This window comes from Vanessa cardui, chromosome 28 (genome assembly GCF_905220365.1).
Source record: "Vanessa cardui chromosome 28, ilVanCard2.1, whole genome shotgun sequence".
In the NCBI taxonomy this organism is placed as follows: Eukaryota; Metazoa; Arthropoda; class Insecta; order Lepidoptera; family Nymphalidae; genus Vanessa; species Vanessa cardui.
In genome coordinates this window covers 6,050,017-6,194,195 of record NC_061150.1, presented here as the reverse complement: position 1 = coordinate 6,194,195, position 144,179 = coordinate 6,050,017, and the positions used below count along the sequence as shown (strand labels likewise).

Here is a 144,179-nt window from a genome sequence, read left to right as displayed (position 1 = left end):
ACGAAAAGGTCGTAGCAAAGGATTACATTTCGATAGTCTTGCGACGCAAAGAGGGAGTCAATCATGTCGTCAACAGATTCAGCATATGCAGACCAATTAACATGTTTTAATTTATATTTTAATAAAGGATTTGGGTTGGAGTATGGGATGGATCGGTTATTTAAAGAAAGGAGGATAGGGAAGTGGTCACTACCAAAAGAGGATGATAGGACATTCCAGGATAATTGAGAAGCAAGGGCAGGAGAGGTTAGGGATAGGTCAACAACGGATTTTGGGTTTTGGTTGGGGTATACTCTACGTGTTGGTGAGCCATTATTGAGGATGCAGAGGTTTGCATCATCAAATATGTCCATCAACAAGAGAGCAAACGAATCAGAAAAATGTGAACCCCAGGAGGTATGGTGGGCATTAAAATCACCCATGACAAGGATAGGATGAGGGAGACTAGAGAAGATGGCGGATAAATCGGGAATTAAAGCGGGATTAGGGTGAGGGATATACAGGGAGAGAAAAGAGATGTTGAGGGCTCTGACAGCAACAGCATTAATATGCTGGCTGGACAGGGATAGAGGGATTTGGGAAAAGGGAAGGGAGTGCCGGATAAAAATGGCACTCCCGGCATAACCATCACTCCTGTCATCTCTCAAACAGGAGAAGCCCGGTACCCGAAATCGGGATCCAGGGATCAACCAAGTTTCAGAGATGGCAATAATGACAGGTTTATGGAGATTAATTAGAGAGAGGAGTTCATGTTTTTTAGGCCGGACGCTCTTGCAGTTCCATTGAAGGAAGCTGATTGGGGCCATTTTTAAGGATTGAGAATAGTTGACCTAAGTCTTGAGCAACGTTGGACGGTAAGGGGATATCATTACAGGTTGAAATAATGCTTAGAAGAATCTTCGTTAACATTTCCAAGAAGTTGGGATTGTTATTTACGGGGAGAGAAGTATTTTGGTTGAGAGCACAACCATTGGGAGTAGTAGAGGGACAATTGCTAACAATGGATTGGTGAGCCTGTTTATCGTATCCTTTTCCAAGCGGTGATCTTGGGCGAGGAGTACTTAAAACAGTCTTACGATAGGATCTGATAGGTGAAGGGATAGATTTGTTTGGGATAGTTGGAGAATATATAGGAGGGGTGAACATCTCTTTTGCAATCTCTGCATAGGATCTACGAACAGGAGGGAACCGTGAGGATGCTTCTATATATGACACATTGTCTTGGGACATAACAATTTTTATGGATTGTTGGCGTGAAAATTCAGGACAGTCCTTATCCGTAGTAAAATGAACACCTGAGCAATGTAAGCAAGTGGCGTTATCCTTACTTACATCACAAGACTCACCTGTGTGGGATTTGGAGCACTTAAAACATCTAGGTTGTGATCGGCACTGAGTTTTTATGTGTCCATAACGGCAGCAGTTCAGGCATTGGATCGTAGGAAGTTTATACATTTCTACAGGTAGGGAAGTATGATAGGAAAACACTTTATTGGGAAGCATTTGCCCCCTAAATGTGATAACCACAGATTGGGTTGGGACCCATGTGATAACACCATCAGTAAAAGTTTTCCTGTTAAGGCGTCTGATTTTTAAAACTTCACCACATCCAGAGGGAAGTTCGAGTGATGATGCTAATTCATCCATTGTCCAGTCCACGGGAATACCCTTAATCAAACCCATTCTAGTAATATTGAAAGTCGGTACAATAGCTTTGTATTACACATTTCAATAACAGGGTTTGCTAGAAAGGAGTTTGCTGCCTTGCTTGTTGAAAACTCAACAGATATTTTATTGCGTCCTACATTTTTAAGACCATCGTTAATAATACCACTAATTTTGTGAGTATGTAGAAATTGCCCAAATTTGATAGCCCGTATAGTAGTTCCTGAAGCAGGATCAGAGACTTCCCGGGACACATGAACAATGAAAGGGCCTTTGTCACTGTCTAAATAACTTTTAGGGCCTTCAGAGTAGGAAGGATGGGTATAAATCGTTTGGATGGAGGGAGTTGCGGTTGTGGGATGAATTACCGTTTTCTTTGTGTTGGAGTCGGAATTAATCGAATCATTAGTACTTTGTCGTTTACGAGAAGGTATAGAAGGAGAAGAACAATTGTCGGGAACTAAATCTACTGAGCCACCTGGATCAGGGGGTTCGGGAGGAGTATCAACCTCCATTATAAAACTTAAAAACTACAGAATATTAAAATACAGCAAATACTCACAATATGTATAAATGTTAGTAACACCACTAACCCAAATATCAACTAATAGTACTATTAACAGTAAAATACACTACAAAACTAAACGTAAACACTCAAAATCTCTTAACACGTGTGTTAACCAACACTAACGCAAGCGAAAAAAAAACGAATTTTCAACATTCATTATAATTTCCATGTAAAATGTCTGAATAATCGTATTAATTATCGCGCATAGAAACGTAGAAACTGTTTGTCAAAATGTCAAAATTACCTTATAAATGTGGCAAAACAAAAGGGACGCGATGATTATTGGGAGTTGTGTTTCGTTAAGAAAACGACGGTTATACCACGCCGAAGAGTAAGCCGCGGGTTTTTGGGTTGGGAATTGCAAATTCATTTCTTATCCCTGTCACGTGTTTCTGATTCCGTACGGCGGGCTTAGTATAAATTGACTTGCGCATAGTCGATGTCCGCACACTGAACGGTAAACGTTCACGGGGGAACATCACGGAGACGGAGAAGCTCCGTACACAGATAACTCAACATGACGTCTCAAGAAGATCAAGACAGAGCACTTACTTTCCCGGTCGACACCTTCACGATCCGCGGGGTCCCTTTTGCCTTTAACGAATTTATACATTCCATGACTGCATATCAACAGTTTGGTAGGTCGATGAGAAACCGGGACACAAAATTTTCCCAATGAGGAAATATGGCTCGTCAACTACAACTTCTATGCAACGAGGCCGGAAGAAGATCGTTTGCTCATAAATTGGGACTGGCTCTGGCCTCTTTTTTGGAGGGAGCCGCCAGGTGAACGAGATTTTGTGAGGCTGCCTACGATACTGATTCGCCGAGGAAGAACTTCGTTTTTATAAGTACATGGCGTTGCCCATGACACCTGCTCCTATGACAACAATCCACATGAAGTGGTATCTCCTGAAAGCGAGTGCATGAATCGACCGCCATCACTACAGCACCGCGCACGTCACTGCGTGGTGAACAATTATTTGGTGCCGGCGATTCTTCTTAAAGAATCTAAAGAGATGTTCCATGCGATGATTGCAAAATGGCATCGAGACAATCCAGCCATCTTGGAATATTATTCCAAATTAAAAGATCAGAAAGAATCGATTCGACATTACATTATGAAACTTAAATGTATCGAATCGAATTATTGATCATCCTCTCAAGACGCAAATACCTATCTAGTGACTTGAGTATAAACAAGCTACACAAAATGTTTAGAGACGAAAATCCCCAATCTCCTGTAAAACAGACATACTTCCGCCATATTTTTAAGAGAGAATTTAATTTATGTTTAGGTACTCCTAACACAGACGTGTGCTCAACATGTAAAACAATCGATTCAAAAATGAGGTAGGTACATATAATACATAAATTATAATTCATAGAATATAATAACTCAGTAACTCCAAACGGTTATCCTGGTTTTAAGACGTTACATAAAAACTGAAAATTAATATTCCTATGTATAATTCAAACTTTCTATTTTGATTATGACATTTTACAAATTCTATCAATGTATTTAAACTCACAATCGATAATTTTGCTTAATTAAATTTCTTTTGAACATTTTGACCTAAAACCGATTAAGACTGTTTACCGATCGTCTCTTTATTTTTATTAATTTTATAATGTTTTATTTTATCAATTAGCTTTTTACAATGTTGACTTATATTTTAATTTCCAAGTAATCTTAAAACACCTGTAAAAAAGTAGGCAGTTACCCATTTACTTATTGTGACTTTTGATTTACTGTGTATTTTTGTTGCAGTGCTTCTGAAGTGTTTACTTGCTTAGGTATTGCCTTGCGCTGGTTTCAAACACAGGCCGATGCGACCAGTAAGAAATATCTGTTCTCAAAAAATTACGTGATCTAGCAGCTCGTAAGCGGGTAGGCTTGCTCCGGCAGACGAAGATTCAAGATTCTTTTAAGCGTTGATTGTAATTAGTAAAGACTAGATTTACTATCAATTGTCTGCACTTTTTTTTGTTTATCTCCTATGTGTCATTAAAGATATTCATAAATGTAACTAATATGGTTTTCATTTATCTGTACGTAACTTTGTATGGCTGGATCAATATATGAATAGTCCATTCCAATGACAAAAGTAATATATCTTCATTTGTAATACAACCATATTTCACTAAACTACACAAATCCTCTTTACTTTCACTTCTAAAGTAACGAAAACAGAAAAGAACAAAAGAATCAAGGTATTTTAATACCAGTAAACAATATTCGCAAGAGAGTCACCGCAATGACAGGTATGTTTAAGGGTTGCCGTGCCAATGATTTTTTTGTCGATTTATCGTATTGTTGATATATTCCTATTATTTTTGTTTTTAAGATAAATATATATTTAAAAAAATACTTGCAAGTGATATGGGTCAAAATCAGAGAGGTGAGAATCATGCTTCTGACAAAGATTTTCTTAATAAAATAACGTGGTATGGCTAAAATACTTGTTTCCAAATGAAGTTTCTGCGCATAATTACAAGGCACTTATCATATTTATTTTTTTACGATAATATTTTATTAGATTTTAAACAAAAAAGGCCTAAATAGTCATTCCGGGAACGCGTCCTTATACCACGTTTCATAGTTGAGACAAGTCAAAAATGTTTACAATTAAGACTTAAAATTGTATTTTTTTATATATTAGCTTCGAAAATTATTAAATTACGAATATACGTATAAATTAAATAGCTAAAATATATATTTTTCACATTTTGACTATTCAAATGCTGTCTGACGTTTATTAAATCATTCAGTGAACGCGATGGATATCGGTCGATATAATTCAAACAAAACGCGCTAGGTAGCGCTAGCGAGCAACAGTGTGAAGTTCACTAGTCAAAGGACAAGACGCGTGTCGTGTTTTTGGAAAAAAATAATTGATTTTATTGGTAAGTACGTTTTAATTTCGTATGTGGGTAGCGTACTTTAATTCCCTATCACTACGGGAACGCTGTTTGGTGATTAGTCTTCCGATAATTGATATGAGTGATATGAAAATATTCATCGGATAGTCATTCTGGGAACGGTCATTTCGGGAACGTTCTCGTATATGACGGGCGTTCTCGAAATGACGATTAACGGGCAAAATGACGCTTTCTTGCTTTTAAATACGTATAACAATGCATTTTTTTTGTTTTAGGTAACCACTTAGTAATAGTAACATGGAAAATAAAAATGAAGATAAAAAGAAGTCAAAAAAACGATTAAAACAGGACAGTATAGCTTACAAAAAACATCGCGAAAAGGCTAATGAAAGGAAACGCAAGTTTTTAGATAAAATGACACCTGAACAAAGGGAGATGAAGAGACTGAAAGATAGGGAATATTACCAAAGGAAGAAGGCTGAAAATAAAGTTAAGACTATTAGTGATATGACTGAAAGACAGAAGAGGAAACAAAGAAAGTCGTGGAGAAAAAATTCTCAAAAGTATAGACAGAAAAAAAAGATGTTGGAAAATATTTTAAGTAATAGCCCACCAGATTCTGAAAATGAGATAGAAAGCGATAATCGCTTGTCAAGAAAGAGATCAGGAAGAAAACTGGTTAAAAAAGATAAAGCACAGGCTTACAGGACTGTTAAAAAACAGAAAGATAAAATACAGAAAATGCAAAGAATTATAGATAAGTTGCGAAAAAAAGTACAGAGAAACAGAAGACGCGAAGAAAGAGTATCCCAAAAGAATGCTGATACGCCTACTCGCAAAGTTAATGAATTAACAAGAGAATGTTCTGTTACCTCTGAAATTCGTAAACGTCTATTATTTGGCGAAGTTTTGACAACTCAACTAAAAGACACCGTTAAAAAACTACCAAAAAATTCTAAACAGCGAGAGGCTTTTCAAAAAAGTGTCAGTGGCAACTGTATCAAAAAACATCGTTTAAATTATATGACCAAACAATTTCTGCGTAAAAATAAAAATAATGACAACATTTTAATATCTAATCGGAAGCATCCAACATTTTTAATCACTAATGAGATTCGTGGAGAAATTCATAAGTTTTTTGAGCGGGATGATATCAGCAGAATTTGCCCTGGTAAGAAAGACTGCCTCAAGGGATATAAACAAAAGCGGTTGCTTTTAGACTCTGTAAAAAAATTGCATCCTCAATTTTGTACTGAGACTGGAATTCGAGTATCTTATTCGACATTTTTGAGAGAGAAGCCTAAGTGGGTAGTACAACCTACAAAAAGGGATCGAGATACTTGTCTTTGTGTAAGGCACGAAAATTTTGAATACAAACTGGGCAAACTAAACCGACTAGGAGAGCTGCCGCACAAATCCACATCCGAATTTATAAAAGCGTACAGCTGTGACATTACTTCTTATGATTGTATGTTTGGTTTGTGCGACGAATGCAAGGAGATTAAAATTGAATCAGGAAGTAATGAAGATACCATTGAATATTTCCAGTGGCAAGTAACAAAAGAAGAGCGAATCATAAAAGGAGAGAAGAAACTCGTCAAACTTACTAAAAAAGTTACCGTTACAAGCAAAGTCAAAGATTTGAAAATATCTATAGCTGATGATATTTTTTCAATGAAAAAACATCTTTATGGAATCAGCGAAAACTTGAAGGCCAAAAGAGAACTAAAAGATAAATTAAAAGAAACAGAGTTAATGATTCAAATTGATTTCGCTGAAAATTATATGACAAAATATGCGAAAGAGATTCAATCGATTAGATTCGGAGCTTCAAAAGGTCAATTATCAATTCACACGGGGGTTTTTTATGCCAGAAATAATACCTCTCTAGAAACTATTTCGTTCGCCACTGTGAGTGATAATCTAGACCATCAAGCTCATGCTGTATGGGGTCACATGAAATCAGCGCTGCAGAAAATATTGAGTGTCAGGCCACACGTAACTACCCTTCACGTGTTTTCAGATGGACCCACGTCCCAGTATCGAAACCGGACTAACATTTACTTATGGATTAAAACCTTAATAGAACAATTTCCGCGAATAACTGCTTCAACGTGGACATTCAGTGAACCAGGTCATGGTAAAGGTCCAATGGATGGTGTGGGAGGAGTGCTAAAGAAAACTGCGGATGATCAAGTATTACGAGGAAACGATGTAAATACAGCTGCAGATTTTGTCCGTTTACTAAACAATACATCTGTTTCCCTCCATGAAGTCACTAACGATGATATAGTTGCAATCAAAACCATAATACCTGAAAAGATAGATGCAATCCCAGGAATCATGAATGTAACTAAGATTGTCTGGCAGAAAACTTCTGATGTCATCATACTACTGTATCAGTTCTCAAAATTGTTGCGAGAAATTAAACTACAGGCATTTTCAGTCGAAGATAGAGATAAAGAAAGTCCAGTGCCAGAAATGTTAGATTTAGACATAGAAAAGAATGATAAGTTTCTGAATTATCTTCACATGAGTAGGAAGAGTATTTACGACGCTGTATACGGATCAGACAGTTCAGATGATGAAAATCTTCAAAAGGTTTCAGATCGACTTCATGGAAAGAGTGACGATAATTGTGCTGGTACATCGTATGGAAATGATAAAGAGAACTTCCACCCCAACATGATACGTGCAAAGACATTTTTGCTAGTAAATGTACCCACTGAAAATAAAAAAAATGAATACAGATACGTCGCTGTTGCTGAGACCTCAGTTGATGAAGATGGCGAAATAAAGGTCGCCTTTCTTCGTTGTCAGCGGAACTCAGCAAAGATGTTTAAACTTGAACAAAATGATGTTGCATATGTCCCCTGTGAACAAGTTATTAAAATTTTACCCACCCCGAAATTGCAGAAAATAGGTAGTCGTGGCTTTTATTGTTTTGATGAGAATATGGATATTTTTGAAAAGAAAGTTATTGCTAGACTTTAAGTTCAAACTTTGATACTCAAATTATTTTGTGATTAATATGAATAAGCTTGAATAATGTTTCGAATTTATAAGACTGTTTGTTTTAAAACTACATTTGATTTATTTAATTTTAAGCATTGATGCAAGAAGTCTTAATGATACTTGTAGAGTGCAATTACTATTTGTTCCTAATATATAATATTTGTTAACTGAAACTAAAAGTTTATTATTAGATTAAGTTTAAATTTTGATACTCATGTTGTTCATTCTTTAAGTACAAATAAAGGTTTAATACTTAAAGGTATTTATTATTTTCATCTACAACATAATGCAAAAACCAAACGTTGCAGTCATTTAGGGAACGTCAACGTCATTTAGGGAACTTCATTGTCATTTTGGGAACACTCCCATCATTTTCGGGAACATCGCAAAAATGGCAGATTTTTCACTAATGAGTAGGGTTATAGTTAAATCTTGCAAACATATCCTAAAATGACCTTTCAACATTTGTATTTATATCATTAATTGATAACGTATTGCACAAATGTATACAATAAATTAAAATTTTGAAACGAAATTTACACTAATTGAAAATCTAGGGAGAGTAATATAAAAAATAAGTCTTTTTATTATAAAAATATACAAAATGACAGCATTTACTGGTAGAGGGACAGGTTAATTATAATTTCATGACGGTGATTATTAAAAACGTTGGTTATATTATTATTTAAAAAATATTTAAAAGTGTTCCCGAAATGATTTAAGGCCCTGTCATTTTTATTATTAACAGGTATAATTCCTAAAATATAGATTTGTGTGCGTGCCTCTTTACAGGAAAGGTTCATAACAAATGACACAACATATTCCACATGTTAATTTTCTTATAAAGAAAACTTAATTTCTCAGATATTTCAAAACCCAAAATGCCGACCTCTCTGATTTTGACCCTTATGCGTAATTTAAAAATACCGCTAAATTTGACATTTAAAATAAAAATGCACTTTTTATGCATTATGCGTTCCTGAGCTAATTGTGATTTATTATCTTTATATTAGCTTTGAGATGATCTTTGACATTTGTCTAAGACCTCACTTTCCTTCCGCCTTTTAAGTCGAAATGTGACGCTAAATTATTTTCAAAGTTTTTGTAACTTTTATTTGGTTTAAATAATTGAATATTGTTGAAAATTGAAGTTTTAAGGCACGATATGTCTTAATTTAAATAATTGGAAGTAAATCCATGTCGGATTACAAAAATTAATTTGGATATTTGTCGCCTCGTGGTAAGTCGAAAAACTTTCTTCGAAATTTGAATTTATTTCAATTGTTCGGTTTCGTAACAACGATTGTGGTTCTTTACAGGGAATTTTTAGAATATTTCCCATGATGCATTTTGTTATTTATGGAAAATAACCGGGATTGACCGGGTAAGTTGGTTGAATTATTAAAGTGAAACTATAGATTTTCGATATTGTGTTAGGTTCTAATTAGAATTGTTTTTCTTTTGCAGTTATTTTCAATGGTTATTTTCAACAATTATTTTCAACAGTTTATTTCCAATGGGTATTTTCGAAATTTATTTTCTACAGTTATTTTGTAAAACTGTATTATTGTGGATTATTCCTTGAATTATTTTCATTGGCTGTATCTTCAAGTGGAGTATTTTCAACGCTTTTCGAAGAACTTATGAACTCTATTTCTTTGGATATTTTGAAGTTTTGGACAGAAGCTTTCCTGGAGATTAAATTTTAGAAACCGTAAACGAAGTGAAAACTTTATAACATTTATTTAACTTCTGGATTTCGGTATGTAATTTTTACATATTTATTTTTACGGCGATTTTGGAACTTCGTGGGATTTAGTATACATTTTCATAACTTTATGAAAATTTGGCATTCAAACACTTTTTTTTTTAAGGATATTTATACATTATTGTAACGTTATTTAAACTTCATTTTTGACTTGTTTGTAACTTTTATTACATAACTTAGTCTAACTTTAAACTATTTTTTGCTAACTTTGAAACATTTACAATTGGTAAATATTTAATTAAGATTAGTGAATTTAAATGGATGTAAACATCCAGGCGCCCGATTTTGTTACTCTTTAAATTTAAGATTTTACAATTGTTAAAATTATTTTTTTTATATTCTATTCTTGTGAATAAATTAATTTATAACATAGATTTGCCTTTATTGTAAATCTACTTGTAATGTTGAAGGGTTATTTAACTGACTTCCGGAGCACTTTCTTTCGAGGATTTGTTTAATTTAAAAACCTTGTCCAGCTCTACCGCATTTTTAGTTTGCCTCGAAGAAAATTAACTTTTTTAAAATTTAAATTTATTTTTAGCCAATTATATATTACAATTGGCCCCCCTTCAATTTTATATTACAAACTTACATGTTTATACCATAATAATAATTTGATAAATAATAAGTAGTATATTATATAGTTAAATAAATAAATTTAATGATAATTAATGTTTTTTTAGTTTTAAGAAATAGTTATTATGCGCTGTAAGTTAATAACATTACTATGTTGTTATTATGCTTTTATTTTTTTAATTTATTTTTAGGGTCTTATAATTATTTATTTTGTTTGTAATGCCAGTATTGTATTTGTATGGCCTTAAGCCGTATTTGTCTGTATTTGTTCTAGCTTAATTTTTAAGCTATTGCATAGCTTCTATCGCAGGCCTTGAGCGCGGGGACTAAATCCAGAAATTCCGTAACGAAAAAACCTCACGCTCCCCACTCCGACGGGCACGGAGGTGTGGCTTGAAGGCCGTGCATCGTCTAACGTCGTGTCAGTTCGGCAGTCTTCGACACGGCGCTGTGTGTCGTGCGATTAGACGTATTGTACGACTTTACGGAACTCGCCCGAATCGAGACGAGCTGCTCCGAAATCGGACGAATACATAATCAGCTGTTTGTGAGAAAGTATATAGGTGTATAAGTATTTATCTACAACAGTGAACGGCTGTACTTGTAAAATTTGTGTATAAAGTGTTTTGAATATGAATGAACAAAGTGCATTTATTATTAATGAAGAAAGTCACGAAAAAATAGTGAAAGAAGACGAGTGAGTACTCTATATACATACATTTTATTATTATCACAAATGCAGTATTAATTCTAAATTGAAAATATAATACTGCTATAAAGATAACCTCAATTATTTATACCTAGATATTTTCGTTTTATAGAGAAGAAAAGCGTAAAGAGCTAAAAAGAAAAAAGACTAATGCACGTCAAAGGGCATATTATCAGCGTCAGAAAGATTTGAAAAAAAATGCAGGAATAATAAAAAAAACAGTACCAAAATCAAATGCTGAACGTCAAAGGAAATTTCGTCAACATAATGCAGAAAAATCTTACATGGATATGTAAGTTGATTTAATAATATTATTTCTTATTTATTTTTATCTATCTACAAACAAATTGTAATATATGCTTCAATATTATTTAATTTAAGGATTGTATCATTTTTTTTTACAGAAAAAGACGAAAATTGTGCAGTAATGAAGACAATATCGTGCGATGTAGCGCTGTTGAAAATATAGAAAATGTAACGCTACAAGAAAATCAATTTCACAGCCAACAACTTCATATTTATGAACAGCGTAATGAATGCATTACTCCTGAAGTTATTCTACACAGAAACACAGCAATTCCTGGCGATGGTAATTGTCTATTCCACTCGCTCATAAGTGTTTTGCAACTTAATATTGAGAGTTGTGACTTGAGAAATCAGTTGCGCGATTCACCCTATTTAAACTCCTGCCACAATCCGCAAGAAGCATATAACATTCTATCCAGCAGTAATGGTTACGGAGATTTGGATTGTTTGTACTTATTCTCTAAAATGTACAATCAAAATATTTGTGTACATTATTGTTTTTACAACATAACTACAACGAATGAAGACACTATCTTTTGTCATTTTAAAGCGAATGATACACAAAACTGGATTCATCTTCATCTTCGTGAACAACATTTCACACCTTTTTATGAAGTATCAGATTTATTGGAGACAGTACAAGACGCTACCCAAAATGAAGCCCATGTTGATGCCAATATTGAACTATTGCGTGATAATTACGATGAAGATCCTACAGAAGATAACCATAACAATCATGGAAATGAAATTGGGATTGATAGAGAAGATCGAATTGGTGAAAATAATACGGATTTCATTGATGATGATACTATTCCAGTTTATACAAATTATCGTAAACACAGTACAAGTCATATTGATTTTTATAACGAATTTACGAGTAATTCATTCGGTCATTCTTGTATTATTTGCGACAGACTATGGTGGAAAGGAGACTTGAAAAAGTCGACCAGTAAACATGAAAGTATTTTGAAAACAATACTACAGGTAATTTCATTTCTTAATTATTCACTTTATATTTTTTTCTTTCTATATCTTGATAATACGAACTTGATTTTTTTTAGAATTACATACCTGGTGAAATTGTTCAAGTCTGCTCTACGTGTTATACATCTCTGCAGAAAGAAAGAATTCCTCTCATGTCAACCTACAATGGTTTTGCATATCCGAAACTTCCATCACATTTACCAACGTTAAACCTTATCGAGCAACGGTTGATTTCCCCGAGAATACCGTTCATGCAGATTCGTAGACTGAGACACGTTAATGGTCAGTACGGTATTTATGGCCAGATAATTAATGTACCTGTTGAAGTTAATACAATGGTGAAACAATTGCCAAGAAACATTGAAGATGACCATTGCTTTTATGTGCATTTGAAAAAGAAGTTGATTCACAAAACTAGTTATGTCCACGGGCTTATAAATAAGAGCCATATTAAAGAGTGGTTGTCGTATTTAGTATCTACGCCTCTTTATATTTATCATGACATTAAAATCGATGAATCTTTTTTCACGGGCAATGAACGTACTTCGCAATTGAATATGGATGAAATAAGTGAACATGTGCCAATTGAAGACAATTTAGTTTCGCAGCAACAAACTCTTTTGTGGAATGATGATTATTTTTTGAGTATAGCACCCGGTGAATATAACAGGCCAATCAGTATTTTAATGGATGAACATGCGGAAGAACTATCTTTTCCGACAATCTACGGCGGTCAGTTTCGAACATACAGAGATGGTGTTATTGTTACTCCGTTCATGCAAGCTACCAGCGAACTTCGGCGTACTGATAGGCGTGCTACTGACCCACAACACCTTTTATACATCGCTGCTAAAATCATGAGGTTGAGAGTTAGTAAATGTGTCAATGTTGCGTTTAAGCATGTTGGACAAGGTACTTCAATTACAAAAGAGACCATTCAATCTGAAGAATATATAAATAATTGTTTAGAAACAAATCTCGCATTTCTTCGCTGCATACCAAATTCTGCTTGGTTTTGGTCAGATCGCAAAAAAGATGTTTTTGCAATGATCAGGCAATTAGGGCCACCAACTACTTTTATGACTCTCAGCGCCAATGAAACTGGCTGGGAAAATTTATTGAAATTATTGTACAAATTAAAAAACGAGGGAACGGAAATTTCAGGTGAGTTATTAGCAGAAATGAGTTATGTGCATAAAGCTCAACTTGTGAATGAAGATGCCGTAACTTGTGCAATCTATTTCAATAAAATGGTAAATTGTCTGTTAAAAATTTTGCAATCAAAGAAAAGAAATTCATTCGGAAAATATAGAGTAATACATTATTTCAAAAGAATAGAATTTCAACATCGTGGTAGCCCACATGCTCATATTCTTCTTTGGTTGGACAATGTTCCTGAAGATTTATCAAGTAATGATCCCGAAGTAATTAAATTAATCGACGAATTAGTTTCTGTGTCAGCGTCAGAGGCGTCTGGAAATATAAAACTAGTAACACACAAACACACATTCACGTGTTATAAAAAAATGGATCCTAATAAAAAACAAGAATGTCGATTTGGTGCACCATTTATGCCAACAAAAAAAACTATTAATTTGATACCTATGAAAAACACTGATCCCGATTACTCAGAAGCACTTTTCAAAGAATATAAGGAACGATTTAAGTTTATAAAAAATAATCTCGAAAATATTGACTACACAGATTTTGATGAATTTTACTCGCATAATGGTATTATTTCTGATGATCATTACTACGATATTATTCGTGCTGGTATCAGTAGACCAAAATTATTCTATAAAAGGACACCAGCCGAAAAATGGCACAACACTTTTAATCCATTCGTATTACATCATTTGAAATCCAACATGGATTTTCAGATTATACTAGATGAATATGCTTGTGCAACATATGTTGTTGAATATGTCAATAAGCATAATAGAGGGATAAGTAATTTGCAAAGACAAATAATTGACATAATGGACGAGCATCCAGAATTCGACATTGTCGATATCACGAAAAAAATGAGTATTGACATACTTCAGTCTGTTGAAATGCCGGCACAAGAAGCTGCTTGGTATTTATTAAGAGAACCTATGGCTAAGTCATCGGTGGTGACAGTCTACATTCCAACGGTATTTCCTACTGAACGCGCAAGAATTAGAAAATCTATGAAGGAGCTTGAAGCGTTAGATGATGATTGTACGAACGTTTGGAAAGAGAATTGGCTTGATAAATATGAGAAACGACCTGAAGAACTCCGCGATGTTACGTTAGCACAATTCGTTGCAAAATATTACCTAAATACAAAGGGGACTTACACTAAAAGAGACACTGCAAAAATAATAAGATACAGGAACTACGATATGGCTGACAATTACAACGATTACAGGCGTGAGATGGTTCTGTTGCATGTTCCTTTTCAAAGTGAAGAAAATGATATTATTGCTGAAAATAAGTTCATTCAAATATACGAGGACAACAAAGATACGATATTAGAACGTAGGAAAGAATTTGAATCAAATTTGGACATAGAGAAAACTTTAGAAATTTGTAGACAGTTGTGCCGAGAAAACGATGAAGAACAAGAAGACGAAGAATTATTAAGAGCGGTTGATATATTGCATGAAAGAGATCCTTATGACTTATTGCTACGCGATCCAAACTCAACTGCTAACGTTGATTTACAAAATGCATCTCTGCATAAACTTGGCGCTGTAGCTAAAAAAAGAGAAAATTTAATGGATTATCAACAATTCTATAATTTAATGCGGATGGCCAATGATCAACAAAGAGATATTCTTATGACTATAATCCATCATTTACAAACTTCAATTCAAGAACCGTTTCAAATTTTTTTTACGGGACCAGCAGGTACGGGAAAATCATTCGTTATCAAACTGATTATGGAAATTTACAATAGGTACACTGATAATGATAGTTACTGCAATGCCTATATTACATGTGCTTCAACCGGCAAAGCTGCCGTGGCCATTGACGGTACAACTGTTCATACAGCGCTGAAAATTTCTCTTTCAAAACTTTTGCCTCTATCATCAGAAACGTTGCAATTGTACAGATCTCTCTTCAGATATGTCAGAGTACTGATCATTGATGAAATTAGCATGGTTAGTGCTGAACTTCTACATAAAATCGATAATCGTCTAAAACAAATAACAGGCAAAAACACAGATTTCGGAAGTATAGATGTTATTTTGATCGGAGATTTACGGCAATTGCCACCAGTAAGATCGACACCAATTTACAAGACGATCAGAACCAGCATGATTGGGCCGCATTTATGGAGAAAATTAAAATTTTATCAACTCACCACAGTAATGAGACAAGCTAATGTTGCATTTTCACAAGTTTTGACAAAAATAGGTAATGGAGATGTACTAGATGAGCATGAGTTTCAACTTATTGAATCGAGATTTTTCAAAAAAGAGGATGTTGCTACATTATGTCCTGATGGAGTTCGTTTATTTTTTAAAAATGAAGATGTTGCCGCCTATAACAATTTGATTTTAAGCCAATGTGAAAACAAAGTTCTTTCAATGTCCGTAGACGTCATTATTGGCGCTAAAAGTGCTGAGCAAGAAGCTAATTTTAGACTTAAATTACATAAAAAATCTGTTATTGACACTGGAGGACTGCCTTATCACATTACTTTTGTCGTTGGAAAACATTATGTTATTACAACTAACATCGACGTTTCTGATGGTTTGTGCAATGGTGCTGTTGGGAAATTGGTACATCTAGAATTTGATGAAAGTAACACATTAATAAGAGTTTGGCTAGAGTTTTGTGGTTCAGATAAAGTGGGTAGAAAAAAAAGGCAAAAAGCAGCCGCTCTAGCAGTGCAAAACAGAGTTGGCAATCTCGCTGTTCCCATTGAATTACGAACAGCAAATATTTCATTAACATCGGATAGAAAATGTATAGCCAAACGCAAACATTTTCCATTAACTTCAGCTCTTGCTCTAACTATACATAAGTCGCAAGGTGGAACTTTTGACGAAATAGTATATGAGTATAGTAAAGCACATTCTCAGGAACTCGTTTATGTTGCGCTCTCTCGGGTGACTAATATTGAAAAATTGTATATCACGACAAAAAACGATAATTCTACATTCAGGTTTTATCATAATCGAAAGCAAGCTGCATCGACTGTATCTTTGTTGCAAGAATTCAAAAGACTGTCTTTAAATAGTGTTGAGACGATAGCTCAAAGTGTATTAGATTTTATTAGTAATAGAAATGGCATTTCAATAATGACTTTCAACTGCCAAAGTCTAAATAGTCATAAATACGATTTACAAGATTCAGTTACGAGACAAACAAATGTGTTACTTCTTACCGAAACTTGCATGACCCATGATAATCCGATTGAAATACCTAATTTTAATTGTATTGTTCACTTCAAACGAGATACTGTTTCAAAAGGTGGGGTAGCTATTTACCAAAATGAAAATGATATTACTAATATTATGACTCCGAATATTGAAATAAATATTGCACACGTTAGCGATGTTAATGTTAGGCGCTCAGTTGTTGGAGATATTTGTGCGTGCTTATGCAAACTTAGAAATGGCCTACAAATAGTTATGGTAGCAATTTACATTTCTCCGAATCCAAAATTGGACGAGGTAGAGCATTTTATTCATCGCACTTTACTGGAGTATACTGAAGAAGGGTCGAAAATACTTGGCACAAATGGTAATAAATTTCCACTTATCTTGGCTGGCGATTTCAACATTAACTTCGCTGATAAAAAATCAGAGCGGTTGACAACTTTTTTATCAAAAACATTGAATTTAAAAATGAATAATAATCCACAAGAGTCCACAACGAAATATGGGACCACCATTGACGCAGTATTTTCTAGGTATTTAGAGGATATTAAGTCACAAACTTATGTTTCTTATTTTAGTTATCATAAACCTATAGTTTCAATGATAAATATTCCTGAATAAGCAACAGCTACTGTAAGATAATAAAACCCACATGTATTGTAAAATAATAAAAAATATTTTAAACAATATTAACTTTTTATTTATTTAATAAAAGAAAAATTTGTTTCCCTATCCGTCACCACGCTCAAAAAGTGTAACTTGAATTAATATCAAAGAAAAAGAAATATTGTATGAATAAAATAAAAATAAAAAATAAATAATTATAATTGCATAAGTTGATACAGAATGCTATGCAATAGCTTTACCGCGGCAGTCCCCGAGTGCCACACGTTTAATATTATTTAATTCAACAGTGCTGTAAATGCCTGTATGTGGTGTATCTCACTGCACTGGTCCGTGTACTTTTATTGCATAAGTGTTTGTGTGAATATGCCGATGGTGTTTCAAATAAATACATAAATAAATTATCATACTATTCCGTGGAATATTATCAAACTCAAATTAAGTGCCATCAATGACCTTTAAAACAAAAGAGTAATTAACTCACTATTTGTACTTATGTAATCTATATAAATACTAAAAATAGTAGTTATAGTAACTGTTTTATCTGTTATGTTTTCATAGTGATAATACTGAAGCAAATTTAATAGTATTTGGTTCAAAGTATATTGTACCATAAGGACTAATTTTACTCCTAACATATGACCTCTACCTAAAACATAAGCAAAGCTATGATTGACAACTAGTAATCAACAAACAAATTTAAGCTGCGGAAAAAGCTGAAGCATAAAAGATATTTGTGTCTTATATCAAATTACTTTTTCGTTCCATTTGCTGTCGAAATGCTTGGCCTTTGGAGTAGTGATACAAAAAGCTTCATGAAAATTATAACACCTCGCCCCATTGCCTCCACTGGTGACAGGAGGGCTGGTGCATTTTATGCCTAGAGGATCAGAATTGCAATTAAACGGGGAAATGCTGCTAGCATTCTTGCCACCATTGCATGCGGTCAAGATTTTTACAGTAACTAGTTTCAGTTCATATTTTATATATACATTTCAGCATTTAATGTTATTACCAATCAAATAGTCTACAAGAACAATTATAGCAAGTTTGTAAATGATACTAACACATCATTATTTCGAGAATTTTTTCAATTGTTTTTGACATTACAAATAAAATACAATTAAACAGAAATGGAAGCAGTGTATTTTATTAGTATTTCCTCTAGATCATGTAGTATTTTCACAATTATTATTCAATGATGTCTCATGATCCTTCTATAATAAAACGTCGTGAGCAAGACTTTCTCGAAAAGGTTATCGCTTGAGTTATGCTTTTATCTGTACCATGACATTATAATGATGAATTTGATATTTACTGCAGTAATAATCAGCAGCTCACTGGTCCAATAACAAGAAAAAAAAATGCAATAAGTAATTACCTATAAAATTTCAGGGTATTTTTGTTTTTTTTTTCTCCATGATTTTGTTCTTAATGCTTAAATCAAAGCGTAACTGATTAAGACTTGAATAATTCAACTTCGTTTAAATGACACATCTCACTTTTATGAACTGATTCAATAAATTAAACAACCAGTACAACCACAGGCCCTACTTTTTAAAGTTGTAACTGCTTTGATTTGAGTTTTGACTTCTTGGGATCTGGGGTATTTGACAAATTAATTCCACAGAGTACATATGTATTATATTTATAGTAGTAGGGTTACCAGTTTAAAAAATATCCTTACTTTTAAAGAACGTTTTACTTCTTATTGAATTTTGTTTAACTGATTACATAGAAAGGGCATAAATTTTCAACTTATCATTCAAATATTATATAAACCTTACTCACACCAAGAATATATTTAACTATCATTAAATATAGCTTTAAAAGGTAAATATATAATTTTGCTGAAAGTAACGTCTATTCTTGTTTTACCCTAGTGTAACTACAAATATGCTATAATCAACGAAATTGCTTTGATTGTTATTTGATTCTTGTTGCATAATATTTGAATATGAACATTTTAAATAAATTATTTTGATATTTAATTGAAATTGTTACTTTTCTAAATTTTGTTTACACTGAATAGAGTAGTTTAGATAAAATATTGAATTTATTCCTTTAACTAATATAGCTGTCAAAAAGATGAAAAATTTTCTTTATAAAATTAGCATTTGGTTTTCAAACAAGTTTGCATAAATAATTAAATAAATGAGATACTTTCATGTGAGTACATAAATAAAATGTTAAAGTGGTTAAAAATATTTTCTCATGCAGGTTTCTTTGTCATATTTCATCATCCAAGATGTGTTATAAAGACTAAGTAAGAACACGAAAATTCAATGGTTCTTGCTGGAGTTCGAGCTCCAATCCCCGTCTAGGATTTACCCGTAAGCCTTATCAGGGCACTGTTAAAAATGCAGGTAAAAAAAAAAACAAATAATATGGACAAGCATTTTACAATAAGATTTGAACTTAAATAAAGGTAGATTTTACAAAATATACTTTATCAATTATAAAGAGATGGAAAATGTTTGAAGTTGACCTTCCGTTTCTTGGGAACACTTCTAAGAAACCCCATAGACTTGAACGAGACCGTGAACGACCTTCTATTCACGCCCTTGACGAACGTTTCACCATGGGGCTCCCCAAAGACATCCATTGAAAATACTATAAGGAAATCGTTTAAAATTAAATGAGTATTTTAAGACAAATTTCTGAATACAGTAGAAGCCGATTATCCGAACGTCGGTATGCAAATTATCCGAATCGTTCCTAAGCGTAAAACAAAAAATTAAACGAAGCAATTTTGTTTCGTGCTGTAAGCTGTTATAACAAGTTGGAACTCGTTAGAGTTCGGATATATTTTAACTAAGTTCCTTGGTTGTAGAACTTGATAAAGATTATTCTATAATATGTGACAAATCGTTTTTCTTTATAACTAGTCCGATAATCCGATTCGACAACGGTACCAATTAATTCGAATGTCTTTATACTATAAACATAAATTGTTATATATATTTGTTTATTATTAAGCCATATTTCAGTTAATGGTCAGTTCTTCACTTCATTTCAGACTAAGATTTTATGGATGCTCCTAGCCGGAATTCTAAGCCGGAACACAATAATATAAATTAATTGTTTGCCGATACATTGTTGCGTGGATTTTCTTCTCCGAAACGTGCTGCATCATCTATAATAAGTTTTATATATATTCGTTTTTTTATTTTGGCAACACAGAAAAATCCTTCATTTCTTAATATCGGAAAAAGATCGTTTTTATTCAAGGACACAAGAGATTACTTACGTTGAATAGTAAAACAAATCAAAATAATCAACGAAAACTTCATGGTATAAACCACCAATATCGAAAATTACGGTTTAGGAATAATTACATGATAAAAGAAGTCATAAATGTTTGAAATTAATTAACGTTTCGTAATCGATGAAAATAACTTCTGTAATTAGTCGTAATAATGGCAAGATGTGACTGTTTTTTTTTGCAGACGAGCATATGGGCGACCTGATGGTAAGTGGTCACCATCACCCATAGAGAATGACGATGTAAAAAATATTAACTATTCCTTACATCGTCAATGCGCCACCAACCTTGGGAACTAAGATGCTATGTCCCTTGTACCTGTCGTTACACTGGCTTACTCACCCTTCAAACCGGAACACAACAATACTGCGTACTGTTGTTTAGCGGTAGAATATCTGATGAGTGGGTGGTACTCAGGCGGGCTTGCACAAAGCCCTACCGCCAAGTAAATTGACTCTGATTCTCTGGAAACGGGAAAGTCCCTAGTCTGTGACAGGTTGCCTCGTGTCTAGGCATGGTCGATACCCGATTTTTGAGACATCGGCTGTGTAACGGTAATTTGAATTATTGCCCTGTCTCTGTTCAACTTAACATTGTACGATGTGCGAGAAAGAGATGAAACGGATGTGATATCGAAATCGGTTTAACATTAGCATCATCTCTTTCTAACCAATGGGTTACTTTAAAGTTAAAGAGAGACAGGGCGATTGTTTCATTAGTTTAATATTATCGTAATTTGTATGCTTTGACGTATCAAAACGATATTCGTAGTTGTTTAGATGCGGTGACAACGATGACTCGTCATCATAAAATCATCTAAATCGATGTTACTATTTATTGATGGCTTTATTCCATTTTTTAATTGATGAATTTAGTAATTTTAATTTTTTTAATCTTGTAATCGGTCAATTCAATGAGGGTGAGTTATAAAAACTTCATATTTAATTTTATACATTTATTGTAACATATTTCATTGGAGAATTAAACTTTACACTTCACAACAATTTTACATTAAATAATTACAATATACAATTCAAATACTTGACCGAGCAACATTATTTATTCAGGCGAAAACAACACAAAGAAATATTTCTAATTAAATTAGGCATTATAACTTAATGTCATGAACTATTCAATCACTAGCTGTCAACGGCTGTCACTTGTCTATGGTGATCGTGGTGGACTGATATCTATATTCTTAAAAAAAAAATAAGTACCCATTGACAAATATTATGTCGAGCAAAACCATCAATTTATCCGTTATTACATTTACTAATACATAATGGCTAATATACATAGACCAGAGTTTCGTTCTGGATTTTTATAATCTGTAGCACAATCCGATGACACTTGTATTGACGTCATATCATTGGTCGATGAATTATCTATGGTTTACATTTAAAAAAAAAACCGTTAAAACGTAGGCGAATTTTCTAACACAATTATGGATATGAAAATTAAGTGTTGTATTATAAATTACAAATAATATAATATATCAATCAAGAACTGTTTGTAGAACATGATTTAGAGCTATTAGCACACAATATATCGATCTTAATTTATCTTCAATTGTAATATATATGACCTTGGAACAGCAACATATACTAGACTACGAGGGGTATATATGTCATATATGTCACCGTTAGATATAGCACGTCAAATGTAAGTTGGCGTGTGGCAAAAACATGTACTTACAATTTTTTTTTGTTCCTTTTTATATTATTTGTTTTATTTAACCTTATTAAGAAAATTTACCCAAAATCTATTAAAATGAGACGTCGAGGATTATTTCCTAGGGAGATATTGGTAAAATAAACAAAAAAGTGGCAAAACAAAGGGTGTAGCAGGTGCTGCCACAGGAACGCCAACTTATAATTGACATTCTGTAACAATGTGACGACGCAGACTGACAACTGTCTATATATGTACAGTCAGAATAGGAAAACCTTCGTCAGTTTTCAAATTCATTCCTTTACCAAGTCTTGAACTCTTAGTACCTTTTGAATCTGAACATCAAATCATTGCGACGCAATATGTCATTCTCGATCGGTAAAGCAGATTATCGCTCATACTGAGTACAGAAAAATCGATCTTAAGGTGACGAACGTTTTCTTACCCCGACTGTACGTGCCGGGGTAGTTATGTAGCCCCTACATATAACTTTCAACCAATCAACGCGCGCCGTGCACTCGTTTTACGCCAGTTCAACCAATCAACGCGCGACATGCACCCTTTCCAAGCCAGCCTACGTCACAATTTGATCGTGTACCATCTATACATTACAATATAGCGAAAAATAATACAATCATATGTCACAGTTCAAAATATTTCGACAGATTACAATCTGTATCGTCAGATTGTGATCTAACGAATTTCGTAGTCTTACGGTGACATATAATATCACAAGCAATCAATTATTAGACATTGTTCATGATTCTCTGCACACAGTGGCGGATTTACCAATGGGCTAAGTAGGCTGGAGCCTAGGGCGGCAAATTTACCCCAAATTTGTCATTATAATACAGAAATAAAAAAAAACTTATAATTATATGTATACACATTACGTCCGTAATCCGTATACTCGTCACTACATAGCGGGTTGGAAAAATAATCTAGTAACTGACAGAAATATTACCCAGTTCATAATCATACTAATAACGGGATAAAACCGATGTAATGAGGACGATAGAACACAAATCATAAATGTTGCAAAAAAAGTAGGGGCGGCTAAAATTGAATAGCCTACTAGCCTACTAGCGGCAGATTTGTAAATCCGCCACTGCTTGCACTCTATACATAAAGAAAATAATTAGACAGATCTAGAAAACTTATTCTTAAGTACAGCAACATCCTCAAATCCCAGGAAGGTATTATAAGCTCTGGAATACTGTGTACATAGGACCTTTCAAACATAAATACCTTTTCTTTTCGGCACGGGATTATTGATAAAAAAATAAGTTTCAATATCATTGTCCACACAATGTAGGCCATCTCTCTTCATCCATCTTCTTAATACTGTTTAACTTCAATCAGAAAGAGATAGCAATAGATCTGTCGGTATTGTTTAATTTAGCACCATTAATACTGAGTACTTCGAGAATTCTCCATTAAAATCTGACTATCACAAATGCTATGTTAAAATCTCCTATGCATATAATAAAATTGGAGTGTCTGTTTGTAATATTAAGATAACCCTTTTTTACTCAATGCATATGTATGTATACACGGTACATATACCAAATAACACTGTTTGTTTCGGCTAATCTCTGGAACGGCTGGACCGATTTTGAAGGGACTTTTACTGGCAGATAACTGATATATACAATAATATATTTTTTTGTTAAATTCGCTTTCTTCACTGTCGCGGGCACAGCTAGTAACATATATAATTTAACTTCGATTTTCTATATTTATTTTTAAAAAAAATTAAACATATTATTTTCTATCTATTATCATTGGAATAAACTACAATACAACGATCAATACCGACCATAGACAATCTCACTGTTAAACACGTAGCCATAGACACATTAAATGCGATAATAATGGAATCCATAACATTACTTCCTGAATACTCAATAACACTGGGTCACTTACAGTTTAAATCGAAAACCGTGAATAGAAATCGATGCAAAGTTCAAGATTAGCTGAGAATACTACACAGTCGATTTGAACAGTGTTACCAATACTTAAAATTATCATTTAATATATTTTTAGAATTAAATTGTTCATAGATAAATAAAATATTTTTTTTTATAATAAAATTAACCCCTAAATGCGCTTTTTCTCTAAATCTGCTAAACCAATATACATAAAATTCATATCAGAGTATAGAGCACATTTCGGAAAAGGAATAATACTCTTTTAATTTAAATTATTCACACGATAAGTGTGACTTTCATTATCTTATATTATATAAAATAAATTTATGTATCTGGGCTTGTTAGTGTAGCGATGAGAGAGATAGCATGATGGAGCTTTATGAAAGTGTGAGCAAGATGGAATGTCTGGAATGAATGTGATGGAAAGACTTTGACGTATTTTTATGTAATTTTGTCTTCTGTAATATTGAAGTATTTACACAGAATGGTTGAAATTTCGTGATTTCCTTCAAATCTACATTTTTTTGTCTTAAAGTGACATTATGTATGTTATATTCAATACTTGTCTTTAGATATACGACAACATTTAAGGGTTAAATCGTTTATAAATTCATAATTACAATTGCATCGTAATTATAATTATGATTTATTTTTAAAATAACACACAATACATTAGAAAATACAGGCTTATCTGTCATAGAAATAATATTTAAAGACATTATATAATATTGTTTATGGCAACACTTTACGTTTTTTCTATAGTTTAGCGCCAACATACAGGCGACGTCACACATTCGACAAAGTTCTAGAACATTTCAAATCGTACATAAGTTTGACAGTCAATTTTGAACATTTAAACGACCCAGTCATATTAATCCAATCAGTTTAAATAAAGTGACTTAACTTTAAACTATCCGTTTAAAACCACTGCCCTGACATTTATAAATTAATTAACGCCTTTAAATTTCCCACTGCTGGGCTAAGGCCTCTCCCTTTGAGGAGGTTTTGAACATATTGCACCACGCTGTTCCAATGGCGGTTGGTGGAATACACGTGTGGCAGAATTGAGAAATGAGACACATGCAGGTTTCGTCACGATGTTTTACTTCACTGAGTACGAGATGAATTATAAACACAAATAGGCTGTTTGACAATGCGAAAAATAAATTGTACATTATTGTAATCAGTGTATATTATGAGTTTAAAAATGGTTATTTACCAACGAAACTTGAAGATAATACTTAATTTATTCAAAAATCCATAAATAAAAATGCATTTTTTCAAACGTTTGTCACGTGACACAAAACGCTCCTGATTGGCCGGACTTATGATGAAGTCACTTTCTTACAGGAAAGTGACATCACCGACCTCATTGCAGCGCCATATTGTCCAAGTAGCGTTTTTGCGCGCTATTTAAAAATTGAATTTTTAATATGAAATTTTTCGGTAAATATGTACTAGAAATAAAAATATCAACTTTTACTGGGTTCCTTAACTTCTACTAAATAATATAAAATGGATTTTAAAAACCAGTCAAATAGCCTATTAAGCACATATATATAGTGGTGCTATCCTGGGTTTGAACCCAAAATCATCGGTTGAGATGCACCCGTTCTATCCACTGGGCCATCTCGGCTCAAGTCCATACTAACCATAATATGTATATGTTTAAAACATTACTTAGGAAATTCTATAATAGATTATTGGATGGGAATTGAAACTAAAATATCAAATAAGTGACACGTCTAAGCGCATTCCGTAACATGAGATAGAGAGATACGATAAAGACAGAGATAGAAAGAGAGCTTCAATATTCCACTAAAGTGGAGGAAAAGGGAGCGACGTAAAAACTTTTAGGCAAAGTACTCACGGGCAATATCTGTGTTGACATATTTCAAACATAGCTCTGTCCTTGTTTAACTTAACAATGTACGATATGCGAGAGAGAGATGAAACGATTGTGATATCGTTTTTTTTAATATTCGCGTCATCTCTTTCTCACATATGGATTAATGTAAAGTTAAAGAGAGACAGGGCGAATATTTCATGAGTTTAATAGTATCTTACTTTGGATGCGGTGAAAACGGTCAGTCATTATCAAATCGGTGACATGTTATTCCTACGACATCCGATTTTAGGTCTGTTTAGATATATAATAATTTTTTTTATTATGGGACGAGATGGTCCAGTGGTTAGAACGCGTGCATCTTAACCGATGATTGCGGGTTCAAACCCAGACAAGCACTACTATATATTATATGTGTGCTTAATTTGTGTTTATAGTTCATCTCAGGCTCGGCGGTGAAGGAATCATCATAAGGAAACCTGCATGTGTCTAAATTCAAAGAAATTCTGCCTCGCGTGCATTCAACCAACCCGCATTGGAACAGCGTGGTGGAATATGTTCCAAATCCTCTCCTTAATGGAAGAGAAGGCCTTGTCTCAGCAGTGGGAAATATGCAGGCTGTTTCTTTACTTTTATTTAATACCACATTAACTGGCAACGCTTGCTTTAATCAGAATAATTTTAAAGTTAAGTCACTTTTACACACACAAATCATACAAACAAATAATAGTCATACAATGTCATACAAATTTTAAATGGAATGTACATACAATGTTTAAATTTAGGCGAAATATAATTAAATAATTGTGTCTCGTTTTCGCAGACGCTGTCTCGCTTGCACTGCTGTATTAAGCTTAGATTAAGTATGTCTGAACCACGCTTAACAGTTTTTGCATAATAGGCTATTTGACAATTCGAAAAATAAATTGTGAATTATTGTAATCAGTGTATATTATGACTTTAAAAATGGCTATTTACTAACGAAAGTTGAAAATAATACTTAATTTATTCAAAAATCCATCATTAAAAATACATTTTTTCAAACGTTTGTCACGTGACACAAAACGGTCCTGATTGGCCGGGCTTATGATAAAGTCACAGATTAAAATACAAGAAAGTGACGTCACCGACCCCAAACACAACACAAACTTTTACTGGGTTCCTTAACTTCTACTAAATAATAAAAAATGGATTTTAAAAACCAGTCAAACAGCCAATTACTTCAAATCTACTAATTTTTAAGGGTGATTATACCGTGTATATTAAAAGTGTCGTACTATACCATTACGTACAGATCGTACCGAATGGTATAGTACGACACAAGTTAGATGTAGCTTCGGTAAAATTCGTAAAACCGATCACATCCGAAGCGACTTAAAAATCATTAATCTTTATCTATGTTATTTATGCAAACGTAATAATTTATAATGTCGTGTACAGTCAGAGTAAGATAATTTTCGTCAGTTTTTTTTCCTTTATCAAGTCTTAAACTCTTAGTACCTTTTGAATCTAAACATCGAATGATTGCGACGCAATATGTCGTTCTCGATCGGTGAAGCAGATTATCGCTCACACTGAGCACACGGAAATAGATCTTAAGGTGACGAACCTTTTCTTATCCCGATTGTACATTCGCCAACTATAATATTATTATTTTTTTATTTGTCAACGGTACATTTAAAACGTCGTACTAAGTCTGCTTTCGAGGTCGGTTCAAGTCTTTTCATATCAAAGCCGTCAAAAATGAGAACACGGCAAAAAATAGTAGCCAACAGTTAGACACTAATTACATGCACACAAGGAAAGTAATATGACCTGTGGTGAGACGCATAACTGTCACTCAACAAGATAATAAAGATACATACACATATACAAAGAAATTATACAAGTGCGAGCGAGACAGAAGATCAAATACATACGCAAGAAAGAGACAACGTCCTATACAAAATAAATTAACGAATAAAGGTACGTGTGATAGTTTTACCGCCATTAGACGTTTTAAATTACATACAAAAGAGACGGAAGTTTTAATCCATACGAGAGAAAGAGACGCATGATTAATTCAACGAAAGTTGAAGGTACTCGTGATTGTATTATTTGTTCTCGTTGCCTTTCACTTGTTCGCGCAATCTTGATATTTCTTCCCCTAAGGTGTCTATGTTTTCCTGAAATCAATTATCTTTGCAATTAGCAACCTCCGAATTTCCCACTGTTGGGAATAAATTCTTCTTGCGATTTTTGGAACATACTCTACTCCAATTGAGGACAAATGATAAAGTTTTTCGTCAATTCAGAGTTTTGTTTTTTTACTGTTATTGGAGGCTCGCCTGATGGAAAGTGATTACCCGCGCTCATGGACATATCCTTTATTTATTGGTATAAGTTGAAGGACGAGCATACGGGCCACCTGATGGTAAGTTTACATCACCGCCCATAGACAATGGCGCTGTAATATTAACAATTCAAATTCAACCTTGGGCACTAAAATGTTATGTCCCTTGTGCCTGTAGTTACACTGGCTCACCCTATTCTTGTTTGGTAGAATATCTGATGTGTGGGTGGTAACTACCCAGACAGGCTTGCACAACGCCCTACTACCAAGTAAAACATCGGAGGGCTTGCAGGTGTGTTCCCGGCCTTTAAGGAAAGAGTACACTCTTTTCTTAAAGGTTGCCAAGTTGTGCCTACCCTAGTTCAAATATGATCAGTGATGATCTTAAACTTACCTTAAGTGTGATATTCTTCAATAATGTATCCTCGAGAACGGCCTGGAGTCGTTTGTTCATTTCCAGCGATAGTTCTAGCGTCATCCCACCCGGGTCTCCCCCCCAAACCGCTGCCATTGCACCACCGCCGAGTTGAGCGATTTCACTCTGTATATAAAAACTTCTTTTAATTTTCAGACTATGGATCAAAACGTCAGACGAAAGCAGCACATAACAAATTGGTTATGAACTCACTCTGAAGAGTGGAGCTCTTTAGAATGAGTTACCATAGATATTCAGAAAATTAAAGAGGAATTTCGATTGCAATTTACAAAATCATTGCAATTTAACAGATAATTAATTTTAGAAAGTTTATAGCTCTATATTTAAAAAAAAAAAAAGACAAATAAAAAACGTGTAAACAGACGCTGTCAGTTTACAATGTAATTAAATCATAACAAAACTTGTAAAATCTGTCGAATAAACGGAAAAGCTGAGATGGCCCAGTGGTTAGAACGCGTGCATCTTAACCGATGATTGCGGGTTCAAACGCAGGCAAGCACCAATATATGTTTATATTTTATCTCGTCCTCGGCGGAGAAAGAAAACGTTGTGAGGAAACCTGCACGTGTCTAATTTCATCGAAATTCTGCCACATGTGCAATCCACCATCCCGCTTTGGAACAGCGTGGTGGAATATGTTCCAAACCCTTTCCTTAATGGAAGAGGAGGCCTTATCCCAACAGTGGGAAATTTACAGGCTGTTACTTTAAACGGGAAGCTACGAGACTACCCAAAAGTACTTCTTAATAGCGAATAATAAAATGACCTAAGAAACTACTCAAGCAACATATTAATAGCTTAAAACTATGCTGGACATATTAACGTATGCAAATAAGTGAAGCCTCTTAACACACAACCGTGAAGGTCATGACAAGACAAATAGTTTCACGTGCATTTTTCTATAGCACAGGCAGGCGGATTGGCTAATGGGCCACCTGATGGTAAGTTACCTTGTAACCCAAATGCACCATAAACCTTTCGAGAAGAACCTTTGAAAATGTCTCTTGGGCATGTAGTTACACTGACATTTGTAATAGAACCCAATAATACTAATTTTTGTTGGTTGGTGGTAGCTCCACCAAGCTGACAGCTTCTCACAAACCAGGGCTTGAACCAAGACCAAGTATAATACATACTAGGAAAGTGTACTGAGTAGTGTGATCTTATGAACGGTCTTGCACAAAGCCGTACCATGGAGTAATATATTAATAAGGGCCGAAACAATGATATTCTAATAAACAGATATGTTATATCAAGTAAAAAGGATAGCTTGATAAAAACAATAAGTAAAAGGGATAATTAGATGTTTTAATTACGCAAAACGTATTACTACGTAATTATGATGTACTATAACGTATTACTACGAAAAACGATTAAAAGCAAACGTCCCAATTAGGACGTTTTTTAGTCTTCACTTTTTGCGCGTTAATAACATATCTGTTTACTAAAACATCATTGGGCCGAAAATAAATCATGCACACATATACTAACGCCAATTAAAACAAAATTGCTTACTTAAAAACAAAAGCAGTTTCAGCACCAATAGTGCAATGGTTTGACCTCTAGAGATGTATAATGTCACAAGATTGATTTTAAACAAATGCGACATTGTCGTTATCGTCATCCCCTCTCCTAACACACGTGAAAAACTTAAATAGGTAAATTAAAGTCATCACCATCATCATTATCATGTTCCTCTACATTCAGAACACAAATTAAACTACCCTTATAATTGGGCATTTCTACTATTCTTTAAAACAATCCATACAAATAATGAAATTAAACAAATAAATAAAGAAAAACTGTTTTATTATTTAAATTATTATTACCTTCGAAAATTTCCTTTTCGTCTGAAGCAGCGTGAGTTGGAAACAATACAAATTTTTAACTTTATAATTGAACATTTGTTTTCAATTACAACAAATACGAACAAATATTTCTACATAGTATAAAGAGAAGTAGCTTCTCGCTCTGTACGCTTGGATCTTTTAAACTACGCAACGGATTTTAATGCGGTTTTCATCATTAAATAGAGCGATTTAAGAGGAAGGTTTCTATGTATAATACATATATATGCACAATATAGAAGAAAAACGCCTAGAATTTCAAGATAAAAACAAGAATTTGTCTTTTTCTGATTGTTCTTTGATCTAAAAGTATTACATTAAATTAAGAGCTGAGAACTTCGTAGGGATACATTTTATATAGTGTTAACCCTCCTTTTTCTTTTCCTTGATATAAATTCAAACAATGAATGGGATGTTCCTTGAAGTAACCCAAAAATCCTTTCTTAATGGTCATAATGTTATTTATATGTAATCTGTGGCAGGATACTGGTTTTCATCAGGCAACCCATTCGCCCACCTATACGATAAAATGATCACAAGTCTACGAGTACTAGCTTCAATGTCACCACCCAACTGTGACATCAATTCCATGGCGCATGAAGAAATCTGGCAACTCTTAGCTTTATCGCACTACCAAAAAGAATGGAACTCTCTACCAGCACACAATGCCTCTTAAAACTTGGGTTTCTTCAAACGAGACATAAAGAGACATTTTGCGATGGCTAGGGCATTACATTATTTCTGACTGAACATTACTTCTGATCATGAGTAGGGGTCGAGATGACCCAGTGGTTAGACCGCGTGCATCTTAACCGATGACTGCGAGTTCAAACCATTAATTTGTCTTTATAATTCATCTCGTGCTCAGCGGTGAAGGAAAACATCGTGAGGAAACCTGCATGTGACAAGTTTCAAAGAAATTCTGCCACATTTGTATTCCACCAACCCGCATTGGGAACAGCGTGGTGGAATATGTTCCAAACCTTCCCCTCAATGGGAGAGGAGGGCTTTAGCCCAACAGTGTGAATTTACAGGCTGTTGTTGTTGTTGTTGTATGACTAGGGGGGCGTTCTATACCTAGCAAGAGATATACGTAAGAAGGTATAGTACGACACAAATAAGATGTAGCATCGGAAAATGCAATGGAATGAAAATAAAACCGATCACTGCCGATTTACACAACCAATAGAAATATCTCCCTATCGCGCCATTCGACTCTATTGGTCGCTATAGATTCACGCGTCAGATAAAGCAAGTGTATGTAAATCGACGCGTCAAATTGACAAATATATTAGGTCATACGATATTACAAGTTATTACGTTTGTGTAAAGATCATATTCGCATGAGAAATAAATATTGATAATTTGGGACAGCGTACTCGATTCGGATGCGATCGGTTTTACGAATTTTGCCGATGCGACATCCAAGTTGTGTCGTACTATAGTGGGTGAGCTACCTTGTGTTGGTCGGAGGCGCGCGAGGCGAGCGCGGCGGGCGGCAGCGCGGGCAGAGCGGCTCGCAACACGCGCGACTTGCGACGCAGCTCGCGCGTTAGCTGCGCGCAGTGTTCCTGTAGGAACTCGCAGCGCTCCGCACGCGCCGCAGCCGCGCGTTGCAGCGACACTATGCGCTCTACCAGTAGCCTCTGCTCCGGCTGCGACACCGAGTAAGACTGGGTGAGCCACAAGGGTACTGGACCCGGTGACCTATCTACCAACTATATATATATATATATATACAATTTTTAATTTAATTTAATTTTTTGTATCAGCAACTAAGTAATTGAATTTAATTTATATGTTCTTATTTATTCATTAGTTATGAATTGTACCTAACTAATGTAGCACCTGACTAAAACATTGTTTTTTTAATATGAGTATGCCGTGTACACATGTTTAGGAATATAATTAAGCTAAAAATAATTTTAGACTGTAACTCAAATGTAACCCGAATTATATTCTGTTTGTGTGCCTAAATAAATAAATAAAATAAAATAAATATATATAGTCATGTCTTTCTTTTTTTTTTTTAAATGTGTATTGCCAGCGAGAACGTGTAAGCCACAAGGGTACTGGACCCGGTGACCTATCTACCAACTATATATATATATATATATATAGTCATGTTTTTTTTTTTTAAATGTGTATTGCCATAAAACTGCATGCCTCAATATTTTTGATAGTCACGTGATAACAATTATAATATCATGATTTTTTATCTATCTACATTTATGTTATAAATGTGAAAGTAACTCTATCTGTCTGTCGCTCTTTCACGACCAAACCGCTGAATTGAATTTTATGAAATTTGGTGTGAAGCACCACCTATCTACCGACTATACGTCATGTCGTTTATTTTTTTTATTAAATGTGTATTGCCATAAACTTGCATGCCTCAATATTTTTGATAGTCACGTGATAACAATATTATCATCATGTTTTTTTTTCTACATTAATATTATAAATGTGTAAGTAACTCTATCTATCTGTCTGTCTGTCGGTCTATCACGACCAAACCGCTGAACTGAATTTTATGAAATTTGATGTGAAGCTAATTTGGATTCTAAGAAAGGACATAGACTACTATTTTTGCCTAACATATGTACACATACACACACATAACAATATCGTAAAAAGCGAGTGAAGCCGCGGACGTCTACTAGTGATCAATACTGCCAAGAACTCGTAAATTTTAGAAAGACATTTGGAGTGTGACTTTAATATGTTGTTATTTATTGGAATTCTTTATACCATGACCTTTATCACGTCATTTAAGAGTTAAGGTCAAAGGTCATATATGACTGCTACTGTCTAAAAATTACCTATTTGCTTACAGATTAACTATCACAGAATAACTATTTTAGGAACACTTTCATACTAAACAAAATACGCTAATATTAACTCTAATGATAACTTCAAAACATCTACAATATTTAAAACACCTCTGTTTTACATTAATCTATATCTATATAAATTAAATATCACAGACCTTTGCAAATAATTTATCAAAGAAGCTTGAATTTTTTATCTGTAATAATAAAATTATATATCACAAGAAGAATTAGTCTAGTCAAACTATCCGAACGTCATTATGTCAAACTGACAGATTCGTTCATTCGTTCACTTTTGGCGGAAATTATACTGTTTTTTAAATATTCGTAAAACATAAATGGGTAAAATGATTCATGTTTATTGATACATTTAATAATTTTACTAAAAGTAACTTTGTTTTGTTATAATTTATTAATAATCTGTGATTTTAACTATATATTAAGTTGATTTTATAAGTAACTGATAACTTCTACCGTTTTTAAGCTTAATAAATATATAGTTATTAGCAATTTGGACTTTTGACTGCACACTAGTTTTACATTCATTATATATTTTAATTATTATATCTTTCTTTGTTTATGTTGTTTTTATATCCATTTTTTGTATATATTTTCTTTCTTTATATGTGTGTATGTCAATAAATGTTTTCTTTCTTTCAATTTCGTTACATTTATGCAATGTATACTAATTTTATAAATGCAAAAGTAACTCTCTCTGTATGTTGCTTTTTGACGGCCAAACTACTGAACCGATTTTGATGAAACCTCGTATAAAGCAAGTTCGAACCCCAGAGAAGGACAGTTTATTTTATGACTTACACAAGACGTCAAATCGCTAAAACGCAAGAGAACGTCAACACATATATACTACCACATATATTTATTGTATATTATATGAACTATGTATTGGAAATCAAAACCTTACCATCGTAAATTCATTTTCTTTCTGTATGCGTGAAATAAATAATAAATATGAATAAATATGAGACAACATCACATACATTACTCTGATCCCAATGTAAGCAGCTAACGCACTTGTGTTGTGGGAAATCAGAAGTAACGACACCACAAACACCCAGACCCGAGACGACATAGAAAACTAATGAACTTTTCCTACATCGACTCGGCCGGGAATCGACCAAGTGGCGTACCCATGAAAACCGGTGTACACACCACTCGACCACAGAGGTCGTATCTTCGAAATATATAGAAAAGTATGTATACAAAACTATTTTAGAAAAGTTACAATCTATAACAATTATATTTATTGAGATATTTAAGCTATTTGATTGCCTTATTTGTGCTCTATAAATAGTCAGATGTTTTTTCAGATACGATTCAGGCACTACAGAGGAAATATAATCAAAAAGACATTATTTTATTTTATGGAATAGTTTGGCGGACGAGCATATGGGCCACATGATAATAAGCGGTCACCATCACCCATAGACAATGACGCTGTAACAAATATTAACTATTCCTTACATCGTCACAACCAACCTTGGGAACTAAGATGCTATGTCCCTTGTGCCTGTAGTTACACTGGCTCACTCAGCCTTCAAACCGGAACACAACAATACTGAGTACTGTTGTTTAGCGGTAGAATAACTGATGAGTGGGTGGTACCTACCCAGGCGGGCTTGCACAAAGCTAGTATATATATATATATAGTACCTGTACGTCCGGTACGTCTGTGTGTCCGTTCTGAACGCGTTCATCGTGCGGACTGTCGATACTGCTTAAAGATGACACTGAACCTATAAAAAGAACATATTTTATTCAACCAATATATACACTCTGAAAAAATTTATCACTGGCAGTTACGTTGATAATAATTATCTGTGAAAATCAACGAAAAAAGTAATTGTTATGGCCTAAGTCACTCCTTATGACATCAGCTATACGCTAATGAAAGTTCCATCGAAATCGGCCCAGCCGTTTCAGAGATTAGCCGGAACATACAAACATACAGACAAATATGTTTTTTGAATGTTCTTTAATATTTTGTAATGTTTTTATAACTAACACTGGCTCGATCACCCTTTTCCATTCTTTTCTATCAAATTTATTTAGAATAAACTATTTGATTGGTTTTTAAAATCCATTTTATATTATTTAGTAGAAGTTAAGGAACCCAGTAAAAGTTGATTTTTTATTTCTAGTATATTAGGTTGGGGAAAAAGTCTTTTCGCATATAGTATGTATGAACTTATAATAAAATCTCTTTGGCTATACCGTTTGTATCTGGCTGGTTTTGGTATCATTAAAAAGTTTTAATTTTAAAGAAGGCACTTCCAAATTCAAATTAGGAATTTGTGTGATTTTCATTTGTTTTTGTTGTTGTTAAAATGAGTGAATCTTAAGAAGAAATTCGATACATTTTAAAATTTTACTATAAAAAAGGTAAAAATGCAACTCAAGCCGCGAAAAAAATTTGTGATGTTTATGGATCTAATGCAGTATCTGTGAGAGTAGCGCAAGTTTGGTTTAAGCGTTTTCAAGCCGGAAATTTTGATATCAAAGATGCATCTCGCTCTGGTCGCCCTGTTACGGACAAAATTGATGCCATTTTTGAAAAAGTGGAGCAAGATCGGCATATTAGTAGTTACGATGTAGCTGAAGAACTGGCAATTGACCACAAAACGGTTTTGACTCATTTGAATAAAGCTGGGTACACAAAAAAGCTCGATATATGGGTGCCTCATGAACTCACTGAAAGAAACCTAATGAACCGTGTACTCATTTGTGATTCTTTATTACGACGTAATGAAACCGAACCATTTTTGAAAAAGCTGATAACTGGTGATGAAAAGTGGATCACATACGACAAGAACGTGCGAAAAAGATCGTGGTCAAAGGCCGGTCAAGCTTCACAGACTGTGGCAAAACCCGGATTAACTCGCAACAAGGTAATGCTGTGTGTATGGTGGGATTGGAAGGGCATCATTCATTATGAGCTGTTACCGCCCGGCAGGACCATCGATTCAGAACTGTATTGCGAACAATTGATGAGATTGAAGCAAGAAATTGAGAGAAAGCGGCCAGAATTGATCAACAGAAGGGGTGTGGTTTTTCACCATGACAACGCTAGACCTCACACATCTTCAGTCACTCAACAAAAATTACGAGAGTTTGGCTGGGAGGTATTAATGCATCCGCCGTATAGTCCTGACCTTGCACCTTCAGATTTTCATCTGTTTCGGTCTCTGCAGAATTCCTTAGGCAGTGTCAGGTTAACATCACGAGAGGACTGCCAAAACCACTTGTCGCAGTTTTTCGATCAGAAGCCCCAAAATTTTAACAGCAATGGGATCATGTCACTACCAACAAGATGGCAAAAAGTTATGGAACAAAATGGCACCTACATACTTTAGTCAAATGTAAATAAACTATAAAAAAAACTTTTTGAATTTTCATATAAAATACGAAGAAACTTTTTCCCCAACCTATTATATTCGCCGAAAAATATCATATTAAAATTTCCACATTTAAATAACGCGAAAAAATGCTACTTGGACAATATGGCGCTGCAATTGGGTCGGTGACGTCACTTTCTTGTATATTAATCCGTGGTCATATAGTAGAAAAGCAAGGTTTACAACAAAGTGACTTCATCATGAACCCGGCCAATCAGGAGCGTTTTGTGTCACGTGACAAACGTTTGAATAGATTAAGTATTATTTTCAAATTTCGTTAGTAAATAACCATTTTTAAATTCATAATATACACTGATTACAATGATTCACAATTTATTTTTCGCATTGTCATATAGACAACATCACATACATTACTCTGGTCTATGATCCCAATGTAAGTAGCTGAAGCACTTGTGTTATGGAAATCAGAAGTAACGACGGTACCACAAACACCCAGACCCAAGACAACATAGAAAACTAATGATAATCTATATAGACTCGGCCGGGAATCGAACCCGGGACCTCAGAGTGGCGTACCCATGAAAACCGGTGTACACACCACTCGACCATGGAGGTCGTCATTTAATAACAATATTTAGGTAATGTTACCTGTTCTTGTAGAGTTGGCATCGTTTTGAGGTAACTTCGCTTCCAGCAACTCTATGCGTTTCAGAGCTCGGTTTAATTCACGATTTAGTTCCTGAAACACATAGTATAGGTACACTGTTTACACTATTGGTATTCTGTCGTCTATTGGGGGGGGGGGGGCAGAAATGGCAAAGTGGTTAGAACGCGTGCATCTTAACCGATGATTGAAAAAAAAACAAACCCAGGCAAGCACCGCTGATTCATGTGCTTAATTTGTCTTTATAATTCATCTCGCGCTCAGCGGTGAAGGAAAACATCGTGAGGAAACCTGCATGTGACAAATTTCATAGAAATTCTACCACATGTGTATTTCAGCAACCCGCATTGGAACAGCGTGGTGGAATATGTTACAAACGTTCTCATCAAAGGGAGAGGAGGCCTTTAGCCCAGCAGTGGGAATTTACAGGCTGTTGTTGTCGTCTATTGGGGGGAGGGGTGTTTGTCGATAGGCCACCGGGTAAATAAAATCAAATCAAAATAAACTTTTACAAGCACTTTTGAATCGTCATTTTAAAATTAAGTGAAACTACCACCGGTTCGGAAAGTAGATTCCACCGAGAAAACCGGCAAGAAATGCAGAGGTTACTCTTTTTCAACATTTAAAAAATACAAAATCATGTTAGTCAATTATTTAAATTAATATATCCTGCGTGGAAGTCAACAGGTATTAACTCCACGCTTTTTTATCATCTATAAAATCTTGTATCGAATAATATGCCTTTTTTACCAATGTATTTTTATCAAACGATTTGAATTTACGAAACGGCAAAGTTAAAAATGTCTGTGGAATTTTATTATAGAAACGGAGAATTAACTGAGTTTCTTGCCGGTTCTTCTGTAGAATCTAATCCGAACCGGTGGTAGCTTCACTTAGTTAAATGACGATTCAAAAGTGCTTGTAAAAGCCTACTTCAATAAAGTATATTTTGACTATGATGATGACACACCTTTATGGCACTTGCGTGCTTCTTCTTAAGCACGCTGTTCTCTCCCTGTTCATACTCCAACTTCTTCGTAGCCTCTGCAGCTTCCTCTGTCAGTTCTGCAACCTGGAATTTATTAAAACATTAATTAGAAAGGCTTGCTTTTCTTTTGAAGAGAGAGAGGGAATATTGACTATATAGTAAAGTAACAGCCTGTAAATTTCCCACTGCTGGGATAAGGCTTCCTCTCAGCTCCAATATTGACTATTATGCCAAAGGCAAAGTCATCTTAGACACATGCAGGTTTCCTCACGATGTTTTCCTTCATTTCATAGAAATTCTGCCACATGTGTATTCCACCAAGCCGCTTTAGGGCAGCGTGGTGGAATATGTTCCAAACCTTATCCTCAAAGGGAGAGGAGGTCTTAGCCCAGCAGTGGGAATTTACAGGCTGTTGTTGTATGTCAAAATATAATGCAAAAATTTCGGGATTTTAGAACTTTAAATCCAACTGTGAGACTTTGTTGCTGGAGTTGTGTAGAGGATAATGAAAGTCACTAACTGTTTCACGATTTGTTAACGAGACGGTACAATTATACGGACTGTGACGCACTTGATAGACAGTGTTTTACGTATGCAATGCTTCGACTTTTGTACATGATATATGAGATACACAGATTTGAAATATTTTAGTCATATAATATGTAACTTTACTAACTGTTTACTTTAATACCTATGTGCATATACGGCACAGTACTCCCCCTTTACAAAAAATAAGAAACATTTAAAATATTTAAGGAATATCGTATATCGAATACAATTACACATTACAAAATATACGAATAAAAGGGACAGATTATATAGAAAACATAAAAAACAAAATAAACTAGAATATATGTTAACAAATAAGTAATAAGATTGTCGATATAACTATTTATGTATATGTAAATTTGACATCTCTACAAATTTTCAAAACATATACTATGAACTTTAACTATTACAAATGTAACTTACCTTCCGAGCCAGCACGCGGTTCTCTTTGTTCCGTCGATCCATCTCATCATCTAGAGCCGATCTCAACTTGGCAGTCTCCTCCTGCAAAACCTGCACTGTCTCCCGGAGGGATGTGTTGTCTGCCGCCAGAGCTTGAGCCTGAACAGTTGATTTTTTTTTCAATACGATATTACTAACAGTTGGAAAGTGGGGGTGTTTTCAGTAAACACCCCCAAGTTTGAATTAAATTCAGTAAAATTGCATTTTCAATAGTTGTTAAGTTGTTATCAAAAGTTTGGAAATGAAGTTAGGGTAGATTTGTCTGAAGTGGAACATTTTTATGTTTGGCGACTTTTGAACACTTCATAGATGCTCAAAACGCATATGATCCTAAAATCTTGCTGGAATATGTTTCATTATCATTCCATTGCAAAATTGCGCCAAAGCATATAGCAGGCGCATCGGGCCGCACCGCAACCCAATATCTTCTAATCAGTCAGATTTTGGCAATCAATAAATATTGCTGATGATTCATCACATCATCACACACAACATCGCCGCAAAAATACGCCTGGCTAGCGATACGCCGATGCGTTGCGATGCGGCCCGTTGCGGCCAGCCTCGGTGGGCGCCTATCTTAACAATCTGCGTCAGCGTGTCACCCGTGTGTAAAGGATTCCATTACCGACACACATGACACCTTACCATGGCCTCCTTACCGCGGCGGCTCGGCGGCGGCGACCTTGGCCTCGTGCATGGCGGTGGCGGCGCTTACCTTGGCCTCGTGCTCTGCGGCGCGCGCGCGCTCGTGCACGTGCGCGGCGGTGAGGCGCGCGGCGTGCTCGAGCGCGGCGGCCTCGCGGCGCAGGCAGGTCTCGGCGCGCGCGCGCTCCGTGCTTAGAGCCTGCTCCGCCGCCCACGCGCGCTCCGTCTCGCTGCCACACGATACATACTCTTACCATACATACCATTACCATTACGACATATAGCCACCTCCATCATTTATTAGTATCGTCCGTCAGTTGCACGATACCACATATACTCGCATTACCATTACGACATATAGCCACCTCCATAATTGATTAGTATCGTCAGTTAGATGGGTGAGTGAGCCAGTGTAGCTACAGGCACAAGGGACTCAACATCTAAGACTCCATAATTGATTAGTATCATCATCAGTTTGATGGGCGAGATGAGCCAGTGTGGCAGGCACAAGGGACTCAACATCTGAGCTTCCAAACTTAATAGCGCACTGGCAATTACGACTAAAATTTTTTAGGTCGTTACTAAAATTGGGTGTTCCACAAGGATCAATTTTGGGGCCTTTTCTATTTAAGGTATATATAAATGATCTTCCTTTTTATGTCAAAGATATTTGTCATATATTGCTTGACGATAATCGTACATCTGATAAAGCTAGCCTAAGAATCAAATTAACCGTATGAAAAGATGATTTGTACACGTTTATAAGGGTTCTCAGGCATAAGGATCTACTGATGCAGTAGCATGATTCAAGTGATGAAATGCGTTCAGTGAAATTTATACATATTATAAAATTGTAGCGTCTACTTGTAATATTAAAATCACTGCTTTTTTACTATATGCAGATGTATGTATACACGGTATATATACCGAAATAACATTTTTTCAAAGTTTTGTCGTTTTTGTTCCGGCAAATCTCAACAACAGCTGGATCTATTTCGACGGGAGTTTCAGTGGCATCTGCCAGCTGATGTAATAAGGAGTAACGTGGGCTATGTTTATTATAGAATTACATATCAAATATAGCAATAAAATTGACAACACTTTTGGTTCTCACATCCACCAATTGTCACAATCACATCACACATTTTAGAAGTAATTACTTTTAACTTATGTAATTTAGCTTAGTTTTGGAATCTACCTTGCTTTCCTACTTAATAAGACCATACAATAATAAATATTAATATTATTATAATTAATACTACTAATCTTTTAAAACAGAGCTGAGATGGCCCAGTGGTTAGAACGCTTGCATCTTAACTGATAATTTCGGGTTCAAAGCCAAGCAAGCACCACTATATATATGTGCTTAATTTGTGTTTATAATTCATCTCGTGCTCGGCGGTGACTGAAAACATCGTGAGGAAACCTGAGGAAACATGTGTCTAATTTCATCGAAATTCTGCCACATGTGCATTCCACCAACCCGCATTGGAACAGCGATATTCCCCATATGTTCCAAATCCTCTCCTTAATGGAATTACTTCTACATATACTACTAATCTTGCTTAACAGATAGCGTTGACAGGGCCGTATTTAGGGGAGGGCAACCGGGGCAACCGCCCTGGGGCCTCCACATGAGTGGGGGCCAGATTTTTAAGCGAGTTAAAAAATACCGAGATATAGTCAAATTATAATAATCTTACTTAATATGTTAAAAGTTACCGATACCAATAAATAAATCATAGCTTACTGATTGAAATAAAAACATTTAATAATCCATAATAGAATTATTGGGGTCTCCAGACTCCTGTTGGTCTAGGGCCTCCAGTGCTTTGTGGCCCAGGGCCTCTAGAACTTTAAATCCGACTATGAGCGTTGATAAGACGTTTACGTGATACGATGACCATTTGTTTGGCACGTGTTCTTACTGATTGAAATAAAAACATTTAATAATCCACAATACAATAATTGGGGTCTCCAGACTCCTGTTGGTCAAAGGCCTCCAGTGGTTTGTGGCCCAGGGCCTCTAGAACTTTAAATCCGACTCTGAGCTTATGTGATATGACCATTTGTTGACCATATATTTGGCACGTGTTGTTACTCACCGCTGCAGCTGAGCTTCTAGCGTGTCAGCCAGCGCGGCCCTCGCTCGCAGCGCCGCCAGTTCCGCAGCTTCCTCTTCCAAACGCACGTTGCTCTCCTTCAGAGACTCGATCTGAACAAAAACTCTTATCTATACACATCATAAAATTGAACTGTCTGTTTGTAATAGGCTATTTGACAATGCGAAAAAATAAAGTGTCAATTATTGTAATCAGTATTGTTGGAATAAACATCGAACATCGAATGACATATGCTTCACCTCACATGAAATCTTTACAAAAAATAAAATAAAAAAAGGGCGGGAGTATTGTGGCAGATACATTTTTACCGCTATTATCATTTAATACGGTGTAGGGTTATCATTGTTGGTTATTTGTGTTGCAGATTTAATGTTTTCCTTTTATGATAGATTTTTTTTTTGTAAATTAAAGTTTATTGTTTTTAGAGGTTAGACTATTTGTTATTTTTTTCTAAAAGTATATATTATGAGTTTAAAAATAGTTATTTATTAAAGAAAGTTGAAAATAATACTTAATTTATTCAAAAATCCAAAAATGAAAATGAATTTTTTTCAAACGTTTGTCACGTGACACAAAACACTCCCGATTGGCCGGGCTTATGATTAAGTCACTTGCTTGTTAACCTTGCTTGCCTGCTATATGTACCACAGATTAAAATGAGGGGACTTATGTTATTGAAACGAGTGTATTTGGTAGAAGATGATTTATTACTGACTAATTAGTGCAACGATCTTAATATTTATACGCCATCTGACTTTCATACTACTTATTACACTACAACAGGCAAGTGACGTCACCGACCCCATTGCAACGCAAATTTGTTTTTTTTGTGCATACGATGATTACAAACACAAGCTGATAGCACTGGCCTACCTGTTCATTGGCTAGAGCGAGAGATCCGCTAGCGTCGTCTCTTTCCCTCTTACACGTGTCCAATTGCTGGAGCGCGGCGGTCAGACGTCGCTCCAGATCGTCCTTTTCGTGTCGACACATAATTAATGTCGCTTGACTCTCTTTCAATTCTGATTCTGTAATTAATAATAAATAGCTCACTTGGTGGTAGAACTTTGTGTAGGTACCACCCAGTCGTCAAATTCTACTACCAAATAACAACACTTAGTATTTTTGTGTTTTATTTTGAGTCGGTAAAAACAGGAACAAGGGACGTAACATCTTAGTTCCCGAGGTTGGTGGCGCATTGACGATGTAAGGAATAGTTACATACATATGGGATTAGGAAGGAAAGCTCTTTTCATTAACGAAAATTTTCATAGATTTGAATTTTCAATTCAACAAAATCCATTGTTCTATTAGAAAAACTTTAGGGAGAAAAGTTCCACCCAATTACTGTTTTAGCATAATGGAAGACGTGGCATATACTCAAGGCCTCCGTCGTCAAGGGCCATACAGGCTTATACTGCTTTTTCGTATTTCTTTGACCTGGCCGCATGACGTAAAGTATATGGCCCTAAAGGGCTAAAAAGAGTCGTCCGCCATTACGCCAGGGCCTCTTTTTCGACTAGCCTTTGAGCCGAAATGGCTAAGACGGGATTATTCCAACCAAGTTTCAAACTTGGTGGTGTAGGACAACATTGAGATGAAGTCTGCAAACATACACCTAACGATAAGATATAGCCCAGTGGTGGGCCAGACTATATATACAGACTGTTACTTTTATATGATACTAGAGACTTCTAACAGATGCAATGCTGATACTAAATATACAACATAATTTTTCTTGTTTCCTTACTATATGGTCCATGGATTATATACAAAAACCTTCCTCTGGAATCCCTCTATCTATTAAAAATACCGCATCAAAATCAGTCACATAATTTCAAAGATCTAAGCATACATAGGAACACAGGGGTGAGCGACTTTGTTTTATACTGTGTAATGCAATGATATTCTAATAAACAGATATGTTACACCCATACTAAACAACAGAAAAAAGTGTGCCGCGCCGGGGACCGTTTATTTTACATTTCGTTACAAGTAAAAAGGATAGCTTGATAAAAACAATAAGTAAAAGGTATAACTATATGTTTTAATTACGCAAAACGTATTACTACGTAATTATGATGTATTATAACGTATTACTACGTAAAACGACTAAAGGCAAACGTCCCAATTAGGACGTTTTCTAGTCTTCACTTTTTGCGCGTTAATGACATATCTGTTTACTAGAACATCATTGATTTAATAATGACGATAAGAATTATTACCCAGTTGTTTTGCTCGGATCGAATCGGTTGCGTTAACGGTGGCTGCTTCTTTAGCCGCTTCCAGCTCTGCGACTTGCTGTGTCAACTTCTCAACTCGTTCTGTGCTCTCCTGGAAGAACACATCAAGATATTTGGCTATGACAGCGCCGAGATGGCCCAGGGGTAAGACTAGATCTTAACCGATGATTGGGGACTCAAACCCAGACAAGCACCACTGAATATTCATATGCTTATTTGTGTTGTGAGCCGAGATGGCCCAGTGGTTAGAACACGTGCATCTTAACCGATGATTTAGGGTTCATTCATTCTTAATTGACGGTGACGGAAAACATCATGAGGAAACTTGCATGTGTCTAAATTCATTGAAATTCTGCCATATGTGCATCCCACCCGCATTGGAACAGCGTGGTGGAATATATTCCAAGCCCTTCTCTTAATGGGAGAAGAGGCCACTAGCCCAGCAGTGGGAAATTTACAGGCTGTTACATTTTACTTACTTATATTTGGGTTTACGATCATCTCTTGCTTGACGGAAAACATCGCGAGGAAACCTACATTTGTCTAATTTTATAGAAATTCTGCCAAATGTGTAACCAACCCGCATTGAAACAGCATGGTGGAATGTTCCAAACCTTCTCCTCAAAGGGAGAGGTCTTAGCCCAGTTGTTGCTGTAGGTTATGACTTTGAGGACCTATCCAACAAAACCCCATATAACTTTGCACGTACACATTTTGAGGTCTTGACCTCAGGATCAGATACTCCATACCTTGCAAGCGTCCATCTCCATTCGCAATTTGCTCTGAGTCCATTTCAAACGGCCTTCAATCTCCCGGAACTCCTCGCGAGCTTTGGTCACCTCCCGTTCACTATTCTGAAGCTCATGGCACTGAAATCACGGACAGACTTCGTAAGCCAATCGAGAAACTGGTGGTTTCTTGCAGTGACCTTCAATTCAAGTGGTCCAAGACAGTATTTACCAGCTGATGTTACTCTGAACCGGTCAGCTCGATATTTGACGGCCTCCGTGGTCGAGTAGCGTGCACACCGGTTTTCATGGATACGCCACTCCGAGATCCCGGGTTCGATTCCCAGTCAAGTCGTTGTAGAATGAGTTCATTAGTTTTCTATGTTGTCTTGGGTCTGGGTGTTTGTGGTACCGTTGTTACTTCTGATTTTACCATACACAAGTGCTTTAGCTACTTACTGTGGGATCAGAGTAATGTATGTGATGTTATGAGGTAGTTGCCCAATATACCTATTAAAAAAATGGCCAGCACCTAAAACCTCGAGAACTATATATTACTATAATTTGACTATTTTTACGTCTATCTATCTACACATATATTACATCTCTCGTCAAGACCTCAGGGCAGGGGCCCTGATTGTCCTCCACTAAATCTGGACTTGCTAGCCTGTAGTCACACTGGCTCACTGGAAAATCGGTGATAGCATTTGTAACCTTTTACAATCCTACAAGTCTTGTCAAGAAATGTTTTATTATACCACGTTTTTCAAGTCTAAATATTGGACAACATCACATACATCACTCTGATCCCAATGTAAGTAGCTAACGCACTTGTGTTGTGGAAAATCAGAAGTAACACGAGAAACACGCAGACCCAAAACAACATAGAAAACTAATGAACTTTTTCTAAATCGACTCAACCTCCCATGAAAACCGGTGCACACCCTACTCGACCACGTAGCTCGTCGAAGATCAGATATTTGAAATCTGAAACAAGATCCTACCTTATCGTCATATAGTTGACAAATTCTTTGCTTCTCTTCTCTAGCTGTGCGAAGTTTTGCTGTCGCCAGCTCCCGCTCCGCGATCGCTGCACGCTCTGCTTTGGTGGCTGCTTCCGCCGCCCTCTTCGCTTCGATAGCGGCGCACTCGGTACTTGCGTAGCGCATCACAGCTGCGTCCTTTTCCCTTTGAGCCTGTTCCGCTCGTTTACACATCTGTAATATATTACACGCCTTTAGAGTCAATCAATCATTATTCCATATACCATAAAGTAGCGACCCGCCCTCGCTTAATATATTTTTTATGGTATAGTTTGGCGGACGAGCATATAATATATATATGAGCCACCTGATGGTAACTGATCACCCATAGACAATGACGCTGTAAGAAATATTAACTATTCCTTAAGTCATCAATGCGTTACCAACCTTGGGAACTAAGATGCTATGTCCCTTGTGCCTGTAGTTACACTGATCAATGCGTTACCAACCTTGGGAACTAAGATGCTATGTCCCTTGTGCCTGTAGTTACACTGACTCACTCACCTTTCAAACCGGAACACAATAATACTGAGTATACTGTTGTTTGGCGGTAGAATAACTGATGAGTGGGTGGTACCTACCCAGACGTAAATAATATACAACAGAATTTGAGTAGTTGCGACCTCACATTACAAACTTCTAAAATTATCAGTATATCTTTACTATATTGTCCATGTATTATATACAAAGAACTTCCTCTCGAATTACTCTATCTATTGAAAAAACCGCATCAAAATCCGTCGAGTAATTTTAAAGATCTTAGCATACATAGGAACAGACAGCGGTGAGCTAAATTGTTGATTGAATGATTAAACCGACATCAAAATTAGAAACAGCTAATAATATATACCTTTGTGATTACTAGACCGATTTTAATGAAACTTACACTGTTCCCTAAGCTTACCTAGCTTAGATTAAAAATGATCATCTCAATGCGACTGTTAGTTTTCGAGATATTCGTGTCGAAATGCCCAGTGGGGCCATAAAAGGTCAGTTCCAAAGAGAATATAGAATTCTACACATCACACTGTTGCTTTTTGCCGGCGGAAGTAAAGGATCAAGTAAAATTTGATTTTCGAGAAACGGAACGCAATTCCCCAGATTCATTTACCATTTGATCATCGAATATACTTCAGCGGTAGATACATAAATTTAGATAGACTATGACAAGGTTGAAATAATAGACAAATAATGTTTTTTTTTCCCGCGAAATCTAGGAGAGTTGCGAACTGCTTCTCGACCCAGTAAGTAGGCTGGAGCCTAGGGCGGCAGATTTAGAGGGGCGGCAAATTTAGCCCAAATTTGCTATTATCTTAAAGAAATTTAAAAAAGAAAACCTATAACTATATGTATATACATTACGTCGGTAATTTGTATACTCGTCGCTACATAGCGGGTTGGAAAAATAATCTAGTAACTGACAGAAATATCACCTAGTTTATGGTCATACTAATAACGGGAAAAAACCGATGTAATGAGGACGATAGAACACAAATCATAAATGTTGCAAAAAAAGTAAGGGCGGCAAAAATTTAATAGCCTACTAGCGGCAGATTTGTAAATCCGCCACTGTCTCAACCATAGATAATTAAATTCACATAAAATATAAAGGCAACTAAAATTAAAAATATAAGTATTTGAATATTCATTAAAATAATTAAGGTAATTGACTTTCTCTTTTAGGCCTTGGTTTAACTTTCACCAAACCTTATTTTAATACCATTATGATACAAATATTTTGCCTATCCGAATTAAAAAAAAAATATATTAATCAATATTTATTTTGTTTTCATAAGGAAATTCTATTTACAAATGAAGAATTCGGTTTTGGTATATATAGGCGGGCAAATTTCTCATCTCTCCATTAGTAAGTAGTCACCACCGCCCATTGATGCTGTTTCTTACATCAAAAGTGCTTGTAAAAGCCTACTTGAATAAAGTTTATTTTGATTTTGAGTTTTAGACAACACATTTCCTTATATTGTTATATAAACACAAATTGTTATGTCATGAGTTTTAATATATAATACCATGTGTTAATATATCAACATTAAATATATGCCAGTTTCAAAACAGCAATACATAAAATTTTTGCATAGCCTATTTACCAGTATCAGAATATTGTACAAGATGAATATATTAAAAAAAAAATCTAATTAAACAAACTCCTTAATGATTGGCCAGATTTAAATTTGGAACGATACAATTTTTGAACGATTGTTGTCCAATGTCTCAAAATCAAAATGTATTACCATGAGACAAAAAGAAACTTATTGTAATACTCAATAGAAACTTAAAGTTTTTTACCAAATCAACTTTAGCCTCCAAATCCTTGAACGTGTGATCTTTAGCCTGCAACTCGTCACACTGCTGTTTGACTCTCTCTCTGAGTGATGCATTTTCTTTTCTCTGTTCAAACAATACTCTCTCTAATGATTCAATTTGCAATTTCAACATTTCATTATTACCGTCATTCTTATCAGGTTCTAATTCTGGCACGTCTGATTTTGGAATGGGTTCTATATTTAAATTTGAATTTTCACTTTGTAATTGGGCTATGTCGTTGACGGATTTCTCTTCTGTGAATTCAAATATTTCATTCATTATTCTACCATTGGTGACTGGTTTAACAGTTTTAACTATTGGCTTCGTCGTTACTCTTTGGGAATTATTGTAAGCGTTTTTCAAACTTCCACTAACGGAGGAAAATATACCGTGGACATTTTTAACTATACTACCGAGATCCTGTGACAGAATTTCTTTTGGTAACCTTGCATATTTCACATCAGTGTTCTGTTGATTGTCTTGTACTATTTTCTGGGTTGCGCTTACTTTATTTTTTTGGCTTAAAAATTCAGATAGTATCCTTTCTTGATCGAGATCTTTGGTAATTAAATGGTTCATTTCATTATTGTGAGTGTCGTAGTTAGATATGTTATCTACACTACGGCTTAGCGGAGATATGTTAGTAGTTGTTTGGTCGATTGGTTCGTTCAAGCTATATGTAGAAGCTGTTTTGTTGGATTCACCGTTTGAAATACATGTTTTTGTTAAGGTACTCGAGTGTTTAACATTGTCTAAGCTATCATCATTACTTTCAATACTAGGTATATCGTTATTAATTATTTTTGCTTCATTGAAATTTTCATTTTGGTAATTTGCACTATAATTCGTGATATTCGATAGATTTCCTACGTCATCGGTTTTAGAACTTATCTCGAAGGTATTGAAGTCTTTGTCCTCAGAGGACAAGGAGGTAGGAGTGGATATGTCTGAACTGCAATCGTTCCCTACGACACTATTGTGTAATTCATCAACATTGAATATCATTACATTTTTCTCGTTTTCTGTAGTTTTCATATGTGATATATCAGAAGGGCTTGATGAAGGCAGTGTAGCGGAAGTCGCCTCTGATATTTCGATACCGGAATCGTGTGATATCGTCAAGTCGCTCCCATTCTCTTTTATATCGTCGACGTTGGCACATTTTAAATGGACTAAATTTTCCGCCTCCACCGACATTTCAAGTGTCTCACACTGATCTCTTGTTCTTAAACAACTGCAATTTATAATATGGAAGCACGAAAGCCATTAGAATCTTAGATGCTACTTTTTATCAATAAAAATAAACATTTAGCATCTGGATCTGACAGTATGACATTTCTTACTAGGGACGTAACCAATGACCATACTTAAGTTAAAATTTAGTGCAATCGGCCAATCGATAAGTTGTTGTAAAGTCATACATTGTCATGTAAAACCAAGTATTACACATAAATATGTGTAATCAAAAAATAGTTCATCTTATTGTTTATGTATTTATAATTTACATTTGGAATTTTCTTATTTTCAGCTTGTATTTATTTTTTTAAATGTGTTGTTTTGAAGTTAGTGTTAAAGTAAGAGAGTGTGTTAATAGTTACTGAGTATTTAATATTAATATTAACACGTTATTGAATCCCCTAATCATAATTATAAAAGAATTTCTTTGTTTAAATATATTTTTAATAACAAACCATCTTTAATTCACAATGTTGTGAAAAAATATTTAAATCTCTAGTTATGAACAATACATGTAGGTGATACGTCTTCATGCTTTCTTTATTTTAAATTATAACTAATTTCATGAAAAATTAATTTATATATAAGTGATAATATAACATCATTTTAGTTTTCATACAACTGTTTAAAAAAAAGAAGCACCTGTACTTGGCGACTTTAAATGTCAACACTGACTATTAAAGTTTTAGAAAAAAATTAAAATCCGACTTACCCTAAATTTATCAATATTATTTTATGTTTAATAAATTAATTTAAACTAAAATATAAAATGAAATGATATTAGTGTAAATTCTATTCACTTGAAATTTTATTAAGTTACATATAACATTAAATTATAGTTAATTATATAATATCAAATATTCTTGTAAGAATTTTCATGTCAAAATAATATTTATTTCAAAATCAATAACTTTTTACTTCATTTAGTGCTGTTAAATGGTAACATTCTACGAATCTGTCATTTCATTTCCTTCGATGAACGAATAGAGGCCCCGGGAAAAGTAGGTCGTCAGTATTGATTTTTACCTAATATTCGACAAACAAAGACGTAACCCTGCCTGTGTGAAAATAAATACAACATCGCGCAGTCTCGTCGAAGAAGAACGTGCACAATGCCAGTAAGTGATCTCAATGTGTTACTGTATCATGTGATTTCCGGAAATCGTATATGATTTCATAATTCATCATTTCCTTTTCGTATGTAGGTATTCATATTACATTCTCATTGGAATTCGCCAATTTTGATTACGTGGTTAAATCGATAACGCTGCATAGATTGTTTAAACAGTTTAAAGTTTAAAAAAAAATCAATACGATAAGAATCGCTTTCAATTTTTAGTGAGTCACGTTATATTCGTGTCAGGGTCGTATCTACGTCGTTCAACTACGCAATAGGCGCCAAGAGGGCACGTGTGGCTTGTCTTTCATACATTTTCATGTAATTATAACGCTAGGACGCGGAGCTGGGCGCGCCTACGGTCGAGAATGTTCGAGTTGTGGTGCGCGTGCGCCCTATGGACCAAAAGGAGAAGCTTGATGGGGCGTATAACTGCGTGTCAGTAGACTCCGTGAACAGCACGATCGCAGTTACCAGGAATAACGTGAGCCCGCCGGAGCCGCCGCGCATCTACGCCTACGATGCAGTCTTCGACAGTAACACCTCCCAGGTAAATATATATGTATATATATGTGTGCTTGGTTATAGTAATATCGTCATACGTCATACGTTTATCAACCCTCGTAGCTATCAGTTATGCGTTCGAAAGGTCGCGCTTTAATTCTCAAATGTTTTATAACTCGACAATAAAATGATTCGTTTTTTTTTTTTTTTTAATGAAGATTCTAATAAGAGCAATGGTATTTTTGACGGTGCTTAATTTGGTTCGATTAATTCAATTATAAAAAAAAAAAAGTTTGAATTGATAAAAAAATAAAAACTTTTCTTTATATTAACATGTGACTAAATAATGTTCTATAAATTTTGAAATTGAAAGAGTATGACTAGTTATAAGTTCATTGTGAAGATATGGGAAACAAAGAAGTATGCAGAAGAAAGAAGACAATAATCAGACCTGCCCGTCATTTGGCTCGACTGACGCTGTTATAGACATCAGTCTTGTCGAATGGTGGGTGGGTTTTGTTATCAATCATCATTACGAAGAGAAACCAGAAGACAACTTAAATATGACCTGCTTACACTATTTTACACAAAGAAAATATTACTTGAATTTAAAATTAATTTACTCGCTGTATATTCAAGTGTTTTTAGTACATATTTTCTATTAGGAATAACTTATTTCATGATGTTTTATATCATTATTGAGCTGAGAAATCATTATTGCCAGCTTACAAAATTAATTTAATAAGTTAACTTTATTTGTCATTAGTTTTGCAAATTATAAATATTTAATATTTCTTGTTATAAATTTCAATTGCAATTTGCTATATATTTCTGTAACATTTATAACTATCGATGTTTATATATGATATAAATGACAAAGCATATGAGTATTCGTAAAGTTTCATGTTTATATATATTTAGACCAATGAGATCATTCTATTGTCGTCGCTAATTGTGACGTCACGGAAACCAACATGGCCGACGGTCTTTAGGCGGTAAAATTCGTGTCAAAAATTTCGTCTGTGAATTGTTTAGAATGTCAATTTTGTAATACAACCTTGGGATTGGGTTGGGCAAGATTCGAAGAGAAACTTATTGACGTTACGTTCCAGTGCATCTTGCTGCGGGCTTGCCCGTGACGCAAGACGCCTGTGCCCAGTGCATTGGGAATGTTTGGTCAGATATCTACGGAAGAGAAGACTATTGGAAGATTATTGTTTTTATAATGTGTTATGTCATTGTTTGTAAATTTAACTATGTTCTGAAGCGACTTTTATGTGTTAGCATGTGTTTTTTTTTTTCAGTAACAACTATCACTATCACATTGGTGATTTAAACATTATATATACTAGTAGAATTGATACATATATATGTTAATTGTATGTAACAAAACTAGGTCATATAAAGGATTCATTTTTTTTTTATTATCTTTTATGTATATTTCTGTTTTATATTAAAATTGTTATAATATATAAAAGTACATAATATTGCATCATAATTATACTTTTTATGACATTTAGTACATACACAAATATATGAAGTATATAGGACTACTAGCATATGGCTAAAATTTATATACATTTTAAGGTAAAATTACCAAAAATAAGTTCCAACTAGATGCTAGTTTTAAAGTAACCATATGTTTCAAATGTAATTATTATACAATCATTACATTTCATATATATATAGTGGTGCTTGCCTGGGTTTGAACCCAAAATTATCGGTTAAGATGCCTGTGTTGTAACCACTGGGCCATCTCAGCTAATCCAATTCCAAGCCCTCTCCTTAAGGAGAGGAGAGAGAGGGAGAGGAGGCCATTAGCCCAGCAGTGGGAAATTTACATTCTGTTACTTTACATTAAATTTCTGTGTCGATAAGTCAGGTCAAAAAATTTTACTTTTTATAATAGTTTATAATAGTTTTAATAAAAGTTATAATTTGGTAGTTTATTAGAAATATTTGTTATAATGAGGTTTTATGTTTTAAGGTCAGGTTGAACTAAGATTCATTTTAAGGAAGTAAACCTTTTCAATAACTTCAACAGTGTGAATTACAAATAATTTATAATAATTATAATGAGAGAACTAATTATTTTAAAATATAGACTAGCAACACACCTCAGCTTTGCTTGGGTGTTTATTAATGAAAATGATATGTTCTTATTATAATATATATCCCATAGCACTAAGGAATAATGTAGCCTTTGTCCCAATAGTATTCATTTCATACAAACTGAACATCTTTATAATATAAGTATAGTTTGGTTGGATAGGTTTACTTGGTGGTAGCACTTTGTGCAAGCCCGTCTGGGTAGGTACCACTCACTCATCAGATATTCTACCGCTAAACAACAGTACACAGTATTGTTGTGTTGCGGTTTGAAGGGTGAGTGAGTCAGTGTAACTACAGGCACAAGGGACATAGCATCTTAGTTCCCAAGGTAGGTGGCGCATTGACGATGTAAGGAATAGTTAATATTTCTAACAGCATCATTGTTTATGGGTGATGGAGACCCATATGCTCGTCCAACCTATTCCATTAAAAAAAAATTCGACAAGTTTTTGCAATTATTGTTATTATTAAAATACTCTTGTTAGCTATAGAAACAATTTTATACATTGTTGTAAAGATAACTGAATAAACCCTTTGTGGTGAAACATTATTGAATCAATTGTGAAACTAGAAAAAAATAACTGGAAAACATTTATTGAGTTTTTTTTTTTTTAATAATTTTGTTTAAATAATTCTGTTTCTAATGCGAATGTGTTAGTGTTGATTAATGCTAAGTGTTGATTAATTATAATTAATTAAAAAAATTCATAGACTTTTATTATGATTGTTTTTCGTTTGACATTTGATGAATTTTTCTTTTTTTTTTTTTGATTTTGTTAAGAGTGTGGGTCGTGCTTTTTAGGGTTTTACCATGTTTTTTATATCTCACATTAATTGGAGATTCGAAATCGAGATGTTTTTAAATATGAACATTTTTAAATAAAATGTATTAGTTATATTAATTCTTATGGATTTTTATTATTTCTAGGTTTTTTCGAAGCAAATGTTAGTGTAGGAATTCGTCCTATATAGGTTACACTGTATAGATATAATTGGTATATAAGTAGGCAGGTAAGCCTGTCTGGCTGTACACCTCTATTGTCACATCAATACTATGTGTGTATATGTATGTATGGTCTAGTTTATAAGCAAAAAGTCTTAAATACCATTGCTATGCTGAAGTAGGTCATATTGACTTTACGGTATATTTAACATTGAAATTAAAAATTACATTTTACCATAGCTAAAGAGTGTATTCTACACGAAAAAATTTATTATCTTCATACATTACAGCTTTTACAAATTTAGATTAAATTATTTTATGCTGTATCAATTAAATATAAAACTCCTATTACTATAATTGGTACACAAACCTACAGACAAGATTAGTTCAGTACAAAAAATAAATAAATTAATATTTACTTTTTAGACTACATAGTTTAAAAAGTACTAATATAATTCAATTTAACTATCTTTTACAAAACCTGAATAGGTATAGATAACAATTAATTATTACGTAATTCCAATAAGATTATAATGGATTCCAATTTGAATCGTTTATTCAATTTAAAACATTTTACCATGTTTGATATTTTATTTTATTATTTGATTCAATGAGATTTTCCTTAGCTCAAATATAATATGGTTAAAAAAATAAAAGTCATATTTAATAAAGAGATAAAAAAATAGGGTATATATTTAGTTACATTGTAGTCTTACGTTCTTAATTTATTGTATACCGTATAAAAATATACGTAGCTATATGTTATATGATAACCTATTTTCTAAGCATTTATGTATATATGATAGAACGAACAAATCTATAACGTAGTTCTTTGTTTTATGTTATGTAGTAATGCGTATAATACGCTGTAGAACATAAACAAGATGGCGTCTTTGCGTTGCGCGCGCAATTTGTAGGTACGATGATGGCGTGTTCTACTTTTTTGAAGGCGAATCAGAAAGGGCGGCCATATATTTTCGTCTGGTGCATTATGTAATGCTAATTCGAACGTTTGAAACTTTCTATCAATATAATTTATATTAATAATGAAAAATAATTACGAACATTTTTTTGAAGAATAATGAAGTGTTATAAAACAAAATGGCAAATTATAAGTTCGATTTAAAATGTCTATTAATAATAGAGCAAGAACATAACAGTTCAATGACCTTTCCTTTTTTGATTGCTTTTTTTTTTAATTTTTTTGTAGGGAATATAGTTTTAGTATTTAAGTTGTCAGTACGCTATTGATCATTTTAAACAACGCAAAGGATTTTAATGAGGTTTTCGTCAGTAGAGTAAAAGAATGATTAAAGAGGAAGTTTTACATATTTTATTACATATAAGTATAAATAAATAATACAATTTGTAATGTAAAATAGTGTATGTTTCCGTATTACAATTCTTATCTCTGTAGATATGTAATTATCAATATTCAGCTCGCTATGACACGGTTTTTGAACGTGTAGTTTATTGTTTAGCCAGTTATAGTACGACACAACGTAGATGTCGCATCGGCAAAATTCGTAAAACCGATCACATCCGGATTGAGTACGCTATCCCAAATTATCGATATTTATTTTATATGCGAATATGATCTTTACACAAACGTAATAACTTGTAATATCGTATGACCTAATATAGTCGTCAATTTGACACGTCGATTTACATGTACTAGCTTTCTCGGGTCGAACTGACGCGAGAATCTATAGCGACGAATAGCGTCGAATGGCGCGATAGGGAGCTGTTTCTATTGGTTGTATAAATCGGTAGTAATCGTAATCATAATTATAATAATAGCCTGTTTATTTCCCACTGCTGGGTAAATGCCTCTCCTTTTGTGGAGAAGATTAGAAGAAGCATATTCCACCACGCTGATCCAAAGCGGTTTGTTGGATTCACACATGGCACAATTTCTGATGCAAGTTTGCTCACGATGTTTTCCTTCACCGAACACGGGATGAATTATAAACACAAATTAAGCACATATATATAGCGGTGCTCGCTAGGGTTTGCTGCAATCATCGGTTAAGATACAAGCGTTCTAATCACCTTTGTTTTACGCTGGAAAAACGCTTTACGCGCTTCCCCCACGTGATGGAAAGTGGGGGGGGGGGTGTGTGGGACTCCCCGGTTTCCTGAACGCCTAGTGCGCCCAGGTCCACCGGGTTTACCCACTAAAAAACCAGCGGTACCCTCTCCGTCTTTCGGCGGACGCCACGGGATCGCTTACGCATGCTACCGTGACCCAAGCGTTCTAACCAACTGGGCCATTCGGCTCTTAACGTATTTAGTCTAATTTTTTAAAACTTTTTCGATAACATACCCGCCGTCCCAGTTTATGTCTTCAAGGGGGGAATTATAAAAGTAGCATATCATACTACGAGACTATCTCCATAGTCAATTTAATCGAAATCGGTTCAGCGGATTAGTCATGAAAAGGTAACAGACAAAGTTACTTTTACGTTTACAATCGTATAGGTCGTGTTTAAATTTTATTAACATAGTAATTAATAACATTAAATGCTTAAATATATGGTCACGTAATGCGGAGGAATGAGGAACATATTGTGAGGAAGGCCTTGAGCATGGATGTGGATGGATATAGAGGTAGAGGACGACCAAGGAAACGATGGATGGATTGTGTGAAAGACGATATGGTTAGAGAGAATGTTACTTGTGAGATGACGTCTGATAGAGAAGTATGGAAGGAGAAGACATGCTGTGCCGACCGCGAATAAAATTGGGATAAGGGCAAGTGGTTTTTTTTAATGCTTAATACAAATATGAATTACAACTAGTTACTGTATATTGACCGCGTGCAATGGTGGCAAGAATGCTAGCAGCGTTTCCCCGTTGAATCGCAATTCCGATCCTCTGGGCGAACGAACCAGCCCTCCTGTCACCAGTGGAGGCAATGAGGTGTTATACTTTTGATGAAGCTTAATTATAATTCATTTTTAATAATTGTTAAGTCGTGTTTTGAAACTCGATAAAAAATTATTGAGTTACCATAGTGTGCGTTCACTCACACCACGATTGATGTAAAAAACGAGTGTGTTGTTTTTTTTTTAATTTCCTAATAAGACAAAGATGTTCATTCTTAATGTCACTGAAAGTGAACTTATGGATAAATTAAAAAAAATTGATTTCAATTTGATTTAATTTGTGTAATTCTTATTTAGGGTTACCAACAAGCGTTGGATATTATATATTTATCGGATTATCTATGATATTTTTGATAAATTATAATTATATTAAAAATTTTACAAAGATAAGATTCAATTAAATATATATAGATTAAAAAATATCTTGTAACTTGTAATGTCAAATAAATATTTTTTGTGTTTTTTTGTTACTTGATTGACAAAGGTAGTTAAAATATCAATTTCTTTTTTTTTTTTAATTCAATAAATCAAAATGTAACGAGCAAATGTCGTAACAAATAAATCCATGTTAATAATTCTTTTCATTTAAACTTATTAGTTCCGTTTCTGACACCTGTTCTCAAGATTAAAGTTCTAAGATTTTGTACTAATAATTAGGTGTATTTTTTAAATGAGTAGTTATAGCCCGCGGTTCCGTTCGCGTTATCAGGTGTTATGTATAAAAATATAGCCTATGTTCTTGTGGTTCAGGTAGCAAAATAGATTTCATCAAATTCGGCTTAGGCTTGGTCGTGCAAGATGACCATACTGCAAAAGTTCAATGCAGAGTTTAATTGTATTAACTAATCTATGTAACAATATATATAATACGCGCGCATCTTTATCGATGATTGCCGGTTCAAACCCATGCAAGCACCGCTGAATTTTCATATGCCTAATTAGTGTTTATAATTCATTTCGTGCTCAGTGAAGAAAAGCATCGTGAGGTAACCTGCATGTGTCTAATTTCAACGAAATTCTGCCATATGCATATCATACCAACTCACACTGGAGCGTCGTGGAATGTACTAAGCCCAGCAGTGGGTAATTCACAGACTGTTAATATAATCTATATAATTGACTGCCAGAAAACGAATTTCCGTGTTCCTAGTTGTTTCTTTTCAGTAATATCCTGTAAAATATCAATTCAAAACTGATCGCAAAAGCCTATATAAATAAAGTTTAGTTTTATTAGATTTCATCCTGTCGTTAACGCCTTTTTGTTAATAAAATCTTCAGCTTCTATAAATGCACTTGCAGCGCTGTAGCGCTTAATATTAGTTCTTAAATAAATCCTAGGGATTCAAGTGCGCTTTAAATTAGCACTTTATGCAATATATGTAGGACGCATCGATGCTTTTAACATTCCTTTGAAATTTAACGAATGATTTGTCGTTACGAAACTGATGAGGAAAGGGGACAGATGTCTCGCCGTCTCTTTCGCGCATTCGGATGTAGTTATAAATAAATTAACCAGAACTATTCTCGAAGTTATTTATTCGGAACGCGATTTTGATGTTAAAAGTCCATTTAGTAACGATTTGTGTGATATAATGTAACATCATCAACAACAAACAACAACAACAGCCTGTAAATTCCCACTGCTGGGCTAAAGGCCTCCTCTCCCCTCGAGGAGAAGGTTTGGAACATATTCCACCACGCTGTTCCAATGCGGGTTGGTGGAATGCACATGTGGCAGAATTTCTATGGAATTTGTCACATGCAGGTTTCCTCACGATGTTTTCCTTCACCGCTGAGCACGAGATGAATTATAAAGACAAATTAAGCACATGAATCAGCGGTGCTTGCCTGGGTTTGAACCCGCAATCATCGGTTAAGATGCACGCGTTCTAACCACTGGGCCATCTCGACTCTAACATCATCACATTGCCCTTATCCCAATTTACTTGGGGTCAGCGCAGCATGTCTTCTCCTATACTTCCCTAAAGTAAAATAACAGTCTGTAAATTACCCACTGCTGGGCTAAGGCCGCTGCCATTAAGGAGAGGGTTTGGAAAATATTCAACCATGCTGTTCCAATGCGAGTTGGTGGAATGCAAATGTGGCAGAATTTCGATGAAATGACACATGCAGGTCTCCTCACGATGTTTTCCTTCACCGCTGAGCACGAGATGAATTATAAAGACAAATTAAGCACATGAATCAGCACTGCCTGCCTTTGATTTCAAACTTAATCAAAATCGGTACAGTAGACATTAGATAGATCTTCGCGGTTTTACCCGCGCGAAATTCTTAAAATTCTACCTTTAACACACAAACCGTCACGCTTATTTATACCTCGAGGAGTGAATCAAACTTAAAGTCCTTCAACTCAAACTATCTACATACCAAAATCCATCCAAATCGGTTCAGCAGTTTAATCGTGAATCACTTTTGAATCATAATTTTAGAAGAAATGTATGCCAGTGTCTTCTCCAAAACAAAGTAACAGAAATATATACAAATAGGTAGGCTATGTACAGTATAGCTAATGTTTCGGCGTTTCCGGGTCCCCCCTACAATGGGGGGCGGTACCGTTTAGTAAAATGGCTAGGCTGTTATTTGAATGGCTAATTAGGCAAGTTGCCTGTGACATGTATACCGGTCGATACCGTAGATTTCAGCGTTGCGTTTCGTAATATTTCGTAAGGAATACCTACTTTAGTCTTCTATGAGATTTGTTTACAAATAGATTATTCCCGCGCGTTCTAATTTAAAGTCGTGACGTCACAGCGTTGCATCAAGGCCGCGAAATCATCGGATGTTGATGATTTTTTTTTTAAACTTACATGACTAATAAAAACTACATGTACATACTGCCAAGTTTAAAAAAAAATAACGAGTTGCCGGATATCGTTCGGATTAAATGAGTTGTTTTATAATTTCCTATCATAGTGCCAGTATCGGGCATAATTAAACACACAAATAAAATTAATCCAAATAGGTCTAATTCGAGCTGAGATGTCCCAGTGGTTAGAACGTGCATCTTAACTGATGATTGCGGATTCAAACCCAGGCAAGCACTATATATATGTGCTTAATGTGTAATCCGACCCGCATTGGAACAGCGTGGTAAAATATGTTCCATACCCTCTCCTTAATGGAAGAGTAGGCCTTATCTCAGCAGTGGGAAATTTACAGGCTGTTACTTTACTTTACTACTCTAGTTCCAATTGTTTATAACCTCTATCAACAGGCACCAGGTTACTTGTCCGCCTACTTGACTGGGAACAAACCGTTAGTAGATTTCCTTTCAAAGAATCTTATATAATAAACTAATTATTATCAATGAAAATAAAATGTTTCTGAAACAATAGAATTGAATAAAATACATTACCGAACAAAATAGAACAACATTTCACAATTTTACACCGAAAGTATGAAATTAAGTAAATTTCAGCACACATCTGTGTTAGCTTTCATTGGTGCCCGCGAGACAAGATGGCGACTAGGCCATATTGATTTTATTGTACATACTCTGTGGGATCACACTGCATTTCGTATTCCATTAGTTATTTACAAATAGGCTGTTTGACTGGTTTTTAAAATCCTATTTATATTATTTAGTAGAGGTTAAGGAACCCAGTAAAAGTTGTGTTTTTTTTATTTCTAGTACATATTTGTCGAAAAATATCCATATTTAAATAGCGCGCGAAAATGCTACTTTGGAAATATGGCGTTGCAATGGGATCGGTGACGTCACTTGCCTGTATTTTAATCTGTGGTACATATGGCAGGCAATCTAGGTTAACAAGCAAGTGACTTCTTCGTAAGCACGGCCAATCAGGAGCGTTTTGTCTCACGTGACAAATGTCTAAAAAAAAAAGATCTGTCTCGAGAAAAAATTAGATGTTTGAAGAGGATTGAGAAATATATTAGTTAGAGAATCATTATTGTTCACGCCTACGATTTTTATTTTAATAATATATATTATGTATGCATAAAAATCAATTCAATTTTAATTAACATTATTTCATCGTATATAAAACCTTCTTTTACAATATTTAAAAAGAAAAAAAGGTAATGTGTGAAATCGAATGTTCTGTGATCTTCTTCTGCTTTTTTTTTATTCACTTACTAACCAATAATGACAACGTAACAATGTATTACAAGAATATCAAGATTAAACTAGTTTTCAAGGATTTTTTTTTGTTTAATAGACCATTTGACAATGCGAAAAATGCATTGTGAATTATTGTAATCAGTGTATATTATGACTTTGAAAATGGTTATTTACTAACGTAAGTTGAAAATAATACTTAATTTATTCAAAAATCCATAAATAAAAATGCATTTTTTCAAATGTTTGTCACGTGACACAAAACGCTCCTGATTGGCCGGGCTTATTATGAAGTCACTTTCTTGTTAACCTTTTTTTCCACTATATGTACCACAGATTAAAATACAGGAAAGTGACGTCACCGACCCCATTGCAGCGCCATATTGTCGAAGTAGCGTTTTTGCGCGCTTTTTAAATATAGAATTTTTGATATGATATTTTTCGGCAAATATGTAAAAATTCAACTTTTACTGGGTTCCGTAACTTCTACTAAATAAAATGTATTTTAAAAACCAGTCAAATAGCTTAATTGAGTTCCAGACTCCAGTGTCTTAGTAATATACAAGTATCAAGGTTAAATGTATTTTCTCATCCTGATCTTCTACTACACCTTGTATTCGGAATGTATTTTTTTTTAATAATGATTATGATCGCATTTCAACAGGGCGAACGATAGCGAGTACCATATGTTATCATCAATGTCAATTACTAATTATATTATTATAAGATGGTTTTTTAATCTAATCTATATAGGTGGGGTGTTTTTATTATTTAAATACATATATATAATAATAGTACTAGCTGCGCACTCTCTTTCTCACATAGTGTGAAGCCAATTGTCGAGCTGCATAATTTGACAAATATTCAGATGAGATTTAGTAAGTTTAACAAACTATATCAGCTATGTACAGTGTATACTCAGATCTACTGTAAAGGAAAAGCGTGTTTTAAGCGACCTTCCTCTTTATGCGATCTTTTTTCTCTTTCTCTCCCATGTAAATCCAGTTGTCGAGCTGATCTGATTAGACAAATTATTCTCTATTGTGTAAGTTTAGTTTTATAATTCATCTCGTGCTCAGCGGTGAAGGAAAACATCGTGTGGAAACCTGCATGTGACAAATTTCATAGAAATTCTGCCACATGTGTATTCCACCAACCCGCATTGGAACAGTGTGGTGGAATATGTTCTAAACCGTCTCCTCAAAGGGAGAGGAGGCCTTTAGCCCAGCAGTGGGAATTTACAGGCTGTTGTTGTTTCGTTGTTGTTGTGTAAGCTTAACGAACTATCAGTCAAAACATAAAACCAGACCTCTAAGGGAAAACTGCCCTCTAGGCGATTTACCTCGGTCTCCATATATATTTTCATCATACGCAGTGGTGGATTTACAAATTTGCCGCTAGTAGGGTATTAGGCTATTCAATTTTTGCCGCCCCAACAGACTTTTGATATAACTTTACCCTTTTATAAAATTATATCATTTGTAAAGAATACATCAGTAAAGAAGACATATTATTCGATACAAGATTATACAGACGATAAAAAACATATATAATTGTATTTAACTAATATGACTGTATTTTTAAATGTTGAAAAAGAGTAACTACTGAATTTCTTGCCGGTTCTTGTCGGTAGAATCTACTTTTCGAACCGGTGGTAGCGTCACTTAATATAGTTGTTAAATGACGATTCAAAAGCGCCTGTAAAAGCCTTGGATTTAGTAACAACAGTACCTAAAAATAAATACGAATGTATATATCTTGAACGCGTGCAATGTCGGCAAGAATGCTAGCAGCGTTTCCCCGTTGAATCGCAATTCCGATCCTCTGGGCGAACGAACCAGCCCTCCTGTCACCAGTGGAGGCAATGAGGCGAGTTTATACTTTTGATTAAGCTTTATGCGCCACTACTCCAAGGTCCAAGTGTTTTAAGAGCAAAGTATGCCCTTGACCAAGTCATTAAAGATTTAATTTATTTGCGTTGATAGCGGATGCTTAATATGTATATTATGTAATAGGTTGGCGGACGAGCATATATGCCACCTGATGGTAAGTGGCCACTATAACCCATAGACAATGACACTGTAAGTTAACAATTCCTTACATCTTCCATGCGCCACCAACCTTCTGAACTGAGAAGACAACAAAGAACACAACAATACTGCGTACTATTGTTTAGCGGTAGAATATCTGATGAGTGGGTGGTACCTACCCAGGCGGGCTTGCACAAAGCCCTAATAAATTATCCAAAAATACATTTACAATAATATACTTCTACTAATGTAAATGGGGAAGTATGTTTGCCTGTCGAATTTTTAAACCTAATGAAGTTATTTTGATGGAATTTGCTGTGATACTTTGTTATGCCTAACCTAACGACTATACCCAAAAAAGCGAGTGAGGCCGCGTGCGACAAATAGTGTTATATATACCATATACAGGGTTATGGGTAACTCGACGTATATCCGTTAGGAGGTGACAGGGGTGACTATTTGCAATAATTTTAACCCCCATATGTATAGTGCAATAGTGAACCATTTTTGAGTTATCGCGTTTTTTAGTTTTTTTCAAAATTTAACTTAACTTATTTACTTAATACGAATTCAAAATAAAATTTAAATGCATACACGTTTCAATAGCTTAGTTATAAGTAAGACATTTTGTAATATAGCAACCCTGTATGTTTATTGTTTCTACTTTGACTATAGTAAGGGTTATTGATAATGGCCCGCTTTAGTTCCAGGCCAAAAATACGGCCACATATATAGGATAGTTGTTGCCTTCGGCTTTGCTCGCGTTTGATTGGTTGGTTCTCTTGGACCTCAAGTTTGCTTCATATTTTTTATTTTATGGAATAGGTTGGCGGACGAGCATATGAGCCACCTGATGGTAAGTGGTCCCCATCACCCATAGACAATGACGCTTTAAGAAATATTAACTATTCCTTACATCGTCAATGCGCCACCAACCTTGGGAACTAAGATGCTATGTAACTTGTGTCTGTAGTTACACTGACTCACTCAGCCTTCAAACTGGAACACAACAATACTGCGTATTGTTGTTTAGCGGTAGAATATTTGAAATCTTCAGCTTCATATCAATTAACATCAAATTCGATTCAGTGGTTTGGTCGTCAGAAAGACAGACAGAGTTACTTTGACATTTATTAGTATATAAATATATATACATCAAAATCGACCCGATCGTGAAATGCAGAACATCGCGCCCAGTGTCCGCCATTTTGGCGAGCCCTTTTGATGTTTTGCTAGTTCAAATCTCATTGTACATTTGATAGTTATATTTCTTGCCAGTTAATAAATTAATACATATAGTTTGTCTGCTTTATTCATATGTATCATAATATATTATGAGCTTTATTTGTATTTATTTATTATCTATTTGTCTTTTTTAATTTTATATTTTAAATTTAGATTTTTTTTTTTTTAATTGATTACATCTTTAATAGGCGAAGTTATCTTTCTTGGTATAGATAGTATGTAAGAGACATTAGGCATTATACGTTGTAATAATTCAAAGACTGTTATGTATATATAGAATTAGATACTCTGTATATCACGTTGGCTTCCAAAAAAAAATAAGATTCTATTATTTTAGATTATCTGTTATTTAAAAAAAAAAAAGAATTATTGTCTGAATGTTTATAAATATTCTTATAATTAAAAAAAAACTACCAATATCGTTCATAATAACATTTAATTATTTTTAAGTCTGTCAAATTTTGAAATAACAGTATAATCTGTTATGTCTAATTTAAATTCGGACAAAGGCGAGAACCGTACAGCCATAATTAAAAAAAAACACCCAAAACAGTTGTTCAAACTCCAACAACTTTATTCAATATAGTAGCATTACACTTTCTTATTGATGGTCAATTGAAACACTACCACCGGTTCGGGAAAGAAAATATCCTGACCTGAGAAGAACCGGCGAAAGAAACTCAGCGGGTTTTTGATTATATTTTTTGTTTCATATATTATATAAACAATATAATATGAAACGAAATAGCCAGGAGGCGATCGTTTCCCAAGGTGTGCAATCTTTACTATAAAGTAATTTTGTACGATATTATTAATATAACCAACGCCTAACATAGATAATCCAGGTCGTAGCAACAAAAGCAGCGTTATATACCCAAGCGTATATCTGCCGCATAATATATCTCGCCCGAGGCTCCCCCTCCCCCCCCCCAGGAGCTAGCTAAAATCAATAGATGCATCGCGCATACAGACCGCGCGGGTCGCGGCCCCGCTCCATTAACCCAGTTTGTACGGGATTGATCGCAAGATCCTACTATCATAGTTATATATAACATATATATATTATGTTCAACGCGAGCTGTTCTATATTTGATGTTTTATATGTTAAACAGCCAAACTCAGCTACGCACATTTCGGTACAAGATTACAGAGATATTTTTAACTTTGCCGTTTCGTAAATTCAAATCGTTTGTAAAAAATGCATTGGTAAAAATGGCATATTATTCGATACAAGATTTTATTGATGATAAAAATGTGTGGAATTATTACCTGTTGATGTCCAAGCAGGATAATATATTACATACATATATAATTGTATTTAACTAATATGATTGTATTTTTCAAATGTTGAAAAAGAGTAACTACTGAGTTTCTTGGCGGTTCTTCTCGGTTGAATCTACTTTCCGAACCGGTGGTAGGTTTACTTAATTGTAAAATGACGATTCAGAAGTGCTTGTAAAAGCCTACTTGAATAAAGTTTATTTTGATTTTTTTGATAAAGAAGCGCGGAATTATTTTTGACTTGCAGGCAGGATATTTTACGTCATTATCTTTACATAGTATAAAACAAAGTCGCTCACCGCTGTCTGTCCATATATATGCTTAGATCTTTATAATAACGTAACGGATTTTGATGCGGTTTTTTTTAATAGTTAGAGTTATTCGAGAGGAAGTTTTTGTATATAATACATGGACAATATAGTAAAGGGATATTGATATTTTTGTCGTAAATAAACAAATTCTGTAGTATATTTAAGTACATCAGTATTACAACCGTGCAAAGTCAGAGAGGGTCGCTAGTATATCTATAATATCTCTCATTTTGACGACCTCCATGGTCGAGTGGTATGTACACCGGTTTTCATGGGTACGCCACTCTGAGGTCCCGGGTTCGATTCCCGGCCGAGTCGATGTAGATTACCATTAGTTTTCTATGTTGTCTTGGGTCTAGGTGTTTGTGGTACCGTCGTTACTTCTGATTTCCATAACACAAGTGCTTCAGCTACTTACATTGGGATCAGAGTAATGTATGTGATGTTGTCTCATATTTATTTATTTATTATTTATTTATTATTTTATATCTAAGAAGTTGCTAGTTTTTAGTATGTTTGTCGTTGTAACATATAAATAAATAAAAAGACAATTTCATTAGATTTATTTTAATAAAACTCCGCAGATAAATTTACATTTGCCTGCAGTGAAATTAAAAAAAACATCTAAGATTTAAATATTATTCTATATTCGAATTTATAATTTTAATGTTGTTAAAATATTATTTAAGAACACATTTATTTATACTTTTTTTGAGTCATGGGCATGTATTACTACTGATTCTGCCACTGAAACCAAATTTTGTATATAAGTTAGTATTGTTTATTTAACTGAACTGTAAGGCTCTCTAACTCTGAATATAACGAATAAGGTAAGTATAGTACGAAACAACTTAGATGTAGCATCGGCAAATTCAATAGAACCGATTACTGCCGATTCACACAACCAATAGAAACAGCTTCCTATCGCGCCACTCGACGCTATTCGTCGCTATAGATTCCCACGTCAGTTTAACCAAAGAAAACCAGTGCATGCAAATCGACGCGTCAAATTGAAGAATATATTAGGTCATACGATATTACAAGTTATTACGTTTGCGTAAAGATCATATTCGCATAAGAAATAAATATTGATAATTTGGGAGAGCGTATAGTAAGACACAAATTAGATGTAGCATCGGAAAATGCAATGGAATGAAAATAAAACCGATTACTGCCGATTTACACAACTAATAGAAATAGCACCCTATCGCGCCATTCGACGCTATTCGTCGCTATAGATTCGCGCGTCAGAGAAAGCAATTGCATGTAAATCGACGCGTCAAATTGACGGATATATTAGGTCATATGATATTACAAGTTATTACGTTTGTACAAAGATCATATTCGCGTAAGAAATAAATATTGATGATTTGGGATAGCATACTTAATTCGGATGTGATCGGTTTTACGAATTTTGCCGATGCGACATCTAAGTTGTGTCGTACTATACTCAATTCGGATGTGATCGGTTTTACGATATTTGCCGATGTGATCTAAGTTGTGTCGTTATCATTGTATCCGATTAGATCAATATTAGACCTGTTTCAATGATGTTGTAGTAAACAGATATGTTATTAACGCGAAAAAAGTGGAGACTAGAAAACGTCCTAATTGGGACGTTTGCCTTTAGGCGTTTTACGTAGTAATACATCATAATTACGTAGTAATACGTTTTGCGTAATTAAAACATCTAGTTATCCCTTTTACTTATTGTTTTTATGAAGCTATCCATTTTACTTGTAACGAAATGTAAAATAAACGGTCCCCGGCGCGGCACACTTTTTTCTGTTGTTTAGCATGGATATAACATATCTGTTTATTAGAATATCATTGACCTGTGTCCTCATGATGATTTCAGTAAATTTATTTACACACAACAATAATCTTACGGTGTCCGCAACCTTCACATACAAACACAAGATCAATAACGAAACACAAAAGCACATGACATTTCAGTGTTGCGAACTTAGTTTCGAACCCGTAATCACCGGTTACGATGCACGCGTTCTAACCACTGGGTTATCTCGGCTGACAAATATATATATAATGTTCTGTATGTTTGGTGTGTTTCTGAAGTATAGCTAATTAGGTCAAGATAGAGAGAGAGCTTGAGATGGGCGCGCGAACCTTGTCGCAACTTAAACATATATATATATATATATATATATATATATATATATATATGTTTAATATATAGTATTATATATATATATATATATATATATATATATATATATATATATATATATATATATATATATATGATGTATGTTGGAGGACGTTCTTCATAACTCATATCAGTATATATTCTTCGGGCCATGGATATCTATAATAACATTAATTTGAATATATGTATTATTTTTTAAATGTTGAAAAAAAGTAACTACTGAGTTTCTTGCCGGTTCTTCTCGGTGGAATCTACTTTGATGATGATCAAGATTATAAATGTTATTGAAATAAAATTTCATCACTTTGCCGGTTGTCAATGAGTGACTTTTAGCTTACGGAAAAAATGGAATAAAAACAAAACATCATAGATATCTGAAATTCCTTAAATGTCTTTTAAATAAACGCGGAATTTCGTGAGTGACCCACTAATTAGTATAAACTAATGGCCGGTCCCGGCTGCGCACTGGTGGACATAAGGTTTACATTATATTTTTACCTTTTATTTGTATTTTCTTGTTGCTTTTCTACGACAAATTTAGCCATCGTCGTTATATCAACTTCGATTCAAAAAGTCGAGATGGCCCAGTGGTTAGAACGCGTGCATCTTAACCGATGATTGCGGGTTCAAACCCAGGCAAGCACCGTTGATTCATGTGCTTAATTTGTCTTTATAATTTATCTCGTACTCAGCGGTGAAGGAAAACATCGTGAGGAAACCTGCATGCGACAAATTTCAAAGAAATTCTGCAACATGTGTATTCCACCAACCCGCATTGGAACAGTATGGAATATGTTCCAAACCTTCTCAAAGGGAGAGGAGGCCTATTTGCCCAGCAGTGGGGATTTACAGGCTGTTGTTGTTGTTGTTATATTACACAAAATCTCAATAAATTATATACCAAAACCTTCCTTATGAATCCCTTTATCCATCAATGAAAACATCATGAAAATCCGTTCAGTAGTTTTGGAGTTTATCGCGAACATACAGACCGACACGGCAGGCGGACTTTGTTTTATAATATGTAGTGATAATAATTAGACCCCCCCCCCTACAATCATCCTATCGTCATTTCTTAACGAGACGAAACCAGGGCGGGCAGCTAGTATTATATGTAATATTATTGTTAGAGTATTTTATCTGTAGTTATTACTGTATTTGTGTATAGTACGACACAAATTAGATGTAGCATCGGAAAATGCAATGGAATGAAAATAAAATCGATTACTGCCGATACCAATAGAAATAGCTCCCTATCGCGCCACTCGACGCTACTCGTCGCTATAGATTCACGCGTCAGAGAAAGCAAGTGCATGTAAATCGACGCGTCAAATTGACGAATATATTAGGTCATATGATATTACAAGTTATTACGTTTGTGCAAAGATCATATTCGTGTGAGAAAATAGATATTGATAATTTGGGATAGCGTACTCAATTCGGATGTGATCGGTTTTACGAATTTTGCCGATGCGACATCTAAGTTGTGTCGTACTCTACATATATGTTGAATTATGTATGTTTATTATGAGTTCGCGCCTTAGCCGCTCACATTTGCAGTCTCACTTACTAGGTGTGCTGGGAGAAATTTCTTTTTAGAAATAATCTTTTTCTACGTGAACAATAAACTTTAAATAAATAAATAAGAATGACGTCAATTTCGAAACACCCCCCCTCCTATCAATCATTTACCGTCATCCGCAGACTAACCCCCGATCCTAAGTTAGAATGACGTAATATATGGACGGCCCCCTTTCAATTTTCTAACATCAGATTTTTCTTCCAGATGGACATATACGTCCAGACAGCGAATCCGATCGTGGAACAGGTCCTCAAAGGTTACAATGGTACGATCTTCGCGTACGGTCAAACCGGTACCGGGAAGACGTATACGATGGCCGGCAGCAACTCCGCGCCGGAACTGCGAGGCATCATACCGAATTCCTTCGCTCACATATTCAGCCACATCGCGAAGGCGAAGGATGATGAAAAGTGAGGAATTACTGGATTATTCTGGCAATTGTGATGACCTCTACGGTCGAGTGTGTGCACCGGTTCGATTCTCGGTCGAGTCGACGAAGAAAATGTTTAGTTTTGTAGTTAATATTCATGTGCTTGATTTGGGTTTATAATTCATCTCGTGCTCAGTGGTGAAGGAAAACATCGTGAGCAAATTACAAGTGTCTATTCCACCAACCAGCATTAAAACAGCGTGATGGAATAATTTCAAAATCTTCTCCAAAATGGAGGAGGCCTTAACCCAGAATTGGGAAATTGCCAGCTAATTGTTGTTGAGGAATAACTAATGAATTGGTTGTATTACTTTCTAGTAATTGTATACTGTATTAAAATAGGAGCAATTTTCACCGGATGATAATCTTTCTTTATCAGGTTCCTGGTCTGCGTTACGTATCTTGAGATATACAACGAAGAAGTCCGGGATCTGCTTGGGAACAACCCCCACCAGAGCCTGGAGGTGAAGGAGAGACCTGATATAGGCGTATTCGTCAAGGATCTAACAGGTATTTAGTTGTTGGTTTTAAATAATGTGATAAGTAAATCATCTTTAAGGGCAGATTCAGAAGCTCTCTGAAACCCCTTTCTGTGCCAGGATTTCTGTCAGGTACCGAAATTCACAGTGCCGATTTCATGTGGTGCGCTTGTGAATGAACTGATGACTAACAAGTATCCGTTGCAAAAAATATTTCATATTATTATAATATTTTGGGGGTTCTTATACAAAAGTAACTCCAACTTTTGATTAAGGGTTTTGGGTTTAACAAAATCTGGCATTTGGTTTCCAGGGTACGTAGTCCACAACGCAGACGAGCTCGAAAAGATAATGGCGGTCGGCAACAAGAACAGACACATCGGTGCCACAGCCATGAACATAGAGAGCTCACGGTCACACGCAATCTTCTCCATAACGGTGGAGAACAGCAAGCGAGGGTCTGATGGGAAGATGCACGTGAAGATCGGGAAATTGCACCTTGTTGACTTGGCTGTAAGGTTTAATTTACTTTAATATAAGTTATCTAGTTAGGAAAAATCCCATTAAAATAAATATCCCATAGAGATTGATACATCAAGTATAGCATTTAATGTTGGAAAACTACAGCCTACAGAGTTTCTTGTCGGTTCTTCACGTGAAAATCTACATTTCGTACCGTAATCGTAGTACTTGTAAAAGGCAACTTGAATAAAGTTTATTTTGATTTCTTTCGACGTCTGGACATTATCCACTCACAATATATTGTAGCGCCAAACCAAATGCTCAACATTGTTGGTTTTAAGGGTATTGAGCCATTAGGCACAAGGGACCTTTTCTTAGATATCCAAAAATCCAAAAAGCGTGATTTTCAAAATATTTTCTGCCTCGTATAAACACTCTGTGGAGAACGCTTTCGCTGACGGCCAACAACTTGTCCGTTTGTTGTCTAGTAGTTGACAGCATTGGAAATGTTCAAGCTCTGCTAGCGATACAGACTACTTGATATATTACCCATAAAATACATTAATGACGTGCATAAACTTATTAATAAAAAGGCGTAACTACGATATTTCATTTCAATCTAAACTGAACCTTCATAAGTTTCAAATAGAGTATGTTCTAATTTCCAGGGTTCGGAGCGTCAAAGCAAGACCCAAGCGACAGGCACGAGGCTGAAGGAAGCGACTAAGATCAACCAATCGCTGTCAGTTCTCGGCAACGTTATCTCGGCGCTGGTCGATGGCAAGTCGACCCACATACCCTACAGGAATTCGAAGCTGACCAGACTGCTGCAGGATTCCCTGGGAGGCAACTCGAAGACTGTCATGGTTAGTATCTCATATTTCCATTATACATATTTCCAGATATGGCCCAGTGGTTAGAACGAGTGCATCTTAACCGATGATTGCAGCAACCCCAGGTAAGCACCACTGAATATTCATGTGCTTAATTTGTGTTTATAATTCATCTCGTGCTCGGTAAAGGAAAACATCGTGAGGAAACCTGCATGTGTCTAATTTCATAGAAATTCTGCCACATGTGCATTCCACCCGCATTGGAACAGCGTGGTGGAATATGTTCCAAACCCAGGATGTTGTTGTTGTTGTTATGTTTGAAAATGTTCTTTAAATGTGATTTTCCCAAAAAAAATTAATCGGCAAAAAAATAAACAAAAAATTCGAAACTATAGGGGAAACTAGCTTTCTTAGTATGGACTTATAAAGAGGAGGAATGATGACCATGTTGTAAGAAAGGTTTAGAGCATGGATGTGGATGGATATAGAGGTAGGACGACCAAGGAAACGATGGATGGATTGTGTGAAAGACGATATGGTTAGAGAGAATGTTACTTGTGAGATGACGTCTGACAGAGAAGTGTGGAAGGAGAAGACTTGCTGCGCCGGCCCCGAATAATATTGGGATAAGGTCAGGAGGATGATGATGATGATTTTCAGGAAAATAAATACGTTTACTTGCCGGATTTCAGGGGGCATTCTAAACTAAACCGTAAACTTTTGAAGCTAGAAAAACACGACCCTGCGCACAAACAAGATTTCTTATTTGATATCTATACTTTTAAAGGGTTATTATTAGTTAAAGAGGGATGGTAAAGGGCCCGATTCTTTTTCTATGCACTGGACCCTTCCTGACCCAGCTGCGTCACTGACGGAGGTTTTCTAACTCTGTGAATAGATAGCAACGGTCGGTCCGGCTGACTCGAACTACGTGGAAACCATCAGCACGCTTCGCTATGCGAACCGCGCCAAGAATATCGAGAACAAGACGCATATCAACAGCGAACCGGGAGACGCCTTGCTCACCAGGTACACTACACTTAATTATTATTTAGATTGGACAACATCACATACATTACTCTGATCCCAATGTAAGCAGCTAACGCACTTGTGTTGTGGAAATCAGAAGTAACGACGGTACAAACACTCAGACCCGAGACAACATAGAAAACTAATGATAATCTTTTAGCGTGTAGGCTATATTGAGATACTGAGGCATATAATATTCAGAGACGGATCCAGGTATGAGGCTAGCCAATACTCAAAGACCGAAGGAATAATATATTTTTATTAACGACATGTCACAATTGTTTGAGTACCCTGTACTGACTGACTGATTAATGTATTATAATAATCTAACAATAAATTGTTATGATTTCGTCATGCCAAATATGGAGTACAACTAAAAAGGCGATGTGCTGACGGCACAATCTACATCAACTCAGCTGGGAATCGAACCCGGGATGTCGGAGTGGCGTACCCATGAAAACCGGTGTACACACCACTCGACCACGGAGTCCGTTAAACTATTTCACAGATATTAGTTGTCTCGGGTCTGGGTGTTTGTGGTATCGTTACTTCTGATTTTCCACAACACAAGTGCTCTAGCTACTGACATTGGGATCAGAGTAATGTGTGTGATGTTGTCCAATATTTAAGAAAATGATTGGCCTTGGAAGGGATAAGTAATATTTCTTACAGCGCCATTGTCTGTGATGGTGACCACTTACCATCAGTTCCTATGCTAGTCCGATTATGATCTTATTTTTTATATTTCACAGATTCCAACAAGAAATCGATCAGCTGAAGAAACAACTAGAAGAAAATTCCAACGGTAAGTTTGACTGACATTATTTTGAAGACTTATCAACTTTACTTGGTGGTAAGTCTGGGTAGGTACCACCCACGCCAAACAACAGTATTGTTGTGTTCCGGTTTGAAGGGTGAGCCAGTGTAACTACAGGCACAAGGGACATAACATCTTAGTTCCCAAGGTTGGTGGCGCATTGACGATGTAAGGAATGGTTAATATGACAGCGCCATTGTCTATGGGTGATGGTGACTTACCATCACGTGACCCATATGCTTGTTCGCCAAAAAAAACAAGCGTTTTAAACGTTTAACGTGTTTATTTTTTGTGAAATAGAGATAGAAGAAGAAGAATTAGAGATATCTGAAGAGGAATTATCAGAAGACACTCTAACGGATCCCGAGCTTGATGTACTTGATCCAGAAGAGAAGAAAATTAGACGGAAAATGCGTAGAGAAGAGAAGGTATGTGTAATTATGTTATAATTTAAATCACATATATTTTGAAATTATATTTTATAGTTAAAACTAGCGGCCTATCCCGGCTTCGCACGGGTGGATTTGTTTTTTATATTTTAACTTGTATTTATATGTTTTTGTTCATTTATTAAATGTTTTCAAATATTTTTAGTTTTGAAATGAAAACTCCCTAGTTGCTTTTTTCCGACATGTTTTAAATTTATTCATAGATGTATGTAGAAAAAATACCAAAAGTACTTTGAAGTTGGACAAGGTCTTATAATACATCTCGTGGTCGGTGAAGGAAAACATCGTATGGAAACCTGCATGTGTCTAATTTCATAGAAATTCTGCCACAAGTGCATTCCACCAACCGGCATTGGAGGATTAATGAGATAGGATGCCTTAGCCCAGCAGTGGGAAATTTTCAGGGTGTTACTTTTTATTATTTTTTCAGGAGAAAATTAGTCGCGAGAAAGCCCATCTCGCCCGTAAGGTCCTCGAAGAGAAGAAAGCAGAGTTGCAAAGGACAAAGTGAGTAGGAACATTAACTATACAAAAAACACTCATGTCCGTTTAAAGATTGAAAGAAAGAGATAGCTGGAGAGGAAGAGAGATAAATATGTTTATTTAAGACACGGCACAAATATAAAGGTAAAGAAAATGTAATCGAGATGATCCAGTAGTTAGAACTCGTGCATCTTAACCGATGATTGCGAGTTCAAGCCCAGGCAAGTAGTACCTTGAGCATCGTGTTCGGCGGTGAAGGAAAACATCTTGAGGAAACCTGTAATATGTCTAATTACAACGAAATTCTGCCACACGTATAGCTACCAACAAGCATTGGAACAGCGTGGTGGAATATGCTCCCAACTACAAACTTCACAAAGAAAGGAGGCCTTATACTATTACTATTTATTTAAATACTTTATTGATCACCAAGAAGTAAATGGGACAAAAGGCGTACGTTATGCCTATCCTATTACTATTTATTTGAATGCTTTATTGACCATCATAAAGTAAATGGGACAAAAGGCGGATTAATGCCTGAAGGCATTCTCTGCCAGTCAACCTTCAGATCAAACAGAAAACTATGAAGGCGAATTAGTAATTGACAATACATAACAATATACATACATATAGTATCCATAAAATAAATATACATTATCTATAATAAAAATATATAAATATAGTACAAATTAAATAAATACATATAGTATCCATAAAATAAATATACATTATCTATAATAAAAATATATAAATAATAATAATAGTATATAAATATACAATAAAGTCATATGAGCATTCAAAAATTATCTTCCAGGAAGCAACAGGAAGAGCTGAAAGAAAAGTTACAGCGCCTGGAGTCCAAAGTGCTGGTGGGGGGAGAGAACCTTCTGGACAAAGCGGACGCCCAGCGCCGTCTGCTGGAACAAGCGGCCGGGGAACTGGAACTCAGGAAACTCAATGAGCTCCGTCTCCAAGAGGACTTGCAGAAGAAAGAGGTATTATTGACATTAAAAATCAAAATCAAAATAAACTTTATTCTTACTTTGTGGTAGGGCTTTGTGCAAGCCCGTCTGGGTAGGTACCACCCACTCATCAGTTATTCTACCGCCAAATAACAGTACTCAGTATTGTTGTGTTCCGGTTTGAAGGCTGAGTCAGTGTAACTACAGGCACAAGGGACATAACATCTTAGTTCCCAAGGTTGGTGGCACATTGACGATGTAAGGATAGTTAATATTTCTTACAGCGTCATGGTCTATGGATGATGGTGACGTCTGACAGGGAATTTCACAAGTAACATATCTTTAACCATATCGTCTTTCACACAGTCCATCCATCGTTTCCTTGGTCGTCCTCTACCTCTATATCCATCCACATCCATGCTCAAGGCCTTCCTCACAATATGTTCCTCAATCCTCCGCATTACACGCACATAACTTCTCGGCTATCGGTGTCACTTTCAAACTTCCTCTTATGTACTCATTCCTTACTCTATCCATTCGCGTAACACTACACATTCCTCTCAGCATTCTCATCTCCGCAACATGCAATTGTCTTTATTGTATTATACAACTATTATGATAGCAAAATAAGTCAGAAAGTGATATTGTTAATTTTTCTTTTAATATTTGGGCGCCATATTGGAAAACTGGCGCCCAAAAAGAGGGCATGTGTTTTGGGGGTAGATAGTACATTTGCAGTACAGTTGGTATAAGTTCCACGTACGCTTCTTGGCCGATTTGGTACATGTGGATGAACTCATTACCCATGGGAACACTTCCAGGCTGAACGCCTAGACCTCGAAGAACGCTACTCCAGCCTGCAAGAGGAAAATGCAGCGAAGACAAGGAAGCTGAAGCGAGCGGTGCAGCTGCTGAACTCAGCCAAGGCTGAGCTCGCAGACCAGCAGCGGGAACAGCAGAGAGAGATGGAGGGGATCCTGGATGGAGTTCGTGCTCTCAGGAGAGAGTTGCAGCTCGCAGATTTGGTGCTAGACGCGTACATACCCAAGGAGTACCAAGTTAGTGACTTAAATTATCTTATCTGTGAAATATTAATGGAGGCTTCGCTTGGGGTTGCCAGGTTAGATATAAAAATTACCCTATTTCTCGATTGATTGATAGATTCATCTCAAATTTTATCAAATTCGGTTTAGTGATTTAGTCGTTACAGCGTATGAGATAGATAGAGTTAATTTCCCATTTATAGTATTAGACTAGATTTAAACTTATTTTGGGCATGGTTTTTTTTGTATTGGAAGTCACAACTATTAATAGTGTTTCTGTGATACGATCGCTTAGTGGTAATGTTGCTAACCACTGTGTTTGTGTTTGTACCACCCTCTCTTCTGTCTATTCATTCCCTTTGCGGTTCATTGACAATTTTAGTCTTTATAGCATTGTGTTCTACTGTTAATTTTTTTTAAATAGTTTTTCCAATTGTAAAATCATCGTTATCATAGTTTCGTACAGCGCAAAATCTATTGGCAGTGGTGATCACTTACCATTTAAAATATAAAACTCCAAACTGCCTAATACGAGGTGTGTTCAAAAAGTATCGCGAATTTTGAATTTTCGCGGGTTACGTATTCGAATTTCGATCTTTTTGTGGCTTTATGTTGGTACTCATGTCTCTCACTTACGCAACAAGCTCGGCCATTTTGAATGTTCACTTAATTGTTGATAGCTGTTTTGCTTGCACGTGTTTTGGATCGTCTTCGATTTTTACGTATTAAAAAAATGGATCAAAGAACCTGTATCAAATCTTGTGTGAAAAACGAAATTAAGTGCGCGGATACATTCCGAATGTTGACTGTGGTATATGGAGAAGCTACCTTGGACCGAAGCAACGTTTATCGGTGGTACAAAATGTTCTCAGAAGGCCGAGAAGATGTGAACGATGGAGTGCGTGCCGGACGCCCGAGTACTTCAACAACAGATGAAAAAATTAATGAAGTGGAGAAAATGATATTGGCCAATCATCGTATCACCGTTAAAGAAGTTGCCGAGGACCTAAACATATCAATTGGCTCGTGCCATTCGATTTTTAAGCGACATCAAAATAAGGAGTGTTCTCAATTCGACCAGTATATATATTTTTTTAGGTTTGTTCGCCGATTACGTCGCCATTTATGAACCGATTTTGATGATTTTTCTTTAGTTAGAAAGAAAATACTCCTGGAATGGTACCATGATGAGGATATCAGAGTCTGATGATGTGATCCTGGAGAAATCGAGCGGAACCCTCAAATTTTATAGGCACATGTACCGTGTTTTACATATTTTCTGAAGTTATATTGGCATTTGCTTCTGGCAATCGTAATGTTATACTTCTGAGCTGATGGCGGAAGGTGTAAGTCCTCAATTACTAGGAGTAAGGAAATAGTTCTTTCAACATTAATATATGAATTTATACTCCTCTTCGTAGCTTTTATGAAGAGAAGTACAGGTTCACTAAACACTTATTTTGTTATGTTATTGTTTGGTATATCATGCTCCAGAAGTAGTCCCATATAAGTTTTAAAGAAATAATCAACAAATAAAAAATTTCAATATTACGTGTTTAAATCAAATTATTTTATTACTTTTTAGTGATCACTTTGAAGTCGGTGTAATTTTTTAGAAAAAAATATTTTTATCAATGATTTGCGCATGAGACGGGTCGCCGCGAAATTCGTACCAAAATTGCGAACAAAAACAGCATCGCATGAACTTTGCTAATGAGATGTTGGACTCTGTCCGCGACGACCCAAATTTGCTCCATAGGGTCATAACTGGCGACGAATCGTGGGTTTATGGTTATGACGTGGAAACCAAGGCTCAATCATCTCAATGGAAGCTGCCGCACGAACCAAGACCGAAAAAAGCGCGCCAAGTACGGTCGAATGTGAAAGTTTTCTTCGATTGCAGGGGCGTGGTGCATCATGAGTTCTTGCCACAGGGTAGAACGGTCAATAAGGAATATTACCTGCAAGTTATGCGCAATTAGCGCTAAGCAATATCCCAGAAACGCCCGGATTTGTGGAAGAACAAAAATTGGCTTTTGAACCACGATAACGCCCCTGCTCACACATCGTTGCTTGTGCGCGACTTTTTGGCCAAAAACAACACACTAGTGATGCCGCAGCCACCGTATTCCCCAGATCTGTCCCCTTGTGACTTTTTCTTGTTCCCTAAACTGAAAGCCCATAAAAGGACGACGTTACGCTGACGAGATAAGGACGGCATCGAAGGAGGAGCTGAAGAAGATAAAAAATAGACTTTTTGAAGTCCTTCGAAGATTGGAAAAACCGTTGGCACAAGTGTATAATATCTCATGGAGATACTTTGAAGGGGACAAAATATGTATTCATAAAGAAATAAATATTTTTTGAAAGAAACACAAAAATTGCGATACTTTTTGAACACGCCTCGTACTTTACATATAAACCAGCATTTTTTGATTTTTGAATAACGTTTTATTTGACATTAGGTTGACAGCAGAGCGAGAAAAATGACACAGACTATATATTAAATGATAGCTAACACATTGGATCATTTGCATCTGTGCTGGAACCCCAAATCATCAGTTAAAATTAAATAACTACTATGCCGTTTCAGCTATTTATTATATATTTAATATTTGTAGGCGTTAATCGAGCAATACGTCCATTGGAACGAGCAGCTCGGCGAGTGGCAAGTGAAGTGCGTCGCGTACACCGGAAACAACATGGCGCCCAGGCTGCCGCCGCATAGGCCGCACACTCACGTATGTCACCTTTTTTTATTCCGACACAAAACTTTATAATCTATATTGAAAAAATATATACATCTTTATATATCTCGAATTAATTACAGCTGTTTAAGGCTAATCCAGGACCCTCCCCCCCCTCTAATTAAAAGCAAAGTTATTTTTTCTTTGTGGTAGGGCTCTGTGCAAGCCCGTCTGGGTAGGTACCACCCACTCACCAGTAATTCTACCGCCAAATAACAGTACTCAGTATTGTTGTGTTCCGGTTTAAAGGGTGAGTGAGCCAGTGTAACTACAGGCACAAGGGACATAGCATCTTAGTTCCCAAGGTTGGTGGCATTGACGATGTAAGGAATAGTTAATGGTGATGGTGACCACTTACCATCAGGTGGCCCATATGCTCGTCCGCCAACCTATTCCATAAAAACAAAAAAAAAACAAAAACAAAACATTTAAAGAGTGTGGTCATTATGATAAATAATGTGGTCAGTTTTGAATTTGATACTTTTACACCAGTTTCAAAGGCTACGGAACCCGACGTTCGGCATAGTTTTAGAGTTTTATCAAGCAATTTTTAGTACAGAAAGTTCCCTCTCCCCTTCCCCGCAGACGGAGGCGCCCGACCTGTCGGATCGCTACCTGTCGTACGGCAGCGCGCGCTCCGCCAGCCGCCTGGCGCGCCCGCTGTCCGCCCGCCCCGCGCGCTAGCGCTCCGGCACCAACCTCATTACTTTGACACAATGATCTCTATACTTACGCTTCACATTTAATATTTACTAAAAATCTCAGTATTATTTGCTTGTTTTTTTTTTGTTATTTTTTAAACCATTTATTTATTTCTTGATTCTTAAAAACACCATCTACTAATTTGTACAAATGTAGGCTTCTGATGCAGAGGCAGCGAGGACACTATTACATGTGCACCTCTCCGCCAGGGTTGCCAATGTGTATTCACCTAATTCCCCAAAAATCTTAGCGAACTTCCCCAAATTGGGGAAAACAAATGTCCCAATTCCCCACACAGAAATAAAGGAAAAATATCATGTTATCGTATGTTATGTTCCTAACGATAAAATCAAATTTTCGAGGTAAATTTCGTAAAATCAGACTGGCAATGGTTACTGACTAACTTGTTTTTTTTCGTTGAATCAGACTGGTCAATTTTTGTACTAACTAAACAACGGGTAAACAATCAATTACCGATCGTTTTGGTATAAAACGCATAAGTACAAATTCCCCTCATTTTCCCCACATACGACAATCCCTACGCCAATCCTAGATCGACTTGCGACTTCCCGCAATTTGGGGAATTCCCCACACATTGGCAACGCTGCTCCCCGCAATAACTGATTAAGCGTAGAAAAGAAATCTATCAGCCTCGTTCCGAGCACACTCCATTATTACAAGGTACGTGTCTTCGGTGTTACATACACTACGGTTAGGTGAAGCGTTTTACCCATAAGAAAACCAAAGTTATTTAATGGACTGTGGCCGGAACGCCGAAGAGCTGTGACAATTGAAGACCTGCTCGTATTGGCTACATCAAACCAAATAGTTTTTCACTGTGGTAACATTTTGGCGGGAACGTTTTTTTGTATTATCTGTTTTTAAAATGTGTTTGTAACTGTTGACAATAGGCTATTTGACAATGCGAAAAATAAATTGTAAATTATTGTAATCATGAGTTTAAAAATGGTTATTGACTAATGAAAGTTGAAAATAATACTTAATTTATTCAAAAATCCATAAATAAAAATGCAATCTTTCAAACGTTTGTCACGTGACTTATGATGAAGTCACTTTCTTGTAACATACTATATGAACCACAGATTAAAATACAGGGAAGTGACTTCACCGACCCCATTGCAGCGCCATATTGTCCAAGTAGCGTTTTTTTAATATGATATTTTTCGGCAAATATGTATTAGAAATAGAAAAATCAACTTTTACTGGGTTCCTTAACTTCTACTAAATAATATAAAATGGATTTTAAAAACCAGTCAAATAGCCTATTGTTTTAATATCATCAACGTCTCGTTACTAAGAGTTGTAATTCGAGAAAATTAATTTATCTCACAATTATGATTACAGAGCACATTAATATTATTTACAAACCGTCATTGCTCTTAGTGAAGACTCTCCTTAATATAACTAATAATAAAATGTATTAATTCTTTTATTAAACTGTGCTAGTCGCATTCCAGTGATAGACGTTAAAGACTATTGTAGAAGGGAAGATGTTATATAATCTGTGACGAAATTATATATTTGTGTATATTTTGCAAACATAAATATGTCATGAATTTTTTAATAAATATATTGTATGCAATTGTTTTTTTATTTCGTAAGAAAATTTAGATAAATCATTATTTATAAATAAATTTGATTATATTTTACTACTTATTATTAATATAATTTTCAAATAGGGTATTCTACTGTATTTAAAAAAAAACATAACAATTTAAATTTTCCTAATATAAAGACGCAAAACAGTATAATTCGGCCAAATAAACACGTCTTCTGGCTTTAAAACTAAATTTTAAACCTTATTCATTGCCGCAAGAAACGCTGTCAGTCATTTTGATGACGTCACATTAATAAAAACTACAGTTGTATATATGTATACGAGCGGCTCATTCAACGTTAACTGCTGTAGATATTTTGTGTTACAATCGCCGTCATTGGTGTGCGTGAGTTGTTTTTCAAAGTGCCAGATGATATTGAAATGACAGTTTTTGCCTATATGACGTCACACCATGGCCGCTAAGTTTTAGGTCACGTGATATACTCTTAATATTAACATGTGTAATTTAAGTAGTTCGGGGTGGCCAAAATAATATTATCGTTTCACAAATGATGCTCCAATCTCTTTATCCTTTGTTACAATGCCACGCTATCGTCCAATTGTTTTCTAATGACAGCTCAATCATATTTAAAATAAGAAATAGTGTTACACGCCAGTATTAAATGTTATGCCATATAAAATAATATTAATTACAGTTTTACAAATTATTGATCAATTAATTACAATAATAATTGTAAATAATAAAGTAAATTCAAAAGCTCCTGCTATATTCATAATATGCAATAATATGTTATATAAATTATGATATAGAATCAAATGTCATAATACCGTATTGAAGGCTGAGGTTACTCTCTTAACACAAGATAAAATAATAATACGCTTTCATGATACAAAATCGAAATATTTTTGTAAATTTTTACACATATTAGCTTTAATCAAAATTCATAATTTATTTTTCACCACCAAAAATACCACATTATATTATTACGGACTTTTTCGATGGTCTAGAGGCAAGGCTTGGGGTTCAACCTCCAGATCGGGCATATAAAATTATTGAGTGTTTCTGTAGATTTTTTTTCACTGGCAACCCAGTCTGTTAGAAGCAGGTATGTTATGGGTGTACTATTACGGATCTGGATGTACACTGATTTGTTTTAACATATGAATTCGTATTTCGCAGGACACTATTCGGTTTTAGGTATAGTCACAGAAAACATTACGTCGAAATACTATAAGCTACTGACTTTCAAGTGTTGAGGGCGAGCCAGTGACCAAATCTAGGTGGTCAAAAGCCACAAAAATTTTCATGGTGAAACTTCAATATCTACTATAAACTATACTAACTAAAAAAATGATTTTACTACTGCTGCTGCTGCTGCTGCTGCTACTGATACTGCTGCTACTACTACTAAAAAAGTTATTTTATAACTTTTTTATCCTTATTTATGTCGTTCTGTCCACAATTAGAAGGTATGTAAATGCTCTGGCAAAAGTTCCATGAAGTAAAAATACTGTAGAAAGTAATTTCCTAAAATTTTATGACTTATACTTTAACAAAAACAACACACAAGGTAGCTAGAAGTGGATTTTCAGAATGAATAAAACAACACGTATCTTTGTACAAATCACAATTTATTCAACTATGTACAACGTCGCTCAAACGTACCGCGTAATATTATAGGAAACCGGTCAGACTTAAATCATAAACAACGTTTTATAAATATCGTACACTCGGCGCCTCGCGCGCTGACTGACTGCGCTGACTGACTGCGCTCACTGGCTTACCGCCCTTCGGACGGGTGGCCGTCTCCACTGTAGGCACGCGTCCGATATATCGAAACTAATCTAAAATCAAAAGTCAAACTATGAATATCGTTACACTCATGAAACAATCGTTTTATCTCTCTTTAACTTTACAATAACCCATATGTGAGAAAGAGATGAAGCGAATATTAAACCGACTTCGATACCACATCCGTTTCATCTCTTTCTCACACATCTGATGTTCCGACGACATCCGACTTTAGATTAGTTTCGATATATCGCGGATGTCGGACGCATGCTTAATATATATACACTTGTTTTGAATAGACGATTAATCCGTCCCGTGTCCGAACATTTTCAACGCTTTAATGTCACCCTACTGTACGTCTTACAAATATTCTGGTCACCTCAAAAACAGATTAATGTCTCAGAGAAACTTCGAGTAGTGACGCTGGATTCTCTTCGATTTAAACGAATTTACGATCTCCTTAAAACAAATATCATGCAATCCAACTTAACACACAAACGTCATAATAAAACTCATATCAATCACAATATAAAAGAAACACCAATCAATGAATAAAAAATAATTCATCTGCATTAAAACCTTTTTAAATGACATCTGTCAAAAGTGACATATCAACTGTCAACAAAAATTGGCGCGAAATCTTTGACAGATAGAACATTCAGCGATACACGCACTCGTTATGACTTTCTTTTTCTATTTCCACGTTCTCTAACACTCAATAACTCTATTATTTACATTCGAAATAAAACGAAAAACAATATCAATTTTATTATAACACGTATTCCACTTAAGACGATAGAATTTCATTCATTATCTATATTTTTATTATTATATATACGAATAGGATGTTATGTTTGTGTGTTGATAACTTACCTAAAACAAAATATTGGGGAGGATAAAACATATATATAGAGAAAATTTGTAAAAATAAAATTGACCCCAAATAAATCATTATGTAGCTTTGAATTAAGCAACAAAAAAAAATCCGATATATTCAAAAATCTAATCACAATGGGTAACGGTCTGTTATATGTAAAGAACATGCTATAACATATAATCTGAAACATAACTTCAATGAACACAGTTCGAGCGTTCATAGCGCTTCAAAATTTTCGCTTATTTTTTATATGTGCTTTCTCGTGTAAGTAACTGTTTGTTTTGAATGAGAAAATGAATATTCTTTAAAATTAAATCAGAGTACGAAATTACCCAAGTACTACGCAACTTGTTATACATATAGTACGTCTCAACTTAGATGTAGTACCGGAAAATGCAATGAAACCGATTACTGCTTATTCACACAACCAATAGAAACAGCTCCCTATCACGCCACTCGACGCTATTCATCGCTATAGATTCTCACGTCAGTTCGACCCGAGACAGCGAGTGCGTGTAAATCGACGCGTCAAATTGGCTAACATTAGGTCATACGATATTACAAGTTATTACGTTTGTGCAAAGATCATATTCACATGAGAAATAAATATTGATAATTTGGGAGAGCGTACTCAATTCGGATGTGATCGGTTTTACGAGTTTTGCCGACGCTACATCTGAGTTGTGTCGTACTATACCTACACATTCACACCGAGCCATATCTTCATATCAGCCATAACAAGCTATACGAAACCTATTTGAAACCAAGTTGTATTAACATACAGATTTCAACCTTGGACCTTGTCATGTGTAACTATTATACCATTCCGACCATTAACAGCTTCGACACTGATGACAGCTGATGCGTTATTATTCGTCTAAATTTTGAAATAATTAAAGGATCAATAACGATGTTCTACCTTTGTCGTCGCGTAACGAACCCATTTATTGTAAAATATCCCCCCCCCCCCTTTTTATCACGAGTCCGATTCCCAGCATAAACATTTTTAAAAGATCTTGAAAAAAACAATTATGAATTCGCGAATAGTCGTATTCCGACATTTACTATCCATTGTATGATTTTGACGTGTGATGTATGTTCCCTGTCGAGTGGGCCTTGGCGAGGACTGTATTATTGGCACAACTCGCTTGAAACAGAGTCGAGATGACGCAGTGGTTAGAACGCGAGCATCTTAACCGATGATTGTGGGTTCAAACCTAAACAAGCGCAGCTGAATATTCACGTGCTTAATTTCTGTTCATAATTCATTTCGAAGGAGCTACTTCACAATAAATAAAGATAAGATCTGCCAACCTGTTATTTTCATCAATCTCTGACCATTTATAAATTTTCCAGAAATAAATTTTAAATCAAAATACTGTTAAATAAACTATTAATAACAAAACGCGTCAATAACGAAAGTAATCGTGAACGCATCCGTTCGTTACATAAAACTCCGAAACAGCTTATACTATCAACATTTAGAATTAACCGTATGCTTAAATTCAATTAATGATTAGATTATTTACATTTCAATGTCACTTTTATATACTATACGACTGGCACGCCAGTTGTTATTTGAACGTGCCAGAAATATTAACAAAAGATTGCCAATAACAACTGTACAATTAATTGAATCAATCGGATGAACGGGGCTTGAACTAGGGATGAGATATACTAGTGTGTATTATTTTTTATGAATGTATGTAGGCAGGCAAATGGCCTAACTGTTGGTATGTAGTCGTCATCATTAAATATATCAAACAAGCTGTGAGAAATATTAGACATCCCTAAAGTCAAAAATGCGCCACCAACCTTGGGAACTAAGATGTTATGTCCCTTGTGCCTGTAGTTACGCTGGCTCACTCACTCTCAAACAGTAACTCAACAATATTGAGTACCTCTGTTTGGCGGTAGGATATCTGATGACAGAACCTACCCAGACCTACCTATAATAATAAAATAAAAATATAAATATGTAAGACGACGATTTAAAATGTCCGAAATTTTTTTGGTAACGCTACTTAAACAACGTACAGTCAGAGTAAGAAAACCTTCGTCAGTTTTCAAATTAATTCCTTTATCAAGTGTTAATCTCTTACTGCCTTTTGTAAGTAACTAAACTAAATTTAAAAAAAATATATATTAAGGAACGCGTGTGTGCAAAAGGTTATTATACAATTAATGAGTTTATGATCGATAGCACACCTTGGGAATTAAACGATCGCCTCCTGGCTATTTCATCTCATATTAAATTGTTTATATAATATATGAGACAAACAAAAAAAAACCCGCTGAGTTTCTTTCGCCGGTTCTCAGGTCAGGGTATTTTCTTTTCCGAATCGGTGGTACTGTTTCAATTGACCATCAATAAGAAAGTGTAATTCTTCTATATTGAATAAAGTTATTTAACGCACTAAACTGACAGCTGCATATAAAATTAAACTTACACAGTACGATAACTTGGTTCAAAATAGTGTAACATCTTTGGACTGCGTCTAGTTTTATATCAACGTGAAACCTTTTTAATGACGTAATTAGTCGTTACAAATTCAAATTAGATGTGATATCTTCTACTGAATTGTGTCTATGTGGCTTGGTCGAGAAGTTATGTGGAAGGTGGCTATCATGGTATGGGCATGTAATGCGGAGGAATGAGGAACATATTGTGAGGAAGGCCTTGAGCATGAATGTGGATGGATATAGAGGTAGAGGACGACCAAGGAAACGATGGATGGATTGTGTGAAAGACGATATGGTTAGAGAGAATGTTACTTGTGAGATGACGTCTGACAGAGAAGTATGGAAGGAGAAGACATGCTGCGCCGACCCCGAATAGAATTGGGATAAGGGCAGGAGAATGATGATCTTCTACTGAATTGTCAAAATATGTCTGTCAGTGTCATATATTCTCGATCGGTAAAGCATATTATCGCTCGTACTGGGCACGCGAAAATAGATCTTAAGGTGACGAACCTTTTCTTACCCCGACTGTACATTTATATCTAATGAAAAAGTATATGCTTTTAAATACCTTTACTTAACATTTATTAATTAGTTTGCTTCAATTATAAAATTCAAGGATCAATAACGATCTTTGTCGTCCTGTAACGAACCCAATTATTGTAAAATAATCCCCCCCTCCATATATTTATCATGAGTTCGATTCCCAAGTAAACCAACTTCAAATATTACAGGTTTTCAAAACCCTATATACTATATACATCTCATCTCTAGTCCAAACTTAAATAAATAAACTATTTAAACGATACAGGGTGTTCAGCTACGTTACAATCGAGAAATAAATATAGTACGACACACCTTAGATGTAGCGTTCGACCCGAGACGGCGAGTGCGTGTAAATCGACGCGTCAAATTGACGAATATATTTGGTCATACGATATTACAAGTTATTACGTTTGTATAAAGATTATATTCACATGAGAAATAAATATTGATAATTTGGGACAGCGTACTCAATTCGGATGTGATCGGTTTTACGAATTTTGACGACGCTGCATCTAAGTTGTGTCGTACTATACATTATTACAGTAGTTATTTCGAACAAACGACAGTCATATACGGATTTGTTTGTTATTTTGTGACGTAGGACTCAAACCGGCTTGATTTCACTGGAACGATATGGAGAGGTCTTATGACGTTTCGGAATAAGTTACCTTAAGTAAGCTGAGTTAGGTTGTTTATTATACAAACAATATTGTCACTTACGACGTTTTAACATTTACTTGTTTTATTTGAGTAAAACTTTTGCTGCTCTGAAAGCCGAGATGGCCCAGTGGTTAGAACGCGTGCATCTTAACCGATGACTGCGGGTTCAAACCCAGGCAAGCACCGAATATATATCTACTTAATTTGTGTTTATGATTCATCTCATACTCGGCGGTGAAGGAAAACATTGTAAGGAAACCTGCATGTGTATAATTTCATCGAAATTCTGCCACATGTGTACCCCACAAATCCGCTTTGGAACAGCGTGGTGGAATATGTTCCAAGCCCTCTCCTTAATAGGAGTGGAGGCGTTAGCCCAGCATTGGGAAATTTACAGGCTGTTACTGTTACTGTTTTGCTGTACTTAACCAACACACTTGACTATTAAGTATGACAAAGAAAAATACTTCCTAAAAAAACCCATGAAATATTTCTTCATAAAAACACCCCTATTTATGTATTTATCTCTTACTCTACGAGATAAGATAACAGACATCTCTATACCGTTCCAGTTTGAAAAAAAAACACAGTACATCATAATCATTCGAATTACAAGTAGTTTAACGAAAGCGATCCAATCATAAACATTGACAATTTGAATACAAAAGAGCAACGACCAATCAGAAGAAAGGAGAGCGTTGACCTTGAAATGACGCGATATCATTGGTCGAGAGCTTGAATAGTCCATGATAAGGTGTTATCACAGTGTCGGATTTACAAATCTGCCGCTAGTAGGCTATTAAATTTTTGCCGCCCATACTTTTTTTGCAACATTTATGATTTGTGTTCTATCGTCCTCATTACATCGGTTTTTTCCCGTTATTAGTGTGATTATAAACTAGGTGATATTTCTGCCAGTTACTAGATTATTTTTCCAACCCGCTATGCAGTGACGAGTATACGGATTACGGACGTAATGTGTATACATATAATTATACGTTATTTAATAATTTATTCCTGTAAGGCAATAACAAATTTGGGTTAAATTTGCCGCCCCTCTAAAGCCGCCCTAGGCTCCATACTTAGCCTATTGGTAAAACCGCCACTGTGTTATCGGAAGTTTTGAAGTAAAACTTCACTTATATACGTAGTTAAAAGTAATAGTGTTGTATTATAAATAAAGATATATTTATTAATAACTGTTTATGTTAAAACAGAGTTATTATAGATCACATAATACGTATTTTATTGTCTTATCCTTTCTCGGAGTTCAACTTTGCTTCAAAACAATCACATCGAAATCGGTTCAGCGGTTTGGTCGTGAAAGAGAGAGATAGCTTATATTACGCTTGCCAATAAACCAAGACTGGAGATCGTGTGGTAAGTTATCTATTGCCATAGACAAATAATTACACTATTTTAACTACTCAGTAAACGCTGGTCCTTTAAACGCCATAGATATTACGTTTTTACTTCATGAATCTATATACACGGATCATATATTTATATTGGAACGTTCTCGTTACACTACATACAAATTATCATAGACTCGATGCCCACTAGTGGGCACTAGTGGGATAGATTTGGAACAATTCCCTTAAAACATTCACTAACAACATTATCAGTTATAAATTAAACACAGACAAAATGTGGTATTTGTATCGTTTACAATTCTTAATTTAAATTCATTAAATTGTCTATGATTCGTATTAAAAATATTTCATTCTATATTTAAATTCAAAAATCCAAATTCGATTGCATTATAATAACAACAATAATTACACTTAAAATCCAAATTTAAATCTACTTAATAACTCAATTTTTAAAATAAAAAAAAAAACAACGCAAAGGTAACCAAGTATACAGCCACAATTAATTATCTGTTTTTTTTTTTTTTTTTAAATAAGAACGTCAATTCAAATACCACATTCCGGCGTCACATCACAATATTGTGCACTCGTGTTGTGCGGAGCCGCGGGGCTGTGTCAGTTATCGCGATCACCACGCGTGCGATATCGTCTGTGGTTACGACGTCATCATATCGTTCACAGACGACGTCGTGACCGAACTGCCCTTTAACAAATCGTTTATATCCCGCCTGAACATCGACAGGTTTTGCGTGAATCTGAAATTGATAAAAAAAAATATTGAATTGTTGGTAGGGCTTTGTGCTAGCCCGTCTGGGTGGGTACCACCCACTCATCAGATATTCTAAAGTCAAACAACAACAACAACAGCCTGTAAATTCCCACTGCTGGGCTAAAGGTCTCCTCTCCCTTTGAGGAGAAGGTTTGGAACATATTCCACCACGCTGTGATTAGAACGCGTGCATCTTAACCGATGATTGCGGTCAAACCCAGACAGGAACCACAAAATGTATGTGCTTAATTTGTCTTTATAATTCATCTCGTACTCGGCGGTGAAGGAAAACATCGTGATGAAACCTGCATGCGTCTAATTTCATCGAAATTCTACCACATGTGCATTCCACTAACCAGCATTGGAACAGCGTGGTGGAATATGTTCCAAACCTTCTCCTCAAACGGAGAGGAGGCCTTTAGCCCAACAACCCGGGAATTTACAGGCTGCTGTTTTTGTTGTACATGAGTGTAAGGAATGATAATATTTTTATTATTAAATAATCCAATTTAAAAAAAAAGACACGATATAAACCAAAATGACCGCCCAAGAAGTATTAGTTGGGAATGATACGATCGCCTCCTGGCTATTTCATCTCATATTAAATTGTTTATTTATATAATACATAAGACAAACAAAAAAAAAAAAAATCCGCTGAGTTTCTTTCGCCGGTTCTTCTCAGGTCAGAGTATTTTCTTTCCGAACCGGTGGCAGTGTTTCAATTGACCATCAATAAGAAAGTGTAATGCTTCTATATTGAATAAAGGTTTTTGACTTTGACTTTGACTTTGACTACAGGCACAAGGGACATAACATCTTAGTTCCCAAGGTTGGTGGCGCATTGACGATGTAAGGAATAGTTAATATTTCTTACAGCGTCATTGTCTATGGGCGATGGTGACCACTTACCATCAGGTGGCCCATATGCTCGCCCGCTAATCTATAACATGAAAAAAAAAGGTAGACGCCCATATGCTCGCCCGCAAATGACCATAGGATCCAAGAGGGTAGACGATCTAGATTCTCACCGGTCCCGGTTCTTCGACAGCAGATTCCTCTCGATGCCCTGCATGAGGCCGTTGAACCAGTGCGCGAGCTGCACCTGCTTGTCGCGCGGCTGCTGCGCGATCAGCTCGGCCCGAAGGCGCCCGAAGTGCTCCTCGTTTAGCAGCACCAGACCCAGCAGCGGCCGGGACATCGACCACTGGTTGCAGCGCTCCTCAAACATCACCACATTCAGCACCTGGAGAAAGGCGACTATAACATACCAGCCCAGCGGTGGGGAATTAACAGGCTGTTGATGTTGTTGTAATGGGTTTGGTGACGTCACTTAGCTGTATTGTAATCTGTGGTATATTTAGCCCACGTATAATAGGCAAACGAGGTTAACGAGCAAGTGACGTCATAAGCCCGACCAATCAGGAGCGTTTCAGCCTAGCGGTGGGGAATTAACATGGATGGATGGATTTGGTGACGTCACTCGTCTGTATTGTAATCTATGGTATATTTAGCCCACATATAATAGGCAAACGAGATCGGTGACATCACTTGTCTGTATTGTAATCTGTGGTATATTTAGCCCACGTATAATAGGCAAACGAGATTAACGAGCAAGTGACGTCATAAGCCCGACCAATCAGGAGCGTTTTGTGTCACGTGACGAACTTTCAAAAAATTGCATTTTTATTTATGGATTTCTGAATAAATTAATATAACATAATTTTCAACTTTCCTTAATCAATAACCATTTTTAAACTCATAATATATTTGTTGTTGTAATGAGTTTGGTGACGTCACTTGCCTGTATTGTAATCTGTGGTACATATAATCCACATATAACAGGCAAACGAGATTAACGAGCAAGTGACGTCATAAGCCCGACCAATGAGGGGCGTTTTGTGTCACGCGACGAACGTTTAAAAAAATGCATTGTTATTTATGGATTTCTGAATAAATTAGTTATTATTTTCAACGTTCGTTAATAAATAACCATTTTTAAACTCATAATATATACTGTTGGAATAAACAAACAACATCTGCGTCAAGTCACACAACTTCCCTTAAAAAAAAAAGGCGGGAGATTCGTAGTTGACGAATATAATTATTACGGTGTAATGTGATCATTGATGGTCATTTGTGTTGTAGACTAAATGTTTTTCTATTGTGGTAGGTTGATTGTTATTTTAAATTAAAGATAATTGTTTTAGAACTTTAAGTTTTTTAAATTTGAGTCGAGATGACCCAGTGGTTAGAACGCGTTCATCTTAACCGATGATTGCTGGTTTAAACCCAGGCAAGCACCGCTGATTCATGTGCTTAATTTGTCTTTATAATTCATCTCGTGCTCTACGGTGAAGGAAAACATCGTGAGGAAACCTGCATGTGACAAATTTCATAGAAATTCTGCCACATGTGTATTCCACCAACCCGCATTAGAACAGCGTGGTTTAATATGTTCCAAACCTTCTCCTCAAAGGGAGAGGAGGCCTTTAGCTCAGCAGTGGGAATTTACAGGCTGTTGTTGTTGATGATGTTGTTTTAGAACCTACTTCCTACTTCTGGTTCTAAAAATACTCATTACAGTAATTGACACTTTATTTTTCGCATCGTCAAATAGCCTACTTTGCATATGACACAGTTTACAAGGAGCCCTATCACATAATGTTGTCTTAAAATTTCGCGATTATTACACATTGAAATAAAACTAGTAATAACGGATTTGAATCGCGTATATTAATTATTTTTAACATCCCGACGTTTCGAGCACTTTACAGCGTTCGCGGTCACGGGTAGACTGACCCAGTCTACTAAATAATTAATATACGCGATTAAAATCCTTTATAACTAGTTTTATTTAAAAGCCATATCACCGTCACTGCTAGTTCGGTCAGTCAGGGCCCTATCACCATCACTGCTAGTTCTGTCAGTCAGGGCCCTATCACCATCACTGCTAGTTCTGTCAGTCAGAGCCCTATCACCATCACTGCTAGTTCTGTCAGTCAGAGCCCTATCACCGTCACTGCTAGTTCGGTCAGTCAGAGCCCTATCACCGTCACTGCTAGTTCGGTCAGTCAGAGCCCTATCACCGTCACCACTTGGCCGGTCAGTCAGAGCCCTATGGTGGTGCTGGTGACGTCACCACTCACCGTGGCCAGCAGCTGCTGCATGATCTCGGGCCGGCGCTGCAGCACCTCTATGAACATGTTGCTCGTCTCCGGCGGCGGCTGTCTCGGATTCGGCACCTTGTTACTCGCTGTAACGGAACACACAGTACTCATCGTAACTACCACTCGGTGGTAGGGCTTTGTGCAAGCCCATCTGGGTAGGTACCACCCACTCATCAGTTATTCTACCGCCATATAACAGTACGCAGTATTGTTGTGTTCCGGTTTGAAGGGTGAGTCAGTGTAACTACAGGCACAAGGGACATAACATCTTAGTTCCCAAGGTTGGTGGCGCATTGACGATGTAAGGAATAGTTAATATTTCTTACAGCGTTATTGTCTATGGGCGATGGTGACCATTTACCTTCAGGTGGCACATATGCTCGTCCGCCAACCGATAAAAAAAAAATCTACCAGCGACCGGCTTCGCACGGGTGCAATACTGATACTAAATATACTACAGAATTTGTTTATATACGACATCACGTCAACTTCTAGAATTATCAGCGTTTCTTTACTATATTGTCCATGTATACAAAATGTATCCTCTCGAATCACTCTATCCATTAAAAAAACCGCATCAAAATCCGTTGCGTAATTTCAAAGATCTAAGCATACATAGGGACAGACAGCGGTGAGTGACTTTGTTTTATACTGTGTAATGATAATGATAGTAAAAGCTATCGGTTCGGAAAGTAGATTCTACCGAGAAGAACCGGCAAGACACTCGGTAGTTACTCTTTTTCAACATTTAAAAAATACAAAGTCATGTTAGTTAAATACAATTATTTAAATTAATATATCCTGCTTGGAAGTCAACAGGTATTAGTACTCCACGCTTTTTTATCATCTATAAAATCTTGTATCCAATAATATGCCTTTGTTACCAATGTATTTTTTACAAACGATTTGAATTTACGAAACGGCAAAGTTAAATATTTCTGCGGAATTTTATTATAGAATAGAAAGTAATAGCACTATTAGCAAACTCAAAGTCCATCAATGTAGAAGCAGTACACTTACTAATTGATGATCAATTAAAATAAGCTCCACAAAGCACAAAAGCTGTTTTTCTGGCGCCTGAACCGTTTTTGATTGTGTTATTTCACCATCTCATATTATGAGAGTTAAAGAATAAATAATACACACTTGTGTGTCCGCAGACATTTATGTTACTATATATATATATATATATATATATATATGTATATGAAATCTTACACTTTTGCACGAGCTGCTTGAAGAGATAAGTGACGATGTGGTCCAGCGTCGCACAGCATCCCGTACACACGCTTGTGTCTGTGAACGATACATAGATCAATAATAACTCAACTCACTATCAATTTACTCGGTGGTAGGGCTTTGTGCTAGCCCGTCTGAGTAGGTACCACCCACTCATCAGTTATTCTACCGAAAAACAACAGTACGCAGTATTGTTGTGTTCCGGCCTGAAGGGTGAGTGAGTTAGTGTAACTACAGGCACAAGGAACATAACATCTTAGTTCCCAAGGTTGGTGGCAGATTGACGATGTAAGGAATAGTTAATATTTCTTACAGCTTCATTGTCTATGGGTGGTGGTGACCACTTGCCATCAGGTGGCCCATATGCTCGGCCGCCAACCTATAATAACATAAAAAAACAACAATAAAAGCCTGTTAATTCCTCATTTACCTCATTCATCATCAATACAACTAAATAGTAATTCATTGTGGCAGAGCTTTCTCGGGTACCACCCACTCATCATATATTCTACCGCCTAACAGTGCCCACTACAAGGGACGTAATATTGCAAACGCGTGCATCTTAACCGATGATAGCGGGTTCAAACCCAGGCAAGCACCACTGAGTATACATGTGCTTAATCTGTGTTTATAATTCATCTCGTGCTCGGCGGTGAAGGAAAACATCGTGAGGAAACCTGCATCTACCAAACGTGCATTCCATCATCCTGCATTGGACCAGCGTCGTGGGATATGTTCCAAACCTCCTAAAAAAGGGAGAGAAGGCCCAGCAGTGGGAAATTTACAGACTGTTACTGTTACTGTTTTGCTGTACTTAACCAATTCATTGACTATAAAGTATGCCGATGAAAAATATTTCCTAATAAAAAAACCCCCATGAAATATCTCTTCTATGGGCTTAAACACGTTTGATGTCTGTTTGTCTGTAGAGAAAGTAGAAACGGGAAATGTGTGGCTAAAAACACGTTTGATGTCTGTTTGTCTATGGAGAAAGTAGGAACGGGAAATGTGTGGCTAAAAACACGTTTGATGTCTGTTTGTCTATGGAGAAAGTAGGAACGGGAAATGTGTGGCTAAAAACACGTTTGATGTCTGTTTGTCCATAGAGAAAGTAGAAACGGGAAATGTGTGGCTAAAAACACGTTTGATGTCTGTTTGTCTATGGAGAAAGTAGAAACGGGAAATGTGTGGCTAAAAACACGTTTGATGTCTGTTTGTCTATGGAGAAAGTAGAAACGGGAAATGTGTGGCTAAAAACACGTTTGATGTCTGTTTGTCTATGGAGAAAGTAGAAACGGGAAATGTGTGGCTAAAAACACGTTTGATGTCTGTTTGTCTATGGAGAAAGTAGAAACGGGAAATGTGTGGCTAAAAACACGTTTGATGTCTGTTTGTCTATGGAGAAAGTAGGAACGGGAAATGTGTGGCTAAAAACACGTTTGATGTCTGTTTGTCTATGGAGAAAGTAGGAACGGGAAATGTGTGGCTAAAAACACGTTTGATGTCTGTTTGTCTATGGAGAAAGTAGGAACGGGAAATGTGTGGCTAAAAACACGTTTGATGTCTGTTTGTCCATAGAGAAAGTAGAAACGGGAAATGTGTGGCTAAAAACACGTTTGATGTCTGTTTGTCTATGGAGAAAGTAGAAACGGGAAATGTGTGGCTAAAAACACGTTTGATGTCTGTTTGTCTATGGAGAAAGTAGAAACGGGAAATGTGTGGCTAAAAACACGTTTGATGTCTGTTTGTCTATGGAGAAAGTAGAAACGGGAAATGTGTGGCTAAAAACACGTTTGATGTCTGTTTGTCTATGGAGAAAGTAGAAACGGGAAATGTGTGGCTAAAAACACGTTTGATGTCTGTTTGTCTATGGAGAAAGTAGGAACGGGAAATGTGTGGCTAAAAACACGTTTGATGTCTGTTTGTCTATGGAGAAAGTAGGAACGGGAAATGTGTGGCTAAAAACACGTTTGATGTCTGTTTGTCTATGGAAAAAGTAGGAACGGGAAATGTGTGGCTAAAAACACGTTTGATGTCTGTCTGTCTGTTTGTCTTTAGAGAAAGTAGAAACGGGAAATGTGTGGCTAAAAACACGTTTGATGTCTGTTTGTCTATGGAGAAAGTAGAAACGGGAAATGTGTGGCTAAAAACACGTTTGATGTCTGTTTGTCTATGGAGAAAGTAGGAACGGGAAATGTGTGGCTAAAAACACGTTTGATGTCTGTCTGTCTGTTTGTCTTTAGAGAAAGTAGAAACGGGAAATGTGTGGCTAAAAACACGTTTGATGTCTGTTTGTCTATGGAGAAAGTAGGAACGGGAAATGTGTGGCTAAAAACACGTTTGATGTCTGTCTGTCTGTTTGTCTTTAGAGAAAGTAGAAACGGGAAATGTGTGGCTAAAAACACGTTTGATGTCTGTTTGACTATGGAGAAAGTAGGAACGGGAAATGTGTGGCTAAAAACACGTTTGATGTCTGTTTGTCTATGGAGAAAGTAGGAACGGGAAATGTGTGGCTAAAAACACGTTTGATGTCTGTTTGTCCATAGAGAAAGTAGAAACGGGAAATGTGTGGCTAAAAACACGTTTGATGTCTGTTTGTCTGTTTGTCTTTAGAGAAAGTAGAAACGGGAAATGTGTGGCTAAAAACACGTTTGATGTCTGTTTGTCTATGGAGAAAGTAGGAACGGGAAATGTGTGGCTAAAAACACGTTTGATGTCTGTCTGTCTGTTTGTCTTTAGAGAAAGTAGAAACGGGAAATGTGTGGCTAAAAACACGTTTGATGTCTGTTTGTCTATGGAGAAAGTAGGAACGGGAAATGTGTGGCTAAAAACACGTTTGATGTCTGTTTGTCTATGGAGAAAGTAGGAACGGGAAATGTGTGGCTAAAAACACGTTTGATGTCTGTCTGTCTGTTTGTCTTTAGAGAAAGTAGAAACGGGAAATGTGTGGCTAAAAACACGTTTGATGTCTGTTTGTCTATGGAGAAAGTAGGAACGGGAAATGTGTGGCTAAAAACACGTTTGATGTCTGTCTGTCTGTTTGTCTTTAGAGAAAGTAGAAACGGGAAATGTGTGGCTAAAAACACGTTTGATGTCTGTTTGTCTATGGAGAAAGTAGGAACGGGAAATGTGTGGCTAAAAACACGTTTGATGTCTGTCTGTCTGTTTGTCTTTAGAGAAAGTAGAAACGGGAAATGTGTGGCTAAAAACACGTTTGATGTCTGTTTGTCTATGGAGAAAGTAGGAACGGGAAATGTGTGGCTAAAAACACGTTTGATGTCTGTTTGTCTATGGAGAAAGTAGGAACGGGAAATGTGTGGCTAAAAACACGTTTGATGTCTGTTTGTCCATAGAGAAAGTAGAAACGGGAAATGTGTGGCTAAAAACACGTTTGATGTCTGTTTGTCTGTTTGTCTTTAGAGAAAGTAGAAACGGGAAATGTGTGGCTAAAAACACGTTTGATGTCTGTTTGTCTATGGAGAAAGTAGGAACGGGAAATGTGTGGCTAAAAACACGTTTGATGTCTGTCTGTCTGTTTGTCTTTAGAGAAAGTAGAAACGGGAAATGTGTGGCTAAAAACACGTTTGATGTCTGTTTGTCTATGGAGAAAGTAGGAACGGGAAATGTGTGGCTAAAAACACGTTTGATGTCTGTTTGTCTATGGAGAAAGTAGGAACGGGAAATGTGTGGCTAAAAACACGTTTGATGTCTGTTTGTCCATAGAGAAAGTAGAAACGGGAAATGTGTGGCTAAAAACACGTTTGATGTCTGTTTGTCTGTAGAGAAAGTAGAAACGGGAAATGTGTGGCTAAAAACACGTTTGACGTCTGTTTGTCTATAGAGAAAGTAGAAACGGCATGTGTGGCTAAAAACACGTTTGATGTCTGTCTGTCTGTTTGTCTTTAGAGAAAGTAGAAACGGCGTGTGTGGCAGTCTCACCGAGCGCCGTGAGCCCCTCGGAGATGGAGGCGAGGATGTAGAGCGTGACGTCGGGCTGCAGCGACGCCAGGAACGGCATGTGGTCCTGCGCCAGACGCTCCAGCAGCACGTAGTACGTCTGCGACAGCTTCGGGTAGTCCTGGAAACACGACGCGACACCATCAGACACGTAGAGAGAGAGAGAAAGATAGAGATACAGAGAGAGAGAGAGAGAGAGAGAGAGAGAGAGAGAGAGAGAGGGAGAGAGAGGGGAGAGTGAGAGGGAGACCGAGAGAAAGTAATTTTATTACAGGGTCTAATAATAATATTTATTTACAAATACTAGCGTTCGCATTGAAATGTAAACGTAACAAGGATAAAATGTTTTAAATATATTTATCTTGATATTATATACTTATTGGTAGGCTTGATATATACAGGGTTATGGGTAACTCGACGTATATCCGTTAGGAGGTGAAAGGGGTGACTATTTGCAATAATTTAAACCCCCCATATGCATAATCCAAAAGTGAATCCTTTTTGAGTTACCACGTTTTTTAGCTTTCAAAATTTGTCAAAAAAGCAACTTCAAACATTTAATTTAAAAAAAAGGTATCGAATAAAATCTATTTTTTTTCCTTTGTTTTATAAAAACGATTCAACACTGGATATTTGTCAATATTTAAACAACAATTATCGGTCCAAATTTAAAAATGCGAGACGGAAAACGAAATTATTTAAAATAGATTTTTTTAATCCTCTAAAATCGCTTAAAAACTAAAAAAATCACTATTAAACTTGACCTGCAGTTTATTTTGAAAATTAATATATTATATGTACAGTCGGGGTAAGAAAAGGTTCGTCACCTTAAGATCTATTTTCGTGTGCTCAGTGCGAGCGATAATCTGCTTTACCGATCGAGAATATATAACATATTGCGTTGCAATGATTTGATGTTTAGATTCAAAAGGTACTAAGAGCATAAGACTTGATAAAGGAATGAATATGAAAACTGACGGTTTTCTTACTCTGACTGTTATAATTAAAATAAATGCCCAAGCCCTGCCCACGATCCAACGCTCGTCAACCGCTATGTTTTTATACTCCCACTTGTCATTCATCACATAATGCTAACTGTTTTCTAATCAGAGCTTGTCGCGAATATAATAAGCATTTTTGGAACATTGATATATTTCATTTATCTTTAATTAAATTTAAAGATAAAATTTGTAACCTTCTTAAATTAACTTAACTATATACTTTTAATATTGTCAAATATTTTTTTTCTTATTGTTTTAAAATATTTGAGTGCATTTTATGTTTTATCAATCGGTGGAAACTTCGCTGGATAATGTGATATCTAAACTGTATTATGTAATTAGATTATATTTTATATCTGTTTGTTTCCCAAATATTAAATAAATAAATACTCACCAATAAATCACTCTGTGGTATACTTAATAGTAACTTTGCAAACATGTTCAAAGCATTATCTAACGCCTCGTCTCCGTATAATCTGAAATTAAGACATATCAAAATCAAAATCAAAATAAACTATATTTGAGTAGGCTTTTACAAGCACTTTTGAATCGTCATTTAACAATTAAGCGAAGCTACCACCGGTTCGGAAAGTAGATTCTACCGAAAAGAATCAGCAAGAAACTCAGTAGTTACTCTTTTTCAACATTTAAATATACTTATGAATATTATCTAGGTCAAATAATTCAAACTTGGTTCATAAACCAGAGCCCAGTTGTTAGAACTAGTGCATCTTAACCACTATAAATGTGCTTAATTTGTGTTTATAATTCATCTCGTGCTCGGTAAAGGAAAACATCGTGAGGAAACCTGCATGTCTTTAATGTCATAAAAATTCTGTCACACGTGCATTCAACCCGCATTGGAACAGCGTGGTGGAATATGTTCCAAACCTTCCTCAAAGGGAGAGGAGGCCTTTAGCACAGAAGTGGGAAATTTACAGGCTGTTATTGTACACACATAAACAATCCGTATTCAGTCAGGACTTGTAACTTTGTGGATTTGGAGTCAGAGCGTTACCCAATGATGTTCTAGTTAACAGATATTTCATTAACGCGCAAAAAGTGAAGACTAGAAAACGTCCTAATTGGGACGTTTGCCTTTAGTCGTTTTACATAGTAATAAATTATAATACACCATAATAACGTAGTAATACGTTTTGCGTAATTAAAACATCTAGTTATCCCTTTCACTTATTGTTTCTATCAAGCTATCCTTTTACTTGTAACGAAATGTAAAATAAACGGTCTCCGGCGCGGCACACTTCTTCTGTTGTAAACAACATGGGTGTAACATATCTGTTTATTAGAATATCATTGGCGTTACCTGAAGACTGGAGCTGAGATGGCCCAGTGGTTAGAACGCGTGCATCTTAACCGATGATTGCGGGTTCAAACCCAGGCAAGCACCACTATATATGTGCTTAATTGTGTTTATAATTCATCTCGTGCTCGGCGGTGAAGGAAAACATCGTGAGGAAACCTGCATGTGTCTAATTTCATCGAAATTCTGTCACATGTGCATTCCACCAACCCGCATTGGAACAGCGTGGTGGAATATGTTCCAATAACTCTCCTTAATGGAAGAGTAGGCCTTATCTCAGCAGTGGGAAATTTACAGGCTGTTACTTTACTTTTTTTTTTTTTTACTTTACTTTACCTGAAGACTCCAAAGTTGGCGTAGTTCCCGCACAGCGCCGCCTTGAGTATCGTGAAGCAGAGCGAGATGCCCTTCAGCTTCATAGCGTACATCTGCTTCTTGTTCACATCCACCGTCAGTATCCTGCTGCCTGGGGGATGAAACGCTCATATAAATACAAATAATAATATAAAACAAAGTCACTAAATGCTTGTTCCTATGTATGATATAGGTTTGCGGACCAGCATACCGGCTAAGATATGGGCCACCAGATGGTCACCACCACCCATATACAATGACGCTGTAAGAAATATAATAATAATAATAAAGAAGTTTATTCGCCAAGCATAGAGGATGTTAACAAATTTCTTACTATTAAATAAAAATAGCAAGGAAGAAAAAAAAAGCACATTAATCTATGCTGGTAAAAAGGTCGTAGACTCAGCTTAAGGCTGCTTTTCAGTCTGCACCTACAAACAAAATAAACCATTCCTTACATCGTCAATGCGCCACCAACCTTGGGAACTATGTTGTGTCCCTTGTGCCTGTAGTTACACTGGCTCAGCCTTCAAACCGGAACACAACAATACTGCGTACTGTTGTTTGGCGGTAGAATAACTGATGAGTGGGTGGTACCTACCCAGGCGGGCCCAAGCCGTACAACTAAAAACTTTTGTCTCAAACGATAGGTTATAAAAAGTATAGTACGACACAATTTAGATCTAGCATCGGCAAATTCAATAAACCTGATTACTGCCGATTCACAACCAACAGAAACAGCTCCCTATCACGCCACTCGACGCTATTCGTCGCTATACATTCCCGCGTCAGTTCGACCCGAGACAGCGAGTGCGTGTCATCTGATATTACAAGTTATTACGTTTGTGTAAAGATCATATTCGCATGACAAATAAATATTGATAATTTGGGATAGCGTACTTAATTCGGATGTGATCGGTTTTACGAACCTTGCCGATGCTACATCTGAGTTGTGTCGCACTATACCCATAGAAGAGGGAAGGGTCATTAGTATGTATAGATATGCGAATATGATCTTTACAAAAACGTAGTAATTTGTAATATCGTGTGACCTAATATATTCGTCAGTTTGACGCATGGATTTACATGCACTTGCTTTCTCTGACGCGTGAATCTATAGCGACGAATAGCGTCGAATGGCGCGATAGGGTGCTATTTCTATTGGTTGTGTAAATCGGCAGTAATCGGTTTTATTTTCATTCCATTGCATTTTCCGATGCTACATCTAATTTGTGTCTTACTATACTCAATTCGGATTCGATCGGTTTTACGAATCTTGCCGATGCTACGTCAAAGTTGTGTCGCACTATACCCACAGAAGGGGGGGGGGGGGCGACATTAGTTTATGTGTGGTACTTATATTCGAAATGGTCGCTCACCGTATGCGCATATGATGTTGGAGAGCTCCCGGAAGAGCAGGATGCCGTTGGGCGAGCTGACGTCGAACTGCAGACGCTGGTTGCGGTTCTGGGCCAGCTCGGCGGCCAGCTTCAGCGCCGGCGTGGTTATAGCGGGCTCCGTGTACCACAGCTCCACGCCACGCAGTACCAGCTTCAGATACACCGGGTAACTGCCACACACACACATACACTTTACAGTCCATCTTGACCACTAACTAACATGACCAACTTCAGGTACACCGGGTAGCTGCCACACACACACATACACTTTACAATCCATCTTGACCACTAACTAACATGACCAACTTCAGGTACACCGGGTAGCTGCCACACACACACATACACTTTACAATCCATCTTGACCACTAACTAACATGACCAACTTCAGGTACACCGGGTAGCTGCCACACACACACATACACTTTACAATCCATCTTGACCACTAACTAACATGACCAACTTCAGGTACACCGGGTAGCTGCCACACACACATACACTTTACAATCCACCTTGACTACTAACTAACAGTTTCTTAAGGATATAACAACACTAATGAATTTCTATTTGACTGCACACTTTGGGAACTAACATCACTGTGTATTATTGAATATTGAAATTGAATTCTTAAGGATATTACAACACTTATGAATTTCTAGTTGACTGCACACCTTGGGAAATGAGATGATCGCAGGCTGTTTCAAATATACGAAAATATGTTTATTGTGAGTTTCTTTCAGCGGTTCTTCTCAGGTCTGAGGTGTTAAATTCCGAACCGGTGGTAGATTTTTGACTATCAATAACAAAGTGAACAACAACAACAGCCTGTAAATTCCCACTGCTGGGCTAAAGGCCTCCTCTCACTTTGAGGAGAAGATTTGGAACATATTCCACCACGCTGTTCCGATGCGGGTTGGTGGAATGCACATGTGGCAGAATTTCTATGAAATTTGTCACATGCAGGTTTCCTCACGATGTTTTCCTTCACCGCTGAGCACGAGATGAATTATAAAGACAAATTAAGCACATGAATCAGTGGTGCTTGCCTGGGTTTGAACCCGCAATCATCGGTTAAGATGCACGCGTTCTAACCACTGGGCCATCTCGACTCCTCACTCGATAATAACTAACATGACTGTATTTTTAAATATTGAAAGAGAATTGCTAAGTTTCTTGTCGGTTCTTCTCGCTAGAATCTACTTTCCGAAACGGTGGTAGCCTCACGATTCTTTTTCTTTCTTCTTCGAGATTTTTGACTTTGATATTAAATCAAAGTCAAAAATCTTTATCCAATATGGAATTGTCACACTTGCTTATTGATGGTCAAAAATCGACCACCGGTTCGGAAATTAACACCTCGGACCTGAGAAAAACCGGCGAAAGAAACTCAGCGGGTTTTCCGATTTAGATTTCATTTTACAAAGTATTATCAAATCAAATCAAAATAAACTTTATTCAAGTAGATTCTACCGCAAAGAACCGATAAGAAACTCAGTAGTTACTCTTTTTCAACATTTAAAAAATACAAAGTCATGTTAGTTAATACAATTATTTAAACTAATATATCCTGCCTGGAAGTCAACAGGTGTTAATCGACACTTTTTTATCATCTATAAAATCTTGTATCGAATAACATGCTTTTTCTACCAATGTATTTTTTACAAACGATTTGAATTTACGAAACGGCAAAGATAAAAATGTCTGCGGAATTTTGACATCAGACTTTGACATCAGAGTCAGTATCGGTATTAGCATCAGGTTTCTCCGCTTGTTTATTTTGATTTTGAGGATATGGGATTTCGGATAAAACTGATGAAGCAAATTCTCCTGCCGGGATTGATTCAGGATTATAGGGGTAAAGACCTGTATCTTTGAACCATTTCACTATATTAGTATGTATCGTGCATTTGGGCCACACTTGCGAAAATATTTTATTGAAATCGGCTTTGTTCAATGTCCCACCAACGTTGAATGACAAGGACAGGTCAGCTTCATCCCAGTCATATGTAATATAGTTGTTAGATAACGATTCAAAAGTGCTTGTAAAAGGCTACTCAAATAAAGTATAGATTGATTTTTTTTATATTTCCCGAGTAAGTTAAGTCACATCACTTACATCCAATCGAAAAGCATCATGTAAGTGGTCTTTGTGTTGAAGGCAAAGGCCAGTCCTCTGAGGTCCCGTGCGAGCCCTATGTAGGTCTTCTTGGCGTCCTCTGACGCGTACACGTTGTCTCCGGGACCCAGCAGCACTAGCAGACTCTCGAACGCCGCTGTACACATTCAAAGAATTTGAAGTTCACTAAATATGTGAGGGATTAGTGAAAAAAAAAATCAGACTTTAAATTAAAATCGTTGTTTTTATTATTACAGTTATTAATTACGGGATATTTACAATGTTTTTACTTGGTGATAGGGCTCTGTGCAAGCCCGCCTGGGTAGGTACCACCCACTTATCTACATAGATATTCTATATAGATATTCTACCGCAAAACAACAGTACTCAGTAGTGTTGTGTTCCGGTTTGAAGGATGAGCCAGTGTAACTACAGGCACGAGGGACATAACATCTTAGTTCCCAAGGTTGGTGGCGCATTGACGATGTAAGGAATGGTTAATATTTCTTACAGCGTCATTGTCGCATCATTGGTGAATGCACATGTGGCAGAATTTCGATGAAATTAGACACATGCAGGTTTCCTCACGATGTTTTCCTTCACCGATGAGCACGAGATGAATTATAAAGACAAATTAAGCACATACATATAGTAGTGCTCGCCTGGGTTTGAATCCGCAATCATCGGTTAAGATGCACGCGTTCTAACCACTGGGCCATCTCGGCTCCCATTGAATAAAGGTTTCTGAGTGAGTTTGGCAACGCCCCTGCAAGCCCCCCGGTGCTGCAGATGTCCATGGGCGGTGGTAGTCACCTTCCACCCGTAAGCCTCCAGCTCGTTTGCCACCTAGGCCATAAAGAAGAAAGAGTATCGTCGTACCGGTGAGCGGCATCATGAAGGCGTGGAAGCGGTCCTCGTCCTCGCCCAGCTCCACCATGAGCAGGCGGCCCAGCGCGTTGTAGAGGCGGCTGCGGCAGCGCATCTCCGCCGTGCCCACGCCCACGCCCAGGAATGGGAAGTGCTCGGCCTGCGGGGGGGGGATGACCCATTAGTGAGGAAACGAGTAGAGGGGGAAGATGTACTCTATATAGGTAAGGTACTGTACGGCCTGCGGGGGGGGGGGGCGATAACATTAGTAAGGAAACGAGCATAGGGGGGGAAGATGTACTCTACATAGGTAAGGTACTGTACGGCCTGCGGGGGGGGGGGGATGACCCATTAGTAGGACGATCAGTTATGCGCGTGGGGGGGCGACTGTTAGATACCCTACACTTATATTAGGCGACTAGCGCCGCGCGTGGGGATAACAAGCTTGCGATATTATGATATTTTGTCATAATCGAACGAGTAGGTAATCTAGTCGTATGAACGAACTTTATGGTCTAGTAGCTAGATAGATATAAGGTAACAATGTCCGTACTTCCAAGCTTGTAAAGATATTATTGGATTTTCCAGTCAAAAAATTCTCAGTTGCAGCCACCATCACTGTACACTCCCGTGCCTCGGAGAGCACATAAAACCACACCTCTACAGACAGAACTCTTCGTCGGATTCTCATCGGATGATGACACTGCACTCATGTTTGAACAGACACTTGTGGTCTATAATATTTTGTCTGATCCTCCTTAAAATTGACCACAACCACAAATCGGTCGTAATCACATGACGTCATCATTTGATTACAACATACTGTCCAAACTGTTCTACCTTCAAATTCTAAGGCAAACATTACCCATCACACGCCATAGCGAATCTGCCATTACCCTTGTGATGACGTATTTCCCTGGTCATCAGTACTGACCGTGTGATGTGTCAGCATGAACTGGACCTCTTCCAGCTTGACCAGCTTCCTCACGCAGGAGTACCCGCCGCTGAGGTCGCTCAGGAGCGAGAGGGTCTTCGATATGATTGCCTCTGAACCCCCCCAATACTTGAGGTTTGTTATTCTGGAAACACAAATGGCTATTTGACAATGGCTATTTGAAAAATAAATCGTGAATCATTGTATAGTAAGACACAAATAAGATGTAGCATCGGGAAATGCAATGGAATGAAAATAAAACCGATTACTGCCGATTTACACAACCAATAGAAACAGCTCCCTATCGCGCCATTCGACGCTATTCGTCGCTATAGATTCCCGCGTCAGAGAAAGCGAGTGCGTGTAAGTGCGTGTGCGTCAAATTAACGAATATATTAGGTCATGTGATATTACAAGTTATTACGTTTGTGCAAAGATCATATTCGCGTGAGAAATAAATATTGATAATTTGGGATAGCGTACTCAATTCGGATGTGATCGGTTTTACGAATTTTGCCGATGCGACATCTAAGTTGTGTCGTACTATAATCAGTTTATATTATGAGTTTAAAAATGTTTATTTACTAACGAAACTTGAAAATAATACTTAATTTATTCAAAAATCCATAAATAAAAATACATATTTTCAAAAGTTTGTCACGTGACACAAAACGCTCCCGATTGGCCGGGCTTATGATGAAGTCACTTTCTTGTTAACCTTGCTTTTCTGCTATATGTACCACAGATTAGAATACAACAAAGTGACGTCACCGACCCCATTGCAGCGCCATATTGTCCAATTAGCGTTTTCGCGCGTTATTTAAATATGGAATTTTTAATATGATATTTTTCGGCAAATATGTACTAGAAATAAAAAAATCAACCTTTACTGGGTTCCTTAACCTCTACTAAATAATATAAAACGGATTTTAAAAACCAGTCAAATAGCCTATTGAAGTATATTAAAAATTTTATCAAATTAGCTACCCCACCCGGTTTCACGCTGAAAATCTAAACGTAATAGCTTATATGTATATAATTATATTACTCGATACAAGATTTTATATATGATAAAAAAGCGTGGAATTAATACCTATTGACTTCCAGGCAGGATATATTAATTTAAATAATTGTATTTAACTAACATGACTTTGTATTTTTTAAATGTTGAAAAAGAATAACTACTGAGTTTCTCTATCAGTATTTGTATATAAACGAGTATTAATCGTCGTTTCTTGTAATGCGATGAGCGTCAGCGCCACCTGTATAAATCAAATCAAATCAAAATAAACTTTATTCAAGTAGGCTTTTACAAGCACTTTTGGAATCGTCATTTTACAACCAAGTGAAGCTACCACCGGTTCGGAAAGTAGATTATACCGAGAAGAACGGACAAGAAACTCAGTAGTTACTCTTCTTCAACATTTAAAAAATACAAAGTCATGTTAGTTAAATACAATTATTTAAATTAACATATCCTGCGTGGAAGTCAACACATTAACTCCACTTTTCTATCATCTACAAAATCTTGTATCGAATAACATGCTTTTACTAAGCGGCAAAGTTAAAAAGCAGCATCCTCACATCTTCCTCATGATGACGCTGAGTAACTGACTCTCGTCGTTGAGGCCGAGTACCTCGCTGAGGCGGCCGTACACCTTACTGTTTTTTTGGACCTGCTCGCCCACGTAGATCTTACGGAACGCCTCGAAGAAAGACATCATTGCCAGCTCTAGCTTCTCGCAGCCACCCTGGAAAACACAATACATCAATTACAACAACAATAACAACAACAGCATTTAAATTCCCACTGCTGGGCTAAAGGCCTCCTCTTCCATTAAGGAGAGGGTTTGGAACATATCCCACCACGCTGTTCCAATGCGGGTTGGTGGAATACACATGTGGCAGAATTTCTATGAAATTTGTCACATGCAGGTTTCCTCACGATGTTTTATTCACCTCCGAGCACGAGATGAATTATAAAGACAAATTAAGCACATGAATCAGCGGTGCTTGCCTGGGTTTGAACCCGCAATCATCGGTTAAGATGCACGCGTTCTAACCACTGGGCCATCTCGACATTCTATAGATTATACCAGTCTAAATCAAACACTAGAATTAATGAATAAGAAAGAATGTTTATTGCTTTACTTATACACAATTTTATTACTTAACACTATTTTGTATCTAAGGATAACAATTATTAATTATATATATTAGGCATTCGTATTGTGCGGAAGAGAGTTAAAATAATACCGGTCGGGTGACGAGGCCGGACTACTTAACTAGCAATAGGCTATTTGACTGGTTTTATAATCCATTTTATGTTATTTAGTAGAGGTTAAGGAACCCAGTAAAAGTTGATTTTTTTATTTCTACTATATATTTGCCAATAACCCAGACAAGCACCACTGTATATATGTGCTTAATTTGTCTTTATAATTCATCTCGTGCTCGGCGGTGAATGAAAACACCGTGAGGAAACCTGCATGTGACAAATTTCATAGAAATTCTGCCACATGTGCATTCCACCAACGCGCATTGGAACAGCGTGGTGGAATATGTTCCAAACCCTCTCCTTAATGGAAGAGGAGGCATTATCTCAGCAGTGGGAAATGTACAAGCTGTTACTTTACATTACGATAATTCTTCGCCCATATTGATTTTTCTATGCTATTGGTTATCGGACGAGCATATGGGCCATCTGATGGTCACCACCCCCCATAGACATTGGCGCTGTACCTTAAACCTTGGGAGCTAAGATATATGGGCCTGTACTAGTCACTCCAATCTCAAGTTAAAAGCCTCACCGAGGAGAGCCGTGAGGTCAAAATCAAATTAAAAGAAACGTTATCAATCCCTACTGTGCCATTTCGTTAGAGCTCGCATAGCAGTGATTGATGTACAAGCAATCAAGTCCGCTGGCAATCATCCTTAGTATACTGTTACTCGTCCGCCAACCTATACCATAAAAAAAAAACGATCATTCTTCTCCCATGTTTGTTTTTAATACTATTGCTTGGCGGACGACTATATGGGCCAACTGATGGTCACCACCCCCCATAGACATTGGCACTGTAAGAACCATTCCTGAAACCTTGGGAGCTAAGACGTCATATCCCTTGTGCCCGTACTGGTCCCTTGCAAGGCTCACCGAGGATAGCCTGGAGTCCGTGAGGTCCATGAGGCGCAAGACGCGGCACACGAGCTCGCCGTCCATGGCGTCGTTCTCGTCGCTCGTGTTGACCGAGGCGCGACCCCCGATTGCGGCCCCGATTATGTACACCAGCCACGTCAGCTGACCTGAGGAGTGAGAGACATGAGGTTTACGGGCCGTCTGACAATAAATAATAATAACAAATCATTATTATGATAGGGGACCATTGAAAATCAGCGTTGGGTTCTTGGAACCCAACTTGGAAGCTGATGAGCTTTAGGACATGTTAACTATCATTGTGTTGTTTTGTATTAATAGTATTGTAGTTAATGAGTAGTTATAGTTAATTAATATGTTTTTCTTTTTGTTGCTTTTTTTTTGTTAAAATTTTTTTATACTTTTATTATGTGTGTTTATTTTGTAATGTGTCCTAATAAAAAAATCTTTCTTTCTTTCTTTTCTTTCTATTTATTTCAAACTATATGTCCATTTTTGTTAGTAAAAATTATCTCATCGTATTGTTAGTACAATAAATAATACCAAAGAGAACAAAAACAAGATCAAATTAAAAGAAACGTTAACAATCACTACTGTGCCATAAGGTTAGAGATCGCACAGCAGTGATTGATATACAAGCAATCATGTCCGCTGGCGATCATCTTTAGTATACTGTTGGTGCCGCCACTGACTTTACTTCCCGATGCAATACAGAATTGCGGCAGCCCCATCGGCACCCTGAACAAAGTCTCATAAGACAACATTTCTTCCAGACAAGGGACATGACATCTTATATCCCAAAGTCATGGGTGCATTGGTGATGTAGGGAAAGGTACTATATGTGGGCGGTCGTGACAACTTACCATCAGGTGACCATCATATATAAATAAAGGACATCGAGATGGCCCAGTGGTTAGAACGCGTGCATCTTAACCGATGATTGCGGGTTCAAACCCAGGCAAGCAACGCTGCATGTGACAAATTTCATAGAAATTCTGCCACATGTGCATTCCACCAACCCGCATTGGAACAACGTGGTGGAATATGTTCCAAACCTTCTCCTCAAAGGGAGGGGAGGCCTCTAGCCCAGCAATGGGAATTTACAGGCTATTGTTGTATAACATATAGTCTAAACTCTATTCCATTATATTTGGCGACAAATTGTCGCGACATCATTAGTCTTGTGCGTACGTGTGTATAGTACGACACAACTTAGATGTCGCATCGGCAAAATTCGTAAAACCGATCACGTCCGAATTGAGTAAGCTATCACAAATTATCAATATTTATTTCTCTTGCGAATATGATCTTTGCACAAACGTAATATCATATGACCTAATATATTCGTCAATTTGACGCGTCGATTTACATGCACTTGCTTTCTCTGACGCGTGAATCTACAGCGACCAATAGCGTCGAATGGCGCGATAGGGAGCTATTTCTATTGGTCGTGTAAATCGGCAGTGATCGGTTTTATTATCAATCCATTTCATTTTCCGATGCTACATCTAATTTGTGTCCTACTATACTATAATCTAAACTCTATTCCATTATATTTGGCGACAAATTGTCGTGACATCATTAGTCTTGTGTGCGTGCGTGTGTACGTGCGTGTGCCTGTGTGCGTGCGTTTTTCCGCCTGCGTGTGTACGTGCGTGCGTGCGCCTGAGTGTTTGCGTGCGTGTGCCTGCGTGTTTACGTGCGTGTGTGCGTGTGTACGTGCGTGTGCCTGCGTGTGTGCGTGTATGCGTGCGCCTGCGTGTTTGTGTGCGTGCGTGTGTGTGTGTGCCTGTGTGCGTGTGCGTGCGTGTGCCTGCGTGTGTGCGTGTATGCGTGCGCCTGCGTGTTTGTGTGCGTGCGTGTGTGTGTGTGCCTGTGTGCGTGTGCGTGCGCTCACCCTGCAGCACGAGCAGCTGCTGCGGGCTGGTCTCGACGCTGTAGGCGGCGGCGGCGCGGTCGAAGTGCGCGACGAGCAGCTGGCACGTCTTGCCGTACTCGCAGCGCCCGATCACGGACACCTGTTCCAGCTGCTGCTGCACCGTGCCGATCTCGTCCAGCGGATCCTCGAGACCCTCCCTGGAAATGACATCCGATCATTTTAACTTTGCCGCTCCTAGGTTGCATAAGTTTCGGAGTCTTTTACTGTATAAGTGTTGCCTTAAAATATTTCCTTTTAAAATATTTGCCGCTCCTAGGTTCTGTAGAAGTGTTGCCTTGCTTCTGGCCACTAATACTTATTGAGTATTGCCAATTAAAATATTTCCTTTTAAATATATTTATTCATTTGGCGTCATAGATTCAAATTGAACCGAACTCTTTCTATTATTTTCACCGTAACATTATTTAATTAGGAGAATAGTCATCAATAACCTGCGCCATTTACAAGCTCAGATTAGTTTAATTTTATTAATTATATAAATTATCCTTTAACGACCAAGGAAACGATGGATGGATTGTGTGAAAGACGATATGGTTAGAGAGAATGTTACTTGTGAGATGACGTCTGACAGAGAAGTATGGAAGGAGAAGATATGGTGCGTCAACCCCAAATAAAATTGGGATAAGGGCAGGAGGATGATGATATAAATTATCTTTTAGATTAAAATAAAATTGTAATTGCTGCTATTTTAATTGTGTAATATCCTCCTTTTCTTGTTGCTCTGATATTGTATAATAATTTATGACTGGAAACTTTATTGGCTTGTGATTTAATTTGTATTTAAGACTAGGTTAATATTAAGACTTATTGTACTGATTGTTTCCCAAATAAAATAAAACAAATTGGAATTGGGTGGTACTCTGTCAGAGTGTCCGGAATGGCGAGTAGTCGAGTTGGCGGTGGCAGTAAGTATGGTAGGTGTATAATCTGTCCTTGTATGGGGCTTCGCACAGGCTCGTACACGCACTTAATGGACAGACTACCAACACGTCTACTCTCGTAGTGGCTCTCGTATTATTGACGTGGTGCGAACGAGACCGTCACTGTCTGTGTGACTACTGAACGAATGATATATACACTACATACACTACAGTAGGTATTACTATTAATTTCAAAAAGAAATTGAAAGAGTATTTCTTATCCCAATGTTGATTCATGGTAAAATGGCATAAAAATATTTATTTATTTATATATTTGTATATGTATTTATATTTTAATATATTCATTATTTATTATTTTATAATTATTTTAATATATATATATTTTTTGTAATTTTAGTTTTAATTTAGTATATATTTTTTTTGTGGTTTTGTAACTTTTCTCCTGTTGTATGATTTTGCCTGTCTACCTTTTAACTTTCCTGTCTATGTTTCTTCTTTCTTGGGTATACTGGAAGAAATCTCTTCTAGGGATAAGTATACCTTTTAAACTTACTTTTTCTGTGTACACATTTTCACCTTCTATGTATCTGGCAAGTTTAATAAATAAAGTAAAGTAGTAAAGTAGCAGCTTGTAAATTTCCCACTGCTGGGCTAAAGGCCTCCTCTCCCTTTTTGAGGAGAGGGCTTGGAACATATTCCACCACGCTGTTCCAATGCGGTTTAGTGGAATACACATGTGGCAGAATTTCTATTAAATTTGTCACATGCAGGTATCCTCACGATGTTTTCCTCCACCGCTGAGCACGAGATGAATTATAAAGACAAATTCAATTCACGTGCTTAGTGAAACAGCGGTGCTTGCCTGGGTTTGAACCCGCAATCATCGGTTAAGATGCACGTGTTCAAACCACTGGGCCATCTCGGCTTCGTTTAATAAATGGTTAAATATAATAAATAAATAGGTATGGTAGGTATGGTAGGCAGGTGTGGTACCGCACGAGGATGGGCACGGAGTCGAGGCGCGAGGCGACGTAGGCGGCCGTGACGCCGGGGGCGTAGGCGTCTAACAGGTGAGGCTCCGACGCCTTCACGTAGGGCACGGACGCCACCATGCGCTGCCACAGCGAAAGCAGGTAGTGCACCGAGTTCGGCGCGAACTGCCACATCTGCCACGACAATCACCAACGGTAAGACTGGCAGGTCACCACTGACCCGTATGTAATATGTATGGTCGGAAATATTACCTATCCGTCACAGATCTAGAGATAGTAAAATTCCGCAGACATTTTTAACTTTACCGTCTAGTAAATTCAAATCGTTTTGACTGATGACTGATGTATGGTCAGAAATATTACCTATCCGTCACAGATCTAGAGATAGTAAAATTCCGCAGACATTTTTAACTTTGCCGTCTAGTAAATTCAAATCGTTTTGACTGATGACTGATGTATGGTCGGAAATATTACCTATCCGTCACAGATCTAGAGATAGTAAAATTCCGCAGACATTTTTAACTTTGCCGTCTAGTAAATTCAAATCGTTTATAAAAAATACATTGGTGAAAAAAGGCGTAACCACTGACCCGTATGTAATATGTATAGTCAGAAATATTACCTATCCGTCACAGATCTAGAGATAGTAAAATTCCGCAGACATTTTTAACTTTGCCATCTAGTAAATTCAAATCGTTTATAAAAAAATACATTGGCGAAAAAGGCGTATTATTCGATACAAGATTTTGTAGATGATAAAAAAGCGTGGTGTTAATACCTGTTGACTTCCAGGCAGGATATATTAATTTAAATTATTGTATTAACTAACATGACTGTATTTTTTTTTTAATGTTGAAAAAGAGTAACTACTGAGTTTCTTGCCGGTTCTTGGTAGAATCTACTTTCCGAACCGGTGGTAGCTTCACTTAATTGTTAAATGACGATTCAAAAGTGCTTGTAAAAGCCCACTTTAATAAAGTATATTTTGAATAGAGATATCACATATCTTGCACCAGTAGTCACTGACACTTCGGGACACAACAATAGTGCTAGTATTTGGTGGTAGAATATGGTACCAGCCCAGACGGCTTTTCACCAAGCTTCACCACCAAGAATAATATATACATTAATTATAATTAAATAAAAAGCTGTACTGACAAGTATCTTAGAGTATGAAAACTAGTGTAAGTACTGCCGTGACACAACTAATAGAAGCAGCTCCCTATCGCGCCACTCGACGCTATTCGTCGCTATAGATTCCCGCGTCAGTTCGACCCGAGACAGCGAGTGCGTGTAAAGCGACGCGTCAAATCGACGAATATATTAGGTCATACGATATTACAAGCTATTACGTTTGCGTAAAGATCATATTCGCGTGAGAAATAAATATTGACAATTTGGGACAGCGTACTCAATTCGGATGTGATCGGTTTTACGAACTTTGCCGATGCTACATCTAAGTTGTACTATACCTGTAGACTTTGCACGGTGAACTTCGCAACTAATTCTATGAGCCTCGGGTAGTTCTCGACCATGACCAACTCGCCGAGCTGATAGTTGGACTTGAGACGCGCCAGCAGGCGACAGAACTCGTGGTAGTTTGTCGCGTCGGTGAGGCCCTGAAAGTTGATAAAATATATTCCAAAATAATAATATAAGCACAGACACACACATACATATACACTGAATATACACTCACACATTGCAATATCTGTCACAACAGACTTAGAACTAGCGCGCACTGGTAACTTTTGTCACGGTGACTGTTTCGTCACTCTTGTCGAGTACGTGAATATGTACAGATGCAGACGCAAATGTCACGTCGTAACGTGCGCGCACGTCCATACGTATTCATGGACTCGACAAGAGTGACGAAACAGTCACCGTGACAAATGTTACCAGTGCGCGCTAGTTCTTACTCAAATACATTTCAACTGCACTGTCTTTTTAAGTATATTATTAAATAGAGGTTAAGGAAGATAGTAAAAGTTGATTTCTTTATTTTTAGTACATATTTGCCGAAATATATCAAATTAAAAATTCCATATTTAAATAACGCGCGAAAACGCTACTTGGACAATATGGCGCAGCAATGGAGTCGGTGACGTCACTTTGCTGTAATTTAATCTGTGGTACATATAGTAGAAAAGCAAGGTTTACACGAACGTGACTTCATCATAAGCCCGGCAAATCAGGAGCGTTTTGTGTAACGTGAAAAACGTTTAAAATAATGCATTTATATTTATGGATTTCTGAATAAATTAGGTATTATTTTTAACTTTCGTTAATAAATGACCATTTTTAAACTCATAAACATTTTACAATAAATGACGCAAAATATTCCGCATTCTCAAATGGCCCATTTTATGATATTATTATCGATAAGTAACTTAAATTTTTACAGCGTTATTTGCTCATAGCTCATAACTGACTTTAGGTAGACAATGATAGAGAGCGATCTGACCTGCGTGTCCTCGAGGATGCGCATGACGCCGGCCGCCAGGCGGTTGAGGAACTTGGCGCGCTCGCTGTTGCAGAAGAGCGAGCGGCGCACCGACGCCAACTGGACGAGGCAGGCCAGCGCCAGCGCCGGAGCCCCCGAGCCGCCGCCGTGGTACAGCGAGAAGAACAGCTCCAGCGTGCCCGCCTCCAGGAACGTCGGCCGCCAGGACGTCGGGATCTGCACCGTGCAGAGGTCGTCCGACGACTCGTCGCTCGTCGTGCCGATGAAGTCGAACGTCAGGCAGCTGTGCGCCAGGCGGAGCAGCGACGCCAGCAGGGCCGGCTGCGAGCCCAGCGCCTCGCCCAGCAGCGAACACGCCAGCCGGAACATTTCGAACAGCTGCGTGTCTCTGCGGGAACAGCGCAGCGTGACATTACACATGGTCAATTACACGAGCCCACACAGCGTGACATTACACATGGTCACCTACACGAGCCCACACAGCGTGACATTACACATCGTCACCTACACGAGCCCACACAGCGTGACATTACACATCGTCACCTACACGAGCTCACACAGCGTGACATTACACATCATCACCTACACGAGCTCACACAGCGTGACATTACACGTGCTCACCTACACGAGCCTATAATACGACACAAATTAGATGTAGCATCGGAAAATGCAATGGAATGAAAATAAAACCCGATTACTGCCGTGACACAACCAATAGAAATAGCTCCCTATCGCGCTATTCGACGCTATTCGTCGCTATAGATTCACGCGTCAGAGAAAGTAAGTGCATGTAAACCGACGCGTCAAATTGACGAATATATTAGGTCATATGATATTACAAGTTATTACGTTTGTGCAAAGATCATATTCGCATGAGAAATAAATATTGATAATTTGGGATAGCGTACACAATACGTATGTGATCGGTTTTACGGATTTTGCTGATGCGACATCTAAGTTGTGTCGTACTATACGTGGCTACGCGCCTACTGAGTGCGTCAATCATGTAAAAATTACTCAGCATACCGATACGAGACTATGACCAATCGAGGTGGAATCATTCATAAAATTATTTATTATAATCTCATTTTTTAATTCTAGAATTGTAGAATTTTTTTTTTATTAGATACCAACAAATTGGCAGCAACTGAAAATTCTATATATAAAAAAAAAAAACAATTTCAAAATGATATTGCTATCCGTACTGCGATTTCGATGGACGCGACAAATGTTTCTCAAGCTGATGTCAAATGCAAGTAACTGCAAACTCTACATAAAACAAACCAAATTTAAAATGTTTTTGCTATCCGTACTGCGATTTCGATGGACGCGACAAATCTTTCTCAGGCTGATGTCAAATGCAAGTAACTGCAAACTCTACATAAAATAAACCAATTTTAAAATGATTTTGCTATCCATACTGCGATTTCGATGGACGCGACAGATCTTTCTCAAGCTGATATCAAATGCAAGTAGCTGCAAACTCTACATAAAATAAGCCAATTTTAAAATGTTTTTGCTGTCCGTACTGCGATTTCGATGGACGCGACAAATGTTTCTCAAGCTGGTTTCGATGATAAATAAATAATAATAAATAAATATGAGACAACATCACATACATTACTCTGATCCCAATGTAAGTAGCTGAAACACTTGTGTTATGGAAAATCAGAAGTAACGATACCACAAACACGCAGACCCGAGACGACATAGAAAACCAATGGTAATCTACATCGACTCACGGGAATCGAACCCGGGACCAGAAATCAGAGTGGCGTACCCATGAAAACCGGTGTACACACCACTCGACCACGGAGGTCGTCATATAGATAGGAGGAAGATATGGCTCAAGTCACCTGAAAGATGAGGCGATCTTCCTGTGCTTGGCGAGCGACCTGCTGGCGTCCGCCTCTGACACCTGATTCATCTCAACGACCAACTGCGACAGCAGCTGTACTCCTATCGTGCACATTTCCGCTGGACCCTGAAACATATTAATAATCTTTATATACATTTGCTAATACAACACGACAGACATTGTATATTATTGATCTTTTATATATATTTGCTAACACAACACAACAGACATTGTCCTGTCCCTGTATGTGTATGTGTATATATATAACCCTGTCGAAACTGAATCTGAACTTCAAATATAAAAGTTTGGGATGGGATAGTACCAGTGACTCATTTGGTTTCCAACAATGCATTTCTCAGTATTCCCTAAATAATGCACATACTCTTTCTAGCCTTGTTTGTTTGAGGAATTTTGTTTCCTTGATTTGGAATGTATTACGGAACTGTACTATTTACATTGATTCCATGGAATAACAAAGATTACAATATTTAATAATAATGCTTTTCAACGTCTTGAAAAGCAGCGTCATCTATCGGTGAGTTACGACAAAGTGATTTAAAATAAAAACTTCGATAAAAATAATTATAAATTGCTACAGGACCTTGATTGTATAGGTCAAACAATAGGCTTATTGACAACGCGAAAAATTAAGTTGAAAATAATACTTAATTTATTAAAAAAAAAAAAACATTTTTCTAAACGTTTGTCACGAGACACAAAACGCTCCTGATTGGCCGGGCTTATGATGAAGTCACTTGCTCGTTAATCTTGCTTGCTCTATATGCCATAGATTAAAATACAGGCAAGTGACGTCACCGACCCCATCGCAGCGCCATATTGTCCAAGTAGCATTTTCGCGGGCTATTTAAATATGGAATTTTTGATGATATTTTTCAGCAAATAACAAGTTTTACCGGGTTCCTTAATCTCTACTGAATAATAGAAAATGGGTTTTAAAAAACCAGTCAAACAGCCTATTGTCACGATCTCCACTGCTACAGATGAGAAACTACATATACAAGATCCTCACCTGCAGGAAACTGGACACATCGTTCATGACATTGTGGAAGACCAGCTCCTCTTTGACCATGTCGAACCATCCCAGTTTCGTGATCCTCGCAAACAAGGACACCAGCGCCTGGAATCATAAATCAAATCAAAATTTCAATGGTCATTTTAGATGATTGCCGGTTCAAACCCAGGCAAGCACCGTTGTTTCATGTGCTTAATTTGTCTTTATAATTCATCTCGTGCTCGGCGCTGAAGGAAAACATCGTGAGGAAACCTGCATGTGAAATTCTGTCACATGTGCATTCCACCAACCCGCATTGAAACAGCGTGGTGGAATATGTTCCAAAACCTCTCCTCACAGGGAGAGGAGGCCTTAGCCCAGCAGTGAGAATTTACAGGCTGTTGTTGTTGTTGTTGTTGTTACATTGTCCAATTAAATAAAAAGTATCACCAGTCGAACAGTAGATTGTACCGAGAACAACCGGCAAGAATCTCAGCAGTTACTGATATTCATCATAGAATCAATTTCGTTACAGATATACCAGAGGTATTACCTAATCGAAATGCTGTGATCATAGACTGTGTTGGTCTAGTGGCAACTCATAGGAAAGCCCTCGATATTCTAGGTTAAGATAGCTGACTGTCAAATTTCATCGAAATTCTGCCACATGTGCATTCCACCAACCCGCATTGGAACAGCGTGGTGTAATATGTTATAAATCCTCTCCTTAATGGAAGAGGAGGCCTTATCCCAGCAGTGGGATATTTACAGGCTGTTACTTTACTTGGTGGTAGGGCTTTGTGCAAGCCCGTCTGGGTAGGTACCACCACAGTACGCAGTAACAAGCACAAGGGACATAACATCTCAGTTCCCAAGGTTGGTGGCGCATTGACGATGTAAGGAATAGTTAATATTTCTTACAGCGTCATTGTCTATAGGTGATGATGACCACTTACCATCAGGTGGACCATATGCTTGTCCGCCAACCTATTCCATAAAAAAAACAAACAGTGTACTTTTTTGAATAAGTAAAAATAATAATTTATTCTTTACAAAGAAGAATAAAAGAAGAATTATATATATTATATATAAATGCTACCTGTACAACAAAATTTGCAAGTTTCGGCCTTGTCGCGAGGTAATTGAGAACATAATTGCGTATATACAACCGTTGCTGGACGGACAGACTGGTCGTTGACCTGTAATCATAACAATAACAATTATAACTTTAAAAAAACAGTATTTTCTGAATCAAAATATATTTAATTCAAGTAGGATTTTACAATCATCGAATCAACTATATTAAATGAACTGGCAATTCAGTAGTTACTCTTTTTTTAAGCGATACTTTCATTTCTTTAAAGATTTTTCTCAATAAAATGTATGTCGTGTCCCTTTTGCCTAAAAGGAAAACAAATGTAGACATCTCAGTAATTATGGGAAGTCAGTCGGTAGTAGACAGAAGGTCACCTTTAACCTAAGGGGGGGGGGGGGGCGTGGCGGGGAGCTATAGGTTATGTAGTTTTCTAAAAGCGTAAGAAAAAAACAAAATTCCAACTCTCTCTCCTAAAGAGAAGTGTCTTCTTGGCTAACAGTGACGCATTAGCGGTGACCACATGTCATGTTCGTATTGCAGGACAAACATTTTGTTTTCCTTTTGGGGACCCACAGATTAATCACAATCTGATGAATGATTAGACATAGGACTTACAAACAAACATTATTTATTACTAATTAATAGCATTTGTATTCAGTAAGGTTACAACACTAACTACTTGTCACCTACCTGCTTACGAGCTTCGATAGTGTTGTAGCCGCTAACAGCTGGGAATAGCTCGAGTCCGCTCTTTCGAGGAGTGCTTGACATTTGCTTAAAGTATCCGGGGATTCCTGGGGAAAAAACATAAAACAGCAGTTTCAGTATATATTAGATATTTTAGAACCAGACTCTTGACGTCACTAGCGTTAATTTCATATTGCTGATGTCTATTTTCATTCTAAAAAGGTTTTAAGAGACAATTGGGAGTTAGATACAGCTTAGATGCTATATTATGTATTAACAGAACTATTTCAAATAGAGAGTCATTTATATAAACGAGGAAGAAATATGGAACAACAAAAGAACCTTGTGGTACTCCCATATTCAGTTATTGTTATATTAAATTATAGTTTTATTTTATATATCACGACCTTCGTGGTCGAGTGCGCCACTCCGAGGTCTCGGGTTCGAATACCGGCCGAGTCGATATAGATTATCATCATATTTTTTCTACGTTGTCTAGGGTCTGGGTGTTTGTGGTATCATTACTTCTGATTTTCCACAACACAAGTGCTTTAGCTACTTATAATTTTATCAGAGTAATGTTTGTGATGTTCTCTCATATTTATTTTATTTATATATTAAATTAAGAATACTTAAGTTTTTCGTTCTTGAATTGAAAATTTAATCTATAATTTACCTGAAATACGACGACTGCAATTTCAGCCCGATCCCTCAAAGCCTGATCTTGAGATTCATAGAGCTGTTTACATAGAAGCTCTATCTGGATCACCTCCTGGAAAAGAAATGGTTCCAATATTAAGCAACAACATACTTTGTGGTAGGTCTTTGTGCAAGCCCGTCTGGGTAGGTACCACCCACTCATCAGTTATTCTACCGCCAAATAACAGTACTCAGTATTGTTGTGTTCCGGTCTGAAGGGTGAGTGAGCCAGTGCAACTACAGGCACAAGGGACATAGCATCTTCGTTACCAAGGTTGGTGGCACATTGACGATGTAAGGAATAGTTAATATTTCTTACAGCGTCATTGTCTATGGGCGATGGTGACCACTTACCATCAGGTGGCCCATATGCAAGATTTCATAGATGATAAAAAAGCGTGGAGTTAATACCTGTTGACTTCAAGTAGGTTATATTAATTTGAATAATTGTTTTTAACTAACATGACTTTGTATTTTTTAAAAAAAGATTTGAAAAAGACTCTACTTAGTCTAGAGTAGAATCTACTTTTCGAAACGGTGGTAGCTAACCTTAATTGTAAAATGACGATACAAAAGTGCTTGTAAAAGCCTACTTGAATAAAGTTTACTTTTATTTTTTCGTAGTTGGTTGAGGAGTCAACGCCCCATCCCCTCTTTTACAACCCTTTAAAATTATATATACCAAATAAGAAATCCTGTCGTGTTTTTCTAGCTTCTAGCTTAAGATTTAGTTTAGAGGGCCCCCTGAACTCCAGGGCTCTGGTGTACTGCACCACCTGCCCTACATAGCTACGCCACTGTGGGCGATATCCCATTTATATCGATATAGACATTCTATTTCAGATGTTGCTCTATCTCTGTTTAACTTTACATTGTATGGTTTGTGTGAAAGAGATGAAAACGAAATCGAGATCACTTTTAGCTGCATCTCTTTCTCACAAACGGGTTACTATTTAGTTAAAGCGAGACAGGACATTAAATGTTATAATTCTTTGAATGCATTGGCAAGCCTGGCAGGCTCGCACGTTTAAACAATAGCTCAGACAGTATACAATACCCTAAAGAATTAAATAATATATCTACAATACATACAAAATGCAATTATTTATATTTATTATAGTGATCAATTGTATCCACATATATATCTTGCACAAAGTCACTGTCTTATGGGATATAATTATTATCAACTATCATTATCAACTGTCTCAGAAAGATCATTAAAGTCGTACATGTTGATAGTGTGTTCACCAAAAACTATAAATATGAAAATATATAATGTATTAAGTTTCCTCACAATGTTTTCCCGCTGAGGACTAGAAGATCTTTTTATTAATCTCAAATGCATACCGTAAATTGAACTTTTTAATTATGATATATAATAAATAGGGAAAGTATTATATAGTATATAGATTTGGACAGTAATTGGGTTAGTAAGTTTTCCAATTTTATCAAAAGCTTTACTGCCATTGAAATCCTAGACTAGTTATGATTAGATTTTAGATACAAAATCAACCAATATGTACCATCATAAAGATTTTAGATATCTTAGAGAGATAAGCTAATAAATGTTTAGTCAGCATGAACGGTTCTTCAGCAATCCTCATTGTCTATACACTGTTATCACAAATAGAGTATAGAGATTATCATCTCAATTATGTCACAAAGAAATTTCACTATTCCAAGTTATTTGATTAACAATCAGAAAAATTAACCACAGCGTCCTATGAAGGTTTGCTTCGGTAGAAACATTCTGTGTGGTACATTCAATTTAATTCAATGTAAGAGTGTGCTTTAATGAAGTATAGTTTAATATGATCTAACTGCATTATATTTCACTTGGAAGACACTCGTTACCTATATAAAACCTTATGGTTTAAATATTTCTACACTTAGGATAAACTATTTAGTTAGTAGATTGTCTTATGTTTACTATAGTGATCAATTGTATCCACATATAAGTAGACAATATTAATTTCATATTACATTATCAACTGACTCGAAAAGATCATTAAGGTTGTACATGTTGATAGTGTGTTCACCAAAAACTAATTCAGCTAGAAAGAGAAATATGATATAGAGAAATACAATGAGGAAAGTTATAAGCAACAGTGGTCATAGGTGAACGGCTTTTTTAAATTCGTCATAGGTGAATGACTTTTTTATATTTATTTCTATATTTATGCCGTAGAAACTTGGAACCGGGAACTGTGATTATTTTTGTTTTAATCATACTCAAAAAAGGAACACTTATTAGTACAACATGTTAGATGGTGCTAAAATCATTTCTCTATAGAGCTTCATATGAGTGAATTGCATACATAAAGATAGTTGGTTTTTGTGCATGCACCTGATTATCACGAGACGAGTCTTAGGCTGGATTATGTATGTCTTTTTAATTTTATTATAATATTGAGCGACACTATCGATTATACAGCTTTGTATATATGCATAAAGAAATCTTATACTTAAGAAACTGCACTCCTGTACCCAACTTAATGTTTTAACAAGAATAACATTAACACTGTGTTACTGTGTTACTTATGACTGTTCTATTAGTTATCTAAACCAATTATAAACAAAATAAATTATACCTGACATACTAAAAATACATAAAATCAAGATAAATATAATTTGCAAATATAATTAATTGTATAACTTTCTAAATTTAACATTGAAATTTTATTAAAGATAGTATATGTATAGATATTACAATATATAGATATTATATTATATGAATAAGATTATTGGACGCGAAAATGATAGTAATTAGGACAGTTTTAAGTGCTTTTTCTACGTTTTAAGTTAATATTCATAATTAGATTTAAATGATACTTTAACCACCAAATTTCGCTGTGTTTACTCGTTCAAATATTTCAAGGGTAGGAAAACTGTCAACACAGAAATCTAACCAAACAGCCGGTGTATAAATTAATTATAAATAAATTTCGCCCATTAAAGGCATCGTTTTAAGATTCACTTTCATATAAAATCAATTGTTAATATGTAAAAACGCCCCAATTCACACAAATACGCAGTCAAATATTCACAAAAACATTCGGGTGCAAAATATGTTTTTGTAAGAAATTTATTTTAAAATTGCAAACGGTATTAAATGTCCGTTTATTAAATTTCAATCTCACAGATTTTGAACCTTCAATTATGTTAAAATCGTGAAAAAAATGTAATATTTTGATACTCACCTGTTCTTCAGCCATCTTTGTTATTTTCATGCATTTGAAATGACGTTTCGTTGCTGTAATAATGTTTTTGATAGAAGATAATGAAAAGTTTTAATTAAAAGTTATTATTGAATATATTTCATAAATATATGCGAAAATTGTACAAAAATAATATTGCAAAAAAATTATTAAGTAATGTTCGGTGTTTTATGGTAAATTAAATATATATTTTGTGATTTTATGCATGTATATATTTTTACATTTATATATGGTGAAAACAAAAAATGTTTTACTTCCTCTCTAAAAATATATAAATTTTTCTTAAGGGCTCCTAGAACCGTAATTATTTTTAAGTCTACAAGCCTATATTATATGCGACTAAGTTAAAAAAAGACACAAGTGTAGCAGCACCCGTATTTAGCGTAAAGTATTGATTGCGGTATTTGCAGTTAGGAGTATTAATGTTGTTAATGATAACGGCACAAAATACAATGTAGTTAAGGTTCTTATTATGATGTTAATGCATTATATTCACAGCTATTGTACTGTATGGTATCATCAGAATAAGTTAAAGTAATAAAATGGAATATTAGACGATAACGGATAAATTATTATTTTACTATATCTCTTTTGCTTTATATAATAACTTTTAAGATGTTATATTTTTATATAATTTCTTATTTCTGTAAAATACTTAGTCATAAACTTAAGCAGAATTAAAAAAAATGAAACTGGCTGGTTTAAAAATAAAAAACCCAAATTTCTATCAAGAACATAGAAGAAAAAATAATTTTTGAAAAGTCTGCTAAATTTAAAAGTAACAACTATTTAAAATATGTAACTATTTATTTTATGCAAACGCATGAAAATTACCAAGAAAAATGTTAAGATTTAAATTATCTAAATTCAAGCAAGTTTGTTCTTCGATTTTGCTACCACGTATTTTATTCAAAAACTTGAAATATTCAAAGGAGTTGAATTATTATAATCGTGAGTATAACATATTATATCTCATAAGTTGCGAATATATATATACCATCGTTTAAAATCTGAGTCACTTGTTCCTTTGCCTACCTTTTTCAATAAAAAAATGTAACTCTTCTGAAGCCTAGCTAACTTGTATTGGTCGTTTTAAATTAACGAAAAATTGCCAGTTACCATTTTTCATTATGAAGTTTACAAATTTACATATTAAGACCACACAATCGATTGTAAACTATTTAAAAATACACACAAAGGGATATTACAGGCTGATACATTTTTGTTTTCTAAATCTCTGTACTAAAAATGCATACAATAAATTAAAAGTTTGATCTGATATTTGAAATAAACAATATATTTAAGATAGATAATTCTGAAAGTTCAATTGACTAAAGATATTTGTCCCTATTTTAAACCGAATTTAAAAAGGAGGAGGTTATCAATTCGTCTGTATTCTAATTCCCTTCGAACGCACGATCCATAGGCGTTGAATATAGCATACGTAACTTAGTACCACAGATTATACAATATTTAGATATTTTGTAAAATGGAAAATGATTGTCCTTTACAGGTGCGTTGGAGCAGTTTAGTAAAGTTCGAAAAAGCACGAGCTCTAAAGATGAAGCAACGGATAAACAGAAGCGTATTATCGAGAGATGTTTCGAGGATAAGTCGGCGTCGCCGTCACAGCCAGAAGAGTGCAAGAAGATGTGCAAGGAAGTGAAGGAGAGTGAGAATGAAATACTCTTTACGCCTGAGTTTTACAACATGAAACAGTGCGAACGCTGCGAGTCTGTTATCGCGAGGCTGTTCAGAACCGAAACTGTCCACGAAACAGTAGATAGAGTTAATTTAGCCGAAGATGGAAAAGTAAAAGCTTCAACGGTGAAGCAGGAAGAAGAGAAGTTGGTTCAGAAGATTGAGAACGTTGATGAAACGCCGCACGTGGAAGCCCACGCGCCTAAGGTTGAAGGATTCAATTCTATACCGAAGGTGCTAGGTAACGAGACCTACAAGATGTCCAAATCAAATGCATGTGACCAGTCTCATCTAGATGAGTTGGCGAAGCGCTGTCTTGGTTCACCGGAAAGTGACATTGATAGGATTGTAGCTCAAGAATTGAAGAGAATCTCTCAAAATAAACCACCACCGGATTTTGATATAGATTTAGTTCGAAATCAGTGTATAAAAGAAACTGGCGCCACGAATGTATGCCGATTCGATAGGGATCGGCCAATTCATTTAGATACAGTACCATTACTTGATATTGCAAGCGATTATAAAGAGAGCGGTTTTATTCGAGAATATTCTAGTATCTTCTTTACGAAAGAAGTCGATGAAAGCAAAATTGACACACCCCCTCCTCTATCTCCGTACGAGAAACCAGCGCTGCCTTTTTACGAATTTCCGAATAAAGAAAATATTACACCAGAAGATGATTCTAAAATGGAAACAGCTGCTATCGATGAGAACATACAGGAAGCTGAGATTATATTCAAAGAAGATTCCCTTGAAAGGGATGTCGATCAGGAAGAAAATGAGATACTTGAGGGCGAAGAAAACTTGAACCCCAAGCCCAATATAAATCAATTTCACAAATCAATCTTGGAGCCAACAATTTTAAAGTCTGCCCAAGAAGACGACGTGTCAGTAAGAAATGATTTTATACAGGATATACATACGCTAAACATTATTAACAGTCAACAGCTTCTTACATCTAAATCGGAATCACCGGACATGCACTCTGATTCGAAAGACGAGCCTCAAAATTCTTCGATATCGAGCACGTTTTTACCTGGAGGCGAGGGACGAACGTTAGATCTCCCCGAGAACACTTCGATCTCCGCGAACCAAAACCCCGATGAATATTTCAACATCAGCTTAACGGATGTTATGTTGACGGAGGGCGATACAGTCAAACGTATATTTGCAGAAACTCCAGCTACGCAGAATATATTTTACGCGGCATTGCCGCAGATCGAATTGCAGGAATCTACGAATAAAGCTAGGGTTAAAGAGGAATTTTTGACAGATTCGCATTCCGTATTGGAACCTGAAGTGAAGCAAGCAGCTGTGAGCAGAGAATCGGCGAAGGTCGACGCGAATTCAGACGAGATAATGAGCAAGAGAGATGTTTCGTGTTCAGAAAACAGTGTGCCTCTATCCTTGCTCTTAAAATATATACAAGAACGAAACCGCTTGGAGTACTGCAGGAAAATCGTTGCGAAAGCCGATATCAAGCTCGAGGGGAATCAGCATTTCTCCGGCTCTCAAGGCGACAAATCTAAGTCTAAGAATGAATGCCCCCCCGTCAAACCGTGCCCGATTCAACCGAAACCCAAACCGCCGGCGGCTGGGGGCGGACCATGCAAAGTACCACCCTGTAAACCGAAGAAAGACCCATGCGCGAAGCTATTGCCCATTTTCTTGAGCACAATGATCAGACGCGACGTTTCTTTTGATGTCGTGAAACGCAAAAATGACAAATCCCAGAATTCGGAAGTGACACTGACCTCTTTGGCTCTATTGAGCGAGGTGTTGATCAAACGGATTCAGGAAATGAGCGCACAGTTGAGGTTTTATGGTCACAATAATTGTGGTGATGCTGTGAATTACGCGAGAGACTTTCAACCCTGGATTCCGATACCATCTTGGCCGATTCCGAAGAAGGAAAAGAAAAGGCCCCTTGTTTGCCCAAAGGAAGGTTGCAAAGTTCCTCTGCCTCAGCCCAATAAGCCTTGTAAAGATAAACAATGCTCTGGGCTCGCGAAACAATCCTTTATATCGAGTCTTTACGCGCCCTAGACTTTTTATTTATAGATTTTTGATGTTTATTTGTTTAATTTGATACCTGGCATCTGTTAATTTATTGCAACAGCTTTGTTACTATTCAAATATATTACCGTTCATATATGTTGTCATTTATTAAATGTTTTGTAAAGTAATTTGACCGAAGTAAGTAATTGTTGGCCCACTCCTTGTCAAACGCCTCCCCATTTAAAAGACAAAAAAAGGGACAAGTGCGAGTTGAACTCGCGTGAAGAGGGTTCCGTACGATGTTACCTATCATGTTTTTTAAATCTGACCCAAATTTGTTTGTGGTAACTAAAAAAATATGTTTATGTTCCCACACATTCCATCTGCAAATGTAAGTTGGTACGCACAATATTGAGTGATATTTTAATATCATGTTATTTTAATATCATGGACTTCTTATAGGTTTTCCTATAATCTATAAGGAGAAAACTAATTTCTGTATTTTTTTCAAAATTTTAGGTTCAGTAGTTTCGGAGAGAACGGGGGGGGAATGGTCAATTTTCGTCTATTTTCTTGAAACTATTCATTTTAAAACTACAAAAAAATACATTTAACATCTTCTCAACAAGACCTTTCATTTGATATGCCACACGATGCAGTTTCTAGATTTTTTTTTTAATTTTCCCCTTCCCCCAAAAATGACCGCCCATATACAGATTTCATCTGCTCACGTCACACCTCTGGATTTGGGTTACAGGAATTGATATGTGTACCAAATTTCAACTTAATCGGTCTAATAAATTCGGAGATAATTGACTGTAAGCGACGGACGGACAGACACACGAGTGATCCTATAAGGGTTCCGTTTTTGTATTCAGACGTACGGAACTGGGACGAAAACTGAAAAATGGGACGATTTTAGAATTTCGTACGATACGATATGGAGTTTTGATCAAAATATTTGTTTTCAACTACTAGGTACTCTACGGTTTTGTAAGAAAGTTTGTTTTTATAGTGACATTTGTAATTAATATAACCGTTAAACGTAGAACACACTATCCCTTTCTCACATACTCCGTACACATATTCCGTCCTTACGTCTCGAAACACTTCAGGCGTACGCATCAGGAACTTACCCATTTCCAACTTTCAGGTGCCGTACCGTTACTTTATTTTCTTTCAATTGATAAACTCAATAACTTTTTGTCAACCAGATTTGGGGCTTAAACCCAGAACATCAGAATATTGTGTAACAAATTCGATACATACCACATGAATCAATATGGAAATGTCAGAAGCCATCTCCTGAAATAGGAGGCTTTGCTCCACTCTGAGGTCCCGTTAGGTACTCGGCCGAGTCGATATAGAAAAAGTTTAGTTTTCTACGTTTCCTTGGGTCTGGGTGTTAGTACCGTTGTTACTTCTGATTTTCCACAAGCGCTTTAGCTACTTATATTGGGATCAGGTAATGTGTGTGATGTGGTCCCAATATTTATTATTATTATAATAATAATAAATATTGGTACTCAAAGACAAAAATCTTTATTCAAAATAGAAGTGTTTAAACTTGCTTATAGATAGTTAAAAATCTGCCACGGATACTAAAGATGACATATTCATACTATCTAATTTAGGTGCGGTATCCAGTCTTATCTAAATCAGTGGTGTCTACAGATTAAAACTGCTGATCTGAATTCTCAGATGCTGTAACACGAGAACGGAATCAAGACTGGATTTATAAGTCTTGAGCCTCTGGGCACCAAAGAATTGGGACCCTGGAGCAACAGAGTGGTCGTTATTATTTTACAAATTAATTTAAACAATTTTATTTCTGTCAGTAATGTGTAATCTGTGCATCAGAAATTTAAAACATTTATTAAACTTGACGGAATTATATAAATCACTCTTGTGGGCCCCTTTCTATCGAGGGCCCAAGGTTATTGCTCAATAAAAGTCTTCATAGGTTTTTTTTTTATAATTTATTTTATATTCAATAAGTGTATATTGCGGGGTCGTATCCTCGAGCTGTGACGTGCTTATCGATCCACCCCCTGAAGTTGGTGACGTTGGTGTAAGCGCCGGGGGTGTCCTTCAACCCACAGCTGATGCCCCACGCGACTATACCGTTCTGGATGTAACGATCGTTCTGGAAAAAAGTTTTGATACTTTAAATATTTTAAGAGCTGAGATTGCCGCGTGGTTAGAACGCGTGCATCTTAAGCGATGATTGTGAGTTCAAACCCAGGCAAGCACCACTATATATGTGTGCTTAATTTGTGTTTATAATTCATCTCGTGATCGGCGGTGAAGGAAAACATCGTGAGGAAACCTGCTTGTGTCTAATTTCATCGAAATTCAGCCACATGTGCATTCCACCAACCCGCATTGGAACAGCGTGGTGGAATATGTTCCAAGACCTCTCCTTAATGGAAGAGGAGGCCTTATCCCAGCTGTGGGAAATTTACGGGCTGTTACTTTACTACTTAAATAACTTAATATTTTATATTGTAATAACTTACAACAACAACAGACTGCAAATTTCCCACTCCAAGGCCTCCTCTACCTTTGATAAGGTTTGGAGCATATTCTACCACCTACAACGCGGATTGGCGGATTCAGATTTCCTCATGATGTTTTCCTTCACCGTCAAGCTCGACATGAATTATAAATACAAATTAAGCACATGAATATTCAGTGGTGCTTGCCTGGATTTGAACCCGCAATTATTGTTTCTATATTTTAATGTTGGCTATCATCGGTAGCGTGGCCGAGCGGTCTAAGGCGCTGGTTTAAGGCACCAGTCTCTTCGGAGGCGTGGGTTCGAATCCCACCGCTGCCATTTATTTTATACTATTTTAGATGTAACAAATTATTTCATTATTTTTTTCCTCAAAAAAGCCTTAAAAACTAAAAAGAGTTATCAAAATTGGCCTGCAGATTATTTTAAAAACATTATCGTTTTCTTAGCTTTTCAAAAATGTATAAAAAGAAGGAAATTATTTCAAATCCATTGAAATTTTGAGGAAAAAAAACAACAAAAAATATCGAAATAATTTCGTTTTTCGTCTCGCATTTTTATATTTGGACCGATAATTATTGTTTAAATATTGAAAATATCCAGTGACTAATCGTTTTTATAAAACAATAGATAAAATAGACTTTAATTGATACTTTTTTTAAATACATTTTTCAAGTTGCATTTTTGACAAATTTTGAAAAAATGCTAAAAAATATGATAACTCAAAAACAGTTCACTTTGCACTATGCATATGGCGGTTAAAATTAGTGCAAATAGTTACCCCTATCACCTCCTAACGGATATACGTCGAGTTACCAATAACCCTGTATATCCCGTCACCACCACCCATATATTGAAATGAGAAATACATATATGATCCCCTGTGTCTGTTATTTCACTGGGTCACTTAACTTTCAAACTACAACACAATAATGCTTTTTGGTGATAGAGTGATGAGTGATTGATACGAGCTTGCACTTAAACCTATCAAGATTATTCAACTTAACATCTTAAACTTACACCAATTGGACACACGAGGGGTGAACCACCATCCCCTTGACAGGTATCTACATCCTCCTCCCCACCAGCGCACATAAAGGAAGTGTGTAACTGGAAGAATCTACCCAAACGGGTCGAACGCAACGCTGACTGACATATCTCATTGTTTATTGTTGGTACTTCAACCTGGAAACAGAGAATATACTAACTTCAGTACATTAATTAATTAGTAGCTATTATCGCTCGGGATGATGTGAAGGTTCTCCCATACATACCTACATATACATATATAAATAAAATTTTTAACAAAAGAAATACAGACTTCAAACAAAACACTCTTTCAAAACAAATTAGTATGCTAAGTGCATAGTACATACAAAGTAAAAAAAAAATTTTACGAAATGAAAAATATTTTAAGTAGTCTAATATTTTATCAAAAATATTAGACTACTTAAAAGTCGATTTAAGATTATATAATGTAGGTAGTTACAATTATTGTTATATTTGGAGCCGGTGTCAGTCAAGAGAACCCTACAATATATCTAGCAAAAATATTACGAGAATACTTTAAGAAATATGCTTTTTACAAATTATCTTATATCCGACAATATACACACATACACTCACACATACACACACACATACATGAGTGTTAATATTACACTACTTTTTCGGGTAGTCGTTTAGTAAAAACATTTTTAGTGTATTAGCATAGATTAAAAATACAGAAGATGCTTACTTTCTTCATAACAACTCGATAGGGGCTATTTCGTCCATATTTATCTTTACCCCAACCAGTTGATATGCATCTCAGTCCTTCGTTGACTGGCACATTCGGCGCCGGCAAACACACGAGTCCCACGTTGGGCGCCAATTCTAGCGGCTTCGATAAGAACAAGAGGGCGATGTCGTTGAATAAGTTACCTTTAACAAATAATAAAAGCAAATCATTTTTTATACAAACAGTATAATACAGCTTCGTTGACTATATATGTACTGTTGAGATAAACAAGCAACATCTGCGTCAAATCACACAACTTCCCTTAATAAAAAGGCAGGAGATTCGATCTTTGAAGCCTAAAAATCGGGAGCGTTTTGTGTCACGTGACAAACGTTTAAATAATGCATTTTTGTTTATGGTTTTTTGAATAAATTAAGTATTATTATCAACTTTCGTCAATAAATAACCATAATATGTACTGATTAAAATAATTGACGCCTTTTTTTAGCATTGTCAGATAGCCTATTAAATGAAAACATGAGCTTGCAATTTTGTTTTCTAATTAATTTTTTTTTTTAATTCTGCTTCTGAATCCTAGACATTTGTCGTTTCGTCAATTAAAGTACATTAAAGTATAAATAAATAAAAAATCCAACTCACGATTATTAAATTCGTCGTGTATAACGATTTCGCTGATATCCCTATCCTGGTAGGGGTATAACTCGTCATTTGATTGCGTATCCCATTCACCAGCTCGGATGAACAGCTTCGGGCCGGTCACCACGTGGGCCGCTGTCATCACCACGCTCGGGTGTATGATGGACCCACCTCCCACATATATGTTGCGATCGTCTTCATTCTTGGTACTGCTCGATTCCTTTCTGAAAATAATCATAGAAAGAAATAAATAGGAGTAAAGAAATATAGTACGACACAATTAAGATGTAGAATCGGCAAATTCAGTGAAACCGATTACTGCCGTTACACAACCAATAGAAACAGCTGCCTATCGTGCCGCTCGACGCTATTCGTCGCTATAGATTCTCGCATCAGTTCGACCCGAGACAGCGAGTGCGTGTAAATCGACGTGTCGAATTGACGAATATATTACGTCGTATGATATTACAAGTTATTACGTTTGCGTAACGATCATATTCACATCTATAAATATAATAAAATTGTAGAGTCTGTAATTTTAAAATAGCCCTTTTTATACTTAATACATATACGGAAATAATATTTTTTTACAATCTTTGTTTGTCTGTTTGTTCCGGCTAAGCTCTGGAACGGCTGGACCGATTTTGACGGGACTTTCACTGTCACATAACTGATATAATAAGGAGTAACTTAGGCACAGCTAGTAATAAATAAATATTGACAATTTGGGACCGCGTACTTAATTCATTTTTACGAATTTTGCCGACGCTACATCTAAGTCGTGTCTTACTATACGTTTATCCTTTACTTTTCATATAAAATATAACTATAAAATACTATTATGGATAAGTTTTTATTGAATGTACCCTGCACGAAAATATTCATTTGTTAAAAATACGCTTTCTGAACGCACCGGTAAACTTCAAACATGGCCGTCCGTTGAACTGTCATGTCATTGAATTTTAACGATTTTTTTATAGTATAGGTTGGCGGGGCATATGGGCCACCTGATGGTCAGTGGTCACCATCACCCATTGACAATGACGCTGTAAGAAATATTAACAATTCCTTACATCGTCAATGCGCCACCAACCTTGGGAACTAAGATGCTATGTCCCTTATGCCTGTAGTTACACTGGCTTACTCACCCTTCAAACCGGAATCCAACAATACTGAGTACTGTTATTTAGCGGCAGAACGACTGATGAGTGAATGGTACCTACCCAGACGGGCTTTCAAAAAGCCCTACCACCAAGTGGTATATCTTGATTATTGTGAGCGATATATTATTTACCTTAACACAACCGCCATCCAGGGAAATTCGCCTATTTTGGTTTCATCTTTCTTCAGGTTACTTGGCTGCATGCCCAAGCCTTTACTATTTCGCCAACCACAGCCTTTTTTCTGTAACAATAAAATAATAAATAAATATTGAACAACATCGCATACATAACTCTGAACTTTTTGAAATTAAACAGATGCAGGTTTCCTTACAATGTTTTCCTTCACCGCCGAGCACGAGATAAACACAAATTAAGCACATGCATCGGTTCAGATGCACGCGTTCTAACCACTGGCCTATCTCAGCTCTTATGGAGGCAATACTGATACTAAATATAATTGAATAAATATGGATACACAATAATTTATATAATTTAAAGCAGCCACCTATTCGGAATGTAAATTATATCGAGAAAGACTTGCCAAAAAACTGAGTTTTTTTAAGAATTCTTTACCATTGATAAAATTAAATAACTAAAAATGCTCAATGATTAAAATATTCAGCTATAAAGTAAACTTACCTCTTGAGGCATTTGATTATTATTATTATTCGTAGGGCTCATGTTTTCGTGTAAACAACAAACATCTAAGAAGTTTGAACAGGTGCTCCGCATATTCCTGAAAATAACGAAAATTTAAAAACATAGTATTAGCTTAATAAGTAACTTGGATGAGCTGAGATGGCCCAGTGGTTAGCGCACGTATTTAACCGATGATTGCGAGGTCAAACCCAGGCAAGCACCACTGAATATTCATGCATTATATTATGTGGATAATTCATCTCGAGCTTTATCGGAGATGGAAAACATCGCGAGGAAACCTGTATGTGTCTAATTTCAACTGAATTCTGTCAAAATCAGTGCTGTGCATTACTTATACTGAGATGAACCCATTGCTACCTACACTGTGTTCTTTAAATTTAATTATTTTCTTCTGTATAATCATTGTAATGTATGTGTGTAGCAAAATAAATGGTTTAAATGGTTTAAACATGTGAATCCACCAAACAGCATAGGAGAAACGTGGTGGAGTATGCTTCTAACCCTCTTCAAAGGTAGTGGAAGGCCTTAGTCAACCCGCTGTGGTGCAGCTTGCTAGAAAATACTCCTAAACTTCTCTTCAAAGGTAGATGAGGCTTTAGCTTAGCAGTAGGAGATTTCTTACCGAGATTCCAAAACACCTTTTCCATCAGTAACGACGGTGCCGTTTTCATTACAAAGGTAATATTTCACACAGGAACCAATTACATCGTCCTTTAAAATACAGGGTTCACCTGGAAACAAAAGCAGAATCAAAATATACTTAACTCAAGTAGGCTTTTACAAACACTTTTGAATCGTCATTTAACAATTATATTAAGTGAAGCTACCACCGGATCGGATTGTATATTCCACCGAGAAGAACCGGTAAGAAATTCAGTAGTTCTTTTTCAGCATTTAGAAATACAGTCATGTTAGTTAATTACAATTATATATGTGTGTAATATATCCTGCCTGGAAGAACAATAAGTAATATAATATTAGTATAAATAATAAAACAGCAGAATTAATGATCCTATTTGGGTTGAATTTAACAAATATATTATTGTTCCATTTTCTTTTTTTATTTATGGAATAGGTTGGCGGACGAGCATATGGGCCACCTGATGGTAAGTGGTCACCATCACCCATAGACAATGACGCTGTGAGAAATATTAACTATTCCTTACATCGTCAATGTGCCACCAACCGTGGGAACTAAGATGTTATGTCCCTTGTGCCTGTAGTTACACTGGCTCAGCCTTCAAACCCGCACACAACACTGCTGCGTACTGTTGTTTGGCGGTAGAATATCTGATTTAGGATATTGATTGTCACGTGTCAGTCAAAGAAGTAGCCCATGTCCTTTCTTGGAGTTCAAGTTTGCTTCATACAAAATTTCTATCAAATTCGGTTCAGCGGTATGATTATAAGCCAAAAATAACTGCGAGGCTCAAAAGTCTAAATTATGAAGATACAGAATTTCTACTTAAGAGCCTTTTGTAAATTCATTGAATATCTACTCACACATCACCGCACACACACACACACACACACACACACACACACACATCCATACACATGAAAATATACCGAACTGTTTATTGTAATTTGTATTTCCGTCAGGCTGATTGCTTAGTCTTTTAGAAGTGTCAGTAATTTGTATTTAAGTATGAGAGAGTTAAGGAAGAGTGACTTCTTCTGGCACGGGAGCGTAGGTACTGCACTCAAAAGGAGAAGTCAACCATTGTAAAGTTAATGAGGTGTTTTCTTACTGATTAAATAAATTATTTTATTTTATATATAATTCTAAAATATAACGTACTCCTACGTAACGCCTATGTAACTCCTTATTACATCAGCTACCTGTTACTAAAAGTCCGGACAAATTCAGTCCAGCCGTTCCAGAGTTTAGCCGGAACAACGAAACAGACAGACATACAAAAAATATTATTTTGAAATATCGTTTATACATACATGTGCATATAAAGTTTAGTTATTTTAATATTACAAACAGACACTTAAATTATATTTATAAAGTTAAAATGAAGTAAAGTAACAGCCTGTAAATTTCCCACTGCTGGGTTACGGCCTACTCTCCTTTTGACGAGAAGGTTTGGAACATATTCCACCACGCTGTTCCAATACGGGTTGGTGAAATGCACATGTGGCAGAATTCCGATGAAATTAGACACATGCAGGTTTCCTCACGATGTTTTCCGTCACCGCCGAGCACGAGATGAATTATAAACACAATTAAGCTCATATATATATAGTGGTGCTTGCCACTGGGCCATCTCAGCCCCTTCAATCTATTTATAATAAATAATAATTTACCAAATATATCATGTATGAGAGCTTCAAGATCACCCCCCTTTATATCTTCCTCGGCTAGTGCCGTAACGGCGCATGTCAAATATATGCCGACGACTGATAAAAGTATTCTGTATGTCATCTGAAATAAAAAAAGACAGTTTAATATAACTACATAGTATAAAACAAAGTCGCTTTCTCCGTCCCTATGTTCCATTGTATGCTTAAATCTTTAAAACTGCACAACGGATTTTGATGCGATTTTTTTAATAGATAGAGTGATTCGAGAGGAAGGTTTTTGTAAATAATACATGAATAATAAAGTAAGGAAACACTGATAATTTTCGAAGTTTGTTAACATAAGAATTAACAACATTAAATGTTTAAATAAAAATATACATATATGAACTAAAACTAATAAATAAATCTTGACCGCGTGGAATGGTGGCAAGAATGCTAGCAGCACTTCCCCGTTGAATCGCAATTCCGATCCTCTGGGCAAAAAACGAACCAGCTCTCCTGTCACCTGTGGAGGCAATGAGGCGAGGTGTTATACTTTTGATGAAGCTTTTTGCACCACTACTCCAAGGACCAAGCGTTTCGAGAGCAAAATATATAAATAATTAACAAATTTAAGTTTATAATGTGATGTCGTAAATAAACAAATTATGTAGTTATATTTCATATCAGTATATCGAGTCACTAGTTAATTATATTTGCGAGAATATTTGCGTTGTATGCAATTCATTGCGTAGTTATAGTTACTAGCGAGTTATTTCGCCTTTAAACATGGTTCAGTGCTTCAATGCACAATGTTTAGTGACGTATTGTTTCTTTGACGAAACGCTGTCTCATACGCACTTATCGGGATTGTAGTCGGGGTAAGAAAGGTTCGTCACCTTAAGATCTATTTCCGTGTGCTCAGTGCGAGCGATAATCTGCTTTACCGATCGAGAATGACATATTACGTCGCAATGATTCGATGTTTAGATTCAAAAGGTAATAGTACAACACAACTTAGATGTAGCATCGAAAAATTCGTATAACCGATCAAATCCGAATAAAGTACGCTATCTCAAATTATCAATATTTATTTCTTATGCGAATATGATCTTTACACAAACATAATAACTTGTAATATCACATGACCTAATATGTTCGTCAATTTGACACGTCGATTTACACGCACTCGCTGTCTCGGGTCGAACTGACGCGGGAATCTATAGCGACGAATAGCGTCGAGTGGCGCGATAGGGATATGTTGTGCGCTGTTTCTATTGGTTGTGTGAATCGGCGGGAATCGGTTTTATTGAATTGGCCGATGCTACATCTATGTTGTGTCGTACTATACTCAGAGCTTTAAAGGAATGAATTTGAAAACTGACGAAATTTTTCTTACTCTGACTGTACATGTATTCCGTACTCTTTTGTATTCAATTGTATGACATCGGCAGAATTCGTAAAACCGATCACATCCGAATTGAGTATCCCAAAATCATCAATCTTTATTCATTTATTACTAGCGCCCCGCCCCGGATTCGCACGGGTGCAAGGCTGACACTAAATGTACTACAGAATCTGTTTATTTACGACATCACATTAGAAACCTCTAAAATTATCAGTGTTTACATGTTTTATATACAAAAAAAATTCTCTCGAATCGCCCTATCTATAAAACAAAATCCGTTGCGTAGGTTTAAAGATTTAAGCATACATAGGGATGTAGAAACAGAGAAAGTGACTTTGTTTTTAATATTATTAATTCTTATATTAATAAAGTTCTTAATACTGCTTTGCTGACGTCATATTTGTTACTAAATAGGCTATTTGACTGGTTTTTAAAATCCATTTAATATTATTTAGTAGAAGTTAAGGAACCCAGTAAGAGTTGTGTTTTTTATTTCTAGCACATATTTGCCGAAAAAGAAGCGCGCAAAAACGCTACTTGGACAATATGCCGCTGCAATGGGGTCGGTGACGTTACTTTCCTGTATTTTAATCTGTGATACCTACATATAGTAGAAAAGCAAAGTTTACAAGAAAATGACTTCATCATAAGCTCGGCCAATCAGGAGCGTTTCGTGTCACGTGACAAACGTTTGAAAATTTGCATTTTTATTTATGGATTTTTGAATAAATTAAGTATTATGTTCAACTTTCGTTAGTAAATAATCATTTTAAACTCATAATATACTTACACTGATTACAATAATTCACAACTTATTTTTCGCATTGTCAAATAGCCTATTGTACAAAAGCAAAGCCAGGGCAAATCTCGAGTTAATACATAAAATCGGAAATGACACCGGGCCGCCATCTTGCTTGCCATATAATTAATGGCGTCATTTAAATTATCATAATTATTTATATACAATATGTTTAATATATCTTGTAATTCAAATATCATGAACAGGTTTCATTTGTGATTTATTTTTTTCCGGATAAAGCAAGAACTGGTTTTATAGAATTATTATATTATTGTAGTTTATTTTCGAGACTTTATAGGTTAACTGCCTAGTAAGTATAGTGGCTAGTTTGTACGTCTTGAGGTCCTGTGTTCAATACACGGATTATGTTTTGTAGGTCGAAGATGGCCCAGTGGTTAGAACGCGTGCATATTAACCGATTGTTGCGGGTTCAAACCCAAGCACTGAATTTCATGTGCTTAAGTGTTCATAATTCATCTCGAGCTCGGCGGTGAAGGAAAAAATCGTGAGACAACCTGACGTGACCAATTGCCACATGTGTATCCACCAACCCGCATTGGAGCAGCGTAGTGGAATAGGCTCCGTAACTTCTTTACAGAGGGAAAGGAGCTCTTAACCCAGCAGTGAGAAAGTTACAGACTATTAATGTCAGGTTGGAGACCAAATCTTATAAACCACTGCACTAACTATGAGTTCTGAAATGGTTTGTGTGTCTGTACACTGGCTCACTCGCTCTTAAAACCCGAATATACTAAGTAAGGGTGTTTAGCGTTGTTTAGTTTATTATGCAACTGATAACATATATATATATATATAATTGATATGTTTATATGTCATATGAACATGAGATAGAGGTCGAAATGACCATATCAGGGCCCCTAGGCAATACATTATTCTGGGCCCCTTTATACGTTTTTTTACTATATGACAAAGATATATCGGAAGAAAATTTAGCTAAAACAATTTCCAAAATATTAACCGGTCTAGGGCCCCTTGTCCACGCGGGGCCTTTGGCAATTGCCTACAATGCTAAATAGATATTCCCGCTCTAATTAAATTTATTATCTATATTATTATTATAAATGTGAAAGTAGCTCTATTTGTCTGCCTGCCCCCCTTTACGACCAAACCGCTGAACCGAATTTGATGAAATTCGGTATGAAGCAATATTTTAAATAGTTATGAGACAACATCACATACATCACTCTGATCCCAATGTAAGTAGCTAAAGCACTTGTGTTGTGGAAGATCAGAAGTAACGATACCACAAACACCCAGACCCGAGACAACATAGAGAACTAATGATAAATAATCTACATTGATTCGGCCGGGTATCGAATCCGGGACCTCGGTGTGGACCTATGAAAACCGGTGTACACCACACCACGGAGGTCGTCAAACTTGAACTCGGACATAGGCTACTTTTTTGCCTGACACATGACAATCAACACCCTGAAACGACCGAAACCGCGGGTGATATCTAGTCTTATATATTCGAATTGTATTATAAACTCAAATTAATATCCGCATGATAAATCAGTAATTGCTCGGGTTTGAACCCGCGATCATCGATAAAGGTTATATAGATAATAATATTTTATATTAGAAAGACAATTTTTTTTTGTTTGTAATTTTAGTTTTTAATTAAGTATATGTTTTTTTTTTTGTTGTTTTTGTTTTTGTAACTTTTCTCCTTTTGTATGATTTTGCCTGTCTACCTTTTAACTTTTATGTCTATGTTTCTTCTTTCTTGGGTACACTGGAAGAAATCTCTTCTAGGGATAAGTATAACTTTTAAACTTATTTATCCTGTGTACACATTTTCCTTTTCAATGTATCTGGCAAGTTTAATAAATGGTTAAATTAAAAAAAAATAATAATAATAACATTCGCCACTGAGACACTTCGGTTTAATCTCAGCAAGTAAACAAATACCAATGTAACTCCAAAAGGTCAGACGATGATTCACGTAACTTAGGTCACGCAGTGTATTATGTATAAGAAATCGTCAATATTGACAATAACAAGCAACACTTAGTGTTAGGTGGAGGAAAACATCGTGAGGAAGCCTACATGTGTCTATATACATATAATGTATTTGAAGTGTCTGTTTGTAATATTAAGACAGCCCTTTTTTACACAATTCATATTTATCTATACATTAAAAGTAGCTGCTACTAGTACTACTATTACTGCTAGCATTCTTGCCACCAATCCACGCGGTTAAGATTTATACAGTAACTAGTTTTAGTTCATATTTGTAGTTAAGCATTTAATTTTGTTAATTCTTATGTTAATATATGTCACTTACAATGTAATAAAGTGCATATTATATATTCTATACATGGTACTATACCAAAATAACATTTTTTCAATTTCTGTCGGTCTGTCTGTCTGTTTGTTCCGGCTGATCTCTGGAACGGTTCAGCCGATTTTGTCGGGACTTTCATGATAATAGGGAGTAACTTAGGCTGCATTTTTTTTGTTAAATTCAAACGCGTACAACGTCGCGGGCACAGCCAGTTTCATACAAATTCTGCCACACGTGTATTCCACTAACTCGCTTTGGAACAGCGTGTTGACAGTTCCAAGCCTTCTCAGAGGGAGAGGAGATTTTAGCCCAGCAGTGGGAAATTTACAGGCTGTTGTTGTTTTATGAAACAAAGTAGTAGTGATCTCTTGGATTATATTGACTTTCCGTATTGAACCAAACAAACTCTTAGTCAATGAACGATTTCTTTAAAAAAAGTGCATTTTTGACACAACACTGTCTGAGAATTGATAAAGCAACCACAACACGTGACGTCCAGTTTTAGATCCAGTCTTAACGACTGGTCCGATGATTTAAAAATACTAATATTCGAATTGATGTTTTTTTTAAAGATCATAAAAATGTAAGTAAAGTAACAGCCTGTAAATTTCTCACTGCTGGGCTAGTGGCCTCCCCTCCCATTAGGAAGAGGGCTTGGCACATATTCCACCACGCTGTTCCAATGCTGGTTGGTGGAATGCACATGTGGCAGAATTTCAATGAAATTAGACACATGCAGGTTTCCTCACGATGTTTTCCTTCAGTGCCGACCACGAGATGAATTATAAACACAAATTTAGAACATATATATAGTGGTGCTTACCTGGGTTCGAACCCGAAATCATCGGTTAAGATGCACGTGTTCTGACCTCTGGGCCATCTCGGCTCAAAGATCATAACCGTGAAATATTAAGACTATAACCTCTATCAACATATATATGTCGTGGAAAGCCAATCATTTTGATTAAAAGAAGGTTATTTGATTATTATAGTAGTGGGTAAAAGCGGTGACGTCATGGAATGTTAAAGTCACGTGGACAGAGTCGTGTTGGAGAGTATGGGGACTGGATAACGACACTTGCGTTTGAGTAACTGCCCACACCTCCAAGGCGAAACTGTCGGTTTAACTACTTGTACCAAGTTGTAAATCCGTAATAAAACTTCTGTCGGCATACCACGTGTTACTTTAATTCATCGTGATGGACCCCATACCACCGAACACAGAAATGGACAATTCTATCGCTCAGCTATCTCTGCCGGCGATGTATAAAACTGTTTCGTTACTGAGTGACTGACAGACAACGCACAGCCTAAACCACTGGGCCTGGAGACTTTAAATTTGGCACACCTATGCCTTGAGTGTGCTAAGAAGGGCTTTGTGCAAGCCCGTCTGGGTAGGTACCACCCACTCATCAGATATTCTACCGCTAAACAACAGTAAGCAATATTGTTGTGTTCCGGTCTGAAGGGTGAGTGAGCCAGTGTAACTACAGGCACAAGGGACATAACATCTTAGTTCCCAAGGTTGGCGGCGCATTGACGATGTAAGGAATAGTTAATATTTCTTACAGCGTCATTGTCTATGGGTGATGGTGACCACTTAACATCAGGGGGTACCATATGCTCGTCCGCCAACCCATTCCATAAAAAATAAATGGGATTTATATTTTCGAACCAAAGTAGCTCTATCTCCGTAACTATAATTATTAGGGGTTTAAAATTTAGCATGCAAGTAGTTATACAACAAAAAACTCTTTTTAGGATATTTCAGAATTCCCAAGGGATAGAGAATATACGGGATTTGTAGACTATATAGTTAGGTCCTTTTGGAATTTG

The 144,179-nt window shown here is 36.3% G+C and overlaps 5 protein-coding genes and 1 non-coding gene across 6 annotated transcripts; 3 read left to right on the top strand and 3 right to left on the bottom strand.

Moving 5' to 3' along the window:
- Positions 1 to 27,739: 27,739 nt before the first annotated feature.
- On the bottom strand, positions 27,740 to 50,104 carry LOC124541654 (coiled-coil domain-containing protein 186). Its single transcript, XM_047119581.1, has 14 exons — positions 48,742 to 50,104; positions 46,396 to 46,608; positions 45,413 to 45,532; positions 44,646 to 44,754; positions 43,294 to 43,448; positions 42,403 to 42,512; positions 40,368 to 40,527; positions 39,614 to 39,751; positions 38,624 to 38,725; positions 37,638 to 37,728; positions 35,287 to 35,369; positions 32,239 to 32,454; positions 28,893 to 29,039; positions 27,740 to 28,331 (listed from the first exon to the last, which is right to left on the bottom strand). Exons 1-14 carry the CDS (start codon positions 49,954 to 49,956, stop codon positions 28,260 to 28,262), a joined length of 2,931 nt encoding a protein of 976 aa, XP_046975537.1. The 5' UTR covers positions 49,957 to 50,104; the 3' UTR covers positions 27,740 to 28,259.
- Positions 50,105 to 50,951: 847 nt separating this feature from the next.
- On the top strand, positions 50,952 to 81,052 carry LOC124541560 (kinesin-like protein KIF3A). The gene is made up of 14 exons (XM_047119479.1): positions 50,952 to 51,113; positions 51,450 to 51,662; positions 70,479 to 70,684; positions 71,084 to 71,214; positions 71,497 to 71,696; positions 72,314 to 72,511; positions 73,377 to 73,507; positions 74,260 to 74,312; positions 74,625 to 74,752; positions 75,204 to 75,280; positions 76,071 to 76,251; positions 77,040 to 77,276; positions 79,883 to 80,002; positions 80,594 to 81,052. The coding sequence occupies exons 1-14, from the start codon at positions 51,108 to 51,110 to the stop codon at positions 80,690 to 80,692; spliced, it is 1,980 nt and encodes a 659-aa protein (XP_046975435.1). The 5' UTR covers positions 50,952 to 51,107; the 3' UTR covers positions 80,693 to 81,052.
- Positions 81,053 to 90,462: 9,410 nt separating this feature from the next.
- LOC124541627 (exportin-7) lies at positions 90,463 to 125,183 on the bottom strand. The gene is made up of 23 exons (XM_047119551.1): positions 125,102 to 125,183; positions 121,879 to 121,974; positions 121,206 to 121,309; positions 120,519 to 120,618; positions 119,438 to 119,545; positions 118,406 to 118,533; positions 116,550 to 116,937; positions 115,558 to 115,704; positions 114,087 to 114,259; positions 112,171 to 112,349; positions 110,274 to 110,422; positions 108,704 to 108,870; positions 107,120 to 107,264; positions 106,198 to 106,345; positions 105,319 to 105,475; positions 103,185 to 103,375; positions 101,788 to 101,917; positions 100,525 to 100,606; positions 99,112 to 99,250; positions 95,152 to 95,229; positions 93,913 to 94,019; positions 91,795 to 92,009; positions 90,463 to 90,752 (listed from the first exon to the last, which is right to left on the bottom strand). The coding sequence occupies exons 1-23, from the start codon at positions 125,129 to 125,131 to the stop codon at positions 90,653 to 90,655; spliced, it is 3,261 nt and encodes a 1,086-aa protein (XP_046975507.1). The 5' UTR covers positions 125,132 to 125,183; the 3' UTR covers positions 90,463 to 90,652.
- Positions 125,184 to 125,869: 686 nt separating this feature from the next.
- LOC124541664 lies at positions 125,870 to 128,974 on the top strand. Its single transcript, XM_047119591.1, has 2 exons — positions 125,870 to 126,070; positions 126,633 to 128,974. Exons 1-2 carry the CDS (start codon positions 125,962 to 125,964, stop codon positions 128,864 to 128,866), a joined length of 2,343 nt encoding a protein of 780 aa, XP_046975547.1. The 5' UTR covers positions 125,870 to 125,961; the 3' UTR covers positions 128,867 to 128,974.
- A 1,817-nt stretch (positions 128,975 to 130,791) lies between these two features.
- On the bottom strand, positions 130,792 to 137,967 carry LOC124541504 (phenoloxidase-activating factor 2-like). The gene is made up of 8 exons (XM_047119419.1): positions 137,850 to 137,967; positions 136,159 to 136,267; positions 135,516 to 135,612; positions 135,008 to 135,117; positions 133,717 to 133,937; positions 133,075 to 133,259; positions 132,357 to 132,521; positions 130,792 to 130,964 (listed from the first exon to the last, which is right to left on the bottom strand). Exons 1-8 carry the CDS (start codon positions 137,965 to 137,967, stop codon positions 130,809 to 130,811), a joined length of 1,161 nt encoding a protein of 386 aa, XP_046975375.1. The 3' UTR covers positions 130,792 to 130,808.
- Positions 131,576 to 131,657, top strand: Trnal-aag. The gene has a single exon. It is a non-coding gene; the product is annotated as a tRNA-Leu (tRNA).
- Positions 137,968 to 144,179: the final 6,212 nt, after the last annotated feature.

Excerpts from the sequence above, each read along its gene's own strand:
- LOC124541627 (XM_047119551.1), bottom strand. The coding sequence starts at position 125,131 with ATGAAAATAACAAAGATGGCTGAAGAACAG. Across the intron at positions 100,607-101,787 it reads GCCAACTTTGGAGTCTTCAG|ATTATACGGAGACGAGGCGT; the intron begins GTAAAGTAAAGT and ends TCTTAATTTCAG. Across the intron at positions 99,251-100,524 it reads TACCACAGAGTGATTTATTG|GACTACCCGAAGCTGTCGCA; the intron begins GTGAGTATTTAT and ends TCGTGTTTCCAG.
- LOC124541664 (XM_047119591.1), top strand. The coding sequence starts at position 125,962 with ATGTTAAGATTTAAATTATCTAAATTCAAGCAAGTTTGTTCTTCGATT. Across the intron at positions 126,071-126,632 it reads GGAGTTGAATTATTATAATC|GTGCGTTGGAGCAGTTTAGT; the intron begins GTGAGTATAACA and ends TGTCCTTTACAG.
- LOC124541560 (XM_047119479.1), top strand. Across the intron at positions 70,685-71,083 it reads AAGGCGAAGGATGATGAAAA|GTTCCTGGTCTGCGTTACGT; the intron begins GTGAGGAATTAC and ends TTTCTTTATCAG. Across the intron at positions 71,697-72,313 it reads TGCACCTTGTTGACTTGGCT|GGTTCGGAGCGTCAAAGCAA; the intron begins GTAAGGTTTAAT and ends TCTAATTTCCAG.
- LOC124541654 (XM_047119581.1), bottom strand. The coding sequence starts at position 49,956 with ATGTCGGTGGAGGCGGAAAATTTAGTCCATTTAAAATGTGCCAACGTC. Across the intron at positions 46,609-48,741 it reads TGGAGGCTAAAGTTGATTTG|ATGTGTAAACGAGCGGAACA; the intron begins GTAAAAAACTTT and ends AATATATTACAG. Across the intron at positions 37,729-38,623 it reads AGCACGCAAGTGCCATAAAG|GAACTAAATCGTGAATTAAA; the intron begins GTGTGTCATCAT and ends TATGTGTTTCAG.
- LOC124541504 (XM_047119419.1), bottom strand. The coding sequence starts at position 137,967 with ATGACATACAGAATACTTTTATCAGTCGTCGGCATATATTTGACATGC. Across the intron at positions 135,613-136,158 it reads AAAGGTGTTTTGGAATCTCG|GAATATGCGGAGCACCTGTT; the intron begins GTAAGAAATCTC and ends CGTTATTTTCAG. Across the intron at positions 135,118-135,515 it reads ATAATCAAATGCCTCAAGAG|AAAAAAGGCTGTGGTTGGCG; the intron begins GTAAGTTTACTT and ends TTATTGTTACAG.